Below are 133935 nucleotides of genomic sequence, written 5' to 3' on the forward strand. Positions count from 1 at the left end.
CACCCTGAAAACTAACCCTTCTATTGTTTGTTTCATTGCTTTGTCCCTCTGGCCTGAAAAGTATATCAATGTGAAGAAAGGTTTGAGACGGGTCCAGTTTGGTCCTCCCTGGTCAGTCACCTGTTTGAAAGGCTACTCCCTTGTCTTGTCTAGAATGCTCTTATTGTGGTCCCAGTTTGAGATATCAGGTGAGTGGACTGTTTATTTTTACCTTGAGCTCAAGATCACAGACATTATTATATAGGAAAAGGTTAAATAGAATATAACATTATTACATTCTGTAAAACACTTGTCGTTGTCTTTTTGTCAACCCCCCCCCCCCCCCATGTGTGTGTGTATGTGGGGGTGTGGTTGCGTGGCAGTTTAGTTCTGGTCTGGAGAGGGAGGGGGAGGAGATGAAAGGAGATAACTGGGGAGGAAGAAGAGAGGAGAGGGATGGGAGAGGAAGGAGAGGGGGTGGAGGAGAGGAATGGGAGAGGGATGGGAGAGAGAGGAGAAGGATGGGAGAGGAAGGAGAGGGGGTGGAGGAGAGGAATGGGAGAGGGATGGGAGAGAGAGGAGAAGGATGGGCGAGACAGGAGAGAGGAGGATATTCTGTTGGGCCGTAAAAGGATGGTTGACCTGAGCTCCCCATGAACATCAGTCTCAAATCTTTTTCTCTCTGTCTCTGTCCTTTGCTCTCTCTCTGTCTCTGTCCTTTGCTCTCTCTCTGTCTCTGTCCTTTGCTCTCTCTCTGTCTCTCACTATTTCTCTCTCTCTCCCTCTCTCTCTCACACACACACACACTACTGAAAAATGAATGGGGAGGCATGTGAGCGAGAGGGTAGATGTACGGCGTGTCACAGTCACAAAGGCTTAACAGAGCGCCTGGCATCACGCTGCAGAACCATTGGGTGATTACATTCAGAATCCAGTCAGCACTGTCGTCTCTCTGTGTGTCAGTGTATGTCAAGTGGAATCACTCTGTGTGTGTGTAACAGAGAAACAGACCAGACCAACAGACATAGGAGCAGTCCAGACCAACAGACATAGGAGCAGACCAGACCAACAGACATAGGAACAGTCCAGACCAACAGACATAGGAACAGTCCAGACCAACAGACAGAGGAACAGACCAGACCAACAGACATAGGAACAGACCAGACCAACAGACATAGGAACAGTCCAGACCAACAGAGAGAGGAACAGTCCAGACCAACAGACAGAGGAACAGACCAGACCAACAGACAGAGGAACAGTCCAGACCAACAGACAGAGAAACAGACCAGACCAACAGACAGAGGAACAGACCAGACCAACAGACATAGGAACAGTCCAGACCAACAGAGAGAGGAACAGTCCAGACCAACAGACAGAGGAACAGACCAGACCAACAGACATAGGAACAGACCAGACCAACAGACAGAGGAACAGACCAGACCAACAGACATAGGAACAGACCAGACCAACAGACAGAGGAACAGACCAGACCAACAGACAGAGGAACAGACCAGACAAACAGACAGAGGAACAGACCAGACCAACAGACATAGGAACAGACCAGACCAACAGACAGAGGAACAGACCAGACCAACAGACAGAGGAACAGACCAGACCAACAGACAGAGAAGCAGAAGAACCCCAGACCATGCTGCTGAGTGACTGTGTGCACCGGAGTGTGTCTATTGGTGTGTGTCTGTGTGTGTATCTGTGTGTGTATTGGTGTGTATCTGTGTGTGTATTGATGTGTATCTGTGTGTGTATTGATGTGTATCTGTGTGTTTATTGATGTGTATCTGTGTGTGTATTGGTGTGTATCTGTGTGTGTATTGGTGTGTATCTGTGTGTGTATTGGTGTGTATCTGTGTGTGTATTGATGTGTATCTGTGTGTGTATTGATGTGTGTATCGGTGTGTGTATTGGTGTGTATCGGTGTGTATCTGTGTGTGTATCTGTCTGTGTGTATATCTGTGTGTGTATTGGTTTGTTACTGTGTGTGTATTGGTGTGTCTTTTTGTGTCAGATGACAGTGGTATGGTGCTCAGGAAGAGCTGGCCGTGGAGTTGGTCGTTAATGCTGTCTCTCCTCTCTCTGTCTACTCACGGTAAGAACACTGCTGTGTGTCTGTGTGTCTCTGTGTGTGTGTCTGTGTGTGTGTTTGTTTGTGTGTCTGTGTGTACGTTTTTGTGTATGTGTGTGTGTCTGTGTGTCTGTCTGTCTGTGTGTGTGCGTGTATCTATGTGTGTGTGTGTGTGTGTGTGTGTATCTGTCTCTGTGTGTGTGTGTATCTGTCTCTGTGTGTGTGTATCTGTGTCTCTGTGTGTGTGTGTGTGTGTGTATCTGTGTCTCTGTGTGTGTGTGTGTGTGTGTGTGTGTGTGTGTGTGTGTATCTGTGTCTCTGTGTGTGTGTACACTGCATATTGAAATGTGTGTGGACCCACCCAGCGAGGACCATCTGCCCTGTAGTCCCAGATAACAACATTCTGTCACAATGTATCAGTGTCAACACACGCACACACTATCTTAACATGTTAGTGGCCAACAAGTGTAGCTACCCCAGCACAAGGTGCACCTGTGTAATTGTCATGCTGTTTAATCACCCTTCTTGATATGCCACCTGTCAGGTGGATGGATTATCTTGGCAAAGTAGAAATGCTCACTAACAGGGATGTAAACACATTTGTACACAACTTTTGAGAGAAATAATCTTTTTGGGGATAATTTATTTCCGCTCATGAAACATGTGACCAACACTTTACATTTTTGTTCAGTATAAATGCAATAGGCAGTGAGGTAGTTTGTTCTACTACCTGTCTGTCTAGTCTGTTTTAAAGATTCCCTCTCTCCTCTCCCCCTCTCTCTATTCCCCTCTCCTTTCTCTCTCTCTCTTCCTCCTTCCTCTATCCCCTCTATCTCCCACTCTCTCTCCCTCCTCTCTCTATCCCCCTCTCTCTCTTTCCCTCTGTCTCTCTCTTCCTCCCTCTCTCTCTCGTCTTCTCTATATCCCTCCTCTCTCATCCCCCCTCTTTCAGTCTAACCACCTCTCTTCCTCTTTCTATCCCCCTCTCTCTCTTTGAAACTTTCTCCCTCCTTTCTCCCTAGGTGTTGTCATGAAGTTGCCTTCTTTGGGTACAGCGAGTACCATCCCCCTCTCTCTGTCTCCTACAACTAGGCTGCTGTGGTCAGAGAGGTCATAAATTCCTGGAGGAGATGATCTCCTCATGGCCACAGTGAATTTTCATAGAGAACAAAGGAATTTCTTCCACCTCACAGAACTTGAGGTCCGAACAACATTTATGTTCCGGAGAAGGTATAAAAGATCGGTGAAGAATCCAGCTACAAACTGGTCCGTTTGGTGCAATTTGGGGAAGCTCATGGGAGACGGTGTGGCCACATTACCATAACTCTGTTTATATAATAGCCTCAGATATGAGGTTTACATCTAATTGTTGTATAAGATGAATGAGTGAGGATGATACTGTTTGTGTAATGTGATTTTGGACTTTTTAATGAAGGAAACTCCAATTCCCCTTTGAGTTTAACTAAATCAGAGGACCGCCCATGAACCCAGACCAGCTTACCTCGATAACAAGAGGGCCAAGGTTTGAGATGATTGCTGAATCTTTTAACCATCCCACGTGGTTAAACTCTTAGACTATGGATACCGACAGAATAAGAACAAGTCTTTGATATTAATTACTAGTCTGCAGCTAGGAATTCGGTATCATTGAACTCGAAGAACGACAACCGCCGAAACATCTATATCGAAATGAATGAATGTCACTCTGAACTATTCATTCTAACCACGACAGAGAGACAGAGAGAGAGAGAGAGAGAGGACGAAAACTCTTCAACAGAAACAAACTTTTCAGCAGAGATCCCGACGACACACTGAGCGTAAAAATATATATTAATTGCAACTGTTCCCGAATGAGTGAGCATTTTGGGGCAAATGATTAGCATTTCAATTGTTATAATTATCAACTATCTTATCTCAGTCGACCCCCACTTCCCTGTTGTACACCAAGCCGCCATGCCGGTTTAGCCCACTAGAGCACATTCCCCTATCATTTCTTGTAACCATATTTACTTTGTTTGTTTGTGTGTGCACTTCTGTGATTGTTTAGTTAGTTAATAAATAAATGATTTAAGACAATTGATGTATGGATGACTCATAGTGAGACTGGGTTCGTGCAGATAACCAACAATTTATGACGTTTGGAATGAGACTAATGTGAGGTAAAATAAATTATTAATTAATTCAGAAGACTATTGACCAGATATGAAAATATCTGAAAAGTTATATTAGGAAAATTATAACTTTGTAATCTGAATATTTTCCTTGGTGCCGCGACTTCCTAGTTAATTACATTTGCCTGATTAGTTAATCACGAAATGGTAATTACAGAATATTTGATAAAAACTAAAAGTCTTCAGTTAATGATAGTACTTCCGGCGCCGACAGAGATGGCAGCCTCGCTTCGCGTTCCTAGGAAACTATGCAGTTTTTTGTTTTTTTTTACGTGTTATTTCTTACATTAGTACCCCAGGTCATCTTAGCTTTCATTACATACAGTCGAGAAGAACTACTGTATACAAGATCAGCGTCAACTCACCATCAGTACGACCAAGAATATGTTTTTCGCGACACGGATCCTGTGTTCTGCCTTACAAACAGGACAACGGAATGGATCGCATGCAGCGACCCAAAAAACGACTCCGAAAAAGAGGGAAACGAGGCGGTCTTCTGGTCAGACTACGTAGACGGGCACATCGTGCCCCACTTCCTAGCATTCTTCTTGCCAATGTCGTCTCTTGACAACAAGGTTGATGAAATCCGAGCAAGGGTAGCATTCCAGAGGGACATCAGAGACTGTAACGTTCTGTGCTTCACGGAAACATGGCTCACTGGAGAGACGCTATCCGAAGCGGTGCAGCCAACGGGTTTCTCCACGCATCGCGCCGACAGAAACAAACACCTTTCTGGTAAGAAGAGGGGTGGGGGCGTATGCCTTATGGCTAACGAGGCATGGTGCGATGAAAGAAACATACAGGTACTCAAATCCTTCTGTTCACCTGATTTAGAATTCCTCACAATCAAATGTAGACCGCATTATCTACCAAGAGAATTCTCTTCGATTATAATCACAGCCGTATATATCCCCCCCAAGCAGACACATCGATGGCTCTGAACAAACTTTATTTAACTCTTTGCAAACTGGAAACCATTTATCCGGAGGCTGCATTCATTGTTGCTGGGGATTTTAACAAGGCTAATCTGAAAACAAGACTCCCTAAATTTTATCAGCATATCGATTGCGCAACCAGGGGTGGAAAAACCTTGGATCACTGTTACTCTAACTTCCGCGACGCATATAAGGCCCTGCCCCGCCCCCCTTTCGGAAAAGCTGACCACGACTCCATTTTGCTGATACCTGCCTACAGACAAAAACTAAAACAAGAAACATTGACGAATACGCTGATTCGGTGTGCGAGTTCATTAGAACGTGCGTTGAAGATGTCGTTCCCATAGCAATGATTAAAACATTCACTAACCAGAAACCGGTGGTGTCTGGTAACATGACTGAATACAAACAGTGCAGCTATTCCCTCCGTAAGGCTATCAAACAAGCTAAGCGTCAGTACAGAGACAAAGTAGAATCTCAATTCAACGGCTCAGACACAAGAGGCATGTGGCAGGGTCTACAGTCAATCACGGACTACAGGAAGAAATCCAGCCCAGTCACGGACCAGGATGTCTTGCTCCCAGGCAGACTAAATAACTTTTTTGCCCGCTTTGAGGACAATACAGTGCCACTGACACGGCCTGCAACGGAAACATGCGGTCTCTCCTTCACTGCAGCCGAGGTGAGTAAAACATTTAAACGTGATAACCCTCGCAAGGCTGCAGGCCCAGACGGCATCCCCAGCCGCGCCCTCAGAGCATGCGCAGACCAGCTGGCTGGTGTGTTTACGGACATATTCAATCAATCCCTATACCAGTCTGCTGTTCCCACATGCTTCAAGAGGGCCACCATTGTTCCTGTTCCCAAGAAAGCTAAAGTAACTGAGCTAAACGACTACCGCCCCCGTAGCACTCACTTCCGTCATCATGAAGTGCTTTGAGAGACTAGTCAAGGACCATATCACCTCCACCCTACCTGACACCCTAGACCCACTCCAATTTGCTTACCGCCCAAATAGGTCCACAGACGATGCAATCTCAACCACACTGCACACTGCCCTAACCCATCTGGACAAGAGGAATACCTATGTGAGAATGCTGTTCATCGACTACAGCTTGGCATTCAACACCATAGTACCCTCCAAGCTCGTCATCAGACCCTGGGTCTCGACCCCGCCCTGTGCAACTGGGTACTGGACTTCCTGACGGGCCGCCCCCAGGTGGTGAGGGTAGGTAACAACATCTCCTCCCCGCTGATCCTCAACACTGGGGCCCCACATGGGTGCGTTCTGAGCCCTCTCCTGTACTCCCTGTTCACCCACGACTGCGTGGCCACGCACGCCTCCAACTCAATCATCAAGTTTGCGGACGACACAACAGTGGTAGGCTTGATTACCAACAACGACGAGACGGCCTACAGGGAGGAGGTGAGGGCCCTCGGAGTGTGGTGTCAGGAAAATAACCTCACACTAAACGTCAACAAAACTAAGGAGATGATTGTGGACTTCAGGAAACAGCAGAGGGAACACCCCCCAATCCACATCGATGGAACAGTAGTGGAGAGAGTAGCAAGTTTTAAGTTCCTCGGCATACACATCACAGACAAACTGAATTGGTCCACTCACACAGACAGCATCGTGAAGAAGGCGCAGCAGCGCCTCTTCAACCTCAGGAGGCTGAAGAAATTCGGCTTGTCACCAAAAGCACTCACAAACTTCTACAGATGCACAATCGAGAGCATCCTGGCGGGCTGTATCACCGCTTGGTACGGCAACTGCTCCGCCCTCAACCGTAAGGCTCTCCAGAGGGTAGTGAGGTCTACACTCGCATTAACATCTACTAATCATGTGTATGTGACAAATAAAATTTGATTTGATTTGACTTTTGATTTGTAAAGACATGACAGTGCAATGCTCAGGACTATATGTGGAATAAGGGCTCTCGTTGTGATTGGGTGGTGACAGACTTCCAGGTGCTGTGTGTGGTAGAGGGTGTGGCCTCTGACACTCAACCTACTTATTATCATCATTGTCTTCTTCGCTAAGCAACACCACCGCTTCAGGACTGAGAACAGGCGACTCCGCAAACGCAGGTCAGTTTGTGTTGTGTTTGTGTGTGTATGTTATGTATGTGTTTGTGTATGTCATTTATTAAACGATCGTGGAGATCGACTCATATTTGAGAGTATAAATGGCACGTTTGTCACATCAATGAAAAATTAGCCATGTGGCGCCATTAGCCATGTGGCGTCTTTAGCCATGTGGCGCCGTTAGCCATGTGGAGCCATTAGCCATGTGGAGCCATTAGTCATGTGGAGCCATTAGTCATGTGGCGCCATTAGTCATGTGGAGCCATTAGTCATGTGGAGCCATTAGCCATGTGGCGCCATTAGCCATGTGGAGCCATTAGCCATGTGGAGCCATTAGTCATGTGGAGCCATTAGTCATGTGGCGCCATTAGTCATGTGGCGCCATTAGCCATGTGGAGCCATTAGTCATGTGGAGCCATTAGCCATGTGGAGCCATTAGTCATGTGGAGCCATTAGTCATGTGGAGCCATTAGTCATGTGGCGCCATTAGCCATGTGGAGCCATTAGCCATGTGGAGCCATTAGTCATGTGGAGCCATTAGTCATGTGGAGCCATTAGTCATGTGGAGCCATTAGTCATGTGGAGCCATTAGTCATGTGGAGCCATTAGTCATGTGGAGCCATTAGCCATGTGGCGCCATTAGCCATGTGGAGCCATTAGCCATGTGGAGCCATTAGCCATGTGGAGCCATTAGTCATGTGGCGCCATTAGTCATGTGGCGCCATTAGCCATGTGGAGCCATTAGTCATGTGGAGCCATTAGCCATGTGGAGCCATTAGTCATGTGGAGCCATTAGTCATGTGGAGCCATTAGTCATGTGGCGCCATTAGCCATGTGGAGCCATTAGCCATGTGGAGCCATTAGTCATGTGGAGCCATTAGTCATGTGGAGCCATTAGTCATGTGGAGCCATTAGTCATGTGGAGCCATTAGTCATGTGACGCCATTAGCCATGTGGCGCCATTAGCCATGTGGCGCCATTAGCCATGTGGCGCCATTAGCCATGTGGAGCCATTAGTCATGTGGCGCCATTAGCCATGTGGCGCCATTAGCCATGTGGCGCCATTAGCCATGTGGAGCCATTAGTCATGTGGCGCCATTAGCCATGTGGAGCCATTAGTCATGTGGCGCCATTAGCCATGTGGAGCCATTAGCCATGTGGAGCCATTAGCCATGTGGCGCCATTAGTCATGTGGAGCCATTAGTCATGTGGAGCCATTAGTCATGTGGCGCCATTAGCCATGTGGCGCCATTAGCCATGTGGCGCCATTAGTCATGGAGCTGAAGAAGATGGCTGTAGCATCTCGCGTCCTACTCTACTGTCTTAAGGATCTGAAGACCCATTATCAGTCTCCTGAGGGGGAATAGGTTTTATCGGAAAGATAAAACAGGAAAGACAATACAGCCACATTACCATAACTCTGTTTATACAGGAGCCTCCATTCTGAGGCTTGCATCTAATTATTGTTTAAAATGGATAAGTAAAGATGAAACTATTTGTGAAATTGTGTAATGTGATTGTAAACCGTTAATGTGAGAGTTTCTGTTTCAAGTTTCACTAAGTCATTGGCCCGCCCCATGAGCACAGACATCGATCTGGCGTCATGGGACAGCTTCTCCACATTTCTGAATAAAACCCCCACCTGGAGAAGCCCACTTCAGACCAGCTTACCTCGATTTGCGGGAGGGCTAAGGTTGAGTAGATTGCTGAATCTTTAAACCATACCACGAGGTTAAACTCTGAGACTATCGATCCGACAGAATAAGAGCTACTTTTCGATACTAATTACTAGTCTGCACCTAGAAATCATGTACCCATGAATGCGAGGACCGATCATCTATTCTATAAGAACATTTCTGAATGGGACTCTGAAGTACCCATTCTAACCATGAAAGACAGGCTGATGATACTTCCAACAGAAAGAAGGACGATTCCAACAGAGATCCCGACACACTGAGAGTAAATATATATATTGATTGCAATTATTCCCCAATGAGCGAGCGTTCATGTGTAAAGGATTAGCATTTCAATTATTATCATTATCAACTGTGTAGTATCTTTTGTCTCTCGCGCCCTTCTCAGTCCCTTTGTCTACCAAGCCACCATGCCGGTTTAGCCCACTAGGGCACATCCCCTATCATTTTCTTGTAACCATATTTACTTTGTTTGTTTGTGTGTGCATTTCTGTGATTATTTAGTTAGTTGATAAATAAATGAGTGAGACAATTGATGTATGGATGATTCATAGTGAAGACTGGGTTCGTGCAGATAACCAACAATTTACACGACGTTTCGAATGAGACTAACGTGAGGTAAAGAATAATTCATTAATTAGAAGAATAATTGATACGATATTAAAATATCTGAAAGTTATATTAGGAAAATGATAACTTTGTCATCTGAATATATTCCTTGGTGCCCCGACTTCCTAGTTAATTACATTTACCTGATTAGTTAATCACGTAATAATAATTATAGACAATTGATTTGATAAACGAACAGTCTTCAGTTTAATGATGCCAAAGACGCGACAACTGTCTTGACTGTCTTGGTGTGCTTGGACCATTCTAGTTTGTTGGTGATGTGTACACCAAGGAACTTGAAGCTCTCAACCTGGGGGGTGCTCGGTCCTCTTTTTCCTGTATTCCACAATAATCTCCTTTGTCTTGATCACGTTGAGGGAGAGGTTGTTGTCCTGGCACCACAAGGCCAGGTCTCTGACTTCCTCCCTGTATGCTGTCTCGTCGTTGATCAGGCCTACCTACCACTGTTGTCATCGGCAACTTAATGATGGTGTTGAAGTCGTGCCTGGCTGTGCAGTCATGAGTGAACAGGGAATACAAGAGGGGACTGAGCACGCACCCCTGAGGGGCCCCTATGTTGAGAATCAGCATGTTGTTACCTCCCCATACCACCTGGGGGCGGCCTGTCAAGAAGTCCAGGATCCAGTTGCAGAGGGAGGTGTTTAGTCCCAGGGTCCTTAGTTTATTGATGGTGTTGAGCACTGAGCTGTAGTCAATGAATAGCATTCTCACATAGGTGTTCCTTTTGTCCAGGTGGGAAAGGGCAGTGTGGAGTGCAATAGAGATTGCATTGGATTGGGTCTAGGATCTCTGGGATAATGGTGTTGATGTGAGCCATGACCAGCCTTTCAAAGCACTTCATGGCTGCAGACGTGAGTGCTACGTGTCAGTGGTCATTTAGGCAGGTTACCTTAGTGTTCTTGGGCACATCTGACCACTTTTTTATTGATCGATTCACTGGTGCTTCCTGCTTTAATTTTTGCCTATAAGCAGGAATCAGGAGGATAGAAGCTCCAGTTCAGCAACCATTATGGTTCAGTGTTTTATTTCACCTTTATTTAACCAGGTAGGCTCGTTGAGAACAAGTTCTCTTTTGCAATTGCAACCTGGCCAAGATAAAGCCAAGCAGTCCAACACACAGAGTTACACATGGAATAAAAAAAATAAAAAAAAATACAATCAAATATTACAGAAGAAAAGTCTATATACAGCATGTGCAAATGAGGTAGGATAAGGGAGGTAGGCAATAAATAGGCCATGGTGGCGAAGTCATTACAATATAGCAATTAAACACTGGAATGGTAGAATGTGCAGAAGATGATTGTGCAAGTAAGTAGAGATACTCGGGTGCAAAGAAGCAAAATAAATAAATAAATACAGTATGGGGATGAGGTAGATTGGATGGGCTATTTACAGATGGGCTATGTACAGGTGCAGTGATCTGTGAGCTGTTCTGACAGCTGGTGCTTAAAGCTAGTGAGGGAGGTAAAAGTCTCCAGCTTCAGTGATTTTTGCAGTTCGTTCCAGTCATTGGAAGCAGAGAACTGGAAGGAGAGGCGGCCAAAGGAAGAATTGGCTTTGGGGGTGACCAGTGAGAGATACCTGCTGGAGCGTGTGCTACGGGTGGGTGCTGCTATGGTGACCAGTGAGCTGAGATAAGGCGGGGCTTTACCTAGCAGAGACTTGTAGATGACCTGGAGCCAGTGGGTTTGGAGACGAGTATGAAGCGAGGGCCAGCTAACGAGAGCGTACAGGTCGCAATGGTGGGTAGTATATGGGGCTTTGGTGACAAAACGGATAGCACTGTGATAAACTGCATCCACTTTGTTGAGTGTTGGAGGCTATTTTGTAAATGACATCACCAAAGTCGAGGATCGGTAGGATGGTCAGTTGTACGAGGGTATGTTTGGCAGCATGAGTTAAGGATGCTTTGTTGTGAAATAGGAAGCCGATTCTAGATTTAATTTTGGTTTGGAGATGTTTAATGTGAGTCTGGAAGAGGGTTTACAGCCTAACCAGACACCTAGGTGTTTGTAGTTGTCCACATATTCTAAGTCAGAACCGTCCAGAGTAGTGATGCTACATGGGCGGGCAGGTGCAGGCAGCAATCGGTTGAAGAGCATGCATTTAGTTTTACTTGCATTTAAGAGCAGCTGGAGGCCACGGAAGGAGAGTTGTATGGCATTGAAGCTCGTCTGGAGGTTAGTTAACACAGTGTCCAAAGAAGGGCCAGAGGTATACAGAATGGTGTCATCTGCGTAGAGGTGGATCAGAGAATCACCAGCAGTAAGAGCTACATCATTGATGTTTACAGAGAAGAGAGTCGGCCCGAGAATTGAACCCTGTGGCACCCCCATAGAGACTGCAAGAGGTCCGGACAACAGGCCCTCCGATTTGACACACTGAACTCTGTCTGAGAAGTAGTTGGTGAACCAGCCAAGGCAATCATTTGAGAAGCCAAGGCTGTTGAGTCTGCCAATAAGAATGTGGTGATTGACAGAGTCGAAAGCCTTAGCCAGGTTGATGAATACGGCTGCACAGTAATGTCTCTTATCGATGATGGTTATGATATAGTTTAGAACCTTGAGCGTGGCTGAGGTGCACCCATGACCAGTTCTGAAACCAGATTGCATAACGGAGACGGTACGGTGGGATTCGAAATGGTCAGTAATCTGTTTGTTAACTTGGCTTTCGAAGACCTTAGAAATGCAGGGTAGGATAGATATAGGTCTGTAGCAGTTTGGGTCTGGACTGTCTCCCCTTTGAAGAGGGGGATGACCACAGCTGCTTTCCAATCTTTGCAAATCTCAGACGACACGAAAGAGAGCTTGAATAGGCTCGTAATAGGGTTTGCAACAATTTCGGTAGATCATTTTAGATAGAGAGGGTCCAGATTGTCTAGCCCAGCTGATTTGAAGGGGTCCAGATTTTGCAGCTCTTTCCGAACATCAGGTATCTGGATTTGGGTGAAGGAGAAGTGGGGGAGGCTTGGGCGAGTTGCTGTGGGGGGTGCAGGGCTGTTGTCCGGGGTAGGGGTAGCCAGCTGGAAAGCATGGCCAGCCGTAGAAAAATGCTTATTGAAATTATCATTTATAGTGGATTTATCGGTGGTGACAGTGTTTCCTATCTTCAGTGCAGCTGGGAGGTGGTGCTCTTATTCTCCATGGACTTTACAATGTACTAGAACTTTTTTGAGTTTGTGCTACAGGATGCAAATTTCTGTTAGGAAAGCTAAGGCTAGCTTTTTCAAACTGCCTGTGTATATTTGTTCCTAACTTCCTTGAAAAGTTGCATATCACGAGGGCTGTTCAATGCTAATGCAGAACGCCACAGGATGTTTTTGTGCTGGTCAAGGGCAGTCTGGTCTGGAGAGAACCAAGGGCTATATCTGTTCCTGGTTACATTTTTTGTTTGAATGGGGCATGCTTATTTAAGATGGTGAGGTAGGCACTTTTAAAGAATAACCAGGCATCCTCTACTGACGTGATGATGTCAATATCCTTCCAGGATACCCGGGCCAGTTTGATTTGTAAGGCCTGCTCGCTGAAGTATTTTAGGGGGTGTTTGACAGTGATGAGGGGTGGTCGTTTGACCGCAGACCCATTACAGATGCAGGAAATGAGGCAGTGATCGCTGAGATCTTGGTTGAAAACAGCAGAGGTGTATTTGGAGGGCAAGTAGGTTAGGATGATATCTATGAGGGTTACTTGGGTTAGGGCAGCCATTACGGGCCACAGTGCTTCCTCATCTCCTCTGTGGTTACTAGGGTCAGGGCAGCCATTACAGGTCCCAGTGCTTCCTCATCTCCTCTGTGGTTACTAGGGTCAGGGCAGCCATTACGGGTCCCAGTGCTTCCTCATCTCCTCTGTGGTTACTAGGGTCAGGGCAGCCATTACGGGTCCCAGTGCTTCCTCATCTCCTCTGTGGTTACTAGGGTCAGGGCAGCCATTACGGGTCCCAGTGCTTCCTCATCTCCTCTGTGTTTACTAGGGTCAGGGCAGCCATTACGGGTCCCAGTGCTTCCTCATCTCCTTTGTGGTTACTAGGGTCAGGGCAGCCATTACGGGTCCCAGTGGCATAAACAGAAATTGATTCAAGGCTGGGCCAACATAACATTTAGGCACTCAAATTATCATGAACAGACCATAAAATTAATTCAACCTACTGTAGCCTAATGTAGCCCACTGTAACCTACTTTAACCTACTGTAGCCTAGCGTAACCTACTGTAGCCTATTGTAACCTACCGTAACCTACTGCAGCCTACTGTATCCTACTCTAACCTACTGTAGCCTACTCTAACCTACTGTAGCCTAATGTAGTCTACTGTAACCTATTGTAGCCTAATGTAGCCTAATATAGCCTACTGTAACCTACTGTAGCCTAATGTACTCTACTGTAACCTACTGTAGCCTAATGTAGTCTACTCTAACCTACTGTAGCCTAATGTAGTCTACTCTAACCTACTGTAGCCTACTGTAACCTACTGTAGCCTAATATAGCCTACTGTAGGCTACTGTAGCCTACTATAAGCTAATGTAACTGGATCGAACACAACAACCCATTTAACACCTGATTTTACAGTACATACATATCGTGTATGTACAGTGCCTTGCGAAAGTATTCGGCCCCCTTGAACTTTGCGACCTGTTGACACATTTCAGGCTTCAAATATAAAGATATACAACTGTATTTTTTTGTGAAGAATCAACAACAAGTGGGACACAATCATGAAGTGGTTGAGAATCTGTGGAAAGAACTGAAAACTGCTGTTCACAAATGCTCTCCATTTACATTTAAGTCATTTAGCAGACGCTCTTATCCAGAGCGACTTACAAATTGGTGAATTCACCTTCTGACATCCAGTGGAACAGCCACTTTACAATAGTGCATCTAAATCATTAAGGGGGGGTGGTGAGAAGGATTACTTATCCTATCCTAGGTATTCCTTGAAGAGGTGGGGTTTCAGGTGTCTCCGGAAGGTGGTGATTGACTCCGCTGTCCTGGCGTCGTGAGGGAGTTTGTTCCACCATTGGGGGCCAGAGCAGCGAACAGTTTTGACTGGGCTGAGCGGGAACTGTACTTCCTCAATGGTAGGGAGGCGAGCAGGCCAGAGGTGGATGAACGCAGTGCCCTTGCTTGGGTGTAGGGCCTGATCAGAGCCTGGAGGTACTGCGGTGCCGTTCCCCTCACAGCTCCGTAGGCAAGCACCATGGTCTTGTAGCGGATGCGAGCTTCAACTGGAAGCCAGTGGAGAGAGCGGAGGAGCGGGGTGACGTGAGAGAACTTGGGAAGGTTGAACACCAGACGGGCTGCGGCGTTCTGGATGAGTTGTAGGGGTTTAATGGCACAGGCAGGGAGCCCAGCCAACAGCGAGTTGCAGTAATCCAGACGGGAGATGACAAGTGCCTGGATTAGGACCTGCGCCGCTTCCTGTGTGAGGCAGGGTCGTACTCTGCGGATGTTGTAGAGCATGAACCTACAGGAACGGGCCACCGCCATGATGTTGGTTGAGAACGACAGGGTGTTGTCCAGGATCACGCCAAGGTTCTTAGCGCTCTGGGAGGAGGACACAATGGAGTTGTCAACCGTGATGGCGAGATCATGGAACGGGCAGTCCTTCCCCGGGAGGAAGAGCAGCTCCGTCTTGCCGAGGTTCAGCTTGAGGTGGTGATCCGTCATCCACACTGATATGTCTGCCAGACATGCAGAGATGCGATTCGCCACCTGGTCATCAGAAGCGGGAAAGGAGAAGATTAATTGTGTGTCGTCTGCATAGCAATGATAGGAGAGACCATGTGAGGTTATGACAGAGCCAAGTGACTTGGTGTATAGCGAGAATAGGAGAGGGCCTAGAACAGAGCCCTGGGGGACACCAGTGGTGAGAGCGCGTGGCGAGGAGACAGATTCTCGCCACGCCACCTGGTAGGAGCGACCTGTCAGGTAGGACGCAATCCAAGCGTGGGCCGCGCCGGAGATGCCCAACTCGGAGAGGGTGGAGAGGAGGATCTGATGGTTCACAGTATCGAAGGCAGCCGATAGGTCTAGAAGGATGAGAGCAGAGGAGAGAGAGTTAGCTTTAGCAGTGCGGAGCGCCTCCGTGATACAGAGAAGAGCAGTCTCAGTTGAATGACTAGTCTTGAAACCTGACTGATTTGGATCAAGAAGGTCATTCTGAGAGAGATAGCGGGAGAGCTGGCCAAGGACGGCACGTTCAAGAGTTTTGGAGAGAAAAGAAAGAAGGGATACTGGTCTGTAGTTGTTGACATCGGAGGGATCGAGTGTAGGTTTTTCAGAAGGGGTGCAACTCTCGCTCTCTTGAAGACGGAAGGGACGTAGCCAGCGGTCAGGGATGAGTTGATGAGCGAGGTGAGGTAAGGGAGAAGGTCTCCGGAAATGGTCTGGAGAAGAGAGGAGGGGATAGGGTCAAGCGGGCAGGTTGTTGGGCGGCCGGCCGTCACAAGAAGCGAGATTTCATCTGGAGAGAGAGGGGAGAAAGAGGTCAGAGCACAGGGTAGGGCAGTGTGAGCAGAACCAGCGGTGTCGTTTGACTTAGCAAACGAGGATCGGATGTCGTCGACCTTCTTTTCAAAATGGTTGACAAAGTCATCTGCAGAGAGGGAGGAGGGGGGAGGGGGAGGAGGATTCAGGAGGGAGGAGAAGGTGGCAAAGAGCTTCCTAGGGTTAGAGGCAGATGCTTGGAATTTAGAGTGGTAGAAAGTGGCTTTAGCAGCAGAGACAGAGGAGGAAAATGTAGAGAGGAGGGAGTGAAAGGATGCCAGGTCCGCAGGGAGGCGAGTTTTCCTCCATTTCCGCTCGGCTGCCCGGAGCTCTGTTCTGTGAGCTCGCAATGAGTCATCGAGCCACGGAGCGGGAGGGGAAGACCGAGCCGGCCTGGAGGATAGAGGACATAGAGAGTCAAAGGATGCAGAAAGGGAAGAGAGGAGGGTTGAGGAGGCAGAATCAGGAGAAAGGTTGGAGAAGGTATGAGCAGAGGGAAGAGATGATAGGATGGAAGAGGAGAGAGTAGCGGGGGAGAGAGAGCGAAGGTTGGGACGGCGCGATACCATCCGAGTAGGGGCAGTGTGGGAAGTGTTGGATGAGAGCGAGAGGGAAAAGGATACAAGGTAGTGGTCGGAGACTTGGAGGGGAGTTGCAATGAGGTTAGTGGAAGAACAGCATCTAGTAAAGATGAGGTCGAGCGTATTGCCTGCCTTGTGAGTAGGGGGGAAGGTGAGAGGGTGAGGTCAAAAGAGGAGAGGAGTGGAAAGAAGGAGGCAGAGAGGAATGAGTCAAAGGTAGACGTGGGGAGGTTAAAGTCGCCCAGGACTGTGAGAGGTGAGCCGTCCTCAGGAAAGGAGCTTATCAAGGCATCAAGCTCATTGATGAACTCTCCGAGGGAACCTGGAGGGCGATAAATGATAAGGATGTTAAGCTTGAAAGGGCTGGTAACTGTGACAGCATGGAATTCAAAGGAGGCGATAGATAGATGGGTAAGGGGAGAGAGAGAGAATGACCACTTGGGAGAGATGAGGATCCCGGTGCCACCACCCCGCTGACCAGAAGCTCTCGGGGTGTGCGAGAACACGTGGGCGGACAAAGAGAGAGCAGTAGGAGTAGCAGTGTTATCTGTGGTGATCCATGTTTCCGTCAGTGCCAGGAAGTCGAGGGACTGGAGGGAGGCATAGGCTGAGATGAACTCTGCCTTGTTGGCCGCAGATCGGCAGTTCCAGAGGCTACCGGAGACCAGGAACTCCACGTGGGTCGTGCGCGCTGGGACCACCAGATTAGGGTGGCCGCGGCCACGCGGTGTGGAGCGTTTGTATGGTCTGTGCAGAGAGGAGAGAACAGGGATAGATAGACACATAGTTGACAGGGTACAGAAGAGGCTACGCTAATGCAAAGGAGATTGGAATGACAAGTGGACTACACGTCTCGAATGTTCAGAAAGTTAAGCTTACGTAGCAAGAATCTTATTGACTAAAATGATTGAAATGATACAGTACTGCTGGAGTAGGCTAGCTGGTAGTGGCTGCGATGTTGACACTACACTAATCAAGTCGTTCAGTCGAGTGTAATAGTTTCTACAGTGCTGCTATTCGGGGGCTAGCTGGCTAGCTAGCAGGTTGATTGCGTTACGTTACCTTAAAAGAACGACCATAGCTGGCTAGCTAACCTAGAAAATCGCTCTAGGCTACACAATTGTCTTAGATACAAAGACGGCTATGTAGCTAGCTAGCTACGATCAAACAAAACAAACCGTTGTACTGTAATAGTTACTACAGTGCTGCTATTCGGGGGCTAGCTGGCTAGCTACGTTAAAAGAACGACAATAGCTGGCCAGCTAACCTAGAAAATCGCTCTAGGCTACACATTTGTCTTAGATACAAAGACGGCTATGTAGCTAGCTAGCTACGATCAAACAAAACAAACCGTTGTACTGTAATAGTTACTACAGTGCTGCTATTCGGGGCTAGCTGGCTAGCTACGTTAAAAGAACGACAATAGCTGGCCAGCTAACCTAGAAAATCGCTCTAGACTACACAATTGTCTTAGATACAAAGACGGCTATGTAGCTGGCTAGCTACGATCAAACAAATCAAACCGTTGTACTGTAATGAAGTGAAATGAAAATGTGATACTACCTGTGGAGCGACGCGGAATGTTGACCGGGTAGTTGGAGTTCAATTCGGTAGAGGTTGGCTAGCTGTTGGCTAGCTAGCTAGCAGCATCTCCTACGTTAAGGACGACAAATAGCTGGCTAGCTAACCTCGGTAAATTAAGATAATCACTCTAAGTCTACACACTCTAAACTGCACAATTATCTTGGATACGAAGACAGCGAAGACAACTATGTAGCTAGCTGACACTACGCTAATCGAGTCGTTCAGTTGAGTGTAATAGAGTGTAATAGTTTCTACAGTGCTGGTGGACAGTGGATGTTAGCTAGCTGCTTAGCTAGCTGCTGGGCAGATACGTTAGGACGACGAAATACGATAATTATGCAATTATCTTTGATACAAAGACGGCTATGTAGCTAGCTAAGAAGAAATTGCTAAGATTAGACAAATCAAACCGTTGTACTATAACGAAATGTAATGAAAAGTTATACTACCTGCGGACCGAAGTGTAGATGCGACCGCTCGCTCCAACCGGAACCTCACTGAGCTCGAGCTGTTTTGCAAGGAGGAATGGGAAAAAAAATCAGTCTCTCGATGTGCAAAACTGATAGAGACATACCCCAAGCGACTTACAGCTGAAATCGCAGCAAAAGGTGGCGCTACAAAGTATTAACTTAAGGGGGCTGAATAATTTTGCAAGCCCAATTTTTCAGTTTTTGATTTGTTAAAAAAGTTTGAAATATCCAATAAATGTCGTTCCACTTCATGATTGTGTCCCACTTGTTGTTGATTCTTCACAAAAAAATACAGTATATCTTTATGTTTGAAGCCTGAAATGTGGCAAAAGGTCGCAAAGTTCAAGGGGGCCGAAGACTTTCGCAAGGCACTGTAAATCCATACATGCTACTCGTATAGGCCTAATACAAATAGTAAAGCATAGGCCTATAGCTAAATGAATAGACTATGAGACGAGAACTACTACAAATAGTATAGGTCAAATAGGCATAGGCTTATAGCTAAATGGATAGACTATGAGACTACAACTACTACAAATAGTATAGGTCAAATAGGCATAGGCCTATAGCTAAATGGATAGACTATGAGACTACAACTACTACAAATAGTTTAGGTCAAATAGGCATAGGCCTATAGCTAAATGGATAGACTATGAGACTACAATAGACTATGAGACTACAACTACTACAAATAGTATAGGTCAAATAGGCATAGGCCTATAGCTAAATGGATAGACTATGAGACTACAATAGACTATGAGACTACAACTACTACAAATAGTATAGGTCAAATAGGCATAGGCCTATAGCTAAATGGATAGACTATGAGACGAGAACTACTACAAATAGTATAGGTCAAATAGGCATAGGCCTATAGCTAAATGGATAGACTATAAGACTACAATAGACTATAAGACTACAACTACTACAAATAGTTTAGGTCAAATAGGCATAGGCCTATAGCTAAATGGATAGACTATGAGACTACAACTACTACAAATAGTTTAGGTCAAATAGGCATAGGCCTATAGCTAAATGGATAGACTATGACAGTAGACCTAATCACAAAGGCTCGGTGACCTCTCATACGACTGGCTCAGTGACCAGGCGACCTCTCATACGACTGGCTCAGTGACCAGGTGACCTCTCATACGACTGGCTCAGTGACCAGGTGACCTCTCATACGACTGGCTCAGTGACCAGGTGACCTCTCATACGACTGGCTCAGTGACCAGGTGACCTCTCATACGACTGGCTCAGTGACCAGGTGACCTCTCATACGACTGGCTCAGTGACCAGGTGACCTCTCATACGACTGGCTCAGTGACCATGTAACCATTTAATCACTGGTGCAGAGGCCTATCAAAGTAGATGAGGTTTTGCATTAGGTAACACGCTGCATATTAATCAGCATCAAAGGAAATGTAAATAGTAACAGCATGCACATCATTTTGTGTTTTAACCTTTATTTAGGGATTCGACCTAGCAACCCTTCAGTTATTAGTCCAACGCTCTAACCACTAGGCTACCTGCCGCCCCGGCATAATAACTATAAACCATAGCCGAAAGAAACTACAACTGTGGACACCAGCCTTTTCTGAGTCGAGATCCCTTTCCGAGTCGAAATGCAAGTTGAGTGCAATTCTCTGCTGGGAAATTAAACGTCTATGATGGAGGTTATTGTTGTGTCTCAATCAAATGTTCAGTAGCATGTACACTGCCTTCTGACTGTATACAGACCCATTGACTGTTTCCACATTTTGTTACATTACAGCCTTATTCTAAAATGGATTTTTTTTAAACCCATCAGCAATCTATACACAATAGCCCATGATGACAAAGCAAAAATAGGTTTTTAGACATTTTTGCAAATGTATTACAAATAAAAAACAGAAATGCACGATTTACATAAGTATTCAGACCCTTTGCTATGAGACTCGAAATTGAGCTCAGATGCATCCTGTTTCCATTGATCATCTTTGAGATGTTTCTACAACTTGATTGGAGTCTACCTTTGTTAAATTCAATTGATTGGGCATGATTTGGAAAGGCACACACCTGTTTATATAAGGTCCCACTGTTGTCAGTGCATGTCAGAGCAAAAACCAAACCATGAGTTTGAAGGAATTGTACGTTGAGCTCCGAGACAAGATTGTGTTGAACCACAGATCTGTGGAAGGGTACCAAAACAATTCTGCAGCATTGAAGGTTCCCAAGAACACAGTGGCCTCCATCATTCTTTAATAGAAGAAGTTTGGAACCACCAAGAATCTTCCTAGAGCTGGACAAACTGCTCAATCGGGGGAGAAGGGCCTTGGTCAGGGAGGTGAGCAAGAACCCGATGATCATTTACATTACATTTACATTTAAGTCATTTAGCAGACGCTCTTATCCAGAGCGACTTACAAATTGATCACTCTGACAGAACTCCAGAGTTCATCCCACTCCTCAGTAAAAGGCACATGGCAGCCTGCCAAAAGGCACCTAAAGAACTCTCAGACAGTGGAGGCTGCTGAGGGGAGGACGGTTCATAATAATGGCTGGAACGGAGCGAATGGAATGGCATCAAACCATGTACTTGATGTATTTGATACCATTCCACTCATTCCGCGCCAGTCATTACCACAAGCCCATTCTCTCTAATTAAGGTGCCACTAACCTCCTGTGCTCTCAGACTATGTCACGCCCTGATCTGTTTCACCTGTCCTTGTGCATGTCTCCACCCCCCTCCAGGTGTCACCCATCTTCCCCATTATCCCCTGGGTATTTATACCTGTGTTTTCTGTGTCTGTGCCAGTTCGTCTTGTTTGTTCAAGTCAACCAGCGTTTTCTAAGCTCCTGTTTTTCCTCGGTCTCTCTTTTTCTCATCCTCCTGGTGTTGACCCTTGCCTGTCCTGATTCTGAGACCGCCTGCCTGACCACTCTGCCTGACCCTGAGCCTGCCTGCCATCCTGTGCCTTGGTCCCACTACTCTGGATTACCGACCTCTGCCTGACCCTGAGCCTGCCTGCCATCCTGTGCCTTTGCCCCTACTCTGGATTACCGACCTCTGCCTGACCTGACCCTGGGCCTGCCTGCCGTCCTGTGCCTTGGTCCCTACTCTGGATTACCGACCTCTGCCTGACCCTGAGCCTGCCTGCCATCCTGTGCCTTGGTCCCTACTCTGGATTACCGACCTCTGCCTGACCTGACCCTGGGCCTGCCTGCCGTCCTGTATCTTGGTCCCACTACTCTGGATTACCGACCTCTGCCTGACCTGACCCTGAGCCTGCCTGACCACTCTGCCTGACCCTGAGCCTGCCTGCCATCCTGTGCCTTTGCCCCTACTCTGGATTACCGACCTCTGCCTGACCTGACCCTGGGCCTGCCTGCCGTCCTGTATCTTGGTCCCACTACTCTGGATTATCGTCCCCTGCATGCCTTGACCTGTCGTTTGCCTGCCCCTGTTGTTAGGACCTCAGACTGGGGGAAGGTTCACCTTCCAACAGGACAACGACACTAAGCACACAACCAAGACAACGCAGGAGTGGCTTTGGGACAAGTCTCTGAATGTCCTTGAGTTGCCCAGCCAGAGCCCGGACTTGAACCCAATCGAGGAGGGACCTGAAAATAGCTTTGCAGCGATGCTCCCCATCCAACCTGACAGAGCTTGAGAAGATCTGCAGAGAAGAATGGGAGAAACTCCCCAAATACAGGTGTGCCAAGCTTGTAACGTCATACCCAAGAAGACTCAAGGCTGTAATCGCTGTCAAAGGTTCTTCGACAAAGTACTGAGTAAAGGGTCTGAATACTTATGTACATTTATAAAAAACCTGTTTTTGCTTTGCATTTTGGCGTATTGTGTGTAGATTGATAAGTGGGAAAACACTATTTAATCTATTTTAGAATAAGGCTGTAACGGAACAAAATGTGGAAAAAGTCAAGGGCTCTGAATATTTTCAGCCTGATCTGCAGGGCCTGCCGTGGCTTCACCTCTGACTGGGCTGCTTACTCTCCTCTGCCCAGTGCACCATGACACTGCTTCAGGCCCACAGCAGCCTCCTCATCTCCATATAGCAAACCAACATTGTAGTACAGTAAGGGGGGCACCCAGCACATTAGTAGGGTTTATAGAATTTAGAGCAAATCCAATCAAACTCCCCTGACATTCAGGAATATGCAAACATTTACGTACATACCACACACACACACACACACACACCACACACACACACACACACACACACACACACACACACACACACACACACACACACACACACACACACACACACACACACACACACACACACACACAGAGAATGGCTGGTCGATGCTAGTTGACCCATTTACTGTGTTGTGCTCATGACCTTCATACGTCTGCAATCAGACAATCAATGTGTGTGTGTGTGTGTGTGTGTGTGTGTGTGTGTGTGTGTGTGTGTGTGTGTGTGTGTGTATATGCATGTGTGTCTAATCAACGTACAGTTGAAGTCGGAAGTTTACATACACCTTAGCCAAATACATTTAAACACAGTTTTTCACAATTCCTGACATTCAATCCTAGAAAAAATTCCCTGTCTTAGGTCAGTTAGGATCACCACTTTATTTTAAGAATGTGAAATGCCAGAATAATAGTAGAGAGAATGATTTATTTCAGCTTTTATTTATTTCATCACATTCCCAGTGGGTCAGAAATTTACATACACTCAATTAGTATTTGGTTGCATTGCCTTTAAATTGTTTAACTTGGGTCAAACGTTTTGGGTAGCATTTCACAAGCTTCCCACAATAAGTTGGGTGAATTTTGGCCCATTCCTCCTGACAGAGCTGGTGGAACTGAGTCAGGTTTGTAGGCCTCCTTAAGCCATTTTGCTACAACTTTGGAAGTATGCTTGGGGTCATTGTCCTTTTGGAAGACCTATTTGCGACCAAGCTTTAACTTCCTGACTGATGTCTTGAGATGTTGCTTCAATATACCTACAAAATTTTCCTTCCTCATGATGCCATCTATTTTGTGAAGTGCACCTCCTGCAGCAAAGCACCCCGACAACATGATGCTGCAACCCCCGTGCTTCACGGTTGGGATGGTGTTCTTCAGCTTGCAAGCATCCCCCTTTTTCCACCAAACATAACGATGGTCATTATGGCCAAACAGTTCTGTTTTTGTTTCATCAGACCAGAGGACATTTCTCCAAAAAGTACGATCTTTGTCCCCATGTGCAGTTGCAAACCGTAGTCTGGCTTTTATATGGCGGATTTGGAGCAGTGGCTTCTTCCTTGCTGAGCGGCCTTTCAGGTTATATCGATAAAGGACTCGTTTTACTGTGGATATAGATACTTTTGTGCCTGTTTCCTCCAGCCTCTTCACAAGGTCCTTTGCTGTTGTTCTGGGATTGATTTGCACTTTTCGCACCAAAGTACGTTCATCTCTAGAAGACAGAACGCGTCTCCTTCCTGAGCGGTATGATGGCTGCATGGTCACATGGTGTTTATAGTTGCATACTATTGTTTGTACAGATGAACGTGGTACCTTCAGGCGTTTGGAAATTGCTCCCAAGGATGAACCAGACTTGTGGAGGTCTACAATTTATTTTCTGAGGTCTTGGCTGATTTCTTTTGATTTTACCATGATGTCAAGCAAAGAGGAACTGAGTTTGAAGGTAGGCCTTGAAATACATCCACAGGTGCAACTCCAATTGACTCAAATGATGTCAATTAGCCTATCAGAAGTTTTTAAAGCTATGACATGATTGTCTGGAATTTTCCAAGCTGTTTAAAGGCACAGTCAACTTAATGTATGTAAACTTCTGACCCACTGGAATTGTGATATGGTGAATTATAAGTGAAATAATCTGTCTGTAAACAATTGTTGGAAAAATTACTTGTGTCACGCACAAAGTAGATGTCCTAACCAACTTGCCAAAACTATAGTTTGTTAACAAGACATTTGTGGAGTGGTTGAAAAATGAGTTTGAATGACTCCACCTAAGTGTATGTAATCTTCCGACTTCAATTGTATGTGTGTGTGTGTGTGTGTGTGTGTGTGTGTGTGTGTGTTCCACAGGATGACTGTCAGAAAATGGAGGACCCCGTGAAGTCTCCGTTCACTCAAGGGAAGAAGTATCTGAACATCGCCAACTCTCATTCACCGAAACAGATGAACAACTGCCCCGCCCACTCCTCTGACCACACCCCTTACGCAAACGAGGAGGTAAATAGAGAGGAGGCAAACTTTTCCCCTTCCAACAACCTATTCTAAATTATTATGATGATTAATGCCACCATGCCCATAAGGGGCAACATAACACAATATACTATACAATAATATACTACATATTACAATATACAATAATATACTACATAATAAAATATACTGTACAATAATGTACTACATATTACAATATACTACATAATACAATATACTATACAATAATATACTACATAATACAATATACTTTACAATAATATACTAAATAATACAATATACTATACAATAATGTACTACAAATTACAATATACAATAATATACTACATAATACAATATACTATACAATAATGTACTACAGATTACAATATACAATAATATACTATATAATACAATATACTATACAATAATATACTACATAATTCAATATACTATATAATAATATACAACATAATTCAATATACTATACAATAATATACTATATAATACAATATACTATACAATAATATACAACATAATTCAATAGACTATACAATAATATAAAAAATAATTCAATATACTATACAATAATATACTACATAATACAATATACTATATAATAATATACCACATTTTACTATAATATACTACACTACACTATAATACACTATAATATACTATACTTTACTATAATACACTAGACTATATTATACTATAATACACTATACTACTGTACACTTTACCATAATATAGGATACTATAATATACTACACTTCACTCTACGTTACTGTCATATATTTTTTTGAGCGGATGGTTGGTGGACCAGAACATAATTACAAATAATTTATAGACTGCAAATTGACAGCAAGAAGCCCAAACAGACATAATGTTTGACTAAAACATAATTAATTTCAAACCTTGCGTATATGATCATGTGTCTCTCTATTAAGTTTGGTAAAACTTGAATTAAAACCCCGTGGAGCTGATTTCCCGGTGTTTTTACAGTCTCATGTCTAACAATGAAGATTTTAAAAAAAATATAGAAACCCGCCAAATATAACCTACTGCTATACCCCCACTACAGAACAACATGTTGCACCACTACTGACCACACGGGGGCGATGATGCCTCTTCCTGCTGCATCACTGTAGCAACCCTGAACCAAACTGTCTCTGGCTGGACAAACTCTCCTCTCCCACAATGCCCTGACCTTTGAACTCTGACCGCTTACTGCTGCCCCCCCCCTCCCCCTTTGTCCGCCTTAAGTTTGCGTCCAAAATAAAACCATATACCATTTATAGTGCACCACTTTTGGCTAGAGCTTTACCCATCACAATGGTGGGTGGTATATGGGGCTTTGGTGACAAAAAGGATGGCACTGTGACAGACTGAATCCAATTTGTTGAGTAGAATGTTGGAGGCTATTTTGTAAATGACATCGCCGAAGTCAAGGATCGGTAGGATAGTCAGTTTGACGAGGGTATGTTAGGCGGCGTGAGTGAAGGATGCTTTGTTGCAAAAATAGGAAGCCGATTCTAGATTTAATTTTGGATTGGAGATGTTTAATGTGAGTCTGGAAGGAGAGTTTACAGTCTAACCAGACACCTAGGTATTTGTAGTTGTCCACATATTCTAAGTCAGAACCGTCCAGAGTAGTGATGCTGGACGGGCGGGCAGGTGCGGCAGCGATCGGTTGAAGAGCATATATTTGATTTTACTTGCATTTAAGAGAAGTTCGAGGCCACGGAAGGAGTGTTGTATGGCATTGAAGCTCGTTTGGAGGTTAGTTAACACAGTGTCCAAAGAAGGGCCAGAAGTATACAGAATGGTGTCATCTGCGTAGAGGTGGATCAGAGAATCACCAGCAGTAAGAGCTACATCATTAATGTTTACAGAGAAGAGAGTCGACCCGAGAACTGAACCCTGCAGTTTTCCAATCTGTGGGGATCTCAAACGATACGAAAGAGAGGTTGAACAGGCTAGTATTAGGGGTTGCACTCTGACCAAGACCAGGACACCACATCTCAACAACACCCCGACACCACATCTCAACAACACCATGACACCACATCTCAACAACACCCCGACACCACATCTCAACAACACCATGACACCACATCTCAACAACACCCCGACACCACATCTCAACAACACCCCGACACCACATCTCAACAACACCCCGACACCACATCTCAACCACACCCTGACACCACATCTCAACAACACCCTGACACCACATCTCAACAACACCCTGACACCACATCTCAACAACACCCCGACACCACATCTCAACAACACATCTCAACAACACCCCGACACCACATCTCAACCACACCCCAACACCACATCTCAACAACACCCTGACACCAAATCTCAACAACACCCCGACACCACATCTCAACAACACCCCGACACCACATCTCAACAACACCCTGACCAAAACCAGGACACCACATCTCAACAACACCCTGACACCACATCTCAACAACACCCTGACCAAAACCAGGACACCACATCTCAACAACACCCTGACACCACATCTCAACAACACCCCGACACCACATCTCAACAACACCCTGACACCACATCTCAACAACACCCCGACACCACATCTCAACAACACCCTGACACCAAATCTCAACAACACCCCGGCACCACATCTCAACAACACCCCGACACCACATCTCAACAACACCCCGACACCACATCTCAACAACATCCTGACACCACATCTCAACAACACCCCGACACCACATCTCAACAACACCCCGACACCACATCTCAACAACACCCCGACACCACATCTCAACAACACCCCGACACCACATCTCAACAACACCCTGACACCACATCTCAACAACACCCTGACACCACATCTCAACAACACCCTGACCAAAACCAGGACACCACGTCTGGGACATACTGGTGGCAATGTCAGAGCAATCAGTCAGGTGCTACCGAGGCACTTCTTCAGGTTTATTAATGTCTTATTCACTGTTTATAAAGCGTTATTAACATGTTATTAGGCTCACCAATGTCTTATTACAACAAGATTCAGGTTTTAAAAGCGGTTTGTTATGGTGTAGTTTGATAAATTAGTGTATTTCTCCTCATGGCCACTAGAGGTCAGGTGTGTTCCATGGTTGTGACTGAAGAGACTCATACTGTAGAAACAGTTAGGATATATTTTGTTCAGGGATTCTATCGTTCAACAGACAAAATTGACATGCCGCCTGTGTAAAGGAAATGCACAAACAGTCACATACATAAACACACAGTAGAAATGTAGATGGGACTGAGAGCAGTACTGCAATGCTTTGTAGCTCGGAATAATAATGGCTACACGTATACTGCAATATTTACAGTTCACCTGGGTGTGTGTGTGTGTGTGTGTGTGTGTGTGTGTGTGTGTGTGTGTGTGTGTGTGTGTGTGTGTGTGTGTGTGTGTGTGTGTGTGTGTGGTGGGTGGGTGGGTGGGGGTGGGTGGGTGTGTGTGTGTTAGAGCAGTGGTTTTCAACCTGTAGTAGAAGGACTATAATCGGTTATGTTCGCTGATAACATGGCCTCTAAATTTGACCGCAAAGATAAATTATGTAAAAAATAATCTGTGAATTGTGGTCCTCAAGAACCTTTGACAGCGATTTGGTGGTCCCTGGAAAGGACAATGATAGAGGAGGGGCTCCTTATCAGTCAGCCTCCAGCTGTGATACCGGTGCTCAGACTGGGAGACACATCTGGAGCCACCGGGGTCTGTATGTGTGTTGATTGTGATTCCCGGGGTAAATAAATATGTGTCACGGAAATCCTCACAACAGGAAGCCAACCCTGGGATGTCAACCAATCGATACTAAGGAGGGGTGATAAGTAGGCGTGAGTGGGGAAAAAGTAGGAAGATGAAAGGAGAGAAAGAGGGATGGTGAGAGAGAAAGAGGGATGGTGAGAGAGAAAGAGGGATGGTGAGAGAGAAAGAGGGATGGTGAGAGAGAAAGAGGGATGGTGAGAGAGAAAGAGGGATGGTGAGAGAGAAAGAGGGATGGTGAGAGAGAAAGAGGGATGGTGAGAGAGAAAGAGGGATGGTGAGAGAGAAAGAGGGATGGTGAGAGAGAAAGAGGGATGGTGAGAGAGAAAGAGGGATGGTGAGAGAGAAAGAGGGATGGTGAGAGAGAAAGAGCAGAGCGATGAAAGAGAGTGAGACAGAAACGAAGAAAGAGAGAGAGAGGTGAAGTCCCTGGCCCAGAGGCCCCTGGGAGGTGAAGTCTCTGGCCCAGAGACCCCTGGGAGGTGAAGTCTCTGGCCCAGAGGCCCCTGGGAGGTGAAGTCTTTGGCCCAGAGGCTCCTGGGAGGTGAAGTCTCTGGCCCAGAGGCCCCTGGGAGGTGAAGTCTCTGGCCCAGAGACCCCTGGGAGGTGAAGTCTCTGGCCCAGAGGCCCCTGGGAGGTGAAGTCCCTGGCCCAGAGGCCCCTGGGAGGTGAAGTCCCTGGCCCAGAGGCCCCTGGGAGGTGAAGTCAGCTCTCTCTTCATCTTGCCTAGAGGCCCCTGGGAGGTGAAGTCAGCTCTCTCTTCATCTGGCCCAGAGACCCCTGGGAGGTGAAGTCTCTGGCCCAGAGACCCCTGGGAGGTGAAGTCAGCTCTCTCTTCATCTGGCCCAGACACCCCTGGGAGGTGAAGTCAGCTCTATCTTCATCTGGCCCAGAGGCCCCTGGGAGGTGAAGTCAGCTCTCTCTTCATCTGGCCCAGAGGCCTCTGGGAGGTGAAGTCAGCTCTCTCTTCATCTGGCCCAGAGGCCCCTGGGAGGTGAAGTCTCTGGCCCAGAGGCCCCTGGGAGCTGAAGTCAGCTCTCTCTTCATCTGGCCCAGAGGCCCCTGGGAGGTGAAGTCTCTGGCCCAGAGGCCCCTGGGAGGTGAAGTCAGCTCTCTCTTCATCTGGCCCAGAGACCCCTGGGAGGTGAAGCTAGCTCTCTCTTCATCTGGCCCAGAGGCCCCTGGGAGGTGAAGTCAGCTCTCTCTTCATCTGGCCCAGAGGCCCCTGGGAGGTGAAGTCTCTGGCCCAGAGGCCCCTGGGAGGTGAAGTCTCTGGCCCAGAGGCCCCTGGGAGGTGAAGCTAGCTCTCTCTTCATCTGGCCCAGAGGCCCCTGGGAGGTGAAGTCAGCTCTCTCCTCATCTGGCCCAGAGGCCCCTGGGAGGTGAAGTCAGCTCTCTCCTCATCTGGCCCAGAGGCCCCTGGGAGGTGAAGTCAGCTCTCTCTTCATCTGGCCCAGAGACCCCTGGGAGATGAAGCCAGCTCTCTCTTCATCTGGCCCAAGACCCTTGGGAGGTGAAGCCATATCTCTCTTCATCTAGCCCAGAGGCCCCTGGGAGTTGAAGTCAGCTCTATCTTCATCTGGCCCGGAGGCCCCTGGGAGGTGAAGTCAGCTCTCTCTTCATCTGGCCCAGAGGCCCCTGGGAGGTGAAGTCTCTGGCCCAGAGACCCCTGGGAGGCGAAGTCTCTGGCCCAGAGACCCCTGGGAGGTGAAGTCAACTCTCTCTTCATCTGGCCCAGAGACCCCTGGGCGGTGAAGTCTCTGGCCCAGAGGCCCCTAAGGTGAAGTTAGCTCTCTCTTCATCTGGCCCAGAGGCCCCTGAGGTGAAGTCAGCTCTCTCTTCACCTGGCCCAGAGGCCCCTGAGGTGAAGCCATCTCTCTCTTCATCTGGCCCAAGACCCTTGGGAGGTGAAGCCATATCTCTCTTCATCTGGCCCAGAGACCCCTGGGAGGTGAAGCCATCTCTCTCTTCATCTGGCCCAGAGGCCCCTGAGGTGAAGTCAGCTCTCTCTTCATCTGGCCCAGAGACCCCTGGGAGGTGAAGTCAGCTCTCTCTTCATCTGGCCCAAGACCCTTGGGAGGTGAAGCCATATCTCTCTTCATCTGGCCCAGAGACCCCTGGGAGGTCAAGCCAGCTCTCTCTTCACCTGGCCCAAGACCCTTGGGAGGTGAAGCCATATCTCTCTTCATCTAGCCCAGAGACCCCTGGGAGGTGAAGCCAGCTCTCTCTTCATCTGGCCCAAGACCCTTGGGAGGTGAAGTCAGCTCTCTCTTCATTTGGCCCAGAGACCCTTGGGAGGTGAAGCCATCTCTCTCTTAATCTAGCCCAGAGGCCCCTGGGAGGTGAAGCCATCTCTCTCTTCATCTGGGAGGTGAAGTCAGCTTCAGCCCCTGGGAGGTGAAGTCAGCTCTCTCTTCATCTAGCCCAGAGGCCCCTGGGAGGTGAAGTTCAGAGTGAGGGTTGGTGAGTGAGAGAGTGCGTGCGTGAGAGAGAAAGAGAGTGCTACCACTGACACAGTGATGACATTTCTTTCCCTAGCCTGAAAGGAAAGCTATTTAACCTGACACAAAAGCCTTTAGCTGAGAAAGAGGACAGAGAGAAATAAAAGGGGGATGGAGAGAGATGCAATGCTCCTGCTTGTGTCTTGTCCACCTTATTACTCCTGAGGACTAAAGATGAATTGAGTTGAATCAAGGGGAACAATTATAAAACGCTTTGCTCCTCTTGTCTTCCTCTATTCTCCATGATGACGGTTCTGTCTTGCTGTTGAGAGGGTTAATGCTCAGCAGCTGCTCATCCTACTCTTGACTGTGTGTGTGTGTGTGTGTGTCATGCAGACTTTCAGTGCGGTGCAGGGTTAATGTAGAGATGCTGCTTCCTTCAAATAACACACTCAATTATTCATATCACATCTCTCTCTCCCTCTCTCCCTCTCTCCCTCTCTGTCCCAAGTGACTCTGACTCTTAGTAAACTAGCCTGTCATCCTCTTTATATCACCTATCAGCATGCCTTATCTGATAGCCTATTTATGAGTGCCTTTTAATCATGTGTGCTGTGTGTTTTCAACAATTGCCTTCCACTTAATTCCTTACATTATAGCGTGTGAAATAGAATTGAATCGCATGGGCTAGTGTGCTTGCTTGTATGGTATGCTGTGACTCCACAGATTGGCACGGACGACAGTTACATTGAGACAGCTGTTGCCAATTCCCTATCACCACCCCCCTCCCCAAACTAATTACTAAACACGCCCCAGAAGTAGAGTCAAAAGGAACTAGAACTTAAAGCCGATTTATGCTTGATCCTTATGCGGTCCAGAGGCTCTGTACTGAGCGCGTGACGCAATTGCGAAGCATCCTGAGGTCAAATCAAGCTCCGTACTGCATCGCTGTGTGCCTCTGAAAATGTTGTAACAATGCGGAAGTCTCCATATCGCTCCGTATTGACATGATTGGTTGACGGTATGTGGAGGGCAGTATGTCCTGTATAAACACAAACTCACTTCCTTGACAACAACTCTGCTCCACGAAAGCGCAAGAAGTATGAAAGTGCTTATTTCCAGCGTGTGACTCCAGTTGTTGGTCAGGTACATAATTGTATGTTTTGTGTCCCCTGCGACTGTATACACGAGGGGACGCGGCCACGCAGCTGCGAGAGGCTACACCCAACGCTACAATCCAGCAGGCCCGGCGCAGAACTTGAGATAACCCAGCAAGCAGCCACCAACAACCGAACCAACAACTAACTTTCCTGCTCGGGTAGAGCCAAACGAACGAACCCCGCAGGAAAGAGCCGGATGAACGAACCCCGCAGGAAAGAGCCGGGCGAACAAACCCCGCAGGAAAGAGCCGGATGAACGAACCCCGCAGGAAAGAGCCGGATGAACGAACCCCGCAGGAAAGAGCCGGATGAACGAACCCCGCAGGAAAGAGCCGGATGAACGAACCCCGCAGGAAAGAGCCGGATGAACGAACATCGGCCACCGCTCCGTGAGTGAATCAGCTGCTTTGTGAGTTTGTGAGTTTGCCCCAGTGCTCATAGTTGATCTATAGACCCAAATTCTAGTCCTTTTATATGTTTCTACAGGGGCACAACTTTAGGGTTTTAGACATGGGGGGGGGGGACATAATTGTTTTATATTTTTGTATCCAGACGGAAAAACAATCAACCAATAAAATGTATTTATGAAGCACTTTTTTTCACATCAGCAGACAGGAGGGGACACGAAGGTGCACCTGTCTATATAAGAGCCCACAGTTGACAGTGCATGTCAGAGCAAAAAAAACAAGCCATGAGGTCGAAGGAAACACTCCCAACAGCCTACCCCGACCACTCGGAGTCATTTGCATGGTCCTAAAGCACACCGTTGCCTCGTTTTGTATCACATTCCAATAATAATACTGGGGGCGGGGGGCATGTCCCCCCCCCTGTCCCCAGTGAAAGTGGCGCCACTGTGTTTCTAATCAGGCCATAGTGATACTGTGTATTGTCATTTATTATAAACAGAATTTATAATAAAGAGACCTTGATTGTACTTTGGCCTCTGGTTGAGTTTGCCGTGGGATTCTAGAACTCTGCTTGTGACACACTAGGTCACAGCTGAAGTTAACATGCACGTGTCTAGGGAGATGGAAGTAAACTCGGAAAGTGCTGTGTTGGCCGAACAGCGTCAGCCAATCAGAAACAGTTCATCTACGAACTGCCGACCAAGTCAGCATTAGTGTGTAGAGTGCAAGTGTTTCAGTAATCGAAATACAATATCCATAATGTGGAGGCAGCAGAATGAGAGTACATCAAGAGCAGAAGTCAGACGGTCACACACACTTCAACAACACAATATAAATGAATGTGTCCACGATCTGACCATGGGCCGCAGGTTAGTAGCAGGTGTCAACAGGGTCATGGAATATTCTATATATCCAGATATTATCGTGTCACATACAGAGCATTAGGAAAGTATTCAGACCCCTTTCCTTTTGACACATTGTTACGTTACAGCTTTATTCTAAAATGGATTAAATAAAATGTTTTCCTCATCAATCTACACACAATAGCCCATAATGACAAAGATAAAAGTATTTTTGTAGAAATGTTTGCAAATAAAAAATAAAACAGAAATACCTTATTTACATAAGTATTCAGACCCTTTGCTATGAGACTCGAAATTGAGCTCAAGTGCATCCTGTTTCCATTGATCATCCTTGAGATGTTTCTACAACTTCATTGGGATGTTTCTACAACCTTTGTTAAATTCAATTGATTGGGCATGATTTGGAAAGGCACAGACCTGTCTATATAAGGTCCCAAAGTTGACAGTGCATGTCAGAGCAAAAACCAAGCCATGAGGTTGAAGGAATTGGCCTTAGAACTCCGAGACAGGATGGTGTCAAGGCACAGATCTGGGGAAGGGTACCAAAATAATTCTGCAGCATTGAAGGTCCCCAAGAACACAGTGGCCTCCATCATTCTTCAATGGAAGAAGTTTGGAACCACCAAGATTCTTGATTCCCGATGGTCACTCTGACAGAGCTCCAGGGTTCTCTGTGGAGATGGGAGAACCTTCCAGAAGGACAACCATCTCTGCAGCACTCCACCAATCAGGCTTATGGTAGAGTGGCCAGATGGAAGCCACTCCTCAGTAAAATGGAAAGTCAGTTGTTCAACCAAACATGTCTTCTGCATTTAACTCTGAATCAGGGAGGTTCCTTAATCAACATCCCTGTCTTCTGCATTTAACTCTGAATCAGGGAGGTTCCTTAATCAACATCCATGTCTTCTGCATTTAACTCTGAATCAGGGAGGTTCCTTAATCAACATCCATGTCTTCTGCATTTAACTCTGAATCAGGGAGGTTCCTTAATCAACATCCATGTCTTCTGCATTTAACTCTGAATCAGGGAGGTTCCTTAATCAACATCCATGTCTTCTGCATTTAACTCTGGATCAGGTCGGTTCCTAAATCAACATCCATGTCTTCAGCACCCAGGGAACAGTGGGTTAACTGCTTTGTTCAGGGGCAGAAGGACAGATTTTTACCTTGTCAGCTCGGGGATTTGATCCAGCAACCTTTTGGTTACTGGCCCAATGCTCTAACCAATAGGCTGAAGGCACATGACAGGGTGCTTGGATTTGCCTAAAGGCACCTAAAGGACTCTCAGACCATGAGAAACAAGATCCTCTGGTCTGAAGAAAACAAGATTGAACTCTTTGGCCTGAATGCCAAGCGCCATGTCTGGAGGAAAACTGGCACCATCCCTACGGTGAAGATTGGTGTTAGCATCATGCTTTGGGAATGTTTTTCAGCAGCAGGCACTAGGCAAAATCCAGGGAAAGATGAATGTAGCAAAGTACAGAGAGATCCTTGTTAAAAACCTGCTCCAGAGAGCTCAGAGCGTTCATCTTCCAATGTCCCTAAGCACACAGCCAAGACAACGCAGGAGTGGCTTCAGGACAAGTAGCTGCGCAGTGACACTCCCCATCCAACCTGACAGAACTTGAGAAGATCTCCAGAGAAGAATGGGAGAAACTCCCCAAATACAGGTGTTCCAAGCTTGTAGCGTCACACCCTAGAATACTCAATGCTGTAATCGCTGCCAAAGGTGCTTCATTCAACAAAGCAACAAAGGGTCTGAATATTTATGTAAATAAAATAAAAACTGTTTTGGGCTGTAACTCTCAGAATGCACTGTATACTGATCAAACATATAAACACAACATGTAACATGTTTCATGAGCTGAAATAAAAGATCCCAGAAATGTTCCATACACACAAAAAGCTTATTTCTCTCAAATTGTTGCAGAAATGTGCATGCATCTCTGTTAGTGAGCATTTCTCCTTTGCCAAGATAATCCATCTGTCTGACAGGTGTGGCTTATCAAGAAGATGATTAAACAGCATGATAATTACACAGGTGCACCTTGTGCTGGGGACAATTAAAAGCCACTCTAACACGTGTAGTTTTGTCACACAACACAATGCCACAGATGTTTCAAGTTTAGAGGGAGCAGGAATGTAGGAATGTCCACCAGAGCTTTTGCCAGAGAATTGAATGTTAATTTCTCTACCATAAGCCGCCTCCAACGTTGTTTTAGAGAATTTGGCAGTACGTCCAACCGACCTCACAACTGCAGACCACGTGTAACCACGCCAACCCAGGACCTCCACATCCGGCTTCACAACCGCAGACCACGTGTAACCACGCCAACCCAGGACCTCCACATCCGGCTTCACAACCGCAGACCACGTGTAACCACGCCAACCCAGGACCTCCACATCCGGCTTCACAACCGCAGACCACGTGTAACCACGCCAACCCAGGACCTCCACATCCGGCTTCACAACCGCAGACCACGTGTAACCACGCCAACCCAGGACCTCCACATCCGGCTTCTTCACCTGTGGTATTGTCTGAGACCAGCCACCCAGACAGCTGAGGAATCTGAAGAGTATTTCTGTCTGTAATAAAGCCCTTTACTGGTCAAAAATTCATTTTGATTGGCTAGAACTGGCTTCCCAGTGGGTGTGGCTATGCCCTCCTAGTCCCACCCATGGCTGCACCCCTGCCTGGTCATGTGAAATCCATAGATTAGAGCCTAATACATTTTTATCAATTGACTGATTTCCTTATATGAACTGAACTCAGTAAAATCGTTGCATGTTTCGTTTATATTTTTTGTTCAGTTTACATAATCTATAGTTTCTGTAGTAAGGATCCTCTGCAGTCATGGTGCAGTGCAGCTTCTCTCCATCTGCAGTGTACATGTGTACACACACACACACACACACACACACACACACACACACACACACACACACACACACACACACACACACACACACACACACACACACACACACACACACACACACACACACACACACACACACACACACACACACACACACACACACACACACACTAAAAGGGAATGTCTGTCCTATTCATGCTCAGCAATCAACAGAAGGCAAGCGGAGGTTGAGAACTAGAGGGAGAAGGGAAGTAGTGAGATGAAGAGGGGGCCTGTTATGTAGGATTATTAGAACCAACCTTTATACTGGACTCATTCCCAGTTCAGAGGCTTTGTGTTTCACAAGATCACAGGAGAAAATGCTCACTGCCTCTCCTGCCTCTCCTGCTGCTCCCTGCCTCTCTGCCTCTCCTGCGCCCTGCCTCTCTGCCTCTCCTGCTTCTCCCTACATCTCGTCCTCTCTTACTCCCTGCCTCTCTCTGCCTCTCCTGCTCTCTGCCTCTCGTCCTCTCTTACTCCCTGTCTCTCCCTTCCTCTCTTCCTCTCCTGCTCCCTTCTTCTCTTCCTCTCCTGCCTCTCTTCCACTCCTGCTCCTTGCCTCTCCTTCTCCCTGCCTATTCTGCTCTGTGCCTCTCATGCCTCTCCTGCTCCCTTCCTCTCGTCCTCTCCTTATCCCTACCTTTCTTCCTCTCTGCCGATCATCTTCCTCTCGTTTATCCCTGCAACCTCTCACACAAATGCCATCCTTTGTGATTCTGCAGCCCTCCCTCTATTCATTATTCACTCTCTCTGCCCATCTCCATCTGTCAGCACCCCCACCATCCCTCCAGCTCCATTCATCCCTTCCCCTCTCTCCTGGCTCAAGTCTGTTCAGTTTGTCCCTCTGGGGGACCCTTACATTGCTCCTCTGGTTACCATGGTTTTAGGAAACAGGGATGAATGAACTCTGATCATAAGAGTGAAAGAGCAAGAGAGATAAATATTATTTATATATATATATAAAAGAGAGAGAGAGAGACAGAGAGACAGAGAGAGAGAGAGAGAGAGAGAGAGAGAGAGAGAGAGAGAGAGAGACAGAGAGAGAGAGAGAGAGAGAGAGAGAGAGAGAGAGAGAGAGAGAGAGAGAGAGAGAGAGAGAGACAGAGAGAGAGAGAGAGAGTGAGAGAGAGAGACAGAGAGAGAGAGAGAGAGAGAGAGAGAGACAGAGAGAGAGAGAGAGAGAGAGAGACAGAGAGAGAGAGAGAGAGAGAGAGAGAGAGAGAGAGAGAGAGAGACAGAGAGAGAGAGAGAGAGAGACAGAGAGAGAGAGAGAGAGAGGGAGAGAGAGAGAGAGAGAGAGAGGTCTTGATCAGATGAGCAACTGAATTTTGCAGCATGCTCTTAAAAAAGATAGATTTAGAGTTAGATAAACTTGATTTTTTTTGTCAGGGACATGTACAGGATGCTACCCTCTACAACATAACCTTCACTCCAAATCAAAACGCAACACCTAGAACCTGATTTTGGATGTAATTACAGAATTACCTGGAAGGCTTACAGCTCAACTACCAACGATTATTATTCCAACACTGTACAGCAAATGCTCTGGATAACAACAGAAACCTGAAAACACCATCCAACCTGGAACTGAGTGAATAATGTGTAGTCTGAAGCTATATTTTACTTCCAAAAGCCAAGAAGAAAAATACATGACATTACTTTATAAGGACTGAATGCTAAATTAAGTCTGACAAGCTCTTTAGCCCAACCATGTCAGAAGAGTCGCACAGTCTACTCCAACCAAATGGAGAGGCCTTAGAAGCTGCCTCCCGCTGTTCAGAGGTAATTAAAATACAGTACCCTGTGCATGTAAAGAATGATAAGGCAAGAAAAGATCACAAAATGAAGCTCCTTATAGAAAACTCAAGAGACACTTTTTTGCTGACTATTATAAAAATGGAAACATCAGCAACCTCATCTTCCACACAAACTACCCTCTGGCATTGCACAGTGCTATATTAGCACACTACCCCTCCGTTAAGAGAGGGGGTGTTAACAAGGGGTGGAAACTCAGGATACTAGACAAGGAGAACTCTGAGTCAGCTCAACCTCTATAAGTCTGCAACAGTAATGGTACAGGGTATCCCCAAACAGTTTAATCTGGACTTTCACCTAATCAAAGAATTTACTCAGCAGGAGAAGCTCTTCATTGAGAAAGATGCCCCCACTCTGAGCGGGTCAGACCAGACCTCTTCATTATATAACCCCACAGACGAGCCACCCCGAGAGGGTCAGACCAGACCTCTTCATTATATAACCCCACAGACGAGCCACCCCGAGTGGGTCAGATCAAGACCTCTTCATTATATAACCCCACAGACGAGCAACCCCAAGCAGAAAGTCAACCTCCCAGCACAGAGTACTCCTCCAACAATATAGAAAGCAAGAGCAGGAGAAGAACAGAGCACTAGAGGAGAGGATCAGACTACTGGAGGAGAGGTTGAGGGGGATGGCGTGTGACAGAGAACAACCCACTAGAGAGGTGGCCACCCCCGCAGAGAAGCCAGCAGAACAGCCCACCTCAGCACCCGACAAAAGTCTCGACACCACAGCAGAACAGTCCACACCAGACCCTGACCACAGCGTCGACATCACAGCAGAACAGACAAATGAAGAACCCTAAGCCCAAGGGATCTCACCCCCTCTGTCAGCCACCCTGATAGCCCTCCTGACAACCCCCCCACACCCACTGAGAACATACACAAGACACAGATTGTTCTCCTTATGGACTCAAATGTGAAATATATACAATAATTTTTTTTTTTTGCCCAAACACAGTGTGTCTAAACTCTGGTGTCCAAACACCCAGTGCACCCTAGACCTTCTGTCTGAGGACCAACTAGGTTTACCCAGCCACATGATAATACACCCAGCGCACCCTAGACCTTCTGTCTGAGGACCAACTAAGATCACCCAGCGCACCCTAGACCTTCTGTCTGAGGACCAACTAGGATCACCCAGCCACATCATAATACACACAGGCACAAACGACCTGACAACACAGCAGGAAAGGGTGGCCACAGCACTGAAGAGAGTGATTGAAAAAGCATTCTACTTTCCCCAACGCACAAGTGGTACCACCCTGGTACCACGAAAAGACTTCCACCCTGCTACAATACAGCTGGTAAACACAAGTATTTCCCGTGACTGTGCCTCAAAACCAAATGTTTTCCTGGCACCCCGCACAGACCAGTGAGACACTCTCCCAGACCTGCGGGACCCCCCCTCCCCCGTGGACCTACACATAGAGGACCCACGCCAAGGGAACATACATCCAGACCACAGCACCACCAGCCACATCCTCACCCCCACCTCAACCAATCAACAACCCCCCACGTCAACAATGCCCACACCCCATCTAGGCGCCCTCAGATCAGACCTATGCCCCTCCTACCCACACCATGAACCCCACCCCCGCAAAGAGGGCCTCAACATGGAAGTCACAAATATACTCCCAGGCAGTGAGTGGGCAAACAGGTCCAACCCCCACTCTTACACTAGCCCAAGCCAATGGCATGTACCAGATGCTCAGCAGGCTCTGCTCACACTTACTGGCCTGGGGCCAAATCATACAACCAACAATGTTGGACACTTTATGGAACACAAAGCCTTCACTATATCATCCTGGAATATCCAAGGCCTGAGGTCATCTGCCTTTGGCCTAAAGAGCAGGAACCCGGACTTCACCAAAGAAATCGGTAATACAGACATTGTCATCCTGCAAGAAACCTGGTATAGAGGAGACAGACCCACTGGTTGCCCTCTAGGTTACAGAGAGCTGGTAGTCCCATCCACCAAACTACCAGGTGTGAAACAGGGAAGGGACTCAGGGGGTATGCTAATTTGGTATAGAGCAGACCGAACACACTCCATTAAATTAATCAAAACAGGAACATTTTACATTTGGCTAGAAATTCAAAAGGAAATGATCTTAACAGAGAAAAATGTCCTCCTGTGTGCTACCTATATCCCCCCACTAGAATCCCCATATTTTAATGAAGACAGCTTCTCCATTCTGGAGGGGGAAATCGATCATTTCCAGGCCCAGGGACATGTACTAGTCTGTGGTGACCTAAATGCCAGAACCGGACAAGAACCTGACACCCTCAGCACACAGGGGGACAAACACCTACCCGTAGGTGACAGCATTCCCTCCCCCATATGCCCCCCTAGGCACAACTATGACAACATAACCAACATAAACGGGTCACAACTCCTGCAGCTTTGTCGCACGCTGGGTATGTACATAGTCAATGGTAGGCTTCGAGGGGACTCCTATGGTAGGTACACCTATAGCTCATCTCTTGGCAGTAGTACTGTAGACTACTTTATCACTGACCTCAACCCAGAGTCTCTCAGAGCGTTAACAGTCAGCCCACTGACACCTCTATCAGACCACAGCAAAATCACAGTCTACTTGAACAGAGCAATATTCAATCATGAGGTATCAAAGCCAAAGGAACTGATTAACATTAAGAAATGCTATAGATGGAAGGAATGCAGTTTGGAAACCTACCAAAAAACAATTAGGCAACAACAAATTCAATCCCTTTTAGACAATTTCCTGGGTAAAACGTTCCACTGTAATAGTGAAGGTGTAAACTTGGCAGTAGAAAATCTTAACAGTATATTTGACCTCTCAGCTTCCCTATTAAATATAAAAATCTCAAATAGAACACCTAAGAACATGAACTACAATGGCAAATGGTTTGATGAAGAATGCAAAAATGTAATAAAGAAATTGAGAAACTTGTCCAACCAAAAACATAGTGACCCGGAAAACCTGAGTCTACGCCTTCACTAAGGTGAATCACTAAAACAATACAGAAATACACTCCGGAAAAAGAAGGAACAGCACGTCAGAAATCAGCTCAATATAATTGAAGAATCCATAGACTCTAACCACTTCTGGGAAAATTAGAAAACACTAAACAAACAACAGCACGAAGAATTATCTATCCAAAATGGAGATGTATGGGTAAACCACTTCTCCAATCTTTTTGGCTCTATAACAAAGAACAAATAGCAAAAACATATACATGATCAAATGCAAATCTTAGAATCAACTTTAAAGACTACCAGAACCCACTGGATTCTCCAATTACCTTGAGGACAAAATTAAAACCCTCCAACCCAAAAAGCCATGTGGTTTTGATGGTATCCTTAATGAAATTATGAAATATACAGACAACAAATTCCAATTGGCTATACTAAAACTCTTTAACATCATCCTTGGCTCTGGCATCTTCCCCAATATTTGGAACCAAGGACTGATCACCCCAATCCACAGAACTGGAGACAAATTTGACCCTATTAACTACAGTGGGATATGCGTCAACAGTAACCTTGGGAAAATCCTCTGCATTATCATTAACAGCAGACTCGTACATTTCCTCAGTGAAAACAATGTAGTGAGCAAATGTCATATTGGCTTTTTACCAAATTACCATACAACAGACCATGTATTCAGCCTGCACACCCTAATTGACAAACAAACAAACCAAAACAAAGGCAAAGTCTTCTCTTTGTTGATTTCAAACAAGCCTTCGACTCAAAACATATATATCAACAAATTAGTGCGGGCACTAGAAAAGTCTGCAGCACCCGGCCTCCCTCTACTAAAATCTGAAGTCAAATGTCTACTGTTTGCTGATGATCTGGTGCTTCTGTCACCAACCAAGGAGGGCCTACAGCAGCACCTAGATCTTCTGCACAGATTCTGCCAGACCTGGGCCGTGACAGTAAATCTCAGTAAGACCAAAATAATGGTGATCCAAAGAAGGTTCAGTCGCCAGGATGACAAATACAATTTCCATCGAGACACCGTTGCCCTAGAGCACACAAAAAACTATACATACCTTGGCCTAAACATCAGCGCCACTGGTAACTTCCACAAAGGTGTGAACGATCTGAGAGACAAGGCAAGAAGGGCATTCTATGCCATCAAAAGGAAGATAAAATTCAACATACCAATTAGGATCTGGCTAAAAATACTTGAATCAGTCATAGAACCCATTGCCCTTTATGGTTGTGAGGTCTGGGGTCCGTTCACCAACCAAGATTTCACAAAATGGGACAAACACCAAATTGAGACTCTGCATGCAGAATTCTGCAAAAATATCCTCTGTGTACAACGGAGAACACCAAATAATGCATGCAGAGCAGAATTAGGCCGATACCCACTAATTATCAAAATCCAGAAATGAGCCGTTAAATTCTACAACCACCTAAAAGGAAGCGATTCCCAAACCTTCCATAACAAAGCCATCACCTACAGAGAGATGAACCTGGAGAAGAGTCCCCTAAGCAAGCTGGTCCTGGGTCTCTGTTCACATACAAACACACCCCACAGAGCCCCAGGACAGCAGCACAATTAGACCCAAGCAAATCATGAGAAAACAAAAAGATAATTACTTGACACATCGGAAAGAATTAACAAAAAAACAGAGCAAACTAGAATGCTATTTGGCCCTAAACAGAGAGTACACAGTGGCAGAATACCTGACCACTGTGACTGACCCAAACTTAAGGAAATCTTTGACTATGTACAGACTCAGTGAGCATAGCCTTGCTATTGAGAAAGGCTGCTGTAGGCAGACATGGCTCTCAAGAGAAGAAAGGCTATTTTGGTTAGGCCAGGGTGTGACTAGGGTGGGTATTCTAGTTTCTTTATTCCTATGTTTTCTGTTTCTATGTTTTGGCCGAGTATGGTTCTCAATCAGGGACAGCTGTGTATCGTTCTCTCTGATTGGGAATCTTAGGCAGCCTTTTTTCCTTTTGTATTTTATGGGTAGTTGACTTTGTTAGTGGCCTGTATAGCCCTGTAAGCTTCACGGCCGTTTCTTTGTTTCTTGTTTTGTTGGCAGCATTTACATAAATAAAGGAAAATGTTCACTCACCACGCTGCACCTTGGTCTGGTCATTTCCACGACGATGTCCGTGACAGGCTATGTGACAGACTATGTGCACACTGCCCACAAAATCCCTCAGATTACACAGATCCACAAATAATTCGAAAACAAACTTGTATACTTTAACCAACCTTGTATACTTTAACCATTTGTACATTGTTACAACACACACATATATATATATATATATATATATATATATATATATATATATATATATATATGACATTTGTAATGTCTTTATTGTTTTGAAACTTCTGTATGTGTAATGTTTACTGTTACTTTTTATTGTTTATTTCACTTCTGTATATTAAGAGAGAGAGAGAGAGACAGAGAGAGACACACACAGAGACAGAGAAACACAGAGAGAGAGGGACACCCAGAGTCAGAGACAGAGACACACAGAGAGAGAGACAGAGAGAGCGAGAGAGCGAGCGACAGAGCAACAGAGCGACAGAGAGAGACACACAGAGAGAGAGAGAGACACACACAGAGAGACACAGAGAGAGTGAGACACAGAGAGAGCGAGACACAGAGAGAGCGAGACACAGAGAGAGCGAGACACAGAGAGTTCACCTACAGAGAGATGAACCTGGAGAAGAGTCCCCTAAGCAAGCTGGTCCTGGGGCTCTGTTCACAAACACACCCTACAGAGCCCCATGACAGCAGCACAATTAGACCCAACCAAATCATGAGAAAACAAAAAGATAATTACTTGACACATTGGAAAGAATTAACAAAAAACAGAGCAAACTAGAATGCTATTTGGCCCTACACAGAGAGTACACAGCGGCAGAATACCTGACCACTGTGACTGACCCAAAATTAAGGAAAGCTTTGACTATGTACAGACTCAGCGAGCATAGCCTTGCTATTGAGAAAGGCCGCCGTAGGCAGACATGGCTCTCAAGAGAAGACAGGCTATGTGCTCACTGCCCACAAAATGAGGTGAAAACTGAGCTGCACTTCCTAACCTCCTGCCCAATGTATGACCATATTAGAGTGACATATTTCCCTCAGATTACACAGATCCACAAAGAATTCGAAAACAAATCCAATTTTGAAAAACTCCCATATCTACTGGGTGAAATTCCACAGTGTGCCATCAGAGCAGCAAGATTTGTGACCTGTTGCCACGAGAAAAGGGCAACCAGTGAAGAACACGCACCATTGTAAATACAACCCATATCTATGCTTATTTATTTTATCTTGTGTCCTTTACCATTTGTACATTGCAAAAACACGGTATATATATATATATATAATATGACATTTGTAATGTCTTTATTGTTTTGAAACTTCTGTATGTGTGATGTCTACTGTTAATTTTTATTGTTTATTTCACTTTATATATTATCTACCTTACTTGCTTTGGCAATGTTAACACATGTTACCCATGCCAATAAACCCCTTTGAATTGAATTGAATTGAGAGAGCGAGACAGAGAGAGAGAGAGAGCGAGACAGAGAGAGAGAGAGCGAGCGACAGAGAGAGAGAGCGAGCGACAGAGAAAGAGAGAGAGCAACAGAGAAAGAGAGAGAGCGAGCGACAGAGAGAGAGCCAGAGAGAGAGACAGAGAGAGAGAGAGCGAGCGACAGAGAGAGAGAGCGAGCGACAGAGAAAGAGAGAGAGCAACAGAGAAAGAGAGAGAGCGAGCGACAGAGAGAGAGCCAGAGAGAGAGACAGAGAGAGAGAGAGAGAGAGAGCGAGCGACAGAGAGAGAGCCAGAGAGAGAGACAGAGAGAGAGAGAGAGCGAGCGACAGAGAGAGAGAGCCAGAGAGAGAGCCAGAGAGAGAGCCAGAGAGAGAGACAGAGAGAGACAGAATAGAGTAGGATGTTGATAAAATATATCTCTTTTGGTACTCAGGCCTACCAGAGAGAGTACAAGCACTCATTTTTCACACTACTCCGATTATCCATGAAGGTGCTTAAAATGGACATGTACTGTTTGTGTGTGGGCGTACCTTTAGGCCGTGGGCAATGTCAAACAAATTTCCCATAATGCCCGGCATCTTCTTCCCTTTGAATCTTGATCCTGAAGAGACCACATAGTGTTCAGTCCGAAGGCATGTGTGCATGAAGTGTTTAAGTGTGCGAGTGTGTGTGATTGAGATGTTACATATTTTTTCCAATGTATTTTTTCCCAAACACTTCGACTGTCAACGATGTGCGACGGTGTGTGTCTTACCCCTCCAGGTCTGAGGTGTGTTTTGGTCTGGCTGTCCTTCAAACCCATCCCGATTCATTACCCCCGAAAAGCCTTACACACACACACACACACACACACACACACACACACACACACACACACACACACACACACACACACACACACACACACACACACACACACACACACACACACACACACACACACACACACACACACACAGAGGGGAATGTCTATAGTGTCCTGCACAGAGGGGAATGTCTGTAGTGTACTGTGCAGAGAGGAATGTCTGTAGTGTCCTGCACAGAGAGGAATGTCTGTAGTGTCCTGCACAGAGGGGAATGTCTGTAGTGTCCTGCACAGAGGGGAATGTTTGTAGTGTCCTGCACAGAGGGGAATGTCTGTAGTATCCTGCACAGAGAGGAATGTCTGTAGTGTCCTGCACAGAGAGGAATGTTTGTAGTGTCCTGCACAGAGAGGAATGTTTGTCAGAAGTTCACATACACTCAATTAGTATTTGGTAGCATTGCATTTAAACTTGGGTCAAACGTTTCGGGTAGACTTTCACAAGCTTCCCACAATAAGTTGGGTGAATTTTTGCCCATTCCTCCTGACAGAGCTGGTGTAACTAAGTCAGGTTTGTAGGCCTCTTTAAGCCATTTTGCCACAACTTTGGAAATATTCTTGGAGTCATTGTCCATTTGGAAGACCCATTTGCAACCAAGCTTTAACTTGCTGACTGATGTCTTGAGATGTTGCTTCAGTATATCCACATCATTTTCCATCCACATCATTTTCCTTCCACATGATGCCATCTATTTTGTGAAGAGCACCAGTCCCTCCTGCAGCAAAGCACCCCCACAACATGATGCTGCCACCCCCGTGCTTCACGGTTGGGATGCTGTTCTTCAGCTTTCAAGCCTCCCCCTTTTTCCTCCAAACATAACGATGGTCATTATGGCCAAACAGTTCTATTTTTGTTTCATCAGACCAGAAGACATTTCTCCAAAAAGTACAATCTTTGTCCCATGTCTTGTTGCAAACCGTAGTCTGGCTTTTTATGGCGGTTTTGGGGCACTGGTTTCTTCCTTGCTGAGCGGCCTTTCAGGTTATGTCGATAAAGGACTCATTTTACTGTGGATATTGATACCTTTGTACCTGTTTCCTCCAGCATCTTCACAAGGTCCTTTGCTGTTGTTCTGGGATTGATTTGCACTTTTTGCACCAAAGTACATTCATCTCTAGGAGACAGAACGCGTCTCATTACTGAGCGGTATGATGGCTGCGTGGTCCCATGGTGTTTATACTGGCGTACTATTGTTTGTACAGATGAACGTGGTACCTTCAGGCATTTGGAAATTGCTCCCAAGGATGAACCAGACTTGTGGAGGTCTACAATTTATTTTCTGAGGTCTCGGCTGATTTCTTTTGATTTTCCCATGATGTCAAGCAAGGAGGCACTGAGTTTGAAGGAAGGCCTTGAAGTACATCCAATTAACTGAAATCACGTCAATTAGCCTATCAGAAACATCCCTGCCGGCCAAACCCTCTCTTATCTGGACAACGCTGGGCCAATTGTGCGCCGCTCCATGGGTCTCTCGGTCGCGGCTGGCTGCGACAGAGCCTGAACCCAGAATCTCTAGTGGCTCAGCGATGCAGCACCTTAGACCACTGAACCCAGAATCTCTAGTGGCTCAGCTAGCATAACGATGCAGTGCCTAAGACCACTGAACCCAGAATCTCTAGTGGCTCAGCGATGCATAACGATGCAGTGCCTTAGACCACTGAACCCAGAATCTCTAGTGGCTCAGCTAGCATAACGATGCAGTGCCTAAGACCACTGAACCCAGAATCTCTAGTGGCTCAGCTAGCATAACGATGCAGTGCCTAAGACCACTGAACCCAGAATCTCTAGTGGCTCAGCTAGCATAACGATGCAGTTCCTTAGACCACTGAACCCAGAATCTCTAGTGGCTCAGCTAGCATAACGATGCAGTGCCTTAGACCACTGAACCCAGAATCTCTAGTGGCTCAGCGATGCATAACGATGCAGTGCCTTAGACCACTGAACCCAGAATCTCTAGTGGCTCAGCGATGCATAACGATGCAGTGCCTTAGACCACTGAACCCAGAATCTCTAGTGGCTCAGCTAGCATAACGATGCAGTGCCTTAGACCACTGAACCCAGAATCTCTAGTGGCTCAGCGATGCATAACGATGCAGTGCCTTAGACCACTGAACCCAGAATCTCTAGTGGCTCAGCGATGCATAACGATGCAGTGCCTTAGACCACTGAACCCAGAATCTCTAGTGGCTCAGCGATGCATAACGATGCAGTGCCTAAGACCACTGAACCCAGAATCTCTAGTGGCTCAGCTAGCATAACGATGCAGTGCCTTAGACCACTGAACCCAGAATCTCTAGTGGCTCAGCGATGCATAACGATGCAGTGCCTTAGACCACTGAACCCAGAATCTCTAGTGGCTCAGCGATGCATAACGATGCAGTTCCTTAGACCACTGAACCCAGAATCTCTACTGGCTCAGCGATGCATAACAATGCAGTTCCTTAGACCACTGAACCCAGAATCTCTAGTGGCTCAGCTAGCATAACGATGCAGTGCCTAAGACCACTGAACCCAGAATCTTTAGTGGCTCAGCTAGCATAACGATGCAGTGCCTTAGACCACTGAACCCAGAATCTCTAGTGGCTCAGTTAGCATAACGATGCAGTGCCTAAGACCACTGAACCCAGAATCTTTAGTGGCTCAGTTAGCATAACGATGCAGTTCCTTAGACCACTGAACCCAGAATCTCTAGTGGCTCAGTTAGCATAACGATGCAGTTCCTTAGACCACTGAACCCAGAATCTCTAGTGGCTCAGCGATGCATAACGATGCAGTTCCTTAGACCACTGAACCCAGAATCTCTAGTGGCTCAGCGATGCATAACGATGCAGTGCCTTAGACCACTGAACCCAGAATCTCTAGTGGCTCAGCGATGCATAACGATGCAGTTCCTTAGACCACTGAACCCAGAATCTCTAGTGGCTCAGCGATGCATAACGATGCAGTGCCTAAGACCACTGAACCCAGAATCTCTAGTGGCTCAGCGATGCATAACGATGCAGTGCCTTAGACCACTGAACCCAGAATCTCTAGTGGCTCAGCGATGCATAACGATGCAGTGCCTTAGACCACTGAACCCAGAATCTCTAGTGGCTCAGCGATGCATAACGATGCAGTGCCTAAGACCACTGAACCCAGAATCTCTAGTGGCTCAGCGATGCATAACGATGCAGTGCCTTAGACCACTGAACCCAGAATCTCTAGTGGCTCAGCGATGCATAACGATGCAGTGCCTTAGACCACTGAACCCAGAATCTCTAGTGGCTCAGCGATGCATAACGATGCAGTGCCTTAGACCACTGAACCCAGAATCTCTAGTGGCTCAGCGATGCATAACGATGCAGTGCCTTAGACCACTGAACCCAGAATCTCTAGTGGCTCAGCGATGCATAACGATGCAGTTCCTTAGACCACTGAACCCAGAATCTCTAGTGGCTCAGCGATGCATAACGATGCAGTGCCTTAGACCTCTGAACCCAGAATCTCTAGTGGCTCAGCGATGCATAACGATGCAGTTCCTTAGACCACTGAACCCAGAATCTCTAGTGGCTCAGCGATGCATAACGATGCAGTGCCTTAGACCTCTGAACCCAGAATCTCTAGTGGCTCAGCGATGCATAACGATGCAGTGCCTTAGACCTCTGAACCCAGAATCTCTAGTGGCTCAGCGATGCATAACGATGCAGTGCCTAAGACCACTGAACCCAGAATCTCTAGTGGCTCAGCGATGCATAACGATGCAGTTCCTTAGACCACTGAACCCAGAATCTCTAGTGGCTCAGCGATGCATAACGATGCAGTGCCTTAGACCACTGAACCCAGAATCTCTAGTGGCTCAGCGATGCATAACGATGCAGTGCCTTAGACCTCTGAACCCAGAATCTCTAGTGGCTCAGCGATGCATAACGATGCAGTGCCTTAGACCTCTGAACCCAGAATCTCTAGTGGCTCAGCGATGCATAACGATGCAGTGCCTTAGACCACTGAACCCAGAATCTCTAGTGGCTCAGCGATGCATAACGATGCAGTGCCTTAGACCACTATACCCAGAATCTCTAGTGGCTCAGCGATGCATAACGATGCAGTTCCTTAGACCTCTGAACCCAGAATCTCTAGTGGCTCAGCGATGCATAACGATGCAGTGCCTAAGACCACTGAACCCAGAATCTCTAGTGGCTCAGCGATGCATAACGATGCAGTGCCTAAGACCACTGAACCCAGAATCTCTAGTGGCTCAGCGATGCATAACGATGCAGTGCCTAAGACCACTGAACCCAGAATCTCTAGTGGCTCAGCGATGCATAACGATGCAGTGCCTAAGACCACTGAACCCAGAATCTCTAGTGGCTCAGCGATGCATAACGATGCAGTTCCTTAGACCACTGAACCCAGAATCTCTAGTGGCTCAGCGATGCATAACGATGCAGTGCCTTAGACCACTGAACCCAGAATCTCTAGTGGCTCAGCGATGCATAACGATGCAGTTCCTTAGACCACTGAACCCAGAATCTCTAGTGGCTCAGCGATGCATAACGATGCAGTTCCTTAGACCACTGAACCCAGAATCTCTAGTGGCTCAGCGATGCATAACGATGCAGTTCCTTAGACCACTGAACCCAGAATCTCTAGTGGCTCAGCGATGCATAACGATGCAGTTCCTTAGACCACTGAACCCAGAATCTCTAGTGGCTCAGCGATGCATAACGATGCAGTGCCTTAGACCACTGAACCCAGAATCTCTAGTGGCTCAGCGATGCATAACGATGCAGTGCCTAAGACCACTGAACCCAGAATCTCTAGTGGCTCAGCGATCTATAACGATGCAGTGCCTTAGACCACTGAACCCAGAATCTCTAGTGGCTCAGCGATGCATAACGATGCAGTGCCTTAGACCACTGAACCCAGAATCTCTAGTGGCTCAGCGATGCATAACGATGCAGTGCCTAAGACCACTGAACCCAGAATCTCTAGTGGCTCAGCGATGCATAACGATGCAGTGCCTTAGACCACTGAACCCAGAATCTCTAGTGGCTCAGCGATGCATAACGATGCAGTGCCTTAGACCACTGAACCCAGAATCTCTAGTGGCTCAGCGATACATAACGATGCAGTTCCTTAGACCACTGAACCCAGAATCTCTAGTGGCTCAGCGATGCATAACGATGCAGTGCCTTAGACCACTGAACCCAGAATCTCTAGTGGCTCAGCGATGCATAACGATGCAGTGCCTTAGACCACTGAACCCAGAATCTCTAGTGGCTCAGCGATACATAACGATGCAGTTCCTTAGACCACTGAACCCAGAATCTCTAGTGGCTCAGCGATGCATAACGATGCAGTGCCTTAGACCACTGAACCCAGAATCTCTAGTGGCTCAGCGATACATAACGATGCAGTTCCTTAGACCACTGAACCCAGAATCTCTAGTGGCTCAGCGATGCATAACGATGCAGTGCCTAAGACCACTGAACCCAGAATCTCTAGTGGCTCAGCGATGCATAACGATGCAGTGCCTTAGACCACTACGCCACTCAGGAGGTATTTTATTACTTGAGTGAAAAAAGTGAGGCCTATTTTAACAATGGGTTAGGTACTGGGCAGCTTGAATGTTGTAGTCTTTTATAGGGCTGGGTTAGGTACTGGGCAGCTTGAATGTTGTAGTCTTTTATAGGGCTGGGTTAGTTACAAAGCAGATTGGATGTTGTAGTCTTGTATAGGGCTGGGTTAGTTACAAAGCAGATTGGATGTTGTAGTCTTTTATAGGGCTGGGTTAGTTACAAAGCAGATTGGATGTTGTAGTCTTTTATAGGGCTGAGTTAGGTACTTCGTCTAAATTTCATTTAAAGAACCACTGAACACTGAGATTGGCACATGTTTTTCTGTTGCTCATTCAAAAAACGGGATTTCAGTCTTGGAGGTGTGTTTCTGATTCTGATTCTGATTCTGTGTTGGGTTAATGGTGTTTGTCCCTCATGAGACACTATAGGAAGCCTAAATGACTTCCTCAAAATCCGCACATTGAACCCAAGATAAGTCAAGTAATCTGTAATGAATTTTGATGTTTTTGCAAAATATGTTTTAATTTCGCGATTTTACATCTAACTAAGGTGTTTGGTGCAGTTTTATCACACATTGCTTATGTAAACAAAGCTGGGCTGATGGGCAGCTCTGTGCTATTGGGTAGAGAGCAATCACTGCAGCTATTCACCCAACGTTAGTGGGAAAATGTACATCATCCAATCAAAACCCAACCTTCATTTACCAAACTAAGCTTTAGACGAGACAAATTGACAAAAATCATCCTATTTACACTGTAGTAAATTTTGACACTAGAATGACTGTTTTGACTCATATCGATGCCATATAGCCGGTTTTCAAAGGGATTTGTTGCTTTTTAAAGGCAGTCGCTATTTAAATTAACCTTGTAACATTGCTACCGAAAAGTATATATACTGTGACCTTTTAGATTCTTCATTTAATAAAACAACAAACTCTTGAATGTACACTGAACAAAAATATAAATGCAACATGCAACCATTTCACAGATTGTACTGAGTTATGGTTCATATAAGGAAATCAGTCATTTGAAATAAATTCATTAGGCCCTAATCTATGGATTCCACGTGTCTGGGAATACAGATATGCATCTGTTGGTCACAGAAACATTAAAACAAGGTAGGGGCGTGGACCTGAAAACCAGTCACTATCCGGGGTGATCAACATTTGCCTCCTGCAGCGCGACACATCTCCTTCTTATAGACTTGATCAGGCTGTTGATTGTGGCCTGTGGAATATTGTCCCACTACTCTTCAATTGCCATTGATAAAATGCAATTGTGTTTGTTATCCGTAGAATATGCCTGCCCATCCAATAACCTCACTGCCTCCATGTGGCACTCGGTTCACATCAGCAAACCGCTCGACCACCTGACACCGTACACGCTGTCTGCCATCTGCCCGGTACAGTTGAAGCCGGGATTCATCCATGAAGAGCACACTTCTCTAGTGTGCCAGTGGCCATCGAAGGTGAGCATTTGCCCACTGAAGTCGGTTCCGATGCCGAGCTGCAGTCAGGTCAAGACCCTAGTGAGAATGCTGAGCATGATTAGCTTCCCTGAGACGGTTTCTGACAGTTTGTGCAGACATTTTTTGGTTGTGCAAACCCACAGTTTCATCAGCCTGCCTGGGTGGCTGGTCTCAGACTATTCTGCAGATGTGGATACATGGTTGTGAGGCCGGTGGACGTACTGACAAATTCTCTAAAACAACATTGGAGGCGGCTTATGGTAGAGAAATGAACTTGAAATGATCTGGCAACAGCAGCTCTGGTGGACATGGCTGCAGTCAGCATGCTCCCTCAAAACTTGAGACATCTGTAGTATTGTGTTGTGTGACAAAACTACACTTTTTTTCTCCTCCCCAATTTTTATGATATCCAATTGGTAGATACAGTCTTATCCCATCGCTGCAACTCCCCTAAGGACTTGAGAGAGGAGTGGGTCGAGAGCATCGTCCAAAACAAGATGCTGCCAAGCCGTAAATGCTTCTCATCACACTACTCGCTTAACCTGGAAGCCCGCCACAAACACCATACACCTGGCAACCGAAGTCAGCATGCATGCGCCCGACCCGCCACAGGAGTGGCTAGAGCTTGATGGGACAAGGACATCCCAGCCGGACAAACCCTCCACTAACCCCGGACAATGCTGGGCCAATTGTGTGCCACCTTATGTGTCTCCCTGTCATGACCGGCTGCAACGCAGCCCTGGATCAAACCCAGGTCTGTAGTGACGCCTCAAGAACTGTGATGCAGTGCCTTAGACAGCAGTGCCACTTGGGAGGCAAAAACTACACATTTTAGAGTGGCCTTTTATTGTCCCCAGCACAAGGTGCACATGTGTAATGAGCATTCTGTTTAATCAGCTTCTTGATATGCCACACCTGTCAGGTGGATGGATTATCTTGGCAATGTAGAAATGCTCACTAACATGGATGTACAGAAATTTGTGCAGAACATTTGAGAGAAATAAGCTAAATGTGGGTGTAAAATGTCAGAGATATTTTATTTCAGCTCATGAAAAATGGGACCAACACTTTATATGTTGCGTTTATATTTTTGCTCAGTACAGCTTTTATAACAGTACGTTTAGCTACTGCTGCACATGAATCCCTCCAGTCTGCCCTGACATCGGGATGCTATTTTCCCCACATCAACGAGCAATTACAGGCACACACTGTTTCCACAAGACCTGGCACAAATCGATGCGAAATACTCACCTGAAAACCATTTTGTATCAGAATCAGTTCTATCACGGCAAAATAAAATCTGACTTCTCTTTCACTGTTGCTGTTCGACAAAACTACCGCTGCAGTCTGTTTACCTCAGCCTTGTCAATTTGCCTTATTTTCATTGTTTAAGAGAGTAGTAAAATAATTTAAAACGCCCATCCCTCGTACATAGTGTGAGTGTGTGTATGTTTGGGTACCACAGGCGGCTGGTGGTATGCTAATTGAGGAGGACGGGCTCATAGTAATGGCTGAGACAGAATCAAAAGAATGGCATCAAACACATCAAACATGATTTCCATGTGTTTGATACCATTCCATTCACTCCATTCCATTCATTATGAACCGTTCTCCCCTCACCAGCCTCCTGTACCTCGTTTGATGGTGTGTGTGTGTGTGTGTGTGTGTGTGTGTGTGTGTGTGTGTGTGTGTGTGTGTGTGTGTGTGTGTGTATATACGGCAAATCACATCTTATTTGTCACATGCTCCGTAAACAACAGGTGTTCACTAACAGTGAAATGCTTACTTATAGGGCTCCCGGAGTGGCGTAGCGGTCTAAGGCTTCACTACAGACCCGGGTTCAATCCCATGACACAGCATGGGCGCACAATAGCCGGTGCACAATAGGGCGGCGCACAATTTGCCCAGCGTCGTCTGGGTTTAATGGAGGGTTTGGCTGGGGGGGGCGCTTACTTGGCTCATCGCGATCTAGCGACTCCTTGTGGCGGGCTGTGCGCCTGCAGGCTGACCTTGGTCGTCAGTTGAATGGTGTACATTGGTGCAGCTGGCTTCCAGGTTAAGCGGGCGGGTGTTAATGAGCACGTTTGGCGGTGAGACAAGATAGTAATTGGATATCACGAAATTGGGGAGAAAAAGAGAGTATAATACAAAGAAAAATAACACGTACAGGGATTACCAGTACTGACGTAATTGAGGTAGCTATGTACATATAGGCAGGGGTGAAGTGACCAGGCAACAGTATAGATAATAGACTGAGCTGTATCAGCAGCGTATGTGATGAGTGGGAAAGTGTGTGTGTGTGTGGCGTCAGTATGCATGTGTTGTTAGCTAAGGTAGCTAGAGCCTTTAGCTAACGTCAGCTAGCTACTCTTAACATTACCTTTAGACTGCTGCTACTGCTCCGGTTCATCCTGCAACCACATGTGTTCCTCTGCAGAGCAGAGCTCGGCAGGTCCACGCAGACATTCTGTTGTTCTTCTACTCACGAGGCTAGCATTACCGATAAAACATAAACAAACTCCAAAGTGGAAAAAGGTTACTATTTATCAGCAATCCAATGCCTTCATGCCTGTATCAGTATCTCGTCAGCAACACTAAAAAAAGTTCTTCAAGATCATGGAATTTCTGAAATTTGCGAAATAAATGTCCCCCACGTAATAGTAGAAAAGTGCCAATAACATGTACTTATTCAGGATATATGAAAAATAATTGTCTAAACATGAACAATGATTCATATTTGTTCAAATTTAAGTGAGCTTTGCATTAAATGTGGGTTTTAAAACATGTTCCAAGGTCAAATAAATGCCCACAATGCCAGTTACTTTATATACATGTTGATTTATAGAGTAAGAACTATTCTGGGTGCCGTAGTAAAAGTATTGTAGAATTTATACTCAGTAGGGTCTGTAGAATGTATACTCAGTAGGGTCTGTAGAATGTATACTCAGTAGGGTCTGTAGAATGTATACTCAGTAGGGTCTGTAGAATGTATACTCAGTAGGGTCTGTAGAATGTATACTCAGTAGCGTCTGTAGAATGTATACTCAGTAGGGTCTGTAGAATGTATACTCAGTAGGGTCTGTAGAATGTATACTCAGTAGGGTCTGTAGAATGTATACTCAGTAGGGTCTGTAGAATGTATACTCAGTAGGGTCTGTAGAATGTATACTCAGTAGGGTCTGTAGAATGTATACTCAGTAGCGTCTGTAGAATGTATACTCAGTAGCGTCTGTAGAATGTATACTCAGTAGGATCTGTAGAATGTATACTCAGTAGGGTCTGTAGAATGTATACTCAGTAGGGTCTGTAGAAATATCCAGCTATCCTCTATGCTGCCCAGGACATTTAGAAATATCCAGCTATCCTCTATGCTGCCCAGGACATTTAGAAATATCCAGTTATCCTCTATGCTGCCCAGGACATTTAGAAATATCCAGCTATCCTCTATGCTGCCCAGGACATTTAGAAATATCCAGCTATCCTCTATGCTGCCCAGGACATTTAGAAATATCCAGTTATCCTCTATGCTGCCCAGGACATTTAGAAATATCCAGCTATCCTCTATGCTGCCCAGGACATTTAGAAATATCCAGCTATCCTCTATGCTGCCCAGGACATTTAGAAATATCCAGCTATCCTCTATGCTGCCCAGGACATTTAGAAATATCCAGCTATCCTCTATGCTGCCCAGGATTTTATGTTGAAGCTCAGGTGTTGATGTGCCAGCAGTCTCCAGAAATCCCTGAAACGACTCTGTGATGGTCAGATCTGTGGCGACATTATTTGCATCCCTTATCACTCTCACATAGCGATAAACTCGGCTGAACTGGTCTACTTTGGATACGTCTGGTGTCCATAATAATACAACAAAATGGGGCTTCCTGCATCTCCCTGAATGTCAGACTTCACTCGCTCGGCTAAGATATAAATCAGCTCATTTTGGATTTAAGGACTAACGGATCCTGCAGGTCGTTCTAAAAGTTCTTTCAGAACTGGGTCGTGAAATGACAGCAGTGCAATTATACTGACAATATTCTCACTGTTGACCTGCCCCAGCTTTTCACAGTGCTCTCTGAACACCAAATAACATGATGCAAGTGTGAAAGTTACATTAACTATGCCGTAGGCCGTCGGTCCCACTTCCACCTGTTTCTTCAGCCGTCACGATTCTAGCCTCTCCCTGCTCCTCTTCCTCCCCACCCGGCCCGGGGATGTCTGGCCTGACTTGTGCTCAGGGTCGTATCCGCCGATACCTGACAACCTGTATCCTCCTCTAAGTTGCTTCTTCTGGCACGATGGAACAGCTTGGCCTTGGCTCACTTGACCCGCTAAAAGCTGCTGCTGGCAATGATAAACCTACATCCTCTTCTGGTCCCGCTACATTGCTGGCGATGATTAACCTACATCCTCTTCTGGTCCCGCTACATTGCTGGTGCTGATAAACCTACATCCTCTTCTGGTCCCGCTACATTGCTGGTGCTGATAAACCTACAACCTACATCAATCACCACCTTCCGGAGACACCTGAAACCCCACCTCTTCAAGGAATACCTAGGATAGGATAAAGCAATCCTTCTCACCCCCCCCCCCCTTAAATGATTTAGATGCACTATTGTAAAGTGGCTGTTCCACTGATGTCAGAAGGTGAATTCACCAATTTGTAAGTCGCTCTGGATAAGAGCGTCTGCTAAATGACTTAAATGTAAATGTAAATGTAGAATGTATACTCAGTAGGATCTGTAGAATGTATACTCAGTAGGGTCTGTATAATGTATACTCAGTAGGGTCTGTAGAATGTATACTCAGTAGGGTCTGTAGAATGTATACTCAGTAGGGTCTGTAGAATGTATACTCAGTAGGGTCTGTAGAATGTATACTCAGTAGGGTCTGTAGAATGTATACTCAGTAGGGTCTGTAGAATGTATACTCAGTAGGGTCTGTAGAATGTATACTCAGTAGGGTCTGTAGAATGTATACTCAGTAGGGTCTGTAGAATGTATACTCAGTAGGGTCTGTATAATGTATACTCAGTAGGGTCTGTAGAATGTATACTCAGTAGGGTCTGTAGAATGTATACTCAGTAGGGTCTGTAGAATGTATACTCAGTAGGGTCTGTAGAATACGGGCCGTTCGGAAAGTTTTCATAGCCTTGACCTTTCCCACATTTTGTTACGTTACAGCATTATTCTAAAACCGATTAAAGCAAAAATGTTTCCTCATCAATCTACACACAATATTCCATAATGAAAAAGCGAAAAAAGTTTTTTAGACATTTTTGCAAATGTATTAAAAATAAAAACTGAAATACTTTATTTACATGATTATTCAGACCCTTTGCTATGAGACTTGGATTTGAGTTCAGGTGCATCCTGTTTCCATTGATCATCCTTGAGATGTTTTTACAACTTGATTGGAGTCCACCTGTGGTAAATTCAAGTGATCGGACATGATTTGTTAAGGCACACGCCTGTCTATATAAGATCCCACAGTTAACAGTGCATGTCAGGGCCAAAACCAAGCCATGAGGTTGAAGGAATTATCTGTAGAGCACTGAGACAGGATTTTGTCGAGGCACAGACCTGGGGAAGGGTACCAAAATAATTCTGCAGCATTGAAGGTCCCCAAGAACACAGTGGCCTCCATCATTCTTAAATGGAAGAAGTTTGGAACCACCAAGACTCTTCCTAGAGCTGGCTGCCCAGCCAAACTGAGCAATCGGGGGAGAAGGGGAAGTGAGCAAGAACACAATGATCACTCTGACAGAGCTCCAGAGTTCCTCTGTGGAGATGGAACCTGCCAGAAGGACAAACATCTCTGCAGAACTCCACCAATCAGGCCTTTATGGTAGAATGGCCAGACGGAATCCACATCTTCAGTAAAAAGGCACATGACAGCCCGCTTGGAGTTTACCAAAAGGCACCTAAAGACTCTCAGACCATGAGAAACAAGGTTTTCTGGTCTGATGAAAAGCAGGATTGAACTCTTTGGACAGAATGCCAAGCGCCATGCCCGGATGAAACCTAGCACCATCCCTACGGTGAAGCATAGTGGTGACAGCATCATGCTGTCGGGATGTTTTTTCGCAACAGGGACTGGGAGACTAGTCAGGATCGATGGAAAGATGAACAAAGCAAAGTACAGAGAGATCCTTGATGAAAACCTGTTCCAGAGCCCTCAGGACCTCAGACTGGGGTGAAGGGTCACCTTCCAACAGGACAAAGACCCTAAGCACACAGCCAAGAAAACGCAGGAGTGGCTTCAGGACAAGTCTTCTAACAGGATGCCATCATACTTAATTGCCTGCTGATGGGCCATCAACTGTGGCTGGGCTTCTCATTGTTTTAAAACTGGTTAGGTAGGTTTATACTACCAGAACACACCTGGCCCAATGGGCAATCCGCAAGCAATTGTCTGGACTTCTGTTAGTGTAATTTCATTATTCCAATATGTTTTCATTAATTGAATTCACTTAGTCTATTTTATGAGAATTTGTAAGATTCTTAGTTGCATAAAATAGACAGAGACCAGTCTTATCAAAAATAGATAATAGTATTTATTCTCGGTGTGCGCTGACATGTAATCACGAACAACAGTTTATATACAAAATATGACGTCATAGGTTATAAAATATTCTTTCTCCCAACAGTTCAATAGTTTATTCCCAACCCTTTCTTCACCCATCACCATTCAGCAGACAGTTCCAGCTAATGGAAAACACACTGCCTTATCGAAACATCCCAGAGCTAAGTTGAGTCGGTTCAACCATAGGTTAACGACCCTTTCTGCTTACTTAAAAAAAAACACTTTCAGTCTTCTCCAACCTGGCTGGAATGGTATTAATTTAACTTGTTGAATATAGGGGTATTTTTTTTTTTTTTTTGGAAAAATAACGTTCCCAAAGTAAATGGGCTATTTTTCAGGACCAGAAAATAGAATATGCATATAATTGACAGCTTAGGATAGAAAACACTCTAAAGTTTCCAAAACTGTAAATGTATTGTCTGTGAGTATAAAATAACTGATATTGCAGGCAAAAGAATGAGACAATCCAATCAGGAACGCAGCGGTTTCTAAATAAGAGTCCCTTCCTATGCTTCCTTATTGAGCAGTGAATGGGATATCAACGAGATTCCTTTTTCTATGGCTTCCTTAATGTGTCTAGTATCACAATACATTGTTTCAGGCTTTTATTTTGAAAAAATTGTGTGTACAACAACATTGCGTCAGTGTCCACCTGATGCCGCTTATTGTATTTCTCGTGCCAAACGTGAAGAACTAATGGAGCTATTTTTGGCTACAAAATTTTTTTTTCTGGAAAAAAGGAAAATTTTCTATCTAACTGGGAATCCCGTGAGTGAGAACATCCAAAGCTCATCAAAGGTAAACGATTTAATTTGATTGCTTTTCTGATTTTCGTGACCAGATTGCCTGCTGCTAGCTAGGCATAATGCTATGCTAGGCTATCGATAAACTTACACAAATGCTTGTCTTGCTTTGGCTGTAAAGCATATTTTCAAAATCTGAGATGACAGGGTGATTAACAAAAGGCTAAGCTGTGTTTGAATATATTTCACTTGTGATTTCATGAATATGAATATTTTCTCGTAAGAATTTTTGTCCGTTGCATTATGCTACTTAGTGTCAGTTGATGACAATTCTCCCGGATCCGGGATGTTTTGGAAGCAAAACATTACTGCACGTAACGCGCCAATGTAAACTGAGATTTTTTTATATAAATATGCACTTTATCGAACAAAACATACATGTATTGAGTAACATGATGTCCTATGAGTGTCATCTGATGAAGATCATCAAAGGTTAGTGATTCATTTGATCTATATTTCTGCTTTTTGTGACTCCTCTCTTTGGCTGGAAAAAGGGCTGTGTTTTTTTTGACGAGGCTCTGACCTAACATAATCATATGTTGTGCTTTTGCTGTAAAGCCTTTTTGAAATCAGACTTGATGGGTAGATTAACAAGAAGTGTATCTTTCACTTGGTGTATTGCACTTGTTAAAACCTGTTCAGGATAGGGACAATACTGCCCCCTTTGGATGAATTGCGTGCCCAGAGTAAACTGAAAAAAAACTGTCAAAAATTGCTAATATATGCATATAATAATTATTATTGAATAGAAAACACTCTAAAGCTTCTAAAACCGTTCGAATTATGTCTGTATGTAAAGCAGAACTCACAGGGCAGCCATTCTCCCAAACTCTCTCTCTCACCAAAGAAAGTTGCTCCAACTTTGACGTCATCGCCCCCACCCTTCCCAACCAGCTACGGATCTCGCACGAGCTTTGACCGCTTGGCGGGCAAAATACTGAGATGTCACAAGCTTTTAGGTGCGCGCTCTGGCAAAAAGGGTCTTTTGTTCCAGTTCGACTGAGGAGAATTGCGTTCGTTTGATTTAATCGCCAATTGTTTTGTACGTTAATAACATCCTAAAGCTTGATTCTGCACTTAGTTTGACCAGTTTAGTCGACATATAATATGTAATTTTGAAGTTTTGATGCGCAACTGTTCGTGATCAGAAGTCCTTTTTGGGGTAATTCACCTGAAGCTGTTAGCATTTGCAAATACAAAGACACACCAACTGAAACCAAACGTTATATTAGGTAAGTATAACTCCTTCCACGACATTCTGGTCGAAGACCATCAAAGGTAAGGGATATATTTATGTTATAAAATTGTATTTTTGTCGACTCCAACATAGCAGAGAAATAATGCTAATGTCTGAGCGCCGTCTCAGATTATTGAATAGTGAACGAATTCTGTAACGTTAAAAATAAATGTAACACAGCGTTTGCATTAAGAAGTGTATCTTTCTAAATATATGTAGAACATGTATATTTAGTCAAAGTTTATGATGTTTATTGCTGTTATCTGGCGTTAGCTGTCGGAGCTATTTATAATTTCTCCGGACATTTCTGTTGCATTTTTTGAACATGGCTCAATGTAAACGGAGATTTATGGATATAAATGGCATATTATTGAAAAAAACATCAATGTACTGTGTAACATGTGCTATTACTGTCATCTGATGATTTTCAAAAGGTTAGTGAATTATTTTTCTTTTAATCCTGCGTTTGTGATTGCCATGCAAATAGCACAATGTGGCTACATATTGTATGTTTTCCTAGTGGTGGTTTGATAGTACCTATGTATATGTTTTCGCCGTAAAACATTTTAGAAATCTGACTCGCTGGGTAGATGAACAAGGTGTTTATCTTTCATTTAAGCTATTGGACTTGTTAATGTGTGGAGGTTAAATATTTTTAAGAATATTTTTGAATTCTGTGCTCCATAGTTTGAGTTGAGCTTGGGGGGGGGGGGGGGGGTGCCCTTGGGGAACGTGTACCGTGAACAAGTTAATGTATGAAAGTTACATATTTCAAAAAAATATTTTTGAATTTCGCACACTGCCTTTTCAGCGGAATGTTGTCGAGGGGTGCCGCTAGCAGAACCCCTAGCCATAAGAAGTTTTAAATGAAAAAAAGCAACTGATATCAATTTTCCATATCAGTGCCCATCACTAATTGCATGTATTTATTTCTTGAGCAATGAATGAATGTGTGCCAAAACTTTTTGTGAAATGAGGGACTGAAATGAATGAATGTATCCTAGAGTGTGTTTTACCATGCATTTTAACTGACACATTATATAAAACTGTGTACCTATAGCATGGTTGATATTCACAACATTGTAAATAAATGAGTATTTTTTTACAAAAAAAATCTGTTTTTTTTTTGAGTGCTGAAAACGTTTCGGCTAAAAATAGCTTAATGTGTATATATTTGGTATTCTATTAGGATCCCCATTAGCTTTTTAAATTTATTTTATTTAAATAAAGTTTAATTACAAAAGGTAGACAAGAACAGCCCAAAGACAGAACTACATCAATTTGAAAAAGGCACACACAGCCTACATATCAATGCGTACAAACAAAATATGTAGTTCAAATAAGGGAGAGGCCTTGTGCCATGAGATGTTACTTTATCTGTTTTTTGAAACCAGGATTGCTGTTCATTTAAGCAATGTGAGATGGAATGAATTTTTTCTGGATTTGGGGACTGTGGAAAAACCCCTAGTGGCATGTCTGGTGGGGTATCTGTGTATCAGAGTTGTGTGCAAATTGACTATGCAAATTATTTGGGATTTTCAACACATTAATATTTATATCAAATAAGCGATTCAGTCAGTCTCTCTTGGCTAAGAGTTGAGGAGAGACTGGCAGGCATGGTATTAATATTAGCCCTCTGATTACAATGAAGAGCAAGACATACTGTTCTGTTCTGAGCCAGCTGCAGATTAACTAGGTCTTTCTTTGCAGCACTCAACCACACGACTGGACAATAATTTAAAAAAGACTAAACTAGAGCTTGCAGGACTTGTACTTTTTGGAGAGTGATGTCATAAAGCAGAGCATCTTTTTATTACGGAACTCTCCCCATCTTTACAACCATTGAATCTATATATTTTGACCATGACAGTTTACAATCTAAGATAATACCAAGTAATTTAGTCTCCTCAACTTGTTCAACAGCCACACCATTCATTACCAGATTCAGCTGAGGTCTAGAACCTAGGGAACAATTTGTACCAAATAAAATGCTTTTAGTTTTAGAGATGTTTGTTAAGGGTTTCAGTGACTTCATTACCTGTGGTTGCAGATGTGTATATGGTTGAATCATCAGCCTACGCAGACACACATGCTTTGTTTAATGACAGTGGCAGGTCATTGGTAAAAAATAGAAAATACTAGAGGGCCTACAGAGCAGCCCTGCAGTACACCACACTTGACATGTTTGACATTAAAGAAGCTTCCATTAAAGAAAACCCTTTGCGTTGTATTAGATACTGTAGATAGCTCTGAATCCACTAAACCATAGCACATACAGTGGGGCAAAAAAGTAGTCAGCCACCAATTGTGCAAGTTCTCCCACTTAAAAGGATGAGAGAGGCCTGTAATTTTCATCATAGGTACACTTCAACTATGACAGACAAAATTAGATTTTCTTTTCTCCAGAAAATCACATTGTAGGATTTTTAATGAATTTACTTGCAAATTATGATGGAAAATAAACTTTTGTTATTGACCAAATACTTATCTCAATACTTTGTTATATACCCTTTGTTGGCAATGACAGAGGTCAAACATTTTCTGTAAGTCTTCACAAGGTTCACACACTGTTGCTGGTATTTTGGCCCATTCCTCCATGCAGATCTCCTCTAGAGCAGTGATGTTTTGGGGCTGTTGCTGGGCACCACGGACTTTCAAATCCCTCCAAAGATTTTCTATGGGGTTGAGATCTGGAGACTGGCTAGGCCACTCCAGGACCTTGAAATGCTTCTTACGAAGCCACTCCTTTGTTGCCCGGGCGGTGTGTTTGGGATCTTTGTCATGCAGAAAGACCCAGCCACGTTTCATCTTCAATGCCCTTGCTGATGGAAGGAGGTTTTCACTCAATCTCACGATACATGGCCCCATTCATTCTCTCCTTCACACGGATCAGTCGTCCTGGTCCCTTTGCAGAAAAACAGCCCCAAAGCATGATGTTTCCACCCCCATGCTTCACAGTAGGTATGGTGTTCTTTGGATGCAACTCAGCGTTCTTTGTCCTCCAAACACGACGAGTTGAGTTCTTACCAAAAAAGTTATTTTTGGTTTCATCTGGCCATATGACATTCTCCCAATCTTCTTCTGGATCATCCAAATGCTCTCTAGCAAACTTCAGACGGGCCTGGACTTGTACTGGCTTAAGCATAAGGACACGTCTGGCACTGCAGGATTTGAGTCCCTGGCGGCGTCGTGTGTTACTGATGGTAGGCTTTGTTACTTGACAGCTCTTTGGTCTTGGCCATAGTGGAGTTTGGAGTGTGACTGTTTAAGGTTGTGGACAGGTGTCTTTTATACTGATAACAAATTCAAACCGGTGCCATTAATACAGGTAACAAATGGAGGACAGAGGAGCCTCTAAACCTCTTAGAGATCGGGCTACTTTTTTCAACATTCTGTTAAAAATCGCAACATTTCAACGTCCTGCTTCTCATGCAAGGAATATAGTATATGCATATGATTAGTATGTGTGCATAGAAAACACTCTGAAGTTTCTAGAACTGGTACAATGGTGTCTGTGACTATAACAGAATGAGTTCCGTGGTCAAAATCGCCAGAAAACCTGGTCACTAAATCGACGGAGAAAAAATCAATCCGCCAGTGTATGTATTGTCTATTGGAAGGAAAAATACTTCAGGGTGAGAATACAGTTCCTATAGCTTCCACACAATGTCGCCAGTGTTGTGATTTCGATTCAACTAAATCCTTGGTCATCTGAGTAATAGCCACATCCGGTTGTCAAGTCCACAGCTGTAAACAATGGAACCGGAAAAGTTAGTTATGTTTCCCAAACTCGTGCTTATTGAATACAGATCGCTCCGTGATCAATTTGATCGTTTATTAACGTTTAGTAATACCTACAGTTGGATTACAGAAGTAGTTTGAAGTGTTTTGTCAAAGTTTATCGGAAACTTTTTTAATTTAAAAAAATAATGTTGCGTTTAAAAAATGTGTTTTTACTGGATCTGACGGTGTTCATAAATTTACATTTTGGGTACACAAGGGCAGATTTAATCGAAAGACCCAATTGTGATGTTTATGGGACATATAGGAGTGCCAACAAAGAATCTCGTCAAAGGTAATGAATGTTTTATATTTTATTTTGGCGTTTTGTGTAGCGCCGGCTACTCTAATTCCTTTGTTTACGTCCATTCTGGTATTTGCCAAATACTTCTTTTCCACCATAATTTGCAAATAAATTCATAAAAATTCTGGATTTTCAGGATTTTTTTTCTCATTTTGTCTGTCATAGTTGAAGTGAACCTATGATGAAAATTACAGGCCTCATCTTTTTAAGTGGGAGAACTTGCACAATTGGTGGCTGACTAAATACTTTTTTGCCCCACTGTATGTTTTCTCAACAACAGGTTATGGTCAATAATATCAAAGGCTGCATTGAAATCTTACAGTACAGCTCCCACAATCTTCTTATCTATTTCAACTCAAATCAAATTTTATTTGTCACATACACATGGTTAGCAGATGTTAATGCGAGTGTAGCAAAATGCTTGTGCTTCTACTTCCGACAATGCAGTAATAACCAACGAGTAATGTAGCTAACAATTCCAAAACTACTACCTTATACACATAAGTGTAAAGGGATAAAGAATATGTACATAACGATATATGAATGAGCGATGGTACAGAGCGGCATAGGCAAGATGCAGTAGATGGTATCGAGTACAGTATATACATATGAGATGAGTATGTAAACAAAGTGGCATAGTTTAAAGTGACTAGTGATACATGTATTACATAAAGATGCAGTAGATGATATAGAGTACAGTATATACGTATACATATGAGATGCATAATGTAGGGTATGTAAACATTATATTAGGTAGCATTGTTTTAAAGTGGCTAGTGATATTTTACATCAATTCCCATTATTAAAGTGGCTGGAGTTGAGTCAGTGTGTTTGCAGCAGCCACTCAATGTTAGTGGTGGCTGTTTAACAGTCTGATGGCCTTGAGAGAGAAGCTGTTTTTCAGTCTCTCGGTCCCAGCTTTGATGCACCTGTACTGACCTCGCCTTCTGGACGATAGCGGGGTGAACAGGCAGTGGCTCGGGTGGTTGTTGTCCTTGATGATCTTTATGGCCTTCCTGTGACATCGGGTGGTGTAGGTGTCCTGGAGGGCAGGTAGTTTGCCCCCGGTGAAGCATTGTGCAGACCTCCCTACCCTCTGGATAGCCTTACGGTTGTGGGCGGAGCAGTTGCCGTACCAGGCGGTGATACAGCCCGACAGGATGCTCTCGATTGTGCATCTGTAGAAGTTTTTGAGTGCTTTTGGTGACAAGCAGAATTTCTTCAGCCTCCTGAGGTTGAAGAGGCGCTGCTGCGCCTTCTTCACAATGCTGTCTGTGTGGGTGGACCAATTCAGTTTGTCTGTGATGTGTACGCTGAGGAACTTAACTTACTACCCTCTCCACTACTGTTCCATCGATGTGGATAGGGGGGTGTTCCCTCTGCTGTTTCCTGAAGTCCACAATCATCTCCTTAGTTTTGTTGACGTTGAGTGTGAGGTTATTTTCCTGACACCACACTCCGTAGGCCCTCACCTCCTCCCTGTAGGCCGTCTCGTCGTTGTTGGTAATCAAGCCTACCACTGTTGTGTCGTCCGCAAACTTGATGATTGAGTTGGAGGCGTGCGTGGCCATGCAGTCGTGGGTGAACAGGGAGTACAGGAGAGGGCTCAGAACGCACCCTTGTGGGGCCCCAGTGTTGAGGATCAGCGGGGTGGAGATGTTGTTGCCTACCCTCACTATCTGGGGGCGGCCCGTCAGGAAGTCCAGTACCCAGTTGAACAGGGCGGGGTCGAGACCCAGGGTCTCGAGCTTCATGACGAGTTTGGAGGGTACTATGGTGTTAAATGCTGAGCTGTAGTCGATGACCAGCATTCTCACATAGGTGTTCCTCTTGTCCAGATGGGTTAGGGCAGTGTGGTTGAGATTGCATCGTCTGTGGACCAATTTGGGCGGTAAGCAAATTGGAGTGGGTCTAGGGTGTCAGGTAGGGTGGAGGTGATATGGTCCTTGACTAGTCTCTCGAAGCACTTCATGATGACGGAAGTGAGTGCTACGGGGCGGTAGTCGTTTAGCTCAGTTACCTTAGCTTTCTTGGAACAGGAACAATGGTGGCCCTCTTGAAGCATGTGGGAACAGCAGACTGGGATAGGGATTGATTGAATATGTCCGTAAACACACCAGCCAGCTGGTCTGCGCATGCTCTGAGGGTGCGGCTGGGGATGCCGTCTGGGCCTGCAGCCTTGCGAGGGTTAACACGTTTAAATGTTTTACTCACCTCGGCTGCAGTGAAGGAGAGTCCGCATGTTTTGGTTGCGGGCCGTGTCAATGGCACTGTGTTGTCCTCAAAGCGGGCAAAAAAGTTATTTAGTCTGCCTGGGAGCAAGGCATCCTGGTCCGTGACTGGGCTGGTTTTCTTTTTGTAATCCGTGATTGACTGTAACTTAGATGAAAGTTACAATGCTTATGGAGAAGGGTACTCAAAATCTGTCAATTTGTTTACAGAGTAATTGACTGTAACTTTCTTTCAACCAATCATCAGTCATTTGTGTCAGTCCAGTACATGTTGAGTACCCTTCTCTATAAGCATGCTGAAAATCTGTTGTCAATTTGTTTACAGAATAATGGCATTGTGTTTGGTCAATCACAATTTTTTTCCAACAGTTTGCTAAGAGCTGGGAGAACCAGTAAAGACCGTTTTACCACTCCTGGGTAGCGGAATGACTTTAGCTTCCCTCCAGACCTGAGGACGAAGACTTTCCTCTAGGCTCAGATTAAAGATATGACATATAGGAGTGGCTACAGACTCAGCTACCATCCTCAGTAGCTTTTCATCTAAGTTGTCAATGTCAGGAGGTTTGTCATTATTGATCAATAATAATATTTCCACCTCTCCCACACTAACTTTACAAAATTCAAACTTTTAATGTTTTTATTTTATTATTAGATTTTGGATGCACGAGTACGATGGCTCACTGTTCGTTGTTCTCATTTTCCTGCCTAAGTTTGCCATCAATAAAATAATTGGCATGAAATGGTTTTGTGACGCATTTGATAAAAGTTGCCCATTTCCTTCTGTCAATGTTCATATTTAATATAAGTAATATGAATTATACTGATCTATGTTGTGGATGAGCGCGTTGTTCTGTTTTGTTGTTGTGTTGGTGTTGTGTTGTGTTTTTGTTCTGTTCCTCTCTCTCTCCATCTCTGTAGCTTCCGGGTATGCTGGATAAGGACCCGAGCAAAGGGAATTGGGCTGACTTTGTAGTGCCTGTCCCAAATGACTCATTAATGTAAATGTGCATATTGAAAGACACTGTCAGTAGTGATGTCATTTTGGAAATGTTATGTGGTGATATTGTTTCATAAACATGTTGCAATGTATATACTTTAGTATGTTTAGTTAATGGAAAATGTAGGTTTGATGAGGTAATTGCTTAATTAAATTGGTGTTAATTGTTCTGAGGGGAGGGGCTAGCCCTACAAAAGGAGCCTCTCTTTCAGTTCATGGGGAGGCCATTTTATATTGAGCTGTGAATGGGGTAGCATTGTGTTTAGCTGGCCCATAAGGTATGCAGTACTGTTTTTTGTTCCGGAACCACTTTGTAAATAAACACCCTGAAGCACAGAAGAACATTTGCGTCTCCACCATCTTTTGATTTTGATAGAGGTTAGATTTTCCAGTATAGCCTTCTGGCGGCCTCTACGTGATAGAGGTTAGGTTGTCCAGTATAGCATTCTGGCCTCCTCTACGTGATAGAGGTTAGGTTGTCCAGTATAGCATTCTGGCCTCCTCTACGTGATAGAGGTTAGGTTGTCCAGTATAGCATTCTGGCCTCCTCTACGTGATAGAGGTTAGGTTGTCCAGTATAGCATTCTGGCCTCCTCTACGTGATAGAGGTTAGGTTTTCCAGTATAGCCTTCTGGCCTCCTCTACGTGATAGAGGTTAGGTTTTCCAGTATAGCCTTCTGGCCTCCTCTACGTGATAGAGGTTAGGTTGTCCAGTATAGCATTCTGGCCTCCTCTACGTGACATACATGTGGATGGTCTTGTTCCTGTAGTGTTTGTAAACACCCTGGTAGGTTGATTAATAACCTGAACCAGATTACAGGCAACGGTTACAATGAGAAGCTTCCTCTTGAGCGGACAGCTTGATGAAACCCAGTCAACATTCAGGTCCCCAAAAAGGTAGACCTCTCTGTTTACATCACATACACTATCAAGCATTCACACATATTATTCAGATACTGAGTGTTATCACTTGGTTGCCTATAGCAACACCCCTAAAGAAAAGGCTTTAGATGTGCCAAGTGAACCTGCAACCACAACACTTCAATAACACTTGACATAAGATTTTCTCTAAGCATCACAGGGATATGGCTCTGTATATATACAGCAACACCTTCCCCATAAGCATTTCTGTCTCTTCTATAGATGTTATGTGCTTGTAGGCATTGACTTCAGGACCATGGATAGCACCGGGTCATTTGAAGGCGGTTTCTACAGACAGAGTACACCAAACCATACTTTTACCTCTGTATATAAAATAATTCTCTCCATAAGCCGAAATGTAATTCATAGGCCAATAGTGTATCGCATTGTGACCAATGGAGTGGGTGGAGTAGAACGTGTTGCTGGGTATAATATACCATATATTCTACAGACCCGACTGAGTACTCCCCCACCCCCACTTTTACATGGACATAAATTATAGTTTTTCTTATACCATATAGTGTCCATGCACCCCATTTTAAGACCACAGTAAAAGGCCAGAAACACTATGTATTATTTTTACTATTGCCCCATGACATCATATACACACTGAACCAAAATATAAACACAAGACGTAAAGTGTTGGTCCCATCTTTCCTGAGATAAAATATAACAGGTCCCAGACATTTTCCATACGCACAAAAAGCTTATTTCTCTTATGTTTTTGCCACAAATTTGTTTGCATCCCTGTTAGTGAGTATTTCTCCTTTATCAAGATAATCCATCCACCTGACAGGTGTGGCATATCAAGAAGCTGATTAAACGGTATGATCATTACACAGGTGCACCTTGTGCCACTCTAAAATATGCAGTTTGGTCACACAACACAATGCCACAGATTTCTCAAGTTTTAAGGGAGCGTGCAATTGGCATGCTGACTGCAGGAATGTCCACCAGAGATATTAACAGAGAGTTGAACGTTAATGTCTCTACCATAAGCCGCCTCCAAAATCGTTTTAGAGAATTTGGCAGTACGTCCAACCGGCCTCACAACACCATGTGTATGACATCATGTGGGCAAGTGGTTTGCTGATGTCAATGTTGTGAACAGAGTGCCCCATGGTAGAGTCAGCTATGCCCTCCGATGAACCATCAAACAGGCAAAGCGTCAATACAGGACTAAGATTGAATCGTACTACACCCGCTCCGATGCTCGTCGAATGTGGCAGGGCTTGCAAACTATTACAGACTACAAAGGGAAGCACAGCCGAGTGCTGCCCAGTGACACCGGCCTACCAGACAAGCTAAATTACTTCTATGCTCACTTCGAGGCAAGCTGTAAGCATGCGCTGACCAACTGGCAAGTGTCTTCACTGACATTTCCAACCTCTCCCTGTCTGAGTCTGTGATATCAACATGTTTCAAGCAGACCACCATAGTCCCTGTGCCCAAAAACACTAAGGTAACCTGCCTAAATGACTACCGACCCGGTAGCACACGTCTGTTTCCATGAAATGCTTTGAAAGGCTGGTCATGGCTCACATCAACACCATTATCCCAGAAACCCTAGACCCACTCCAATTTGCATACCGCCCCAACAGATCCACAGATGCACTCCACACTACTAGATCTCTATTGCACTCCACACTACTCTTTCCCACCTGGACAAAAGGAACACATATGTGAGAATGCTGTTCATTGACTACAGCTCAGCGTTCAACACCATAGTGCCTACGAAGCTCATCACTAAGCTAAGGACCTTGGAACTAAACACCTCGCTCTGCAACTGGACCCTGGACTTCCTGACGGGCCACCCCCAGGTGGTAAGGGTATGTTAACAACACATCTGCCACGCTGATCCTCAACACGGGGGCCCCTCAGGGGTGCGTGCTCAGTCTCCTCCTGTACTCCCTGTTCCCTCATTACGCAAGGCCAGACATAACTCCAACACCATCAATAAGTTTGCAGACGACACAACAGTGGTAGGCCTGATCACCGACAACGATGAGACAGCCTATAGGGAGGAGGTCAGAGACATGACCGTGTGGTGCAAGGACAACAACCACTCCCTCAACCGGATCAAGACAAAAGAAGATGATTGTGGATTACAGAAAAAGGAGGACCGAGCACGCCCCCATTCTCATAGATGGGGCTGCAGTTTAGCAGGTTGAGAGCTTCAAGTTCCTTGGCGTCCACATCACAAACAAACAAACAAACATGGTCCAAGCATACGATGACAGTTGTGAAGAGGGCACAACAAAACCTATTCTCCCTCAGCAGACTGAAAAGATTTGGCATGGGTCGTCCGATCCTTAAAAGGTTTTACAGCTGCACCATCGAGAGCATCCTGACAGACAAAATTATGATGCAAGCTTCCTAAAAAAAAAATATATATATAGATTACATTGATTTTAGCATTGGCAAATTTGCCTTATCGCATAGTGGGGACCCTATAAAACATAGCTAGATTCATTAACATCATTTTTGGAATTCTGAAAAGTATTGGAATAAATGACCAAACTATAATACTAGCTAGCCAGCTATGGGTAACTGTAGCGAGCTAGCTACCTGACAGGAGGGATAGCTAGCTGTGTTAACTTGATAGGCACATTAATAGCTTTAGGTTGGTTGTTTTTAAGCTAAATTTCAAGATTTCCACTTAAGGACTTTGCCATTTCGATCATCACTCTCGCTCACGAGGGACAATTAAGATACACTCGGATGTGACTGCAAGGGAGTGCGTAACTGGCGGCAGGGAAGTCAGGTGCAGGAGAGCAGAACTGGGTAATTAACGGAGCAGTTTTATTCAGAAATCCCCCGGAAACCAGAACAACAAACAAATGGGTACAAAACCCGTCACGCACCAGAGAAAACGTGCACATGCACTTACAATAAACACTTCTGCACAAAGACATGGGGGAACAGAGGGTTAAATACACAACACGTAATGAGGGAATTGAGACCAGGTTTGTGGGAAGACAAGACAAAACAAAAGGAAAATGCCTTTTTTTTAAACATAGCTGATATGGCTGACTTGCTTTAACAAATGTGGTTTCTACTGACAATTGAGATGTACAAACTATGGCACAAGAGAACAACGAGCGGATAAGAGGCAATCCGTAATTTCTATTAAGACATTAATGAGTGAGCGAGGACGGATGTTGTCATATAACTAATTGTTCAGCACTTTTGAAATGTACAGCGACAGAATTCAGAACATAGGCCGGTCTTACAGTATTCTCCCTGTACACCAAGTCAGAACCTGTAGGATAAATAACGGCAGCATATAAGCAGACCATGAAAGCTCTTACAATATTCGATGATTACATTTCTCTAAAACAGGCAATTGGCTACATGTGCACCACCAAGTCAGAACAGTAGGTGAAATTAAGAAAGGAAAAGGAACCAAATGATTAGTGTGAGGTACATGGGCTACTAACAGCTTACTACACAACATGCACTCAGTAAGGTTATTACTTTCTAAGCTACAGTAACATATCTCCCTGTCATATTCCATCATTTATGCAGCAGCATACAATACATTTTTAGATTCACGTTGTTCTGCTGTGCTCACTTCCTTCCAAACCACTCATTGTTGAATTTGCAATTTCCAATTTGTTATGTCAGGTTTAAGTCCAATGGCCGATGAGCACCAATACGTTTAATCTATAATTTCTCTTCCTTCTTTATCTTCGTATGACAAGGATTAAAAGGATTTGCCAGTAGATTGTCGACTTGATTTATGATGACGACTGCTAGCTAAGATCCTGAAAGTATGATGTGGACATGGTCCGTCCAATCAAAGCTACTGCAGATATAACGTGATTTGACGTAATTTTATCTGTGGCCAATGACCTAGAGCCTTCTTGGATGGGCACTGCTTATGTAACTCTATGTCAGAAATCAAAGGGCGAGAATTTTCGAGGTCTCCCCTATGACTTCACAGTGACGTACTGTCCCCAAAATACGCTTTGTGTTTACTGCTGGCTGCCCCAACACCACAGAAAGCCCTGAGCTAGGCTGAAACACCTGCATTTTGGAGCTGCCTTACTCAAGAAAACAAAAAAGAGACCATGGTTTGTATGTGGTTTTATTAACTCAATGATATATACTGTATAGGTATATATTTTTTTACATTGTGTGCAAACTGATATGTGACACGTATTAATGCCAAAATAACATGCAAAACATGACCTTTTGCCACTGGTGACGATGTAAAATGTTATTCAAGGGCTGCAGCCACTACGTTAATCATACCTGTTTCCTGTTGTGAAATGTCACCCTAAGGTGTCACGACTTCTGCCGAAGTCAGTCCCTCTCCTTGTTCAGGCGGCGCTCGGCTGTCGACTTCACCGGCCTTCTAGCCATCGCCGATCCACATTTAATTTTCCATTTGTTTTGTCTTTGTCTTACACACCTGGTTTCAATTCCCCAATTACTTGTTCATTATTTAACCCTCTGTTCCCCCATGTTTGTTTGTATACGGTCCGTTATGTGGGCTCACTTTATTGTATTGTATTTGTTTATTTTGAGTAAATTACGTTTATTTACTCATATCTGCTTTCCTGCGCCTGACTCCTATACACCAGCTATAGACAGACCACATTACATAAGGATCTCTGGTACGGCTCAGAAATAATTCTATAGATCCGCTTCATCGAATGGACTGATTGAACATCTTTTTTACATTTTATTTTATTTAACCTTTATTTAACTAGGCAAGTCTTCAAGTAAACATTATGGAGAACAATTGAAATATTATACATACATACACCAAGGTACCAAGGCATGTTTTTATTCAAATTCTATTTATTTAAAAAATATATATAATAATTACTACACGTGTCCAATGATAGGCCAACGTCTATCAACATAACTGATTTGAAAAGGGTGGTCTTGCCGAGGGATGTGTATATAAATGAAATGATGGTTGACAGAGATAGTTGATGATGGAGGAAGCAAGTTCAATCACTGATGAGTTTGTAACAGTGCCCAAAACGTACAGTACCTTCCCTTCCTCCTCTCTCCCTCTCCTCTTCCTGCCTCCTTCCTCCCAGGGGCTCAAAGTATATGGCTGAGTTGCATAGAATCTCATCCTCCCTCGCTCCCTCCCTCGCTCCCTCGCTCCCTCCCTCCCAGAGATCTCAAGTTCCTGAGAGAGCTGAATTAGGGAAGTGGATTTGGACCTGTGTTCGGAATACTGATGATGCCAGTCGGAATGGGGATTATTCCCAGTGTTCTGATGCCGTGTGCTTGTCCTTGTAGTTTCTATGGAGATACGTGTCTGAGAAATCACCATGGGATCCAAGGATCCTTGATATCCTTCTGTCTGTGCTTATGGACTACGTACTTCAATTCAAAAATGTCCAGAGACTGAGATGGTCATTGCAAAATTTAGATTTTGTGGTCAATTAAACATTTATTTGTGGATTTTAACGTGTGCTTTGGGATATTGTCTCGCTGGAAGATCCACTTGGCCTCCAATTTTCAGCTTCCTTGCAGAGGCAAATAGGTTTTTGGCTAAAATATCCTGGTACTTGGTAGAGTACATGATGCTGTTGGCCTTGACAAGGGCCTCAGGACCAGTGGAAGCCTAATAATCCGCAAAACATCAAAGATCCACCAACATATTTTACAGTAGATATGCATCTACTTTTTTTGCATATGCATCCTTCTTTCGACGCCAAAGAGCTCTATTTTCGACTGATCTGATCATAGCACACAGTGCCAATCCAAGTGCCAATGCCCTTTATCAGACTCCAGGCGTTTACATGTGTTGGTTGCTGTCAATAAAGGCTTTTTTCCACGGCAACCCTTCCAAATAACCTATTTGCTTGGAGGTGGCAGCTAATTGTAGATGTGGAGACTTGGGGATCCAAAAGATGCGACCAAGTTCTGTAATTCTCTAATTTTGGCCCTTTTATTTTTCTTTGCCTCCTGAACCATCTTCCTGTGTGTGGGGTCAAGATGCTCTTACGTCCAATACCAGGCAAGCTTACCACTGTTCCAGTGGTTTTAAACTTCTTAATTGTTGTCCTAATAGTGGTAAGTAGTATATTTTATTATTCTTTTTTGTTGTACCGGTTTGCCAGATTTTTGAAGGTCAACAAACATTTGTCTCTTTTTGTTTGTGAACTCTCTGCCTTTTCCTATGGTGATGGATAAAATATGGATTTTAAATGTTACCTCATTTTATACCTTTTGAAACAGGAAGCCATGGAAGGACACAATACAGTTCCTTAATTAAACTGAGATTTTAAAAAAAATGTTAATGGAGATTGAATTTTGTTTCATTTTATTTATGAGAATCTTTAGTTGTGGTAATAATTGGGTCGCCTATCTTTAAAAAAATAAAAAAATCTCTCTGAGCAATTGTATTAGTATTAAATAATATAATTTTCTGACAGTACAAAATAGCTCAGTTTGAGTTATTTATTTGATTATTTCCCATATTTTGCTCAGCCAATTATTGCTCATCTTTATCAAGGGGGACGATCATGTTGGACCTGACTGTATGTGTGTATAGTTTGCATATCAGGCTATAGTCAGCAGTGCAAGCAGTACTGCACAGATGGACAAAAAGATAGAGAGACAGACAGAACTGACGGAGTCACACAGAGACAAGGGCATCTGTACTGTGATCTGGTCTGTAATGTGAAACAGTAACACACACGCACGCACGCGCGCACACACACACACACACACACACACACACACACACACACACACACACACACACACACACACACACACACACACACACACACACACACACACACACACACACACACACACACACACACACACACACAGAGAGAACTATTCACTCAAATGCTTTACAAGTTAATAAAAACGTTTTTTTTACATTAATACAGTTTTAGTTATTTATTTATATAAACGCTCAACAAACCTGTAGAAAAGACATATATAACACTTTGCAGTATATAATCCTCCTTAAAATCCACCCTGTAAAATGTGCATACCATCAAAGAGTGGGCCACCAACAAAATCATAAACAACAGATAAAATGCATCCCATGACATTTCCACATGCAAATAGTTCTGGATTCTATATGAAATGTATAAGTAGTGTTGAAGGAATGAGGCACGAGAGCAACATGATTTCAAATTGAGGCTGAACTGACCGAATTCGTTATGGGTTTCAACCCTCCTCATTAGGAAATGAGACTGAGAACGAGATTTGGGTCTTGGAGGAGTTCATTGATGCGGGTGTCTCTTGTGTGTGCGTGTGCTTATGTGTGTGTGTGTGTGTGTGTGTGTGCTTATGTGTGTGTGTGTATGTGTGCTTGTGTGTTTCTTGTGATATGCTTTGGATGTGCTTATCAATACACAATCACCTTTTCTCCCACCCATATCAATAAACGAATTGTATCACACACAGTCATGCAAAAGTTTTACTGTTGCGTGAACTTTCAAATGCATCCTGTCATCTCTAAATGACACATTTGAACCCAAAACATTTGATCCATAAAATAATTAATCAGACGTCCTGCTGAAGGGATGACTTAATCTTTGCGAGAGGGAGGTAACCTAATTTCATTGGTCCTCAACTCGCTAATCAGTCATTTCATTCAGGGTAAGTGGAATTAGCCGTGAGTTAGCCCGCCCCAGAGCAGGTTAATTCTGAAGGAATTATTGCCATAGAAATTTACCTGACTAAAAGGTGAGCCGCTTTCATAGGATCGGTTATCCAGAGTTAAACTCAGAGTTACCTCTCTCACTCCTCAAACCTGATTCGTAGTATAGGGCTCAGGTTGTGTCTGGAAGTATCCTGGGCTAGGCCTTCCACCAATCAGCTTCCTTCGGCTGGTGTGCCACCCGTGGAGAAATTGGTTTAACTTTTGATAGCCTATCTCTGGGGCTAGTTAGGGACCGTAAAAAAATTACACAATATAAATGGTACAATATTTTCATGTTGCACATCTTTTAGTTCTCTTTACATTCTTTCAAAATTTGTATATTCATTTCTACAATTTATAGTTGGGTTTGAGGTTTTTAAGTAATGTACATTTGGAGCTATTGAAATGTTTTCACATTGTCCCAAAAATATTGTACATTGTGTAATTTATTGATGGTCCCTATCTAGACCCATAGTGATATCCAAAGTCAAACCAAATCAACCACGGTCAGTGTGCGCATAATGATCAGGGTTTTTGCACCTGTGCTCAGAATTGATGATTACTTGGGTGATTGCCAGCTGTGGGCAGGATTGAAATGCACTCAACCCAAGGAAAACTGTTACGTAACCTAGATTCCGTACATTTCACCAATCTTTCTTTTGGACGGTACTGACTTTATGACCAAAATTACCCTTTTTACACTTTGTAGTCGATTTAGACTCAATAACAAATGTTTCTGACTCATATTAATGATGCTACATAGGTCGTTATCAACCGGAGCAGTCGGTTGTTTGGTTCAGTGATAAACATGATTTGAAGCTACACATGATTTGTTTACAAATTCTCCTATGTTACCAAAACCCTAAACTATGGACTAATAGGCCCTTATGGTTATGATAAGTACAACTCTTACTCTTACTTGCTTCAATTAGCCTATACTGTATGTAATATTGTTAAAACAATATTGAAAGTCACCTTTAAAAGGTGTGTGTGTGTGTGTGTGTGTGTGTTAAACCCATTAGGCCAGCATGCAGTAATACATTATGTAGTGAAACCACCAGATTACACTACTTTTCTGGGCTACACTACTGTATGCAGTGTGTGTGTGTTTATAATGTGTGTGTGTGTGTGTTTATAACGGGTGTGTGTTTATAATAGGTGTGCGTGTGTTTATAATGGGTGTGTGTGTGTGTTTATAATGGGTGTGTGTGTGTTTATAATGGGTGTGTGTGTGTGTTTATAATGGGCGTGTGTGTGTTTATAATGGGTGGGTGTGTGTTTATAACGGCTGTGTGTTTATAATGGGTGTGTGTGTGTGTTTATAATGGGTGTGTGTGTATTTATAACGGGTGTGTGTTTATAATGGGTGTGTGTGTATTTATAATGGGTGTGTGTGTATTTATAATGGGTGTGTGTGTGTTTATAATGGGTGTGTGTGTGTTTATAACGGGTGTGTGTTTATAATGGCTGTGGGTGTATGCATGAATATAATGGGTGTGTGTATGCATGATTATAATGGGTGTGTGTATGCATTATTATAATGTGGTGTGTATGCATGATTATAATGGATGTGTGTGTATTTATAACGGGTGTGTGTGTATTTATAACAAGTGTGTGTGTATTTATAATGGCTGTGGGTGTATGCCTGATTATAATGGGTGTGTGTATGCATGATTATAATGGGTGTGTGTGTATTTATAACGGGTGTGTGTGTTTATAATGGGTGTGTAATGGGTGTGTGTGTGTTTATAATGGGTGTGTGTGTGTTTATAATGGGTGTGTGTTTATAATGGGTGTGTAATGGGTGTATGTGTGTTTATAATGGGTGTGTAATGGGTGTATGTGTGTTTATAATGGATGTATGTGTGTTTATAATGGGTGTGTGTGTGTTTATAATGGGTGTATGTGTGTTTATAATGGGTGTGTAATGGGTGTATGTGTGTTTATAATAGGCGTGTGTGTGTTTATAATGGTGTATGTGTGTTTATAATGGGCGTGTGTGTGTTTATAATGGGTGTATGTGTGTTTATAATGGGTGTGTGTGTGTTTATAATGGGTGTGTTTGCGTGATCAGGGACTGAAGGGTCTGGTAGATTCGTCATAGTCAGACAGACATTTTGGATGGATTCCTTTTGCGTTGTAGTAATCCACCACCTGATTGGGCACCTCTGCTAACACACTCTTAGCAAGCGCAGCCGGGGACGCCTGGGGAAACACACACACACACATTACACACGCACACACACATATTACACACGCACACACACATATTACACACGCACACACACATATTACACACACACACATTACACACACACACACACATATTACACACGCACACAGACACACACATATTACACACGCACACACACATATTACACACGCACACACACATATTACACACGCACACAGACACACACATATTACACACGCACACACACATATTACACACGCACACAGACACACACACATTACACACGCACACACACATATTACACACGCACACAGACACACACATATTACACACGCACACACACATATTACACACGCACACAGACACACACATATTACACACGCTTACACACACATTACAGACATTACACCAAAGACTTTGTCATTTTAACTGTACACCAACATCGTTCTGTCTGTCTGTCTGTCTGTCTGTCTGTCTGTCTGTCTGTCTGTCTGTCTGTCTGTCTGTCTGGCTCTATGTCTGTCTGGCTCTATGTCTGTCTGTCTGTCTGGCTCTATGTCTGTCTGTCTGTCTGGCTCTATGTCTGTCTGTCTGGCTCTATGTCTGTCTGGCTCTATGTCTGTCTGTCTGTCTGTCTGTCTGTCTGTCTGTCTGTCTGTCTGGCTCTATGTCTGTCTGTCTGTCTGTCTGGCTCTATGTCTGCCTGTCTGTCTGTCTGTCTGTCTGTCTGTCTGTCTGTCTGTCTGTCTGTCTGTCTGTCTGGCTCTATGTCTGTCTGTCTGTCTGTCTGGCTCTATGTCTGTCTGTCTGTCTGTCTGTCTGGCTCTATGTCTGTCTGTCTGGCTCTATGTCTGTCTGTCTGTCTGTCTGGCTCTATGTCTGTCTGTCTGTCTGGCTCTATGTCTGTCTGTCTGTCTGTCTGTCTGTCTGTCTGGCTCTATGTCTGTCTGTCTGTCTGGCTCTATGTCTGTCTGTCTGGCTCTATGTCTCTCTTCTCCTCTCTCCTCTGTCTCTCTCTCTCTCCCTTTCTCTCCTATATAAAAAGGTGCTATCTGGAACCTAAAATTGTCCTTCGGCTGTCCCCATACGAGAACCATTTGAATAACACTTTTTGGCTCCAGATAGAACCCCTGTGGGTTCCATGTAGTACCCGTTCCACAGAGGGATGTACCTGCAACCAAAAAGAGTTATCCGATGGGGTAAGAATGATTCCGGAACCCTTTCCCTAATAAAGTACCTGTTATCACCAGGTCTCTCAGGGTCTTAGTCTTTCTGATCCTCTTTGAAAGGAAACTACAGAGCAGAAAATCACCTCTCCAACCTCCTCTCTGGTTCTTTCTCTCTATTCTGCCTCTCTCCATCTGTTCTGCTGTGAGCCTATGACGTAATTCTTTGATTTCTGCGCCTGTCAGAATTTAAATACACCATGACAAACTCACACACACCTCCGGGAAAGAGCCAACGGATAAATGCGTTTTGACCAGCGGAGCTACACCACGTCACTGTTTGTTATTCATACATGCATTCGCACGCACGCACGCACGCACGCACGCACACACACACACACACACACACACACACACACACACACACACACACACACACACACACACACACACACACACACACACACACACACACACACACACACACACACACACACACACTTACATGTTTGAAGTCTTTAAAGGGAACAAACTGGACAATGTCTCTGAGAACAGGCTCTCCTTTTGGGGACCTTGGGACACATTAACATTGTATAATTATGAATCATTATATTTGTATTTATTTTATTTATCTAACTTGGCAAGTCAGTTAAGAACAAATTCTTATTTACAATGACGGCCTACACATCCTAAATGTTGTTATAAGACAGACTGACAGACGGGTATAATAGACTAACCTGAGTATTCCATCGTCTCCATCCAGCATCTGCATGTCACTGAAGTCAGCGTTTCCCACTCCGACTATGATGACAGACATGGGTAGGTGGGAAGCATGTACTATAGCTTCTCTAGTGTCAGCCATGTCTGTTATCACTCCATCTGTTAGGATCAACAGGATGAAATACTCCTAGAGAGGAGAGAGAGGGAGAGAGAGAAAAGGCACGAGAGAGAGAGAGGAGGGCAGAGAGAGGGAGGGAAGAGAGAGAGTGGTGCAGAGAGGAAGGGAGGGAGAGAGAGAGAGAGAGAGATGGAGGGAAGAGAGAGAGGGGCAGAGTGGAAGGGAGGGAGAGAGAGAGAGAGAAGGCACGAGAGAGAGAGGAGGGCAGAGAGAGAGGGAGGGAAGAGAGAGAGTGGTGCAGAGAGGAAGGGAGGGAGAGAGAGAGAGAGATGGAGGGAAGAGAGAGAGGGGCAGAGGAAGGGAGGGAGGGAGAGAGAGAGAGGGGCAGAGAGAGAGATGGGCAGAGAGAGAGAGAGATGGAGGGAAGAGAGAGAGGGGCAGAGAGGAAGGGAGGGAGAGAGAGAGAGAGAGAGAGAGGGAGAAAGAGAGAGAGAGAGGGGCAAAGATAGAGAGAGAGGGGCAGAGAGAGATTGGGAGGGAGGGAGAGGGAGGGAGAGAAAGAGGGGGTAGATAGAGAGAAAATTAGGGAGAGAGAGAGGGGCAGAGGGAGGGAGGGAGGGGCAGAAAGGGAGGGAGGGGCAGAGAGAAAATGATGAAGGGGTTCAAAGGTCAGCCTACAGGTTCAGAACAAAATATTCAAAATATGATATTATTCTAGCATATGTTTTGATTGGTCTGTAAGTCACAAGAAAGTTGCTGTTGCTGGGCAATGTTTATACTAAATGACTAATGAATGATCACCGATCTGTTCCTCACCATAGCTTCCTTGGTGTGCATCTCCTCTGAGGCAGAAGAAGCAACTTTCTGTATGATGGGAGCGATGTTGGTCGGTCCGTACAGCTGGATCTTAGGAAGACAGGCCTGGTAGGCTTCCACCACACCCTGGATACCTGAAACACACACACGCATGAGTACGGAGACACACACACACGCACGGGTACGGACACACACACACACGAGTACGGGGACACACACACACACATGAGTACGGACACACACACACACACACACACATGAGTACAGACACACACACATAGACACACACACACACACACGCATGAGTACGGACATACACACACACACACAGAGTTAAAAAATAAACAAACACGTGATCTCTCCAACTCCAGTGGTGAAGTAGCTGAAACATTCTCCTTTTCCTCTACTGATCAGGGAGATGCCCTGTCTTTGTAGACACACACACACACACACACACACACACACACACACACACACACACACACACACACACACACACACACACACACACACACACACACACACACACACACACACTGCCAAGCCAGATGTTTAAAGTGAATCATTTCACACATTCAGATGAGCGTATTATAAACTTAACTTAAATAACTCTCACACCCACACACCAAGCCAGTTGTGTACAGTGTGTGTGTGTGTGTGTGTGTGTGTGTGTGTGTGTGTGTGTGTGTGTTACATGTGTGTGTATTAGAAGGGCGTGTGTTAGAAGGGGTGACAGGCGTGATGCTCACCAGAACATTCTGGATTGTCTTCATCAAAGTTCACGGCAAAATCGTGTGAGACCTGAGAACGTGTGAGAGTGGAGTTTACACACAGACACGCCTCACAACATAGTGTAATATCTTCTGGAATGGAACTCTAGAACACCATTTTGAAGATCAACTAGGCGACTCCAAACATCACTCTCCAGACATCCCCAAAGCAGCTTTGATTGAATATCTCTAACCTTGAAGTCAGGTGGGATCTGGCCTCCAAACCCAAACACTGGAAACATCTTATCACTAGACAGAGAGAGAGAGAGAGAGAGAGAAACAGAGAGACAGAGACACAGAGAGAGAGAGACAGAGACACAGAGACACACAGAGAGAGAGAGAGAGAGAGAGACAGAGACAGAGACAGAGACACAGAGAGAGAGAGAGACACACAGAGAGACACAGAGAGACACAGAGAGAGAGAGAGTCACTAACATTATTTGATGCAATGAGTTATGTGGAACTTTTTGCCCAAAGTAAACAATCGATCATAATTTTCCCACTACAGTTCATTGATTAGGTAATTGATAAGTTACCTGTCATAGTCTTGACATATTTCTCCCACAGCCACCAGGGCTTTCAGGTACTCATTGGGCTGGTATGGATGGATGTAGTGGAGAGAACAACTGTTTTTGGGGTCTCCGTTTGACGCTGTAAAGTCTATGGCCACCTGGGACACACACACAGTCACGCACACGATGTAAAGGTTGTATAACCAAGTCTCTATGGTGACCATTCATACTGAGATAAATCGGGCATCATCAGCAGCAGCATTAGCATGTACCACTCGGTTTTGGACTGTTTTATTCTGGCACCTATTTGACCGTGTCCCCTCGTGGCATAAAAATAATTCTAATTCACTATTCTAATAGAAGCGATCAGAGTTAAATCAAGTTTCCTCCTCATTAATTATCCTGCCACCTAAAAAAAACATATAGGCTGATGGAAACAGGTAGATTTTCAGTCAGCGCCTATATTTTCGGACTTCTGAGAATTGATTCGGGTCGGACCGGTCTGTCCTGTTGCAGGTTTGCACAACACCAGTGTTTTGAGCCCAACGCCTGGCTGTTGTGGCGAGACAAAGAGAGAAACGTTATTTTTTATTTTACCTTTATTTAACTAGGCAAGTCAGTTAGGAACAAATTCTTATTTTCAATGATGGCCTAGGAACAGTGAGTTAACCTGTTGAAACTCTGGGGGCGCTATATCATTTTTGGATAAAAAGACGTGCCCGTTTTAAGCGCAATATTTTGTCACAAAAAGATGCTCGACTATGCATATAATTGGTAGCTTTGGAAAGAAAACACTCTGACGTTTCCAGAACTGCAAAGATATTTTCTGTGCGTGCCCTAGAACGTGAGCTACAGGCAAAACCAAGATGAAACGGCATCCAGGAAATGAGCAGGATTTTTGAGGCTCAGTTTTCCATTGTCTCCTTATATGGCTGTGAATGCGAGAGGAGTGAGTCAGCCCTTTCTGTCGTTTCCCCAAGGTGTCTGCAGCATTGTGACGTATTTGTAGGCATATCATTGGAAGATTGACCATAAGAGACCACATTTACCAGGTGTCCGCCCGGTGTCCTGCGCCGAAATTGGTGCGCAAAAGTCAGCTGCAAGTATTTTTCCACAGAATTCAGAGAAGAATGCAGGCTTCCACGAACGATATATCAATGAAGAGATATGTGAGGATTGATTCCAAACAACGTTTGCCATGTTTCGGTCGATATTATGGAGTTAATTCGGAAAAAGTTTGACGTTGTAGGTGACTGAATTTTTGGTTCGTTTCGGTAGCCAAATGTGATGTACAAAACGGAGCGATTTCTCCTACACAAAGACGCTTTCAGTAAAAACTGCACATTTGGTATGTAACTGAGAGTCTCCTCATTGAAAACATCCGAAGCTCTTCAAAGGTAAATGATTTTATTTATTTGGTTATCTGGTTTTTGTGAAAATGTTGCGTGCTAAATGCTACTCAAAATGCTAAGCTAGCTTAGCATACTCTTACACAAATTAGTGAATTGCTATGGTTCAAAAGCATATTTTGAAAATCTGAGATGACAGTGTTGTTAAGAAAAGGCTAAGCTTGAGAGTAGGCTCATTATTTTCATTTTATTTGCGATTTTCAGAAATCGTTAACGTTGCGTTATGCTAATGAGCCTGAAGTCACGATCCCGGATCCGGGATGGGGAGTTTCAAGAATTAACTGCCTGTTCAGGGTCAGAATGACAAATTTGTACCTTGTCAGCTTGGGGGTTTGAACTTGCAACCTTCCGGTTCCAAGTCCAATGCTCTAACCACTAGGCTACCCTGCCGCCACTAGAATGAGATTCAATTTCCATGGCCTGGTTATGCTCTAAAATACATGAGCTGTCATCTCTGCAGCGTTGCACTTTATTATTGATCTACAGTTATTTAATATGCCAATTAGTTACATTTTTTCCCTTATAGAATCATATCTGCCTGAGGTTCACCCAATTAATGCAACACAATCTCAGCTACAAAGTGTCAAACTCATTCCAGGGAGGGCGGAGTGTCTGTGGTGTTTCGCTCCACCCTTCTGCTTGATCAATGAATTAATGTCACTAATTAGTAAGGAACTCCCCTCACCAGGTTGTCTAGGTCTTAACTGAACTCTCCTCACCAGGTTGTCTATGTCTTAACTGAACTCTCCTCACCAGGTTGTCTAGGTCTTAACTGAACTCTCCTCACCAGGTTGTCTAGGTCTTAACTGAACTCTCCTCACCAGGTTGTCTAGGTCTTAACTGAACTCTCCTCACCAGGTTGTCTAGGTCTTAACTGAACTCTCCTCACCAGGTTGTCTAGGTCTTAACTGAACTCTCCTCACCATGTTGTCTAGGTCTTAACTGAACTCTCCTCACCAGGTTGTCTAGGTCTTAACAGAACTCTCCTCACCAGGTTGTCTAGGTCTTAACTGAACTCTCCTCACCAGGTTGTGTAGGTCTTAACTGAACTCTCCTCACCAGGTTGTCTAGGTCTTAACTGAACTCTCCTCACCAGGTTGTCTAGGTCTTAACTGAAGCCCCTCACCAGGTTGTCTAGGTCTTAACTGAACTCTCCTCACCAGGTTGTTTAGGTCTTAACTGAAGCCCCCTCACCAGGTTGTCTAGGTCTTAACTGAACTCTCCTCACCAGGTTGTCTAGGTCTTAACTGAACTCTCCTCACCAGGTTGTCTAGGTCTTAACCGAACTCTCCTCACCAGGTTGTCTAGGTCTTAACTGAACTCCCCTCACCAGGTTGTCTAGGTCTTAACTGAACTCCCCTCACCAGGTTGTGTAGGTCTTAACTGAACTCTCCTCACCAGGTTGTCTAGGTCTTAACTGAAGCCCCCTCACCAGGTTGTCTAGGTCTTAACTGAAGCCCCCTCACCAGGTTGTCTAGGTCTTAACTGAAGCCCCTCACCAGGTTGTCTAGGTCTTAACTGAAGCCCCCTCACCAGGTTGTCTAGGTCTTAACTGAAGCCCCTCACCAGGTTGTCTAGGTCTTAACTGAAGCCCCCTCACCAGGTTGTCTAGGTCTTAACTGAAGCCCCTCACCAGGTTGTCTAGGTCTTAACTGAAGCCCCCTCACCAGGTTGTCTAGGTCTTAACTGAAGCCCCCTCACCAGGTTGTCTAGGTCTTAACTGAAGCCCCCTCACCAGGTTGTCTAGGTCTTAACTGACAGAGGAAAAAAAACTGCAGTCACCCCTGTATTAATAAATTGAAATACATTTGCCCAAATTATAGAATTATCCTAGAACTCCTTCTGTCTGTACAGAAATACATGTAATAATTCAAAGCACTACATCAGACTGTAGAATTTAGCCATCAATAGCTTTTAAAATGTTGTTGCTGTGGATTGTGTTTAGCCCAAATTAAAGCACATACAGTCGGGAACCATTGGCAAATATCAAACAGCTGGTTGTTGAGTATGCATCTGTCAGTGAAGAGTGAGCAGCTAAAATATTTTATACAATCACTGGGAAAGCACAGGTTGGAAAGCAAGTCTACTGCTGAAAAAGAAAAGACCTATACAGTATATTATCTGTCCGTAGGCTACCAAAATATTGTATCAACTCCCAACATTGAGGGAACAACATTGTTTTACAAAGTACCGAGGCTGTGTTGAGGGATATCGGCACAAGCTCATCTGCCATCACAAGTGAGTGTGTTGCACATTGACTTGGTCAGTGCCACTGGACAGACCACTATAATCTCCTCCTCATATCTCATCTTTCCGCTCGTTTCGTTAGCCTAGGGCTAGGCTATTGGCTGCATTCACGACAACGTTGTTTATACTGATCTCAGTTTGTCAGTTTCAGAATTGGATCACTTGTGAGGTTTAAAAAAAAGATTCTGCTTAAGAAACCAGACAACAGGAGATTGCTGGCACCAGTGACGACCCGTCATTCAGGACAGGTGGGGCAGAGCTAAAATAGGTGTCCCCTAAAAAATATACAGTACTAATCAAAAGTGTGGACACACCTACTCATTCAAGGGTTTTTCTTTATTTGGACTATTTCCTACATTGTAGAATAATAATGAAAACATCAAAACTACGAAATAAGACACATGGAATCATATAGTAACCAAAAAAGTGTTAAACAAATCAAAATATTTTTGAGATTTGAGATTCTTCAAATAGCCGCCCTTTGCCTTGATGACAACTTTGCACACTCTTGGCTTTTCCAACAGTCTTGAAGGAGTTCCCACATATGCTGAGCACTTGTTGGTGGCTTTCCATTTGCGCCATCCCGGCCATTATAATGAGCCGTTCTCCCCTCGGCAGCATGCTGTGATCCAGACATGTAAAATTATGTAGAATTGCTCCCCCACCCCCCCACCACCCCAGACCCTACAACAACAACAAAAATCCCCATGTATGCAAATTCTATTTAGCTAACATTCCACTACAGCGAATATTTAGCCGACCAACACCTGCACTATGCAAGTCAGAGATTTTTTTGGGGGACACACACATTTTGTGGAAATGAATTGAAGTTGAACATGGTCAAATGTGTCAGTTTAATAAAATGTGCAATATATGTATATATATTATATATATTATATATATATATATATATATATATAGTGCCTAGAACTATTTAAGCAAATTAAACCCTGTCTGTTGACGTAGGCACCAGATCGCAAAACAAAAATTCCCCACTGAGCACGATTTGGGATATGGCGAGTTAACTTTCTCATCCATAAACGTATGTCAAGTGCATGGCTAAAATAATGTGCGTGTGTGTGTGTGGTTGAAAGCAGACAGATTCATTTGTAAACAGGGAGATGCCAAAAAGTGAATGTAAATATTAGGCCAGAGACACCTATACAGTGGGGCAAAAAAGTATTTAGTCAGCCACCAATTGTGCAAGTTCTCCCACTTAAAAAGATGAGGCCTGTAATTTTCATCATAGTTCCAGAAAATCAGATTGTAGGATTTTTAATGAATGTATTTGCAAATTATGGTGGAAAATAAGTATTTGGTCAATAACAAAAGTTTCTCAATACTTTGTTATATACCCTTTGTTGACAATGACAGAGGTCAAACATTTTGTTTTTCTCTCTCTCTCATTAACGAATCCTCTCTAGCCACTTTGAACAACGTGATCGTGCATTGACACTGCCATCTCACAACTCACAAGGGAATGATCACAGCGTTATTGTTTATTGTTGTTCTTAAAATGCTAATTCGAACTCACTCCCTTTTTGGCATCTCCCTGTTTACAAATGAATCTGTCTGCTTTCAACCACACACACACACACACACGCACACGCACACGCACACGCACACGCACACGCACACGCACACACACACACACACTTACTGTGAACTGGATCTGACAGCCTCCCATGATGTAATCCAGGAAAGAATACATCTTGATGATCTGTCATTAGAAAGAACACAGTTACAGAAATACACTGTTTGTGTGGGGTGTGTGTGTGTGTGTGTGTGTTGTGTGTGTGTGGTGTGTGTGTGTGAATACCTTATAACTGCTGTTAGAAAGAACACAAGTATACCACTACTAATTGAAATAACACTTGGGTAACACTTTTATACTGTTCACAGGCAGTCATAACACCTTTGAAAACAACCTCTCGTAACATATTTATTCAACATCAGTGGGGGGCGCGGAGAGTAGGGATAAAGAGAGTGAGTATGGATAAAGAGAGAGAGAGTTGGGATAAAGAGAGAGAGAGTAGGTATAAAGAGAGAGAGTAGGGATAAAGAGAGAGAGTAGGGATAAAGAGAGAGAGTATGGATGACGAAAGAGAGAGTAGGGATAAAGAGAGAGAGTAGGGATAAAGAGAGAGAGAGTAGGGATAAAGAGAGAGAGAAGGGATAAAGAGAGAGAGTAGGGATAAAGAGAGAGAGTAGGGATGACGAAAGAGAGAGTAGGGATAAAGAGAGAGTAGGGATAAAGAGAGAGAGAGTAGGGATAAAGAGAGAGAGAAGGGATAAAGAGAGAGTAGGGATAAAGAGAGAGAGAGTAGGGATGAAGAAAGAGAGAGTAGGGATAAAGAGAGAGTAGGGATAAAGAGAGAGATTATGGATAAAGAGAGAGTAGGGATAAAGAGAGAGTAGGGATAAAGGGAGAGAGAGTAGGGATGAAGAGGGGGAGAGAGTAGGGATAAATAGAGAGAGTGGGGATAAAGAGAGAGAGTAGGGATGAAGAAAGAGAGAGTAGGGATAAAGAGAGAGAGAGTAGGGATAAAGAGAGAGAATAGGGATAAAGAGAGAGAGTAGGGATGACGAAAGAGAGAGTAGGGATAAAGAGAGAGTAGGGATAAATAGAGAGAGTGGGGATAAAGAGAGAGAGTAGGGATGAAGAAAGAGAGAGTAGGGATAAAGAGAGAGTAGGGATAAAGAGAGAGAGTATGGATAAAGAGAGAGTAGGGATAAAGAGAGAGTAGGGATGAAGAAAGAGAGAGTAGGGATGAAGAAAGAGAGAGTAGGGATAAAGAGAGAGTAGGGATAAAGAGAGAGATTATGGATAAAGAGAGAGTAGGGATAAAGAGAGAGAGAGTAGGGATGAAGAGGGGGAGAGAGTAGGGATAAATAGAGAGAGTGGGGATAAAGAGAGAGAGTAGGGATGAAGAAAGAGAGAGTAGGGATAAAGAGAGAGAGAGTAGGGATAAAGAGAGAGAATAGGGATAAAGAGAGAGAGTAGGGATAAAGAGAGAGTAGGGATAAATAGAGAGAGTGGGGATAAAGAGAGAGAGTAGGGATGAAGAAAGAGAGAGTAGGGATAAAGAGAGAGTAGGGATAAAGAGAGAGAGTATGGATAAAGAGAGAGTATGGATAAAGAGAGAGTAGGGATGAAGAAAGAGAGAGTAGGGATGAAGAAAGAGAGAGTAGGGATGAAGAAAGAGAGAGTAGGGATAAAGAGAGAGTAGGGATAAAGAGAGAGATTATGGATAAAGAGAGAGTAGGGATAAAGAGAGAGTAGGGATGAAGAAAGAGAGAGTAGGGATGAAGAGGGGGAGAGAGTAGGGATAAATAGAGAGAGTGGGGATAAAGAGAGAGAGTAGGGATGAAGAAAGAGAGAGAGTAGGGATAAAGAGAGAGAGTAGGGATAAAGAGAGAGAGAGTAGGGATAAAGAGAGAGAGTAGGGATAAAGAGAGAGTAGGGATGAAGAAAGAGAGAGTAGGGATGAAGAAAGAGAGAGTAGGGATGAAAAGAGAGTAGGGATAAAGAGAGAGTATGGATGTAGAGAGAGAGAGTAGGGATGAAGAGGGGGAGAGAGTGGGGATAAATAGAGAGAGTGTAGGGATGAAGAGAGAGTAGAGATAAAGAAAGATAGAGAGAGTATGGATAAAGAGAGAGAGAGCAGGGATAAAGAGAGAGAGAAGGGATAAAGAGAGAGAGTAGAGATTAAGAGAGAGAGGAGGTAAAATGAGAGAGTAGGGATAAAGAGAGAGTAGGGATAAAGAGAGAGAGTAGGGATAAAGAGAGAGAGTAGGGATAAAGAGAGAGAGTAGGGATAAAGAGAGAGAGTAGGGATGAAGAAAGAGTAGGGATAAAGAGAGAGTATGGATGTAGAGAGAGTAGGGATGTAGAGAGAGAGAGTAGGGATGAAGAGGGGGAGAGAGGAGGTATAAAGAGAGTGAGTGTAGGGATGAAGAGAGAGTAGGGATAGAGAGAGAGAGAGAGAGTATTATAGAGAGAGAGAGTAGGGATAAAGAGAGAGAGAGAAGAGAGAGAGAGAGTATTATAGAGAGAGAGAGTAGGGATAAAGAGAGAGAGAGAAGAGAGAGAGAGAGTAGAGATAAAGAGAGAGAGAGTAGGGAAAAAGAGAGAGAGAGTAGGGAAAAAGAGAGAGAGTAAGGATAAAGAGAGAGAGTGAGAGTAGGGATAAAGAGAGAGAGAGATAATAGGGATAAAGAGAGAGAGAGTAGGTATAAAGAGAGAGAGAGTAGGGATAAGGAGAGAGAGAGAGAAGGGATAAAGAGAGAGAGAGTAGGTATAAAGAGAGAGTAGGGATGAAGAGAGAGAGAGTAGAGATAAATAGAGAGTAGGGATAAATAGAGAGTAGGGATAAAGAGCGAGAGAGTAGGGATAAAGAGAGAGAGAGAGAGTAGGGATAAAGAGAGAGAGAGAGTAGGTATAAAGAGAGAGAGAAGGGATAAAGAGAGAGGGAGTAGGTTTAAAGAGAGAGAGAGTAGGGATAAATAGAGAGAGAATATGTATAAAGAGAGAGAGTAGGGATGAAGAGAGAGTAGGGATAAATAGAGAGTAGGGATAAAGAGCGAGAGAGTAGGGATAAAGAGAGAGAGAGAGAGTAGGGATAAAGAGAGAGAGAGAGTAGGTATAAAGAGAGAGAGTAGGGATAAAGAGAGAGAGAGTAGGGAAAAAGAGAGAGAGAGTAAGGATAAAGAGAGAGAGAGAGAGTAGGGATAAAGAGAGAGAGAGTAGGGAAAAAGAGAGAGAGAGTAAGGATAAAGAGAGAGAGAGAGAGTAGGGATAAAGAGAGAGAGAGTAGGGAAAAAGAGAGAGAGAGTAAGGATAAAGAGAGAGAGAGTAGGGAAAAAGAGAGAGAGAGTAAGGATAAAGACAGAGAGAGTAGGTATAAAGAGAGAGAGAGAAGAGAGAGAGAGTAGAGATAAAGAGAGAGAGTAGGTATAAAGAGAGAGAGAGAAGAGAGAGAGAGTAGAGATAAAGAGAGAGAGTAGGTATAAAGAGAGAGTAGGGATAAATAGAGTGAGTATGGATAAAGAGCGAGAGAGTAGGGATAAAGAGAGAGAGAGTAGGGAAAAAGAGAGAGAGAGTAGGGATGAAAAGAGAGTAGGGATAAATAGAAAGAGTGGGGATAAAGAGAGAGAGAGAGTAGGGATAAAGAGAGAGAGTAGGGATGAAGAGAGAGAGTAGGGATGAAGAAAGAGAGAGTAGGTATGAAAAGAGAGTAGGGATAAATAGAGAGTAGGGATGTAGAGAGAGAGAGTAGGGATGAAGAGGGGGAGAGAGTAGGGATAAATAGAGAGAGTGTAGGGATGAAGAGAGAGTAGAGATAAAGAAAGAGAGAGAGTAGGGATAAAGAGAGAGAGAGAAGGGATAAAGAGAGACAGAGAGTTGGGATGAAGAGAGAGTAGGGATAAAGAAAGAGAGAGAGTAGCACACCCTACAGAGCCCCTTGACAGCAACACAATTAGACCCAACCATTTGCACATTGTAAAAACACTGTATATATATATATATATATATATATATATAATACGACATTTGTAATGTCTTTATTGTTTTGAAACTTCTGTATGTGTGATGTCTACTGTTAATTTTTATTGTTTATTTCACTTTATATATTATATACCTTACTTGCTTTGGCAATGTTAACACATGTTTCCCATGCCAATAAAGCCCCTTGAATTGAATTGAATTGAATTGAGTAGGGATAAAGAGAGAGAGAGTAGTAACTTCCTGACGGGCCGCCCCCAGGTGGTGAGGGTAGGCAACAACATCTCCACCCCGCTGATCCTCAACACTGGGGCCCCACAAGGGTGCGTTCTGAGCCCTCTCCTGTACTCCCTGTTCACCCACGACTGCGCGGCAACGCATGCCTCCAACTCAATCATCAAGTTTGCGGACGACACAACAGTGGTGGGCTTGATTACCAACAACGACGAGACGGCCTACAGGGAGGAGGTGAGGGCCCTCGGAGTGTGGTGTCAGGACAATAACCTCACACTCAACGTCAACAAAACTAAGGAGATGATTGTGGACTTCAGGAAACAGCAGAGGGAACACCCCCTATCCACATCGATGGAACAGTAGTGGAGAGGGTAGTAAGTTTTAAGTTCCTCGGCATACACATCACAGACAAACTGAATTGGTCCACTCACACAGACAGCATCGTGAAGAAGGCGCAGCAGCGCCTCTTCAACCTCAGGAGGCTGAAGAAATTCGGCTTGTCACCAAAAGCACTCACAAACTTCTACAGATGCACAATTGAGAGCATCCTGTCGGGCTGTATCACCGCCTCGTACGGCAACTGCTCCGCCCACAACCGTAAGGCTCTCCAGAGGGTAGTGAGGTCTGCACAACGTATCACCGGGGGCAAACTACCTGCCCTCCAGCATATCCTACATCACCCGATGTTACAGGAAGGCCACAAAGATCATCAAGGACAACACCCACCCGAGCCACTGCCTGTTCACCCGGCTATCATCCAGAAGGCGAGGTCAGTACAGGTGCATCAAAGCTGGGACCGAGAGACTGAAAAACAGCTTCTATCTCAAGGCCATCAGACTGTTAAACAGCAACCACTAACATTGAGTGGCTGCTGCCAACACACTGACTCAACTCCAGCCACTTCAATAATGGGAATTGATGGGAAAGGATGTAAAATATATCACTAGCCACTTTAAACAATGCTACCTAATATAATGTTTACATACCCTACATTATTCATCTCATATGTATACGTATATACTGTACTCTATCATCTACTGCATCCTTATGTAATACATGTATCACTAGCCACTTTAACTATGCCACTTTGTTTACATACTCATCTCATATGTATATACTGTACTCGATACCATCTACTGTATCTTGCCTATGCTGCTCTGCACCATCACTCATTCATATCTTTATGTACATATTCTTTATCCCCTTACACTGTGTATAAGAAATTAGTTTTGGAATTGTTAGTCAGATTACTTGTTGGTTATTACTGCATTGTCGGAACTGGAAGCACAAGCATTTCGCTACACTCGCATTAACATCTGCTAACCATGTGTATGTGACAAATAAAATTTGATTTGATTTGAGATAAAGAGAGAGAGGGACATACAGAGGGGGACAGAGATAAATAGAGAGAGGGATATAAAGAATGGGACAGAGATAAAGAGAGAGAGGGATATAAAGAGGGGGACAGAGATAAAGAGAGAGGGACAATAAGAGGGGGATAAAGAGAGAGAGGGACATAAAGAGGGGTACAGAGATAAAGAGAGAGAGGGACATAAAGAGGGGTACAGAGATAAAGAGAGAGGGGAACATAAAGAGGGGGACAGAGATAAAAAGAGAGAGGGACATAAAGAGGGGAACAGAGATAAAGAGAGAGGGGGACATAAAGAGGGGGATAGAGATAAAGAGAGAGAGGGACATAAAGAGGGGGACAGAGATAAAGAGAGAGGGACATAAAGAGGGGGATAAAGAGAGAGAGGGACATAAAGAGGGGTACAAAGATAAAGAGAGTGGGACATAAAGAGGGGGGCCGAGATAAAGAGAGAGAGAAAAATAAAGAGGGGGACAGAGATAAAGAGAGAGAGGGATATGAAGAGGGGTTCAGAGAATGAGAGAGCGGGATATAAAGAGGGGGACAGAGATAAAGAGAGAGGGACATAAAGAGGGGGATAAAGAGAGAGAGGGACATAAAGAGGGGTACAGAGATAAAGAGAGTGGGATATAAAGAGGGGGACAGAGATAAAGAGAGAGGGGGACATAAAGAGGGGGATAGAGATAAAGAGACAGAGGGACATAAAGCGGGGGACAGAGATAAAGAGAGAGGGGAACATAAAGAGGGGGACAGAGATAAAGAGAGAGAGAGATGGACATAAAGAGGGGGATAAGAGATGGAGAGAGAGAGAGGGACATAAAGAGGGGGACATAAAGAGGGGGATAAAGAGAGTGGGGGACATAAAGAGGGGGACAGAGATAAAGAGAGAGGGGGACATAAAGAGGGGGATAGAGATAAAGAGAGGGACATAAAGAGGGGGATAGAGGTGGAGAGAGGGACATAAAGAGGGGGACAGAGATAAAGAGAGAGAGGGACATAAAGAGGGGGACAGAGATAAAGAGAGAGGGGGACATAAAGAGGGGGACAGAGATAAAGAGAGAGAGATAGAGATAAAGAGAGAGAGGGACATAAAGAGGGGGATAGAGATAAAGAGAGAGAGGGACATAAACAGGGGGATAAAGATAAAGAGAGAGGGGGACATAAAGAGGGGGATAGAGATAAAGAGAGAGGGGGACATAAAGAGGGGGATAGAGAGAGAGGGGGACATAAAGAGGGGGACAGAGATAAAGAGAGATAGGGACATAAAGAGGGGGACAGAGATAAAGAGAGAGATAGAGATAAAGAGAGAGAGGGACATAAAGAGGGGGATAGAGATAAAGAGAGAGAGGGACATAAACAGGGGGATAAAGATAAAGAGAGAGGGGGACATAAAGAGGGGGATAGAGATAAAGAGAGAGGGGGACATAGAGAGGGGGACAGCGATAAAGAGAGAGGGGGACATAGAGAGGGGGATAGAGATAAAGAGTGGGACAGAGATAAAGAGAGAGGGGGACATAAAGAGGGGGATAGAGATAGAGAGAGAGGAGGACAGAGATAGAGAGAGAGGGGGAAAGAGATAAAGAGAGAGGGGGAAAGAGATAAAGAGAGAGAGGGACATTTAAGAGGGGGACAGAGATAGAGAGACAAAGAGGGGGACAGAGATAAAGAGAGTGGGGGACATAAAGAGGGGGACAGAGATAAAGAGAGAGGGGGACATAAAGAGGGGGACAGAGATAAAGAGAGAGAGATAGAGATAAAGAGAGAGAGGGACATAAAGAGGGGGATAGAGATAAAGAGAGAGAGGGACATAAACAGGGGGATAAAGATAAAGAGAGAGGGGGACATAAAGAGGGGGATAGAGATAAAGAGAGAGGGGGACATAAAGAGGGGGATAGAGAGAGAGGGGGACATAAAGAGGGGGACAGAGATAAAGAGAGATAGGGACATAAAGAGGGGGACAGAGATAAAGAGAGAGATAGAGATAAAGAGAGAGAGGGACATAAAGAGGGGGATAGAGATAAAGAGAGAGAGGACATAAACAGGGGGATAAAGATAAAGAGAGAGGGGGACATAAAGAGGGGGATAGAGATAAAGAGAGAGGGGGACATAGAGAGGGGGACAGCGATAAAGAGAGAGGGGGACATAGAGAGGGGGATAGAGATAAAGAGTGGGACAGAGATAAAGAGAGAGGGGGACATAAAGAGGGGGATAGAGATAGAGAGAGAGGAGGACAGAGATAGAGAGAGAGGGGGAAAGAGATAAAGAGAGAGGGGGAAAGAGATAAAGAGAGAGAGGGACATTTAAGAGGGGGACAGAGATAGAGAGACAAAGAGGGGGACAGAGATAAAGAGAGTGGGGGACATAGAGAGGGGGACCGAGATAAAGAGAGAGATGGACATAGAGAGGTGGACAGAGATAAAGAGAGATAGGGGGACATAGAGAGGGGGGTAGAGATAAAGAGAGAGGTGGAAATATAGAGAGGGGGACAGAGATAGAGAGAGAGGGGGACAGAGATAGAGAGACAACGAGGGGGACAGAGATAAAGAGAGAGGGGGACATAGAGAGGGGGACATAGATAGAGAGAGGGGGACAGAGATAAAGAGACATAAAGAGGGGGACAGAGATAAAGAGCGAGGGGGACAGAGATAGAGAGACAAAGAGGGGGACAGAGATAGAGAGACAAAGAGGGGGACAGAGATAAAGAGAGAGGGGAATAGAGATAGAGAGACAAAGAGGGGGACAGAGATAAAGAGAGAGGGGGACGTAGAGAGGGGGACAGAGATAGAGAGAGAGGGGGACAGAGATAAAGAGAGAGGGGGACATAGAGAGGGGGACAGAGATAACGAGAGAGAGGGGGACAGAGATAAAGAGAGAGGGGGACATAGAGAGGGGGACAGAGATAGAGAGACAAAGAGGGGGACAGAGATAAAGAGAGAGGGGAATAGAGATAGAGAGAGAGGGGGACAGAGATAGAGAGAGAGGGGGACAGAGATAGAGAGAGAGAGGGGGACAGAGATAGAGAGACAAAGAGGGGGACAGAGATAAAGAGAGAGGGGGACAGAGATAGAGAGAGAGGAGGACAGAGATAGAGAGAGAGGGGGACAGAGATAGAGAGACAGAGGGGGACAGAGATAAAGAGAGAGGGGAATAGAGATAGAGAGAGAGGGGGACAGAGATAGAGGGGGACAGAGATTAAGAGACGGGGGACATAGAGAGGGGGACAGAGATAGAGAGAGAGGGGGACAGAGATAGAGGGGGACAGAGATAAAGAGAGAGTGGGACATAGAGAGGGGGATAGAGATAGAGAGAGAGGGGGACAGAGATAAAGAGATAGGGGGACATAGAGAGGGGGACAGAGATAGAGAGAGAGGGGGACAGAGAAAGAGAGAGAGAGGGGGACATAGAGAGGGGGACAGAGATAAAGAGAGGGGGGACAGAGATAGAGATAGAGGGGGACAGAGATAGAGAGAGAGGGGGACAGATATAAAGAGAGAGGGGGACATAGAGAGGGGGACAGAGATAGAGAGAGAGGGGGGGACAGAGATAAAGAGAGAGAAGGGGACAGAGATAGAGAGAGAGGGGGACAGAGATAGAGAGAGAGGGGGACAGAGATAGAGAGAGAGAGGGGGACAGAGATAGAGAGAGAGGGGGACAGAGATAAAGAGAGAGGGGGACAGAGATAGAGAGAGAGGGGGACAGAGATAGAGAGAGAGGGGGACAGAGATAGAGAGAGAGGGGGACAGAGATAGAGAGAGAGAGGGGGACAGAGATAGAGAGAGAGAGGGGGACAGAGATAAAGAGAGAGGGGGACAGAGATAGAGAGAGAGGGGGACAGAGATAAAGAGAGAGGGGGACAGAAATAGAGAGAGAGGGGGACAGAGATAGAGAGAGAGATAGAGAGAGAGGGGGACAGAGATAGAGAGAGAGAGGGGGACAGAGATAAAGAGAGAGGGGGACAGAGATAAAGAGAGAGAGTAAGAAAAGAGGAGTGTTACCTTACAGTGGTTGAGGACGATGACGCCAGAGTTTCTGTAGTTCTTCTTCTTTAATTGGTACTTCGGGTTTATACAGTCCCATTGCATCTACACACACACACACACAGGTTTATACAGTCCCATTGCATCTACACACACACACACAGGTTTATACAGTCCCATTGCATCTACACACACACACACACAGGTTTATACAGTCCCATTGCATCTACACACACACACACACAGGTTTATACAGTCCCATTGCATCTACACACACACACACAGGTTTATACAGTCCCATTGCATCTACACACACACACACACACACAGGTTTATACAGTCCCACTGCATCTACACACACACACACACACACAGGTTTATACAGTCCCATTGCATCTACACACACACACACACAGGTTTATACAGTCCCATTGATCTACACACACACACACAGGTTTATACAGTCCCATTGATCTACACACACACACACACACACACACACACACACACACACACACACACACACACACACACACACACACACAGGTTTATACAGTCCCATTGCATCTACACACACACACAGGTTTATACAGTCCCATTGATCTACACACACACACACACACACACACACACACACACACACACACACACACACACACACACACAGGTTTATACAGTCCCATTGCATCTACACACACACACAGGTTTATACAGTCCCATTGATCTACACACACACACACACACACACACACACACACACACACACACACACACACACACACACACACACACACACACACACACACACACACACACACACACACACACACACACACACACACACACACACACACACACACACACACACACAGGTTTATACAGTCCCATTGCATCTACACACACACACACACAGGTTTATACAGTCCCATTGATCTACACACACACACACACACACACAGGTTTATACAATCCCATTGCATCTACACACACAGGTTTATACAGTCCCATTGCATCTACACACACACAGGTTTATACAGTCCCATTGCATCTACACACACACACACAGGTTTATAGAGTCCCATTGCATCTACATACACACACACAGGTTTATACAGTCCCATTGCATCTACACACACACACACACACACAGGTTTATACAGTCCCATTGATCTACACACACACACACACACACACACACAGGTTTATACAGTCCCATTGCATCTACACACACACACACAGCTTTATTCAGTCCCATTGATCTACACACACACACACAGGTTTATAGAGTCCCATTGCATCTACATACACACACACAGGTTTATACAGTCCCATTGATCTACACACACACATACACAGGTTTATAGAGTCCCATTGATAATAATAATAATAATAATAATATATCCCATTTAGCAGACGCTTTTGTCCAAAGCGACTTACAAGTCGGCTGGGGCCACTACTTTTTTACATATGGGTGGTCCCAGCGGGAATCAAACCCACGACGCTTGGCGTTGCAAGCGCCATGCTCTACCGACTGAGCCACACAGTCCCATTGCATCTACACACACACACACAGCTTTATACAGTCCCATTGATCTACACACACACACACAGGTTTATAGAGTCCCATTGCATCTACACACACACACACAGCTTTATTCAGTCCCATTGATCTACACACACACACACAGGTTTATAGAGTCCCATTGCATCTACACACACACACACAGCTTTATACAGTCCCATTGATCTACACACACACACACAGGTTTATACAGTCCCATTGATCTACACACACACATACACAGGTTTATAGAGTCCCATTGCATCTACACACACAGGTTTATACAGTCCCATTGATCCACACACACACACACACACACAGGTTTATACAGTCCCATTGCATCTACACACACACACACAGCTTTATACAGTCCCATTGATCTACACACACACATACACAGGTTTATACAGTCCCATTGATCCACACACACACACACAAACACACACACACAGGTTTATACAGTCCCATTTATCTACACACACACACAGGTTTATACAGTCCCATTGATCTACACACACACACACACAGGTTTATACAGTCCCATTGCATCCACACACACATACACACACACATACACACACACACACACACACACACACACACACACACACACACACACACACACACACACAGGTTTATACAGTCCCATTGCATCTACACACACACACAGGTTTATACAGTCCCATTGATCTACACACACACACACACACACACACACACACACACACACACACACACACACACACACACACACACACACACACACACACACACACACACACACACACACACACACACACATAGGTGTAGACAGTCCCATTGATCCAGCTGGCTGGTGTGTTTACGGACATATTCAATCAATCCCTATACCATTCTGCTGTTCCCACATGCTTCAAGAGGGCCACCATTGTTCCTGTTCCCAAGAAAGCTAAGGTAACTGAGCTAAACGGCTACCGCCCCGTAGCACTCACTTCCGTCATCATGAAGTGCTTTGAGAGACCAGTCAAGGACCATATCACCTCCACCCTACCTGACACCCTAGACCCACTCCAATTTGCTTACCGCCCAAATAGGTCCACAGACAATGCAATCTCAACCACACTGCACACTGCCCTAACCCATCTGAACAAGAGGAATACCTATGTGAGAATGCTATTCATCGACTACAGCTCGGCATTCAACACCATAGTGCCCTCCAAGCTCGTCATCAAGCTCGAGACCCTGGGTCTCGACCCCGCCCTGTTCAACTGGGTACTGGACTTCCTGACGGGCCGCCCCCAAGTGGTGAGGGTAGGCAACAACATCTCCACCCTGCTGATCCTCAACACTGGGGCCCCACAAGGGTGCATTCTGAGCCCTCTCCTGTACTCCCTGTTCACCCACGACTGCGTGGCCACGCACGCCTCCAACTCAATCATCAAGTTTGCGGACGACACAACAGTGGTAGGCTTGATTACCAACAACGACGAGACGGCCTACAGGGAGGAGGTGAGGGCCCTCGGAGTGTGGTGTCAGGAAAATAACCTCACACTCAACGTCAACAAAACTAAGGAGATGATTGTGGACTTCAGGAAACAGCAGAGGGAACACCCCCCTATCCACATCGATGGAACAGTAGTGGAGAGGGTATTAAGTTTTAAGTTCCTCGGCGTACACATCACAGACAAACTGAATTGGTCCACCCACACAGACAGCATCGTGAAGAAGGCGCAGCAGCGCCTCTTCAACCTCAGGAGGCTGAAGAAATTCGGCTTGTCACCAAAAGCGCTCACAAACTTCTACAGATGCACAATCGAGAGCATCCTGTCGGGCTGTATCACCGCCTGGTACGGCAACTGCTCCGCCCACAACCGTAAGGCTCTCCAGAGGGTAGTGAGGTCTGCACAACACATCACCGGGGGCAAACTACCTGCCCTCCAGGACACCTACACCACCCGATGTCGCAGGAAGGCCATAAAGATCATCAAGGACAACAACCACCCGAGCCACTGCCTGTTCACCCCGCTATCATCCAGAAGGCGAGGTCAGTACAGGTGCATCAAAGCTGGGACCGAGAGACTGAAAAACAGCTTCTATCTCAAGGCCATCAGACTGTTAAACAGCAACCACTAACATTGAGTGGCTGCTGCCAACACACTGACTCAACTCCAGATACTTCAATAATGGGAATTGATGGGAAATGATGTAAAATATATCACTAGCCACTTTAACAATACTTCCTAATATAATGTTACATACCCTACATTATTCATCTCATATGTATACATATATAATGTACTCTATATCATCTACTGCATCTTTATGTAATACATGTATCACTAGCCACTTTAACTATGCCACTTTGTTTACATACTCATCTCATATGTATATACTGTACTCAATACCATCTACTGTATCTTGCCTATGCTGCTCTGTACCATCACTCATTCATACATCTCTATATTCTTTATCCCTTTACACTTGTGTGTATAAGGTAGTAGTTTTGGAATTGTTAGCTAGATTACTTGTTGGTTATTACTGCATTGTTGGAACTAGAAGCACAAGCATTTCGCTACACTCCCATTAACATCTGCTAACCATGTGTATGTGACAAATAAAATTTGATTTCACACACACACACACACACACACACACACACACACACACACACACACACACACACACACACACACACACACACACACACACACACACACACACACACACACACACACACACAGGTTTATACAGTCCCATTGATCCACACACACACACACACACACACACACACACACACACACACACACACACACACACACACACACACACACACACACACACAGGTTTATACAGTCCCATTGATCTACACACACAGGTTTATACAGTCCCATTGATCCACACACACACACACACACACACACACACACACACACACACACACACACACACACACACACACACACACACACACACACACACACACACACACACACACACACACAGGTTAGTTTAGGGTTAGGTTTGGGTTAGCATTAGATTTAGATTTAGCGTTGGGTTGGGGTTAGGTTAGGGTTAGTATTAGATTTAGGGTTGGGTTATTTAGGGTTCTGTTAGATTTAGGGTTAGGGTTGGGTTAGTTAGTTAGGGTTCTGTTAGATTTAGGGTTGGGGTTGGGTTAGTTATTGTTCTGTTAGATTTAGGGTTGGGTTAGGGTTAGTTAGGGTTCTGTTAGATTTAGGGTTGGGTTAGGGTTAGTTAGGGTTCTGTTAGATTTAGGGTTAGTGTTGGGTTAGTCAGGGTTCTGTTAGATTTAGGGTTGGGTTAGGGTTAGTTAGGGTTCTGTTAGATTTAGGGTTGGGGTTGGGTTAGTTAGGGTTCTGTTAGATTTAGGGTTGGGTTAGGGTTAGTTAGGGTTCTGTTAGATTTAGGGTTGGGTTAGTTAGTTAGGGTTCTGTTAGATTTAGGGTTAGTGTTGGGTTAGTCAGGGTTCTGTTAGATTTAGGGTTGGGTTAGGGTTAGTTAGGGTTCTGTTAGATTTAGTGTTGGGGTTGGGTTAGTTAGGGTTCTGTTAGATTTAGGGTTGGGGTTGGGTTAGTTAGGGTTTTGTTAGATTTAGGGTTGGGGTTGGGTTAGTTAGGGTTTTGTTAGATTTAGGGTTGGGGTTGGGTTAGTTAGGGTTTTGTTAGATTTAGGGTTGGGGTTGGGTTAGTTAGGGTTTTGTTAGATTTAGGGTTAGGTTAGGGTTAGTTAGGGTTTTGTTAGATTTAGGGTTGGGGTTGGGTTAGTTAGGGTTCTGTTAGATTTAGGGTTGGGTTAGGGTTAGTTAGGGTTCTGTTAGATTTAGGGTTGGGTTAGGGTTAGTTAGGGTTCTGTTAGATTTAGGGTTGGGGTTGGGTTAGTTAGGGTTCTGTTAGATTTAGTGTTGGGGTTGGGTTAGTTAGGGTTCTGTTAGATTTAGTGTTGGTTTAGGGTTAGGGTTAGTTAGGGTTCTGTTAGATTTAGGGTTAGGTTAGGGTTAGTTAGGGTTCTGTTAGATTTAGGGTTAGTGTTGGGTTAGTCAGGGTTCTGTTAGATTTAGGGTTGGGGTTGGGTTAGTTAGGGATCTGTTAGATTTAGGGTTAGGTTAGGGTTAGTTAGGGTTCTGTTAGATTTAGGGTTGGGGTTGGGTTAGTTAGGGTTCTGTTAGATTTAGGGTTAGGTTAGGGTTAGTCAGGGTTCTGTTAGATTTAGGGTTGGGGTTGGGTTAGTTAGGGTTCTGTTAGATTTAGGGTTGGGGTTGGGTTAGTTAGGGTTCTGTTAGATTTAGGGTTGGGGTTGGGTTAGTTAGGGTTCTGTTAGATTTAGGGTTGGGTTAGGGTTAGTTAGGGTTCTGTTAGATTTAGGGTTGGGTTAGGGTTAGTTAGGGTTCTGTTAGATTTAGGGTTGGTGTTGGGTTAGTTAGGGTTCTGTTAGATTTAGGGTTAGTGTTGGGTTAGTTAGGGTTCTGTTAGATTTAGGGTTAGTGTTGGGTTAGTCAGGGTTCTGTTAGATTTAGGGTTAGTGTTGGGTTAGTCAGGGTTCTGTTAGATTTAGGGTTGGTGTTGGGTTAGTCAGGGTTCTGTTAGATTTAGGGTTAGTGTTGGGTTAGTTAGGGTTCTGTTAGATTTAGGGTTGGTGTTGGGTTAGTTAGGGTTCTGTTAGATTTAGGGTTAGTGTTGGGTTAGTCAGGGTTCTGTTAGATTTAGGGTTGGGGTTGGGTTAGTTAGGGTTCTGTTAGATTTAGGGTTAGTGTTGGGTTAGTCAGGGTTCTGTTAGATTTAGGGTTGGGGTTGGGTTAGTTAGGGTTCTGTTAGATTTAGCGTTGGGTTGGGGTTAGGTTAGGGTTAGTATTAGATTTAGGGTTGGGTTAGTTAGGGTTCTGTTAGATTTAGTGTTGGGGTTGGGTTAGTTAGGGTTCTGTTAGATTTAGGGTTGGGGTTGGGTTAGTTAGGGTTTTGTTAGATTTAGGGTTGGGGTTGGGTTAGTTAGGGTTTTGTTAGATTTAGGGTTGGGGTTGGGTTAGTTAGGGTTTTGTTAGATTTAGGGTTGGGGTTGGGTTAGTTAGGGTTTTGTTAGATTTAGGGTTGGGGTTGGGTTAGTTAGGGTTCTGTTAGATTTAGGGTTGGGTTAGGGTTAGTTAGGGTTCTGTTAGATTTAGGGTTGGGTTAGGGTTAGTTAGGGTTCTGTTAGATTTAGGGTTAGTGTTGGGTTAGTTAGGGATCTGTTAGATTTAGGGTTAGGTTAGGGTTAGTTAGGGTTCTGTTAGATTTAGGGTTGGGGTTGGGTTAGTTAGGGTTCTGTTAGATTTAGGGTTGGGGTTGGGTTAGTCAGGGTTCTGTTAGATTTAGGGTTGGGGTTGGGTTAGTTAGGGTTCTGTTAGATTTAGGGTTGGGGTTGGGTTAGTTAGGGATCTGTTAGATTTAGGGTTGGGGTTGGGTTAGTTAGGGTTCTGTTAGATTTAGGGTTGGGGTTGGGTTAGTTAGGGTTCTGTTAGATTTAGGGTTGGGTTAGGGTTAGTTAGGGTTCTGTTAGATTTAGGGTTGGGGTTGGGTTAGTTAGGGTTCTGTTAGATTTAGGGTTGGGTTAGGGTTAGTTAGGGTTCTGTTAGATTTAGGGTTGGGTTAGGGTTAGTTAGGGTTCTGTTAGATTTAGGGTTGGGTTAGGGTTAGTTAGGGTTCTGTTAGATTTAGGGTTGGGGTTGGGTTAGTTAGGGATCTGTTAGATTTAGGGTTAGGGTTGGGTTAGTTAGGGATCTGTTAGATTTAGGGTTGGGGTTGGGTTAGTTAGGGTTCTGTTAGATTTAGGGTTAGGTTAGGGTTAGTTAGGGTTCTGTTAGATTTAGGGTTGGGGTTGGGTTAGTCAGGGTTCTGTTAGATTTAGGGTTAGTGTTGGGTTAGTCAGGGTTCTGTTAGATTTAGGGTTGGGGGTGGGTTAGTTAGGGTTTTGTTAGATTTAGGGTTGGGGTTGGGTTAGTTAGGGTTCTGTTAGATTTAGGGTTGGGGTTGGGTTAGTTAGGGATCTGTTAGATTTAGGGTTGGGGTTGGGTTAGTTAGGGTTCTGTTAGATTTAGGGTTAGGTTAGGGTTAGTTAGGGTTCTGTTAGATTTAGGGTTAGGTTAGGGTTAGTTAGGGATCTGTTAGATTTAGGGTTAGGTTAGGGTTAGTTAGGGTTCTGTTAGATTTAGGGTTGGGGTTGGGTTAGTTAGGGTTCTGTTAGATTTAGGGTTAGGTTAGGGTTAGTTAGGGTTCTGTTAGATTTAGGGTTAGGTTAGGGTTAGTTAGGGTTCTGTTAGATTTAGGGTTAGGTTAGGGTTAGTTAGGGTTCTGTTAGATTTAGGGTTGGGGTTGGGTTAGTTAGGGTTCTGTTAGATTTAGGGTTAGGTTAGGGTTAGTTAGGGATCTGTTAGATTTAGGGTTAGGTTAGGGTTAGTTAGGGTTCTGTTAGATTTAGGGTTGGGGTTGGGTTAGTTAGGGTTCTGTTAGATTTAGGGTTAGGTTAGGGTTAGTTAGGGTTCTGTTAGATTTAGGGTTAGGTTAGGGTTAGTTAGGGTTCTGTTAGATTTAGGGTTAGGTTAGGGTTAGTTAGGGATCTGTTAGATTTAGGGTTAGGTTAGGGTTAGTTAGGGTTCTGTTAGATTTAGGGTTGGGGTTGGGTTAGTTAGGGTTCTGTTAGATTTAGGGTTAGGTTAGGGTTAGTTAGGGTTCTGTTAGATTTAGGGTTAGGTTAGGGTTAGTTAGGGTTCTGTTAGATTTAGGGTTAGGTTAGGGTTAGTTAGGGTTCTGTTAGATTTAGGGTTAGGTTAGGGTTAGTTAGGGTTCTGTTAGATTTAGGGTTGGGGTTGGGTTAGTTAGGGTTCTGTTAGATTTAGGGTTAGGTTAGGGTTAGTTAGGGTTCTGTTAGATTTAGGGTTGGGGTTGGGTTAGTTAGGGTTCTGTTAGATTTAGGGTTAGGTTAGGGTTAGTTAGGGATCTGTTAGATTTAGGGTTTGGTTAGTTAGGGATCTGTTAGATTTAGGGTTGGGTTAGGGTTAGTTAGGGATCTGTTAGATTTAGGGTTGGGTTAGGGTTAGTTAGGGTTCTGTTAGATTTAGGGTTGGGTTAGGGTGTACCTGTCTCCCCTCCAGGTCTGTCCGTATCTCCTTATAGGTGGTCTGAAACTCTCCAATGAAGTCGTGCTTCCCATTGGAGTCCCAATCATACACTGTGCACTGAAACATACACACACACACAGACACACATAAATGCCATGATGAATGATTGATAGCTGGTTTTGGTGGTGGTGGGGGGGGCTAAATATTAATCTGGAGATGCTGAGAGGGACTCAGCTGTAGTGTGTGTGTGTGTGTGTGTGTATGTGTGTGTGTGTGTGTGTGCGTGTAACTATCAAGGTTGGGACTGTTCATTAGACAGCGATGGCGCTAAGTCATGTTCATTAGACAGCGATGGCGCTAAGTCATGTTCATTAGACAGCGATGGAACTAAGTCATGTTCATTAGACAGAGATGGAGCTAAGTCATGTTCATTAGACAGCGATGGCGCTAAGTCATGTTCATTAGACAGCGATGGAGCTAAGTCATGTTCATTAGACAGCGATGGAGCTAAGTCATGTTCATTAGACAGAGATGGAGCTAAGTCATGTTCATTGGACAGTGATGGAGCTAAGTCATGTTTATTAGGGTGCAAAATGAGCAAAATTAAAACATTTCAGAACAGAGAGCAAAAATCGGTCATCATATTTGAAGTATCTATTCTGTTTTAAAACGTTTTCTTCTGTTTGTGCTAACTGATCAATGATTCAGACTTAACACAAAAATCACTGATTCAGACATAGCTAGACAATATAATTCAGACTTAACACAATGATAACCGATTCAGACATAGCTACACAATATAATTCAGACTTAACACAATGATAACCGATTCAGACATAGCTACACAATATAATTCAGACTTAACACAATGATAACCGATTCAGACATAGCTACACAATATAATTCAGACTTAACACAATGATAACCGATTCAGACATAGCTACACAATATAATTCAGACTTAACACAATGATAACCGATTCAGACATAGCTACACAATATAATTCAGACTTAACACAATGATAACCGATTCAGACATAGCTACACAATATAATTCAGACTTAACACAATGATAACTGATTCAGACATAGCTACACAATATAATTCAGACTTAACACAATGATAACCGATTCAGACATAGCTACACAATATAATTCAGACTTAACACAATGATAACTGATTCAGACGTAACACAATAATCTTTGATTCAGAACTCACACAGACCTAACTCAGTCCACTCTGTTCTACTTACGGAATTTTGAAGCAGGTAACTGTGTGTGTGTGTGCGTGCGTGTGTGTTCCCCGTTGACAGGGCTGACAAGAGACACGGGGTGTTAAGAGGCTTGTGAATAATTAATGATCCCATGTTTTATTCATGAAGACAATACCGTTTAGAATCTCTGTAAGGTTAAAGAGTCACTCACACACACACACACACACACACACACACACACACACACACACACACACACACACACACACACACACACACACACACACACACACACACACACACACACACACAACGTGAGCATGAATATCTTACTGACTTTAAAAAACAACAACTGTGTCGTCAGTGTGTCACAAGACCGTGTTAGGCAGCTGAGCTAAAGCCTCTTCAAATCTTAGGCAAGGTCACTCGTCACCATCAGTTGCATGTGGTCAGTTTAGAGGATGTTATGGTCAGGTTCTGGTTGGGACCTTACCTTTAGTTGGCGGTCGTGGTCTCCACTACACAGTGTGTTAAGAGAGACCTTGAATGACTTCCACACCGGGCTGAGGTCATTCATCACCGTCTGAGAACACACACCAGTACTACTTACTTATTTTTACTTACCTCGTTTTTGGGGGTATCCGTACATTACTATTTATATTTTTTGACAACTTTTACTTTTACTTCAATATATTCCTAAAGAAAATAGTGTACCTTTTATGGCATACTTTTTTTAGTCCGTACTTAGCAGGACAGGAACAGGGTCAAATGCACACACTTATCAAGAGAACATCCCTGGTCATCCTTAATGCCTCTGATCTGGCGTTCTCACTAAACACACATGCTTGGTTTGTAAATGATGTCTGAGTGTTGGAGTGTGACCCTGCCTGTCGGCAAATGGAAGAAAAAAACCAAGACTATTGTGCTGTCTGGTTTGCTTAATAGGGTTAGGGTTACATGTACTTTTGATACTTAAGTATATTTATAACCAAATACTTTTACATTTACATTTACATTTAAGTCATTTGGCAGACGCTCTTATCCAGAGCGACTTACACTCAAGTAGTATTTTACTGGGTCAGTGTGTTATATCTGGAGTACTTCTCCTGTCCTATCCGGTGTCCTGTGTGAATTTAAGTATGCTCTCTCTAATTCTCTCTTTCTCTCTTTCTTTCTCTCTCTCGGAGGACCTGAGCCCTAGGACCATGCCTCAGGACTACCTGACATGATGACTCCTTGCTGTCCCCAGTCCACCTGGCCGTGCTGCTGCTCCAGTTTCAACTGTTCTGCCTGTGATTATTATTAATTGACCATGCTGGTCATTTATGAACATTTGAACATCTTGGCCATGTTCTGTTACAATCTCCACCCGGCACTGCCAGAAGAGGACTGGCCACCCCTCATAGCCTGGTTCCTCTCTAGGTTTCTTCCTAGGTTTTGGCCTTTCTAGGGAGTTTTTCCTAGACACCGTGCTTCTACACCTGCATGTTTGGGGTTTTAGGCTGGGTTTCTGTACAGCACTTTGAGATATCAGCTGATGTACGAAGGGCTATATAAATAAATTTGATTTGAAGGTCTCTTCACTTTTACTCAAGTATGACACTTGGGTACTTTTTCTACCACTGCACACATCAATATCATCATCTGTGCTCGTACTGTCTGTGAGTGGCCAGGTGGCAGGTTGCCTAGCGGTTAAGAGCGTTGGGCCAGTAGACAGAAGGTCGCTGGTTCTAATCCCTGAGCTGAAAAGGTGAAACATCTGCCAGTATTCCCATGTGAACAAGGCACTTAACCATAATTGCTCCTGTGAGTCGGTCTGGATAAGAGTGTCTGCTAAATTACTAAAATGTGTGTCTGTGTGCAATTTACCTCAGTTCTGTGAACAAGTGATCCACTGCCATCATCATTTATTCTGAAGATTTCCAAAAATGGATCTGATTTACTGAAGAAATCCTACAGAAAAACACACACATCATGTTTGATAATCAGCTTGATCAATTGTTTATTCAGCTAAGCAGTGGTGTAAAGTAACTAAGTAAAAAAAATATGTTGAAGTACAACTTAAATCGTTTTGGGGGGATATCTGTACTATTATTTATATGTTTTATAACTTTTCCACTGCAGTCGTGGCCAAAAGTTTTGAGAATGACACGAATATTAATTTTCACAAAGTTTGCTGCTTCAGTGTCTTTAGATATTTTTGTCAGATGTTACTATGGAATACTGAAGTATAATTACAAGCATTTCATAAGTGTCAAAGGCTTTTATTGACAATTACATGAAGTTGATGCAAAGAGTCAATATTTGCAGTGTTGACCCTTCTTTATCAAGACCTCTGCAATCCGCCCTGGCATGTTGTCAATTAACTTCTGGGCCACATCCTGACTGATGGCAGCCCATTCTTACATAATCAATGCTTGGAGTTTGTCAGAATTTGTGGGGTTTTGTTTGTCCACCCGCCTCTTGAGGATTGACCACAAGTTCTCAATGGGATTAAGGTCTGGGGAGTTTCCTGGCCATGGACCCAAAATATGGATGTTTTGTTCCCCGAGACACTTAGTCATCACTTTTGCCCTATGGCAAGGTGCTCCATCATGCTGGAAAAGGAACTGTTCGTCACCAAATGTTCCTGGATGGTTGGGAGAAGTTGCTCTCGGAGGATGTGTTGGTACCATTCTTCATTCATGGCTGTGTTCTTAGGCAAAATTGTGAGTGAGCCCACTCCCTTGGCTGAGAAGCAACCCCAGACATGAATGTTCTCAGGATGCTTTACTGTTGGCATGACACAGGACTGATGGTAGTGGTCACCTTGTCTTCTCCGGACAAGCTTTTTTCAGGATGCCCCAAACAATCGTAAAGGCGATTCATCAGAGAAAATGACTTTACTCCAGTCCTCAGGAGTCCAATCCCAGTACCCTTTGCAGAATATCAGTCTGTCACTGATGTTTTTCCAGGAGAGAAGTGGCTTCTTTGCTGCCCTTCTTGACAGCAGGTCATCCTCCAAAAGTCTTCACCTCGCTGTGCGTGCAGATGCACTCACACCTGCCTGCTGCCATTCCTGAGCAAGCTCTGTACTGGTGGTGCCCCGATCCCGCAGACGGTCCTGGCCCTTGCTGGACTTTCTTGGGCGCCCTGAAGCCTTCATCACAACAATTGAACCGCTCTTCTTGAAGTTCTTGATGATCCGATAAATGGTTGATTTAGGTGCAATCTTACTGGCAGCAATATCCTTGCCTGTGAAGCCCCTTTTGTGCAAAGCAATGATGACGGCACGTGTTTCCTTGCAGGTAACCATGTTTGACAGAGGAAGAACAATGATTCCAAGCACCACCCTCCTTTTGAAGCTTCCAGTCTGTTATTCGAACTCAATCAGCATGACAGAGTGATCTCCAGCCTTGTCCTCGTCAACACTCACACCTGTGTTAACGAGAGAATCACTGACATGATGTCAGCTGGTCCTTGTGTGGCAGGGCTGAAATGCAGTGGAAATGTTTTTTTGTGATGTTTTTACATGGCAAAGAGGGACTTAGCAATTAATTACAATTAATTTGATCACTCTTCATAACATTCTGGAGTTTATGCAAATTGCCATCATACAAACTGAGGCAGCAGACTTTGTGAAAATGAATATTTGTGTCATTCTCAAAACTTTTGGCCACGACTGTACATGCCTAAAGAAAACATGTACTTTTTACTCCCATACATTTCCCCTAACACTCAAAAGTACTCACTACATTTCAAATGCTCAGGCAGGACAGCGATAAGGTGCAATTCACGCATCTATCAATATTGTTGTCCTCATTGCCTCTGGCTGGCAGACTCACTAAGCACAAATACTGTTTGTAAATGATGCCTGAGTGTTGGACTGTGGCCCTGGCTGCCCATGAATAAATTAAAAACAATACAATTGTGCCATCTGATTTGCTTGAAAATGCAATATAGAGAAATCGCTCTGTCATTTCCAAATTCTAATAGTGTGACAGGTGTCGTCGGAAGGATGAGTCCAAGGCACAGCGTTCTTTGAGTTGCACATAATTTATTAACGAAGTGAAACTTTAGAAAAGACAAAACAATAAAGAATACAACGACCGAACAGCTTTGTTGTGCAAACTACCTGCACACAAACCAAGAACAAGATCCCACGCAGAAGGAGGGAAAGGGCTGCCTAAGTATGATCCCCAATCAGAGACAACGATAGGCAGCTGCCTCTGATTTGGAACCATACTCGGCCAAAAACAAAGAAATAAAGAACATAGAATGCCCACCCAAATCACACCTTGACCTAACCAAAATAGAGACATAAAAAGGCTCTCTAACGTCAGGGCGTGACAAATAGTTAGTCTAATTTCAGTTTATATGACAAAACAAGCAGTCATTTTGTAGAGAATCATTGTACCATCTAAACCTCTGTGGAAAAAATATTTTCCATAAGCAAAAAGCTGTTCAGCTGTTTGAAGCTGGTGTAAAAAAAACAAATGTTAAAAAAAGCAAACGCAAAAACGAAACTTAAGAACGAGAAGCATAGAGATGGCTTACATAGAACATATTTTCCGCTTCTTAGACTTCCCTTTGATGAGAATGACAGATCTATAACACACATTTCAATGTGAATTTGGTCAGGTCGCCCAAAATGTTACATACTGTAACATTATATAGAGCATTTGATGTATAGCATTTACTTTTTACTTTAACTCAAGTGTGACAGTTGAATAGTTTCCCACCGCTGTATAAGTACATATCAAACCAGATAGATACTTTTAGAATTGTATTTAAGTCATATTTTACTGGGTGACTTTCACTTTTACTTGAGTCATTGTCTATTAAAGTATCTTTACTTTTACTTTTTCCACCCCTGCAGCTAAAGAATAATCAATCACTCTCTTCCACTTCCTCTCCTCTCCTCTCCTCTCCTCTCCTCTCCTCTCCTCTCCTCTCCTCTCCTCTCCTCTCCTCTCCTCTCCTCTCCTTCTATTCATTATATTTTTTCTCTCTTCTCCACCCCTCCTACGTCCTCTCATCTCCTTCTCTTCTTGCTCTTCTCCACCCCTCCTGGAGCGGTATGTACTGGAGCGGTATGTACTGGAGCGGTATGTACTGGAGCGGCAGGTAGCCTGGAGCGGCAGGTAGCCTGGAGCGGTATGTACTGGAGCGGCAGGTAGCCTGGAGCGGCAGGTAGCCTGGAGCGGTATGTACTGGAGCGGTATGTACTGGAGCGGTAGTTAGCCTGGAGCGGTATGTACTGGAGCGGTATGTACTGGAGCGGCAGGTAGCCTGGAGCGGTATGTACTGGGACGGTAGTTAGCCTGGAGCGGTATGTACTGGAGCAGTAGTTAGCCTGGAGCGGTATGTACTGGAGCGGTATGTACTGGAGCAGTAGTTAGCCTGGAGTGGTATGTACTGGAGCGGTATGTACTGGAGCAGTAGTTAGCCTGGAGTGGTATGTACTGGAGCGGTATGTACTGGAGCGGCAGGTAGCCTGGAGCGGTATGTACTGGAGCGGTATGTACTGGAGCAGTAGTTAGCCTGGAGTGGTATGTACTGGAGCGGTATGTACTGGAGCAGTAGTTAGCCTGGAGTGGTATGTACTGGAGCGGTATGTACTGGAGCAGTAGTTAGCCTGGTGCGGTATGTACTGGAGCGGTATGTACTGGAGCGGCAGGTAGCCTGGAGCGGTATGTACTGGAGCGGCAGGTACTGGAGCGGCAGGTAGCCTGGAGTGGTATGTACTGGAACGGTATGTACTGGAGCGGTATGTACTGGAGCGGTATGTACTGGAGCGGTTGGTAGCCTGGAGCGGTATGTACTGGAGCGGTAGTTAGCCTGGAGTGGTATGTACTGGAGCGGTATGTACTGGAGCGGTAGTTAGCCTGGAGCGGTATGTACTGGAGCGGCATGTACTGGAACGGCAGGTAGCCTGGAGTGGTATGTACTGGAGCGGTATGTACTGGAGCGGTTGGTAGCCTGGAGCGGTATGTACTGGAGCGGTATGTACTGGAGCGGTTGGTAGCCTGGAGCGGTATGTACTGGAGCGGTATGTACTGGAGCGGTATGTACTGGAGCGGCAGGTAGCCTGGAGCGGTATGTACTGGGACGGTAGTTAGCCTGGAGTGGTATGTACTGGAGCGGTATGTACTGGAGCGGTTGGTAGCCTGGAGCGGTATGTACTGGAGCGGTATGTACTGGAGCGGCAGGTAGCCTGGAGCGGTATGTACTGGAGCGGTATGTACTGGAGCAGTAGTTAGCCTGGAGTGGTATGTACTGGAGCGGTATGTACTGGAGCAGTAGTTAGCCTGGTGCGGTATGTACTGGAGCGGTATGTACTGGAGAGGTTGGTAGCCTGGAGCGGTATGTACTGGAGCGGTATGTACTGGAGCGGTTGGTAGCCTGGAGCGGTATGTACTGGAGCGGTATGTACTGGAGCGGTTGGTAGCCTGGAGCGGTATGTACTGGAGCGGTATGTACTGGAGCGGTTGGTAGCCTGGAGCGGTATGTACTGGAGCGGTAGTTAGCCTGGAGCGGTATGTACTGGAGCGGTATGTACAGGAGCGGTAGTTAGCCTGGAGCGGTATGTACTGGAGCGGTATGTACTGGAGCGGTAGTTAGCCTGGTGCGGTATGTACTGGAGCGGTAGTTAGCCTGGAGCGGTATGTACTGGAGCGGTATGTACTGGAGCGGTAGTTAGCCTGGAGCGGTATGTACTGGTGTGGTATGTACCGGAGCGGTTAAGAGCATTGGGCCATTAACAGAAAGATTGCTGCTTTTTATCCCCGAGCCGACGAGGTGAACATACTGTCGATGTGCCCTCGAGCAAGGTACTTAACCCTAATTGCTCCTTTGAGTAGCTCTGGATAAGAGCGTCTGCTAAATGACTCAAACGTAAATGTTTTAATTATTAAACCCACTGTATTCTATATGTACACACACACTCACCTTGTCGTCTAGTTTCCGGGCTCTGAAGGAGAGTTCTACGTAGTCATCATTACCTGACAACTCCTCTGATGTTACCTAGAGCAGAAAGATCATCATCATCGGTCTGTATGTGTGTGTGTGTGTGTGTGTGTGTGTGTGTGTGTGTGTGTGTGTGTGTGTGTGTGTGTGTGTGTGTGTGTGAACTTTGTACCGTGATGGAGGACTTGCTGGTAGCGTTTCCCTGTTTAAGTAACGCTTTGGACAGTTTCCTCTGGGACACGATCTGCAACGTGCAGCAAAGAAAGAAAGAAAGAAAGAAAGAAAGACAGACAGACAGACAGACAGACAGACAGAAAGGGTTACAGCAGATACCACACTAATCTTTCCTTCTGTCCTAACATGCAATCCTCACATGCAACAACCTGTCCCAATGTACGCTGTCCTGTCCCAATGTGCGTGGGCCTGTCCCAGTGTACACTGGCCTGTCCCAATGTACACTGTCCTGTCCCAACGTGCACTGGCCTGTCCCAACGTGCACTGGTCTGTCCCAACGTGCACTGGCCTGTCCCAACGTGCACTGGCCTGTCCCAATGTGCACTGGCCTGTCCCAACATGCACTGGCATGTCCCAACTTGCACTGGCATGTCCTCATGTGCACCTACCTGTCCCAACGTGCACTCCATAGCCCCGAGGCAGTCTGTGTCTCTGAGTCCGTTGTGAGCGGGACTGATATCATGTAGCTCATAGCGAAGACGCTGCACCTCCTCAAAGTAGAAGTCAACCAGTAACACCTTAGAGAACACTGGACTGATACAGCTACGGATCACCTCTGTCCGGTCCACCTATACACACACACACACACACACACACACACACACACACACACACACACACACACACACACACACACACACACACACACACACACACACACACACACACACACACACACACACACACACACACACACACACGTGTCATGTTTACTGTTAATTTTTATTGTTTATTTCACTTTATATATTATCTACCTCACTTGCTGTGGCAATGTTAACACATGTTTCCCATGCCAATAAAGCCCTTGAATTGAATTGATAGAAAGATAGATAGATAGATATATATATAGATAGATAGATAGATAGATAGATAGATAGATAGATAGATAGATAGATAGATAGATAGATAAAGGAAGAGAGAGGTAGGTGGATGGAGGGAGAGATGGAGGGAGAGAGAGAGATAGAGATAGATGGAGGTAGAGACAGTACCTCAAACCACTGTCCGTGTGACTGCATCTTGAGGACAACACAGGGGTCTGGTTTAGAAAGGGCATCTCGGTCTGAGATCCCTTGACAAGCCACTCTCAGCTCAACCTGTCATCAATCAAGCAGTCAATCATTCAATCAATCAATTTGTCAATGAATCATTTTGTCAATCCATCAATCAATAAAGTGTGTATGAGCTACCTTGGTCAGACAGGAAGAGTTGCACAGGCCAAGGGTCGCCTCTGCAGACTCGTAGATGTTACTCATGCTGGACACACACAGGGCCTGCAGACACACAAACACTTTAGTGAGAACTCTCTCTCTCTCACACACACACACACACCTTAGGGAGAACACACCCTCCTAAACAAACCCCTCCTCTGTTACAACATGAGAAGATGCAGTGGTGCTGAGTAAGCAGTGAGCAGTTCTTATGTTCAAGGTCAAGACTCGCACACACAAACACACAGACACACAAACACACAAACACACAAACACACAGACACACAAACACACAGACACACAGACACACAAACACACAAACACACAGACACACAAACACACAAACACACAGACACACAAACACACAGACACACAGACACACAGACACACAAACACACAAACACACAGACACACAGACACACAAACACACAAACACACACACACTGTGCTGACTTACCAGAATAACAGAAACATCGCCTCATATTCCAGTTTTCTGACCAACAGCAGCTCGGGGAGGCCTGTTCTACATTATATTCTACATTCTATTCTATATTATATTCTATATTCTATTCTACATGCTATTCTACATTCTATTCACATTCTATTCTATATTCTATTCTACATTCTATTGTATGTTCTATTCTACATGCTATTCTACATTATATTCTACATTCTATTCTATATTCTATATTCTATTCTACTTTCTATTCTACATGCTATTCTACATTCTATTCACATTCTATTCTATATTCTATTCTACATTCTATTGTATGTTCTATTCTACATGCTATTCTACATTATATTCTATGTTCTAGTCTACATGCTATTCTATATTCTATTCTACATTATATTGTACATGCCATTCTACATTATTTTCTTCATGCTATTCTACATTATATTCTACATGCTATTCTACATTCTATTCTACATTACATTCTATTCTACATTACATTCTATTCTACATGCCATTCTACATTACAGTCTACATTCTATTCTACATTATATTCTACATTCCCTCTCTCGCTTTCTCTCTCTTTAATGCCACATCCCGTGGTTTGGTAGCAAACTCAATATGACCCAGTTCTGTTCTGCAGTATGCTCTCTCTGCCTCTCTCTCTCTTTCTCTCTCGTACTCTTTCTCCTTTATATTTCATGCATTCAGTGTGTGTGAAAGGTTCAGAGCAGGGAGCAAGAAATGGACAACTCTATATCCAAACATCTCTCTGTCTTTTCACAGCGCGACTAGACAGAATCGGAACCAATCACTGTTCAGAGATCCGTTATCCCTGACCTCTGACCTTTAAATGGACTCAGAAACACTGACAAAATGTGCATATGTCTGCAAGCCTGTGTGATTGTGTGTGCGTGTGTGTGTGTGCGTGTGTGTGAGAGAGAGAGAGAAAGATAGAGTGTGTGAGTGCAGGTACTGACATTAATGAATCCTTAGGACAGGAAGGTCCCTGCTGAGTTGTCCCTCCACAGCTACTATATCACTCTCTCTCTGTCACCTGTGACACACACACACACACACCTTATTATTGTTCCAGTCAGTAACTTACCTCAAGTACCAGGTAGAGTAGAGCAGAGCAGAGCTGGAGGAAACTCCACTGTTTGGTGGAATCACAGTGACTTCTCGCTCCTCACACACTCTGCACCCATCCCTCCTTTCTCTCTCTCTCTCTCTCTTGCTCTCTCTCTCTCTCTTGCTCACTCTCTCTCTCTTTTTCCGCTCTCTCTCTCTCTCTCTCGCGCTCTCTCTCTCTTGCTCTCTCTCTTGCTCACTCTCTCTCTCTTTTTCCGCTCTCTCTCTCTCTCTCTCGCGCTCTCTCTCTCTTGCTCTCTCTCTTGCTCTCTCTCTCTCTCTCTCTCTTTCTTTCTTTGCCTCCCGCTCTCCGTCAGCTAAGCTGTATAAGTACTGAGGACCACGATGCAGTAGCCTCCTTATAGTATGAATGGGTGAAAATCTCTCTCTCTCTCTCCCTCTCTCCCTTTCTCTCTCTCTCTCTCTCTCTCTCTCTCTCTCTCTCTCTCTCTCTCTCTCTCTCTTTCTGTGTCTATATTTCTGTCTCTCTCCCTCTCTGTCTCCTTCCAGTAAATGATGGTGCAGCGCCGGTTAACGTAGTTATGTTCCCCCCGAGCTGTAAAGCCACGGGACTGGGTTTGATGTAATGTAATGGTACAACGGCGACCCCCAGTGGCGGATAGAAGTGACTGCCCTTTACTGTGCGATGAGCTGCCCCATCCATTTATTTACATGACATTAGTGCATTCATCCTAAAATAGCTATGAAAAAAATCCCTCGAATTCAGATAAACATAATCCTGCTGTGTTGTCTCAGATCCCCATCAGAATTGGTACTTTACGTTTTTGGATGCAAGACCAAATCTCTGTTATACGTTTATGTTCCTGAATTTGATGTGCCGATACTGTATGTTCTTGTCGGCGGGCATGCTGTCCGGTCCTCTGGCAGTCTCTGTGGGTGTGCCACAGGGTTCAATTCTCGGGCCGACTCTTTTCTCTGTATATATCAATGATGTTGCTCTTGCTGCGGGCGATTCCCTGATCCACCTCTATGCAGACGACACCATTCTGTATACTTCCGGCCCGTCCTTGGACACTGTGCTATCTAACCTCCAAACGAGCTTCAATGCCATACAACACTCCTTCCGTGGCCTCCAACTGCTCTTAAACGCTAGTAAAACCAAATGCATGCTTTTCAACCGTTCGCTGCCTGCACCCGACTAGCGCCCGACTAGCGCCCGACTAGCATCACCACCCTGGATGGTTCCGACCTAGAATATGTGGACATCTATAAGTACCTAGGTGTCTGGCTAGACTGTAAACTCTCCTTCCAGACTCATAACAAACATCTCCAATCTAAAATCAAATCTAGAATCGGCTTTCTATTCCTCAACAAAGCCTCCTTCACTCACACCGCCAAACTTACCCTAGTAAAACTGACTATCCTACCGATCCTAGACTTCGGCGATGTCATCTACAAAATAGCTTCCAATACTCTACTCAGCAAACTGGATGCAGTTTATCACAGTGCCACCTGTTTTGTTACTAAAGCACCGTATACCACCCACCACTGCGACCTGTATGCTCTAGTCGGCTGGCCCTCGCTACATATTCGTCGCCAGACCCACTGGCTCCAGGTCATCTACAAGTCCATGCTAGGTAAAGCTCCGCCTTATCTCAGTTCACTGGTCACGATGGCAACACCCACCCGTAGCATGCGCTCCAGCAGGTGTATATCACTGATCATCCCTAAAGCCAACACCTCATTTGGCCGCCTTTCATTCCAGTTCTCTGCTGCCTGTGACTGGAACGAATTGCAAAAATTGCTGAAGTTGGAGAATTTTATCTCCCTCACCAACTTCAAACATCTGCTATCTGAGCAGCTAACCGATCGCTGCAGCTGTACATAGTCTATCAGTAAATAGCCCACCCAATTTTACCTACCTCTTCCCCATACTGTTTATATTTATTTACTTTTCTGCTCTTTTGCACACCAATATCTCTACCTGTACATGACCATCTGATCATTTATCACTCCAGTGTTAATCTGCAAAATTGTAATTATTTGCCTACCTCCTCATGCCTTTTTCACATAATGTATATAGACTTTTTTTTCTGCTGTGTTATTGACTTGTTAATTGTTTACTCCATGTGTAACTCTGTGTTGTCTGTTCACACTGCTATGCTTTATCTTGGCCAGGTCGCAGTTGCAAATGAGAACTTGTTCTCAACTAGCCTACCTGGTTAAATTAAGGTGAAATAAATAATAATAAAAAAATGTAGAAGACTAAGTGTACTCCGTTGAACTGTTGCCGATAGTAGTTGCTCTCCAGTGGGTAGAGGATGTTCAACCTGTTAGAATTATAGTATGCTCAGATTCTGTATTGAACAGTTTATCATCTGGTAAATCTGATAGGAGTGCCCTACTATTGGAGGTATTCATGTCATTATGGAGAATTGAGAGAATGGGTGTAGTAGTGAGACTCTGCTGGGTCCCAGCCCATTCGGGTGTGGAAGGGAATTCAATTGTAGACCAGTTAGCCAAAATAACTTCAAAACGAGATATAATTGACATTAATGTTTCCCTGGGTAGAGGTGAGGCCAAATATAAGATCAGAGACATTTTGATAGATGTGTGGCAAAAGGGATGGGGACTCTGAGCCCAAGGGCCCGGCCTTTATATGCCCTCCAAAGAAAGGTCAGTGGACCAAGATTCAATGGTCATTGAACTCATCATTACATCTGGTTGGTAATGGTCGATGAAACGGTTGAACATGTGTTGTGATATTGTTGTAAGTACGTTGAAGAGAGGGAAAGAATGAAGTGTAGGGTCATTGAGGTTGGACGGGTTTGGATGGGGGTCGGAAGGGATTTGGGGGATAGAGGGTCTATTAGAAGTTAGCAGGGCTCTTTTTAATTTTCTCAGAATGTGAGCTCATGTTGCAGCCTGCCATTATATCATAGAAGAAGAAGAAGGAGCGAGAGAGAGAGAGAAAGAGAAAGAGAGAGACAGAGAGAGAGAGAGAGAGAGAGAAAGAGAGAGACATAGAGAGAGAGAGACATAGAGAGAGAGAGAGAGAGAGAGAGAGAGAGAAAGAGAGAGACAGAGAGAAAGAGAGAGACAGAGAGAAAGGGAGAGACAGAGAGAAAGAGAGAGACAGAGAGAGAGACAGAGAGAGGGAGAGAGAAAAAAAGAGAGTGAGACAGAGAGAAAAAAAGAGAGTGAGACAGAGAGAGAGAGAGAGAGAGAGAGAGAGAGACATAGAGAGAGGGAGAGAGAGAGAGAGGGAGAGAGAAAAAAAGATAGTGAGACAGAGAGAGAGGGAGAGAGAGAGAGAGAGAGAGAGAAAAAGAGAGTGAGACAGAGAGAGAGAGAGAGAGAGAGAGAGAGAGAGAGAGAGAGAGAGAGAGAGAGAGAGAGAGAGAGAGAGAGACAGAGAGAGGGAGAGAGAGAGAGAGAGAGGAGAGAAAAAAAGAGAGTGAGACAGAGAGAGAGGGAGAGAGAGAGAGTGAGACAGAGAGAAAAAAAGAGAGTGAGACAGAGAGAGAGAGAGAGAGAGAGAGACAGAGAGAGAGAGAGAGAGAGAGACAGAGAGGGAGAGAGAGAGAGAGAGGGAGAGAGAAAAAAAGAGAGTGAGACAGAGAGAGAGGGAGAGAGAGAGAGAGAGAGAGAGAGAGAGAGGCAGGTAGGCAGAGGAAAAGGAGATGGTTTGTTAAAGAAGAATGGAAGAAAGTGTAAGCAGAGTGAGTTGAAGGCAAGAGGAGAAATGGAAGTAAATGAGGCCGAAGTATCGAAGGTGGTAGGTGTGGTGAAGCTCTCGGATTCTGAAGCTTGCACCAAGGGTCATGATAAAGATGAGTCTGTGACAGTAGGAGTGAAGTTTTGGGAAAAAGTAGACCATTTTCTTTTGGCTGATCCATTTGTGGTTTCAGAGCGGGTGAAAACAGAGTTGGGTGCTGTGAGGGTTACCAGAAGGGATCTTGTGATAATTGTATGCGTTTCTGCTGGTCAGAGGGAGCAGGCATTTTGTGTTAAACGAATGGGGGGGACAAGAGATGTGAATTGTTTTGCTCTCAAGTAAAGGGCGGCATTGAAATGAGTGATTACTGGGGTAGCGGTAAATGTGATAGCTGACCAGCTGAAGGGGAAGGGTGTTTGGGGAAGGGTGTTTGGGGAAGGGTGTTTGTGATGCTTGTCGTGTGACTCAGGAGAAACAGAAGAGTTATTGGCTGTTCTTTTGAGTTGTGATGTTGAGTCTTTTCCCAACAAAGTGATGTTAGGGTGTATAAGTTTTCCTGTACGAGATTTTGTGCCGAATACAATACGTTGTTACAGGTGTCAGGCTTATGGGCAGCTGGCAGCCGTGTGCAGGTGGGAGGGTCCAGCAGTGTGTAGGAGGGAGGGTCCAGCAGTGTGTAGGAGTGAGGGTCCAAGGTGTGAGACGTGTGCAGAAGGGCATGAGACAAAGGAATGTGTAGCATTGGGGAAGGTAGTTGTATGTATTAATTGTAGGGGTGCCCATGGGACTGGGGATCAGAAATGTCCCGTTCGAGAGAGGCAGGTTGAGGTTTCCAGGATTAGAATAGCTCAGAAGTTGTCATATGCTGAGGCAGTGAAGAAAGTAGAGGAAGAAAGGTTAAAGGGCAGGGATCCTGACAGGATTGGTAGATTTGATTTGACCAATTAACTCTGGGTTTTGTCAGGGTAACTCTGGGTTTTGTCAGTCCGTCAGGGTAACTCTGGGTTTTGTCATTCCGTCAGGGTGACTCTGGGTTTTGTCATTCTGTCAGGGTAACTCTGGGTTTTGTCATTCTGTCAGAGTAACTCTGGGTTTTGTCATTCCGTCAGGGTAACTCTGGGTTTTGTCATTCCGTCAGGGTAACTCTGGGTTTTGTCATTCCGTCAGGGTAACTCTGGGTTTTGTCATTCCGTCAGGGTAACTCTGGGTTTTGTCATTCCGTCGGGGTGACTCTGGGTTTTGTCATTCTGTCAGGGTAACTCTGGGTAACTCTGGGTTTTGTCATTCCGTCAGGGTAACTCTGGGTTTTGTCATTCTGTCAGGGTAACTCTGGGTAACTCTGGGTTTTGTCATCCCGTCAGGGTGACTCTGGGTTTTGTCATTCCGTCAGGGTAACTCTGGGTTTTGTCATTCCGTCAGGGTAACTCTGGGTTTTGTCATTCCGTCAGGGTAACTCAGGGTGGGACAATGAACAGAAGATTTCTATCCTCCATGAGAACTTTCAGACACTGATACCAGACCACAACTTTGAAGAGGTCATCGTCAGACCATCTGACAGAAAGGTACAGGCCCTAACCTCTGAGCCTCAGTCAGAAAGATTTGAAAATAGTTATGTTATTAAACTACTTATTCCTTCGCTCTCTCCTTGTCTCTCTCTCTCTCTGCTAGTCTCGCTCTCTCTCCTTGTCTCACGCTCTCTCTGCTAGTCTTGCGCTCTCTCTCACTTTTGTCTCGCGCTCTCTCTCCTTGTTTCGCTCTCTCTCCTTGTCTCACGCTCTCTCTGCTAGTCTCGCGCTCTCTCTCTCCTTGTTTCGCTCTCTCTCCTTGTCTCACACTCTCTCTCCTAGTCTCGCGCTCTCTCTCTCTGTCCATCCTCTCCTCTGTCTGTTTGTTCATGAGAAGGAGGGTCAAGCTGGAGATGACCAGGTGTTTCTGCTCAAGCTACAGGTGAGACTGTGTGTCTGTCTGTCTGTCTGTCTGTCTGTCTGTCTGTCTGTCTGTCTGTCTGTCTGTCTGTCTGTCTGTCTGTCTGTCTGTCTGTCTGTCTGTCTGTCATCTCTAATGTTTGTGGTTTCAGTCAATTCAATTCAATTCAAGGGCTTCATTGGCATGGGAAACATGTGTTAACATTGCCAAAGCAAGTGAGGTAGATAATATATAAAGTGAAATAAACAATAAAAATTAACAGTAGACATCACACATACAGAAGTTTCAAAACAATAAAGACATTACAAATGTCATATTATATATATATATATATATATATATACAGTGTTTTAACAATGTACAAATGGTAAAGGACAATAGATAAAATAAACAAGCATAGATATGGATTGTATTTACAATGGTGTGTGTTCTTCACTGGTTGCCCTTTTCTCGTGGCAACAGGTCACAAATCTTGCTGCTGTGATGGCACACTGTGGAATTTCACCTGTGGAATTTCACCCAGTAGATATGGGAGTTTTTCAAAATTGGATTTGTTTTCGAATTCTTTGTGGATCTGTGTAATCTGAGGGAAATATGTCTCTCGAATATGGTCATACATTGGGCAGGAGGTTAGGACGTGCAGCTCAGTTTCCACCTCATTTTGTGTCATTTTGTGGGCAGTCAGCACATAGCCTGTCTTCTCTTGAGAGTCATGTCTGCCTACGGCGGCCTTTCTCAATAGCAAGGCTATGCTCGCTGAGTCTGTACATAGTCAAAGTTTTCCTTAATTTTGGGTCAGTCACAGTGGTCAGGTATTCTGCCGCTGTGTACTCTCTGTGTAGGGCCAAATAGCATTCTAGTTTGCTCTGTTTTTTTGTTAATTCTTTCCAATGTGTCAAGTAATTATCTTTTTGTTTTCTCATGATTTGGTTGGGTCTAATTGTGCTGCTGTCCTGGGGCTCTGTAGGGTGTGTTTGTGTTTATGAACAGAGCCCCAGGACCAGATTGCTTAGGGGACTCTTCTCCAGGTTCATCTCTCTGTAGGTGATGGCTTTGTTATGGACGGTTTGGGAATCGCTTCCTTTTAGGTGGCTATAGAATTTAACGTCTCTTTTCTGGATTTTGATAATTAGTGGGTATCGGCCTAATTCTGCTCTGCATGCATTATTTGGTGTCCTACGTTGTACACGGAGGATATTTTTGCAGAATTCTGAGTGCAGAGTCTCAATTTGGTGTTTGTCCCATTTTGTGAAGTCTTAGTTGGTGAGCGGACCCCAGACCTCACAACCATAAAGGGCAATGGGCTCTATGACTGATTCAAGTATTTTTAGCCAAATCCAAATTGGTATGTTGAAATTTATGTTCCTTTTGATGGCATAGAATGCCCTTCTTGCCTTGTCTCTCAGATCGTTCACAGCTTTGTGGAAGTTACCTGTGGCGCTGATGTTTAGGCCAAGCTATGTATAGTTTTTTGTGTGCTCTAGGGCAACAGTGTCTAGATGGAATTTGTATTTGTGGTCCTGGTGACTGGACCTTTTTTGGAACACCATTATTTTGGTCTTACTGAGATTTACTGTCAGGGCCCAGGTCTGACAGAATCTGTGCATAAGGTCTAGGTGCTGCTGTAGGCCCTCCTTGGTTGGTGACAGAAACACCAGATCATCAGCAAACAGCAGACATTTGACTTCCGATTCTAGTAGGGTGCTGCAGACTTTATCTAGTGCCCGCGCCAATTCGTTGATATATATGTTGAAGAGGGTGGGGCTTAAGCTGCATCCCTGTCTAACCCCACGACCCTGTGTGAAGAAATGTGTGTTTTTTGCCAATTTTAACCTCACACTTGTTGTTTGTGTACATGGATTTTATAATGTCGTATGTTTTACCCCCAACACCACTTTCCATCAGTTTGTATAGCAGACCCTCATGCCAAATTGAGTCGAAGGCTTTTTAGAAATCAACAAAGCATGAGAAGATGGTCTGTTGTACGGTAATTTGGTAAAAAGCCAATTTGACATTTGCTCAGTACATTGTTTTCATTGAGGAAGTGTTCGAGTCTGCTGTTAATGATAATGCAGAGAATTTTCCCAAGGTTACTGTGGACGCATATTCCACGGTAGTTATTGGGGTCAAATTTGTCTCCACTTTTGTGGATTGGGGTGATCAGTTCTTGGTTCCAAATATTGGGGAAGATGCTAGAGCTAAGGATGATGTTAAAGAGTTTTAGTATAGCCAATTGGAATTTGTTGTCTGTATATTTGATAATTTCATTGAGGATACCATCAACACCACAGGCCTTTTTGGGTTGGAGGGTTTTTATTTTGTCCTGTAACTCATTCAATGTAATTGGAGGATCCAGTGGATTCTGGAAGTCTTTAATAGTTGATTCTAAGATCTGTATTTGATCATGTATATGTTTTTGCTCTTTATTCTTTGTTATAGAGCCAAAAAGATTGGAGAAGTGGTTTACCCATACATCTCCATTTTGGATAGATAATTCTTCGTGTTGTTGTTTGTTTAGTGTTTTCCAATTTTCCCAGAAGTGGTTAGAGTCTATGGATTCTTCAATTACATTGAGCTGATTTCTGACATGATGTTCCTTCTTTTTCCATAGTGTATTTTTGTATTGTTTTAGTGATTCACCGTAGTGAAGGCGTAGACTCAGGTTTTCCGGGTCTCTATGTTTTTGGTTGGACAGGTTTCTCAATTTCTTTCTTAGATTTTTGCATTCTTCATCAAACCATTTGTCATTGTTGTTAATTTTTTCGGTATTCTATTTGAGATTTTTAGGATTGATAGGGAAGCTGAGAGGTCAAATATACTGTTAAGATTTTCTACTGCCAAGTTTACACCTTCACTATTACAGTGGAACGTTTTACCCAGGAAATTGTCTAAAATGGATTGAATTTGTTGTTGCCTAATTGTTTTTTGGTAGGTTCCCAAACTGCATTCCTTCCATCTATAGCATTTCTTAATGTTACTCAGTTCCTTTGGCTTTGATGCCTCATGATTGAGTATTGCTCTGTTTAAGTAGGCTGTGATTTTGCTGTGGTCTGATAGGGGTGTCAGTGGGCTGACTGTGAACGCTCTGAGAGACTGTGGGTTGAGGTCAGTGATAAAGTAGTCTACAGTACTACTGCCAAGAGATGAGCTATAGGTGTATCTACCATAGGAGTCCCCTCGAAGCCTACCATTGACTATGTACATACCCAGCGTGTGACAGAGCTGCAGGAGTTGTGACCCGTTTTTGTTGGTTATGTTGTCATAGTTGTGCCTAGGGGGGCATATGTGGGAGGGAATGCTGTCACCTGCAGGCAGGTGTTTGTCCCCCTGTGTGCTGTGGGTGTCAGGTTCTTGTCCGGTTCTGGCATTTAGGTCGCCACAGACTAGTACATGTCCCTGGGCCTGGAAATGATTGATTTCCCCCTCCAGGATGGAGAAGCTGTCTTCATTAAAATATGGGGATTCTAGTGGGGGGATATAGGTAGCACACAGGAGGACATTTTTCTCCGTTAGGATATTTTCCTTTTCAATTTCTAGCCAAATGTAGAATGTTCCTGTTTTGATTAATTTAATGGAGTGAGTTAGGTCTGCTCTATACCAAATTAGCATACCCCCTGAGTCCCTTCCCTGTTTCACACCTGGTAGTTTGGTGGATGGGACTACCAGCTCTCTGTAACCTAGAGGGCAACCAGTGGGTCTGTCTCCTCTATACCAGGTTTCTTGCAGGATGACAATGTCTGTATTACCGATTTCTTTGGTGAAGTCCGGGTTTCTGCTCTTTAGGCCAAAGGCAGATGACCTCAGGCCTTGTATATTCCAGGATGATATAGTGAAGGCTTTTTGTTCCAGAGTGTCCAATGTTGTTGGTCGTGGTTTGGCCTCAGGCCAGTAAGTGTGTGTAGAGCCTGCTGAGCATGTGGTACATGCCATTGGCGAGTGTGAGAGTTGGGACTGTTTGCCCGCTCACTACCTGGGCGTATGTGTGGCTTCCATGTTGAGGCCCTTTTTGCGGGGGTGGGGTGCATGGAGTGGCTTGGAGATCTGATCTGATCTCAGTCTCCAAACAACCTTCTCTCTCTCTCTCTCTCTCTCTCTCTCTCTCTCTCTCTCTCTCTCTCTCTCTCTCTCTCTCTCTCTCTGCAGAGCTTAATAGTAATGTGTGTGTTGTGTTGCAGGTTCTAAGCTGGGTCTGAGTGATGTCCCTAACTCACCCCCACGACAGACCACCTCGGCCCTAACTCGCCCCCAGGACAGACCACCTCGCCCCTAACTCACCCCTAACTCACCCCCAAGACAGACCACCTCCTCCCTAACTCGCCCCAGACCACCTCCCCCCAGACCACCTCCTCCCTAACTCGCCCCCAAGACAGACCAACTCGCCCCTAACTCACCTCTAACTCGCCCCCAAGACAGACCAACTCACCCCTAACTCACCTCTAACTCGCCCCCAAGACAGACCAACTCACCCCTAACTCACCTCTAACTCGCCCCAGACCACCTCCCCCCAGACCACCTTGCCCCTAACTCACCCCCAAGACAGACCACCTCCTCCCTAACTCGCCCCCAAGACAGACCAACTCGCCCCTAACTCACCCCTAATTCACCTCTAACTCGCCCCAGACTAACTCGCCCCAGACCACCTCGCCCCTAACTCGCCCCCAAGACAGACCACCTCCCCCCTAACTCACCCCCACGACAGATCACCTCGCCCCTAACTCTCCCCCAAGACAGACCACCTCACCCCTAACTCACCCCCACGGACAGATCACCTCACCCCTAACTCACCCCCACAGACAGATCACAGACCAGTCATGAATAGACCAGACCTCCCCCTATCTCCCCTCCTCTTCTGACCTTGCCTCCCCCTCCTCACCCCCCAGTGAGACCAAAGACCAGACCAGAGGAGACATGAAGATTTCCCCTCACTTCTTCCTTGGGGCTGAGAGAGAACGGTATGGGGATGGAGGGAGAAAGTGAGAGAGAGCGAGAGCAGGAGGTAGAGAAAGAGGGAGAGCGAGTGAGACAGACCCGGAGGAAGAGAGAGAGCGGGAAAGTGCGAACGAGATCAAGAGAGGATGGATGGAAAGAAATGTTCCTCTTTCACCAGATTAAATATTTGGGTTTATCTTCTTACTGTATTTCAATGTACTAAGATACTGTAGGAAGTGTGTGTGTGTGTGTGTGTGTGTGTGTGTGTGTGTGTGTGTGTGTGTGGATAGGGATGGAGAGTTACAGACAGAGCCTTGTAGTGAAGAGAGTTTGGCCGTTGAGGTTTGAGCCGAAAAGCATCGTAATGTTCTCAGATGATGTCATAAGTCTATGGCAGACATGTTGACGGTATCCTTAACCAAGTTCACTAGTATAACCAACATAACTGACAAAATCACTAGTATAACCAACATAACTGACAGTATCACTAGTATAACCAACATAACTGACAGAATCACTTGTATAACTAACATAACTGACAGAATCACTAGTATAACCAACATAACTGACAGAATCACTAGTATAACTAACATAACTGACAGAATCACTAGTATAACTAACATAACTGACAGAATCACTAGTATAACTAACATAACTGACAGAATCACTAGTATAACTGATAGAATCACTAGTATAACCAACATAACTGACAGAATCACTAGTATAACTAACATAACTGACAGAATCACTAGTATAACCAACATAACTGACAGAATCACTAGTATAACTAACATAACTGACATAATCACTAGTATAACTAACATAACTGACAGAATCACTAGTATAACTAACATAACTGACAGAATCACTAGTATAACCAACATAACTGACAGAATCACTAGTATAACTGATAGAATCACTAGTATAACTAACATAACTGACAGAATCACTAGTATAACTAACATAACTGACAGAATCACTATAACTAATATAACTAGTCCCAACTCTAAATCCCACCCAGCTAATGTAGAGTAGGCTCAGACCAATCTCTCTGACATCCCAGAAAACTTTCAACGTTCAACTGTTATATAAAAAAAGGAGTGTCTCAGAGACAAACACTCATCTTCTGAACTACCAGACTACCTGACTGAAGTACTACCAGACTACCTGACTGAAGTACTACCAGACTACCTGACTGAAGTACTACCAGACTGAAGTACTACCAGACTGAAGTACTACCAGACTGAAGTACTACTAGACTGAAGTACTACCAGACTATCTGATTGAAGTACTACCAGACTGAAGTACTACCAGACTATCTGACTGAAGTACTATTCTAGAAGAGTATTAGAGAAGTATTCACTAGCAAAGCTAAATGATTCTGAGAGGGAAATCCTTCACTTTTTCAGAGACTTTTATGTCGGGTCAACGGTCTGTTTTTATGTCGGGTTATAACAGTCTGTTTGTATGTCTGGTTATAACAGTATTTTTGTATGTCTGGTTATAACAGTATTTTTGTATGTCTGGTTATAACAGTATTTTTGTATGTATGGTTATAACAGTATTTTTGTATGTATGGTAATGTGATGCTAAAGCAAAATTACTTTCCTTGAATTCCTTTCTGCTTATTCGGCTGGCATTTATGTCCAACTTCCTCTTTCAGATGGGACTGAGTGTTCGTGGCCTGTGCCTCTGCCTTTGTGTTCAAGATTCTCATGATACTGAGTCTGTGATTCCAGAAGGGGGCAGTATATAACAGAGCATGAAACAGTTATCCCTCTTCATTGGCCCAGTTGTGACTGAATGCATGTGGAACCTCATACTTTCCTATTTCTCTCATATCCTGTAGTTGTCCCTACTGTAGTTCCCCCTACTGTAGTACCCCCTACTGTAGTTCTCCCCTACTGTAGTTCCCCCCTACTGTAGTTCTCCCCTACTGTAGTTCCCCCCTACTGTAGTTCTCCCCTACTGTAGTTCCCCCTACTGTAGTACCCCCTACTGTAGTTCTCCCCTACTGTAGTTCTCCCCTACTGTAGTTCTCCCCTACTGTAGTTCCCCCCTACTGTAGTTCCCCCTACTGTAGTTCTCCCCTACTGTAGCTCCCCCCTACTGTAGTTCCCCCTACTGTAGTTCCCCCCTACTGTAGTTCCCCCCTACTGTAGTTCCCCCCCTACTGTAGTTCTCCCCTACTGTAGTTCCCCCTACTGTAGTTGTCCCCTACTGTAGTTCCCCCTACTGTAGTTCTCCCCTACTGTAGTTCCCCCTACTGTAGTTCCCCCCCCTACTGTAGTTCTCCCCTACTGTAGTTCCCCCTACTGTAGTTTCCCCCCTACTGTAGTTCCCCCTACTGTAGTTCTCCCCTACTGTAGTTCCCCCTACTGTAGTTGTCCCCTACTGTAGTTCCCCCCTACTGTAGTTTCCCCTACTGTAGTTCCCCTACTGTAGTCCCCCCCTACTGTAGTTCCCCCCTACTGTAGTTCTCCCTACTGTAGTTCTCCCCTACTGTAGTTCCCCCTACTATAGTTCTCCCCTACTGTAGTTCCCCCCCTACTGTAGTTCTCCCTACTGTAGTTCTCCCCTACTGTAGTTCCCCCCTACTGTAGTTCCCCCTACTGTAGTTCCCCCCTACTGTAGTTCCCCCTACTGTAGTTCCCCCTACTGTAGTTCTGGCCCTACTGTAGTTCCCCCTACTGTAGTTCCCCCCCTACTGTAGTTCTCCCTACTGTAGTTCTCCCCTACTGTAGTTCCCCCCTACTGTAGTTCTCCCCTACTGTAGTTCCCCCTACTGTAGTTCTCCCCTACTGTAGTTCCCCCTACTGTAGTTCTCCCCTACTGTAGTTCCCCCTACTGTAGTTCCCCCTACTGTAGTTCCCCCCTACTGTAGTTCCCCCCTACTGTAGTTGTCCCTACTGTAGTTGTCCCCTACTGCAGTTCCCCCCTACTGTAGTTCGCCCCTACTGTAGTTTCCCCCTACTGTAGTTCCCCCTACTGTAGTTGTCCCCTACTGTAGTTCTCCACTACTGTTGTTCTCCTATATTGTAGTTGTCCCCTACTGTAGTTCTCCCCTACTGTAGTTCTCCACTACTGTAGTTCTCCACTACTGTAGTTGTCCCCTACTGTAGTTCTCCACTACTGTAGTTCTCCACTACTGTAGTTGTCCCCTACTGTAGTTCTCCCCTACTGTAGTTATCCACTACCGTAGTTGTCCCCTACTGTAGTTCTCCACTACTGTAGTTGTCCCCTACTGTAGTTGTCCCCTACTGTAGTTCTCCACTACTGTAGTTGTCCCCTACTGTAGTTCTCCACTACTGTAGTTGTCCCCTACTGTAGTTCTCCACTACTGTAGTTGTCCCCTACTGTAGTTCTCCACTACTGTAGTTGTCCCCTACTGTAGTTCTCCACTACTGTAGTTGTCCCCTACTGTAGTTCTCCACTACTGTAGTTGTCCCCTACTGTAGTTCTCCCCTACTGTAGTTGTCCCCTACTGTAGTTGTCCCCTACTGCAGTTGTCCCCCTACTGTAGTTGTCCCCTACTGTAGTTCGCCACTACTGTAATTGTCCCCTACTGTAGTTCTCCACTACTGTAGTTGTCCCCTACTGTAGTTCTCCACTACTGTAGTTGTCCCCTACTGTAGTTCTCCACTACTGTAGTTGTCCCCTACTGTAGTTGTCCCCTACTGTAGTTGTCCCCTACTGCAGTTGTCCCCCTACTGTAGTTGTCCCCTACTGTAGTTCTCCCATACTGTAGTTGTCCCCTACTGTAGTTGTCCCCTACTGTAGTTGTCCCCTACTGTAGTTGTCCCCTACTGTAGTTCCGAACCCTTACTGTAGTTTTCCCTATCATAGATCTGCCCAACTGTAGTTCCCCCTACTGTAGTTCCCCCTACTGTAGTTCTCCTATACTGTAGTTCTCCACTACTGTAGTTGTCCCCTACTGTAGTTCAAGCCGATCTGTGGTGCATTTATTAACCCTCTGAGTCTGTAGTGTCTACCAATCATACAAACTAAGCCTCTGAATGTGCCGCAGGGTGCAGTTCTGACACCTGTCTGTAAGGAATGCTGATCACTGACTGCTGTGACTGCAGTTTCTGTGTATGCCCCTGTGTTAATACAAGAGTGTGAACTATTTATTTATTTAACCTTTGTTTAACTAGGCAAGTCAGTTAAGAATAAATTCTTATTTACAATGACGGCCTACCAAAAGGCAAAAGGCCTCCTGTGGGGAGAGGGACTGGGATTAAAAACAAAACATGTAGAAAATATAAGTACAGGACAAACACACATCACGACAAGAGAGACAACACTACATAAAGAGAGACAAAACAACACTACATAAAGAGAGACAACACAACACTACATAAAGAGAGACAACACAACAATACATAGAGACACAACACTACATAAAGAGAGACAACACAACACTACATAAAGAGAGACAACACAACACTACATAAAGAGAGACAACACAACACTACATAGAGAGACAACACAACACGACATAAAGAGAGACAACACAACACGACATAAAGAGAGACAACACAACACTACAAAAGAGAGACAACACAACACTACATAAAGAGAGACAACACAACACTACATAAAGATAGACAACACAACACGACATAAAGAGAGACAACACAACACTACAAAGAGAGACAACACAACACTACATAGAGAGACAACACTACATAAAGAGAGACAACACTACATAAAGAGAGACAACACAACACTACATAAAGAGAGACAACACAACACTACATAAAGAGAGACGACACAACACGACATAGAGAGAGACAACACAACACTACATAAAGAGATACAACACTACATAAAGAGAGACAACACTACATAAAGAGAGACAACACAATGCTACATAAAGAGAGACAACACAACACTACATAAAGAGAGACAGCACAACACTACATAAAGAGATACAACACTACACTACATAAAGAGAGACAACACAATATATAATATAATAATATATCCCATTTAGCAGACGCTTTTGTCCAAAGCGACTTACAAGTCGGCTGGGGCCACTACTTTTTTACATATGGGTGGTCCCAGCGGGAATCGAACCCACGACGCTTGGCGTTGCAAGCGCCATGCTCTACCGACTGAGCCACACAGGACCACACAGGACACAACACTACATAAAGAGAGACAACACTACATAACGAGAGACAACACAACACTACATAACGAGAGACAACACAACGCTACATAAAGAGTCAACACAACTTAAAGAGAGACAACACAACACTACATAAGAGACGACACATGGTAGCAACACAACATAACAACAACATGGTAGCAGCACAACATGGTAGCAACACAACATAACAACAACACGGTAGCA

At 44.6% G+C, this 133935-nt stretch overlaps 1 protein-coding gene and 1 long non-coding RNA gene across 2 annotated transcripts; one reads left to right on the plus strand and one right to left on the minus strand.

Annotated features, from left to right (window-relative positions):
• Positions 1-507: 507 nt before the first annotated feature.
• Positions 508-4135, plus strand: LOC135549035 (uncharacterized). Its single transcript, XR_010456921.1, has 2 exons — positions 508-2083; positions 3012-4135. It is a non-coding gene; the product is annotated as an uncharacterized LOC135549035 (long non-coding RNA).
• Positions 4136-76403: 72268 nt separating this feature from the next.
• LOC135549565 (copine-4-like) lies at positions 76404-118538 on the minus strand. The gene is made up of 18 exons (XM_064979643.1): positions 118020-118538; positions 116440-116523; positions 116242-116346; positions 115642-115821; positions 115191-115262; positions 115001-115075; positions 109940-110023; positions 108564-108653; positions 106877-106975; positions 98229-98315; positions 88785-88844; positions 83493-83626; positions 83151-83205; positions 82936-82987; positions 82187-82320; positions 81270-81439; positions 81038-81104; positions 76404-79377 (listed from the first exon to the last, which is right to left on the minus strand). Exons 2-18 carry the CDS (start codon positions 116503-116505, stop codon positions 79243-79245), a joined length of 1665 nt encoding a protein of 554 aa, XP_064835715.1. The 5' UTR covers positions 116506-116523; positions 118020-118538; the 3' UTR covers positions 76404-79242.
• Between the last annotated feature and the right edge of the window lie 15397 nt (positions 118539-133935).

The sequence above is a fragment of the Oncorhynchus masou genome, chromosome 12, assembly GCF_036934945.1.
Source record: "Oncorhynchus masou masou isolate Uvic2021 chromosome 12, UVic_Omas_1.1, whole genome shotgun sequence".
NCBI classification, from domain to species: Eukaryota; Metazoa; Chordata; class Actinopteri; order Salmoniformes; family Salmonidae; genus Oncorhynchus; species Oncorhynchus masou.

Excerpts from the sequence above, each read along its gene's own strand:
- LOC135549565 (XM_064979643.1), bottom strand. The coding sequence starts at position 116,505 with ATGAGTAACATCTACGAGTCTGCAGAGGCGACCCTTGGCCTGTGCAAC. Across the intron at positions 88,845-98,228 it reads TCGTCCTCAACCACTGTAAG|ATCATCAAGATGTATTCTTT; the intron begins GTAACACTCCTC and ends TTCTAATGACAG. Across the intron at positions 82,988-83,150 it reads AGATCCCACCTGACTTCAAG|GTCTCACACGATTTTGCCGT; the intron begins GTTAGAGATATT and ends ACACGTTCTCAG.